The sequence below is a fragment of the Neopsephotus bourkii genome, unplaced genomic scaffold, assembly GCF_033783945.1.
Source record: "Neopsephotus bourkii isolate Nb327-2 ecotype Australia unplaced genomic scaffold, CSIRO-AGI_Nbou_v1 NB_1248, whole genome shotgun sequence".
In the NCBI taxonomy this organism is placed as follows: Eukaryota; Metazoa; Chordata; class Aves; order Psittaciformes; family Psittacidae; genus Neopsephotus; species Neopsephotus bourkii.
Window position 1 is genome coordinate 4,057,807 of NW_026901733.1, and position 143,264 is coordinate 4,201,070.

Genomic DNA, 143,264 nt, shown 5'->3' on the forward strand with positions numbered 1-143,264 from the left:
TCAAAACTATACAGTAGTCTTCCTTTTATCATTGCACAATCTTAAAATGTTGTCAGAACCAACTTTTGACACTCCAAACACTATTTTACATTGTTTTATAACACCTAATCCAGAAGAAGAAAAAAAAAACAAAAATCAAAACAAAAACCTCGATGGGTTTTCCATAAGAAATGTTTTAGAAACCAGTATTTCCTGCACAGTTCACCTGCACGTTTACAAGTCTCAACTCTCAAGAAAAAATAATCCTCTACCAACATTGTTTCTGCAGCTATTATTTTACTTTATTTTTAGCTGCTTTAGCAACTTCAGACTCCAGGTCTGCCTCATCCATACAAATGCACTCAACTTGAAAGAATACTTCATACAGTTATACAGCAACTTGGGGAAAGAGATCCAAAACAAAAGTGCCAGTAAACTTAAGACATGGCCCAGCAAAATAAAAGAGGCAAGAAAGGCCTACACATTAAATGAGATGCCTTTTTTTCTAAAGACAGATTTCTTTCCCGCATTTACTTCCTATTGTAATAGCCACTTTTCTGTTCATTAAAATGACTGGTAGTGCTCTTTGATACAATCATTAACAGCAAAGCTGTAAGGCTTTTATACCCGTTACATTCACTTCTCACCCTCTGAATACTGATGGTTAACATTACAGATGTTAGGGGGCATGACCAGCACAAATGGGAACACCACCACAAATGATCACCTCGTGCTTTCAGATATATTTGTTTCAGTGTACAGTCCCTTCACATTTTTGCAAGATGCTGATGCAGTGCAGAAGGTGCAGAGCATCCTCTCTTTCACAAGGTCCATGCAGAAAACATCTAAAAAAAATTGTAAAGTTCTGAGATACAAATGATAAAAATAATCCAGGATGATCAAGGTTCACAATGTATAGTGTTCTGAACATGAGTCCATTTTCTTCTAAATTCTGAAAGAATAAAGTGGTGAGGAAAGTGAAAATCCACTGCTGCATTCTGTGATCTTCCCCATTTTGCTGGCCAGAACCTTACTCTGGCATGTAAGGACGGAGGTGATCCTCTATGGTACCAACTGTCCAGTGAGTGAGCTGCTCCTGTGGCAGGTACAGGCAGATGCTGCATAACTTGAAGATTGTAGCTTTGTTTTTTGGAGTCTAAAGGCAAAGACAAAAAATTATTAAACATTAAAGTTAACTCAAGACTAATAAGCAGATGCCCAGCAAACCCAATCCTTCACATGCCATTGGTTGCGGAAGAATACGGGCATTTAAAAGCCACTGCTTCACTTTTATCAACAGCCTGAACTCACTATTAGGCTTACATCTAATACCTAAAGTATTTTCACTATTCTGTTCATTCTTCACCTGAATTATTTCTATAGTATCACCCAGGTTAAGCCAATTTTTAATTTTTTCAAACCACTGTTAAACCTATTTTAAAACTTTTAAAAAAAGCTCATTTTTGTATGTATTAATCCTATTTATAGCACAAGTTTTCTCTGAGACTGTTGAAATCCAAGCATGAATGCGTGAGCAACTTTTCTACCTCAGCATTTTGCAGCAAGATCATTGATGTTCCCCAGAAGAAAAAGCATTTTGTGATTACCTGCAAGTGCTGTCTGTCAATGAAGAGAAACACTGACTGGTTAGGGTTGTTGACAACAATTCCAGTCTTGTCCTTTCGGCTCAGAACATGCAGAAACTGTTTTTCATAGTCACCGTGATGAAATTCAAACTTGGCCTGCATTGTGTGAATGAGGGAATAAAATATTTAAGCTCACACTTAACCAACTGATTTCCTCCCATCTGGTGCTTTACAACCAGTTCTGTTTCTTTCCTTCTCCCGTCTATGAAAAGCAGAAATTGGAGACCACAGAGATGACAGCACACTTGACTCCTAGCACAATTTAAAGAACTCCCAAGTTTCATTCTGCCAATACTGACATCACTTATTGCAATGACGTACTAACAATTCAAAGGTACAACATCAACTGAATTTACAAAACTGGATTTAGCTTGTTGTGGCAGAAACTCCTGGCGCATCAATAATATAGCACATTGCTTCAAACTACTACTGCAGAACTGGCATGGAAAATACATACAAATGTTCAAAAAACTGAATGCAAACAGCTAAATTTAGCTACTGAAAAAAAAAAGTTTGAAATGTTTGAAATTTATTTCAAGGTAAAAATCATACTGCAAGAATTCCATCCATCTCAGATTCTCTTTAATAAAATACAGCAACTTGGGATACTCCGAAAACCTTAATGACACCATCATGCTTAGAGAAAGATTCAACTGTACTAAAAGCCACATACTAACATCATTCATGCACCTGCAAAGATGCCATTTGCAAAGATCCTTCAGTCACAAGCTTCAGTGCTAAAAAAACAATGCATAAAGATGGAAACAGAATTTGGCATTCAAAACACTGACTGCTTCATGAACAGAGTGCACTTTAGCATCTACAGAAGATGCGTAACTTGCCAACGAACTGGTTAAGAGAGTACTTATTCTCCCCTCCAAGTGCAAGTCACTGAATGAAGTTAAACAAAAATAATTACCTGAACAGGCCTAAAGGGTTCATCAGATCCCTTCCACCGAGAAAACAGGAGACAGACTATCTTCTCAATATCATTACGAGGCCAAAGAATGAAGTCCATCTCCTGGGTACAGCCAATCACATCCTGTAAGTAGCAAAGTTCTGTAGTCAGATTCCCTCCATTAGTAAAAAAATACAGATCAGAAACAAGCACAGAACTGAAAGGTGGTATTTATTACCGTATTTGTGCAATGCTCCAACTGTATTACTCATAGACCAACTAAAAGTCTTCCTTACCTTCCACTGAAATTTAGTATCAGTATCCAGTTAACATAAATTCCCTTTTAAGGAACTTCTAAGAAAACCTTAGCAAAAACTATCTTCCAGTATTTGTAATGAAAAACCATTGAGCTCTGCAGCAAGAGCTGTTGCAATAATTAACACTACACCTAAAGAACAAGGATGGCAAGAAGAAACCCTCATGCAGCATAAGAGATTAAAAAAAAAACCAACCCAAAAGCAGGATTAGCCTTAAGAGCCACAAAGAGCAGCACAATATTGGAAAGTATAACTCAGCAAGTGTAAAGAGTAACTTTACCCTGCGCATAGACTGGTAGCGGGGTGCATGAAGCTGTACTACATCCTTCTGCAGAAGCTCTAAGGAACTTTCCAAAGAATAGCTGGAATCCCGCACACCTTTCAGGATATTTTCTTCATAATTATTGGTCATGACTGGTATTACTTCAGACACTTCAAAAAGCGCTGACTTTTTCTTCTGAAAGAAGCACAGGTTACATGAAGATGATAATCCTTTCTATGCAACTATAGGTAACAGTTTGTCAGGATTTTCTGTTAGCATTCACATCTGAAGTGCACATCACATCAATTAGGACTTTAACACAACACTAAAACGTACATGCAAAACTTAGAAATTAAATGGAATCAGTGCAACAACTTTTATAAAAAAATTAACATGGTTTTTGTAGTGTCCAAAGACAACAATCTTGCATACACTAAAGCTGTATCTAAACATGAACAGAACTGCCCTTTTATCATGTAAATACATTACTTCAGGCTGACCAAGAGTCCTCTGCAAATCAAGCAACACTTTTCTCCCCCTTTGCAATACTTTAAAGCTGGACTTTTATGAAAAGGACAGTCTTTCAAAGCCACATCTGGTAACTGCGTGACCAAGGTCCAATCTGAAGTTAGCTGTAAGTCATAACCTTAGGAGGACTATTCTGATTTGCTAATTAACTTTTATTGTCACTACAAATATCTCAGCCTCTCTCAAGCAAGGCCAGAACATTATCAGGGAATTTGGAAGAACAGTTTCTGCTGCATGCAAAATTGCTTAGTCGTATATCTGCTTTTAACAGACAATACCTGTTATAGCTTACAGCTCATGAGAAATCTTGACCTATTTAAGAACTACATAACAGGCAAAGCATATTTTATCAAGTAACCCCCCAAGCCCCTGGCCAGAATATACATAATGGGCAACTATGTGACAACCAAGCTAGGCTGAGGTAAACGCCTACTTTAAGCAAACTGGCACTGATGGACATCTTCAGTTCACTATAAGCAAATTCTGTAGGATTTAAAACAGGCATCTGCAACTAATTTCTACAAAGCAATCAGAAAGTACTATTAATGCTCCAGCTGAAACCACTACAGTCATATAATCTAAGAAAACCTAACTGTTACTACTGCTTAAACATTCATATTTCTATTTCTGTGACAGTAGGAGGAAATTACATGCCACTATATTCGTTTGCAGTGGAACTGAAGAACAAAAAGCAAATTGATCTTAAGAATTCAGTAATTTTTTCAATTAAAGTTCAGAGCACAATCGTCACTAAAAAGCACACAGCTATTAAAGCAAATGCAAAACCTATACATTTGAAGGGATTAAACAGTTTCAGTGCTCATCTACATGCACTTTGCTCATTATGAACTCTGCTACCATTTGCTTCAATCTTCCTCATCGTTTGTTCAGCACATTCTCTTACTGCAAGCACCTACTTTTTTCTTCACCATCTGTGGACGGAAACTCTCCTAAAACTGTGGGTCTGTAGTTGGCTTTAGAAATATCACCAGGCTCCCCACCCTGGCCCACACACACAGCATTCAGCAGCAGCAAAAGCAGCCAAGCAAGGACTTCCTCTTTTGCTTCCCCGCTCCGTTTCAAAACGGTAGCAGCAGGTTCACATATGCCTGCACATTTGGGCCATTTCAATACTGCATTTCGCAACCCTTCTCTTCAACTGCCAGGTCCGCCCTTCTGTTTTAACCAGATAAATAGCTACTTTAGCAATTGAACCAAGCAGATCTCCCTTTTCAACTCAACTGTTCACAGCCAGCAATTACACAATTCACACTCCAATTAGGCTCAATACATTACAATATTAACTTTGAAAAACCTTTACCCAATTCAGAAATTATCAAGTAATCATTTAACGTGGCACTGGCACCTCCACATTACAAGCCTACAAATATGTTAAAAGCCAAAATGACACACACAAGCTAAATAAATTTGGTGATTAAAAGAGAAATGATAAAAATAAAATAGAATCTATTAAGGATAAACCATAAAATACAATCGGGTAGCAAGACTTCACACAGCACAGTTAATATCCATCACAATAGACAAAACAGGATGAAAGAAAAGATTAAAGCTAAGTTACCTTGTCTTTGAACACAAAGGCAATGTACATCTTGAAGTCAAACTGGTCAGCTAAAGATTCTTTTTTCTTTCTAAGCTGAGCACGAAGTCTGTTCAGAGCTTGTTTCTTCCGGGAGTTTGGGTCCCCCATTTTGTAACAGGTGGTACTAAAGCCTTTGGAAACTGTCGCTAAACTATGGGCACCTTTTCGTAAGACTCAAGTACAACAGAAACAAGTTGTTTGATTCCTGCTAATAGGACTAAACAGATAAAAAGCTAATGTAACCCAAAACCGCACCTCAGGCAATATTTTACGAAAATAGCCTTTCGGTGGGGTCAAGGAACAAAGTAAGTAGTTGTCCAGCCATGGCTGGAGAAGGGATTTTGCAATAAACCAAGAAGAAAAACCCCTAAGAATTTTGAAGAAAAAAAAAAAAATTAACAGTTTAGCTGCAGGAATAAGTGGGAAAAAAAAAACCAACCAAAAACCAACAAACGTTATCACAATTTATGTGTACAACAAAAAGCAACTGGCACAAGCCCAATCCATGGGGAGGGGGGTACTTTTGCTCTGCTTACAAAAGAAAAAAAAAAGTGAAGCTGAAATTACAAATTGCGTTTTACCCCAGCCAGATCCATGATTCTGATTATTATTCTTCTCAGCCTTCCACTACTGCTATGTTGCCCGCCTTATTATTTTTTTCCCCCCTTCGGAATTATTACACTTGGTGGAGAGCAGAGAAAAGGGTGCAAAGGACAAGTGCACATCCTAGGAGGTACATTTCTCTGCCAACAACAAAATCAGCTACAGACAACACAGTGATGGCTTGCAGGGGAGCAAAGAGAAAAAACAGCGGACTCATTTCTAACTTCATCCTGCTCATCATCAAGCACATCACTGACCTGCGGCTACTGCTGCCAAAGAGAAGAGGGATCATGATGGCCATAAATGAGGGGCGGGCAGGGGTTTAAGGGACAGTATTATCTCACCTAGAGACTAAACTCAAATTAGTGCCCCAAACCCAGGCTCCTTACCAGTGGGAGAACTCTATATCCCCCAGCACCTCACACGCTTCCTGGGCTGCTGACCCCCCGCGGATCCTTCTCTCTCAGCTGCTGCTGCGCTCAACAGCGAGCACGGTTAGCCGAGGCTGTGCATGGCCAACGCTTCTCGCTTCTCCTTAGGCCTCTCTCTACACAGAGTGGCAGAGGCTGCAGCAAGCAGGCCGGCGGCCTGTGCCCAGTGCGGCGGGACACCCCGCAGGAGGACTGGGTCTCCCCTCTCACTTCATGGTCACGACTTGGGAAACATGGGAGAGTTTTACTCCTGCTTTTCTTGCAACACAGGTTTTTGGTGTCAAATTTTTGAGAGGTTTAAAAAAATAAAAACCTGCAACTCTAGGCTGCGATTTTAAACCTCTAAAATACCCTCCCCCCAAAAAGTAAAACCCCAATTATCAAGTTATTTTCTTCCTCTCTCCAGACATTTTCTCCCCACCCCTGGTGTTTGATTAGTCGGGGTTAATAAGTTTTTAGGTTAGGAAATTCGTCAGACCAAGTTAAGAGAAGGGAGGAAAAAGTATTCCCCCCTCCTCGTCTCGTGAGGAAAGGAAAAAAGGAAAATAAAACCAAAAAAGCAACCCCTCACAAAACTTCCCCCCCCACTTAGGCAAGAGACTGAGAGACTCAGACAAGAGACCGAGCCCGTGGCCCGCTCGCTACCCGCAGCCGGCGGGCGCAGGAGGAGCAGTGGAGGCGGCGGCGCTGCTAGCAGCACGGAGAGGAGCCATGTCAAGATAAAGCCACGAAGCCGCGGAGCCCCCCCATGCCTGCTGCGGTAGACACGGTGATCGGGCCGCCCGCTCTGCCGCTGCGCAGCCCAAGTCTGGTCCCCATAGTCTAGCTCAGCGCCCCGGTGCCGGGGAGTGGGGAAATGGTGGCGGAGAGAGGAAAAGGAGAAGGAAGAGGAGGCGGCGGCGACAGCAGCAGCGGAAGGAGGAGGAGACGGCGACGGGTCTCTGCGCTAGTAGCTCCTACGGAGGGCGGTGGGCACAGAGATCCCGGAGCGGCGGATGGGACGGACAGAAGACGGATAAAAGAGCTAATGTGAGCTTCTCTTCGCCCAGGCGGTCCCGGGTCGTCCTCGAAGGCGGCCGGCAGCAGTGAGTGGCAGCGCCGCGGTGTGCGCCGGTAGCTCGGCACGGGAGCGAGCGCGGACCGAAGCTACGCGGCCAGCACCGACCACTCAAAATGGCAGCGCCTGAGTCACACAGGCACCGCCCTGCCCGCACAGCGCAGCCGCGTTCTGCCGGTGCGTACCAAGGGCTCCAGTCGCCGGGGTGGTGGGCCACACGATGGAATCTTGTGCTTCGGAGAATAAGGCTCAGCGGTAGCCTCGCTAGCCACGGGCACGGCTTTTCAGGGTAAGCGGAGAGCACATCCAGCGGCAGAGGATCCCCGAGCCGTCTCACGATAAGAGTTTTGGTCGCACCTCCCTGCTCATTCCCCCCGCCGCTGTCACGCCCGTGTCATAGCCCTCGTGCGCATTTTACCCCGGGTGGAGAGGGACCCGGATCGAGTTGCACAACAGTAGTTCTGTGAGGCAGGGAATGAGCGGGAGTAACGTAATTATCGCGGCAAACGCCTGCGGCAGGAATGTAGTCGCTTCATCCTCTCCCGGTACTCGTCGGGAGGGAATGCTTAATCGTGTTTCCACCTTAAACATTGTGATTTATATTGCTAAACGCAGCTTTTCAGTCTTGGTAGCAGCACGGTTCAGTTCTTTTCAGCCCATCATACGTGTGTGAAGTAAACTAAATTAAAGAATGTAAATCCAGCGTTTACTGAAAGTTTACATGGCGATGGCTTGGCTCCAATAGTGATCTCGCATGTTCTTAAGGTCCTTTCCAAGCCTAGCTATTCTATGATTCTGTATATAATACGCCTAAAACAGGCTGTGTTCCTCTGTGGTGGTGGTTGCAATGCTTCCAAGGAGGCGGGCTAATTGTTGTAAAGCAGTGCTATTCCAGAGACCCAAACCTAATCCTCGGAGAAAAGTAAAAAGAGAAAAGTGAGAAAAGTAAGCAGGTTTATCTTTCTACTATGAGAAAAGGCTTGTTCCACCCTCCCTGCAATAGAAGTGCAGTGAGGGCAAACTTCACTTTTACCTGGGGTTCTCCCCAGGGTGCGAAGGAAGAATTACTATCTTCAGCACTGGGCACAGGCATTTGGTGCCCATCCCTCATGTGTCCCCACTGGGAAAGCCTCACCACACAAAATAACCCAGACTACATAGGTTTCAGTCTTTTTTTCCCCCTTTTACTTGTCCCTGCTGGTCTCCCATGTTCTCTGCTGAGAACTATTTCCCTCTACTACTCCTTTCCTTTACACACTTTCCCTTGGACACTTTTCTGTTGGATTTTCCTCCTGCCTGCCTTGCAAGCAGCCACCATGTTGTAGCCTTAGACCTTGTTGTCCTCACACAGCATGAGTCAGGCCCTCTGATGCAAACGATCCATTTTGCCTCCCCCTTCATAGGCGTTACCCAGGACGCTCCTCTCTTGTTTGAACAGGAACAGAGCAGAAAGGGAGTAATTTTTATCCATGTACTGTTGTTCACTCCTAATGGCAGTGCCTGCTGGAAATCACCCTTTGTTTGAAGGAAAAAGCAAAACCTCTACACAGGAATACTCTACTGCTGGGGTTATTTAAAAATTGCCAGCATTTTTAAACTATATTATCAGGCTGGCCTTAATGAGAGCTGTGCTTAGATACCCTTTTTTTCCAGTTATAGCGCTTTTGTTTGCCCTACTGCTCCACATGGCATTTTGTGCTGCAGTCTTGTGCCTGCTGCTATTTTAAGCTGTGAGTCACACTTGGCCTGTGACCCTCTTTGTGCTGGCACTGCCGATGCAAGGATGGGCGGGTGCAGCAGCACTGGGGGACACAGGGATTACCCAGCACAGAAGACCCTCTGAGAGAACTGGCGCCTTTCCTGCCTGCAGAGGAGAAGGGAAGGAGTTTTGCTCCAGCCCAGTAACTCCAGCTGCCCTCTCAAGTGAAGGGATGTGGCTGCAGCTACTGCTGTTTGTCACAAGGGATTGGGCATCTGCCCAGCCCCGGGTTGAGGAATGCAGCCAAAAAAATCTGTCAAATGTAGTGCTGGCACTACAGTTTTTCTTCTGGAGGACTTTCTAGACGAGCTATGAGGACTATACGTGCTTACAGGAAATATATATATATATATATATACACACATATATGCAGAGGAAACAGGAGATCGAGTACACAGTATTACAGGTTAAGCAGCTGCCAGCTGTCTCTTGCACTCTGGCTGCTCAAATCTTTCCACAACGTTTCAGGAGGAGATGGGGAGCTGAAATCACCCCAGGTTCTTTGTGTATAGATTGCTGCTTCTCCTTATATAGGAGAACCAAACACAGAGAAGACTTTTTTCTTTTCACTCATGGGCTAGTAATGATATCCTGACAGTGGTTACACAAATGAGTACATCAACCAACCAAAGTATGTTTATTATACGTATATGTGCAGAAATATCTGCACTATTAAAGCCATGAGTAGTAGCTGAGTCTTGTCCTGCATTTATAGTTTGCTGCTTTTCCTCCATCATGCACAATGATGAAGCTCATATAGTAGCAAAATACCAGCATCTTGGTTAAAATATGTATTTTTAAGTGACATCACTGAATAGAGAGTTAAGAATTATCAAAATAAGTATTTATATACAACTGACTCATAATTCTCTTGAGCCAATAATTGTATATTATTGTTTTGCTTCTTACTGGTTATGCAATGTTGTACCATTTGAAAGAGAGGCTTTGTGTCTGAAAGCTGATGTGTGTTTTGCAATTACAATACTTGGTCTAATGACAGACTGCCTTTCTTCAAATCTAGTTCAAAATTATGTAATCTTTACCACGAAGAAGAGAGAAATGTGCATGGTATATAACACAAACCCGACAAGTAGGTTGTGGCAGTATATGCAAAATACATAATAGGGTTTTTTTTTTAGGCTTCAGTCCCATTAGCACAGCGAAAACAGTGTTCCTCGTGCATGTTAAATCCAGACTGAGCACAACAGTCAGTAGAGTGGGTCAGGTTCTGTTTGGTTAACGCAGCACAAACAAATAAGCTGGTGTCCTTTAGTCTTTCTCCCACTCAAGTGAGGAGGAGTTGGTAGGTTACCATGTAGCTGCAGTCCTGTGGTCTCTGAGGAATGAAATGCCTGTGTATCCCTAGGGACTTTGGTCTCTGCAGCAGAGGGGTTTGACACTGTTCAGCTGTCATCTTGGAAAAACAGAGGATCAGGCAGCATGGGCAATAAATCATGTGGAGGTAGGAGAGACCTGGCCACAAAACCGCATTCCTTGGGAGAGAAGGTGTCTGAGTAATGTAGTTTTGAGAAGTACTGTGAGTTTGGAATATCTGGTTGCTTGTCTATTTTTACCTTTTCTGCTCTGAAAAACTTTAATTTTCTATTCACCATTTTATTGTTCACCATTTTATTGTTTCCATGCTGTTTTCAGTGAAACCAAACACTTACTTTCTTCACATTTCAGTTGCATAATAACTTGTGGAGTTTTCTCCTATAAGTTAAAAAAGGATTGGTAACTTTATAGAAAGACCTTGTTGTCTTTTTTCCCCCAAATTATGTGATTTCACAGTCTAATTCCTGTATTCATAATTAAATGTTTACTTATAAGCACGTGGGCAGGATTGTATGCTAATGCCTCTGTTCTTAATTTCCAGCTCAATAATTAGTTAATTAAAATGTAGCAATTTCTAGTTAATAATTAGCTTGTAACAGATTGTATCAAATTGATGTATATGGTATAGATACAGTTAGGAAGAGATGAGCTGGATTCTGTTATCTTTCTGGTTATGCTTTCCATGCATACTGTACTGGCTGTGTATGTTAGAAGTAGTATCCGCCCTGAAGCTACTTGCTTCAATAACAGAACTATGATTAATTCAGTGCCAAATGTTTATGCATGAGACAAAAAGTAAATTAGTATTCTTTATAAATTCAAACAACACGAATTAGATGGCAATTAAAACTCTTTCATATACTTTGGAATATAGTGTGATTCACTGTTTTCTGCCTTTAGAGAAAACATTTGTTTCTAAGACGTAACGGGAACGCTTTTGTGCACAGAAATGGCAATGTTTAGTGCATAAAACATTCCTTATATCATGCTGTAGATGACTGTATATCTGCTGCACAGCTACTGCTACATAATTAAAGCTTCATTCATCACTTCCCTATGGCCTGCCTTCTAGTCATAGGGCTGTGGTCACAAAAGCAGCCGTATGTTGGGCACGTGAGGTATTGATCCTAAACTTCTATCTACTGTTGTTGGGGTTGTTTCATCTAAATTAGTATAATCCTTCCTTTGGACAGAGTTTAATGCAGCCTTCCGTCCTGTTAACCTAGGGAAAACAGAACACACGAAACACTCCTGTAGACATGTAATACCCCAGAAACAAGACGCTGAGGGACAAGAAGCGTTAGGCACTGTGATGCCACGCTGCCACCTAGTGTCACACGGCAAATTGCGGGGAACCCTTTTATCCCTTAGCTAAATGGCCTTTTAATTGGGCAGAAAGGCCAAAAAGCAACAGCAAGAGACCCGGGAGCCACTATTCCTGTTTATTGATTCAGCGATCTCGGGGCTTCCTTTCCTGCAGCCCTCTGCAGGGCTTGCACCCAGAGGAGGACTGAGACACTCATAAATGTCTTATGTTTATGTGCTTCAGAGACACAACACTGCACTGACTCCCTTGGCACCCTCCACAGTAGTTTTCTGCATCTAAAATAGTTACAGTAGTAGTTTACATTAAATACTAAAAAAAAAAAAAAGGAAAAAAAAGAAAAAGGGAAGTGTTTATGATATTTACTGAATAGTGTCATTTATAAAATACAAAATTACAATGTAGTTTACGTGCACTTAACATAGCAGGTAGAAATAGAGTCCTTAATCCCCCTACAGCTAGGTAATTATCTGTGAGTTACAGAGCCTTGACAAAAGGTACAATGTGACTGTCAAGTAGAAACACCATTTTGCCAGTACTTGATTCAGATAGCCAGGTCCAGACTCTCTCTGTATAATCCTGAGGACATTTCCACACACTGGAATCTAAGCAAGACCGGACCCCAGAAGTAGTAAAGACTATGTAGTGCCTTCCCATCTATTCTCATGTTCCCAGATTCCTGGAATCATAGAATCAGCTAGGTTAGAAAAGAACTTTAAGATCATCAAGTCCAACCTTTACTGCAGGACTGCCATGTCCACTACTAAACCATGTCACTAAGTACATGAAGAACTCCCAAGAAGCTTTTTTTCAGCTGTCAATTGCTATAAAAACTGATTACGTTTATTAGTAGCAATGGAGTACAAAAGCTCTGAAAATTACACATACTGCCATGAATAATCTAACAAATTGGCTAGGCTATATGGGAAACCGCACTGTGTTTACTTAGGCTCGTCTGAAGTGCAAATAGTTCTAAGTATTCATGACAGAGAGGGATTTTTTTAATGAAACAAACAAGCTAAAATGCACTATACTGCACTCAATCTGAATATATATGTATTTTCCTAGCATTGGGTTGTCAAAATTTTGCATTTAAAATGCCATAACCCCTATTTAAAGTTAACCTTCAGTCATAAAACCAGGAATTATTGTTTGTAGTTATCAAGGAAATTGTATTTGCTGATGTGATTTTCAAAGTGGAAATTAAGTTTGTGCAGTTCTGGTGTCCTCAACATAAAAAGGACATGGAACTGTTGGAACAAGTCCAGAGGAGGGCCACGAGGATGATCAGGGGACTGGAGCACCTCCCATATGAAGATCGGCTGAGGAAGTTGGGGCTGTTCAGCCTGGAGAAGAGAAGGCTGCATGGAGACCTCATAGCAGCCTTCCACTGTCTGAAGGGGGCTTATAAGGATGCTGGGTAGGGACTCTTCATTAGGGACTGTAGTGATAGGGCAAGGAGTAATGGGTTAAAATTTAAACAGGGGAAGTTCAGGTTGGATATAAGGAAGTTCTTTCCTGTTAGGGTGGTGAGGCACTGGAATAGGTTGTGAATGATTTCAATTCACAATCACAACCCAGGGAGGTTGTGAATGCTCCATCCCAGGCAGTGTTTGAAGCCAGGTTGCACAGAGCCTTGGGTGACATTTTTGAGAGTGAGGCATCCCTGCCCATGGTGGGGGGGGGGGGGGTTGGAACTTGATGATCTTAAGGTCCTTTCCAACCCTATTCTGTGATTACTTTTTGTGAGATTTTTGTGTAATAACACTAGTCCGTGCGTCCCCCCCACCCAAAAAAAAAGAGGAGGTTCTTTAGACAACTCTAGAAGTATTTTCCGAAGGATATTGTGGGCAATGAAAGTTTAAATGGGTCAGTGGGAAACTGAACAAGCTTATGTAAGAGAGATTAGCTTTATTTCCTTATCCTTGTTTACAGATTTCCTAATTCATCCTTATTTATATTCTGCCCTTCTTTCTTTCATCAGACCATCACATTTCCCTTAAGACATGCTCCTAAGTACTATACAGTTTCTTCACAAACAGAGGACTGAGTGAAATGCTAAATGAATGCTTCTCTCTGTAATGATCCCAATTTCTAATAGCTCCATCAAGTTGCCTGGAAAAAGTGTTGATAGCTGCTCTAAACTACCTATGAGGCCTTCACTGCAAGGAATGTGTCCTTAACTGTACAACCATTTACTCACAAGTCAGCAGAAGATTCTATTATCATAAATAAAATATAAAAATGCAAATATTTGCAAGAACATAATCATAAAGTGTCTCCTAACAACCTTAACAACCTTATCAGCATTAATGGAGACTTGTAGTCTGTATCATATGCAAAATTATTGTTTATCAGTTGCTGTGGCTTAATCATGTTAATTTTCCCCCTTTTTTTTGCAAATTGTACTATATTTAGATAGGAGTGATGACAATGAAGTGGATACATGGTTCAATTCAGTTTGGTACAATATCTTTATAAAATACGGTGAGTTTGGGGAGTGACAAAGCAGTCAGACAGACTTTGCATCTGCTTTCAAGCTACTGGGAGATTTTGAATATGTAACCAATAGACCTTCTATGCAACCTTTCAATAGCTAAGATGAGCACCAGGCAGTGCTTGTGTGTTTCATTTCCTACAGCTTTACTTAATCCAGGTGACTCAAGCCTTGTTACCTAAAATTTGGTGCAAAAGAAATACTCTCTAAGACTTGTTCTGGAGTTTTAGAAAGCAGGTATTTATTCAGTATTGGGAACACACAGGATTGCTCCACCTAGCGTGTCCACTGAGTTATACAAAATTCATTCCTTTTATTGTCCAAAACATGCATATGCAACACATTTCTTGGAAAGAGGCAGTCTCTCCCAAGAACTAATTAAAATATTTACATTCACATTCCGCATGTACCATTAATTGAGGCTGGGGTCATTTGGGGGGTTCTGGTGGTCTTTTAGGGTCTGTACACAGTGTCCTTCAGTTAAACTCTTGATGATGAACATGTGCTGTTCAGACATGTTAAATAACTTGTGAAGGTAGTTGCTTGCAGACTACCGGTCTGAATTGGTTACAGTTCCTTCTGTGGAAACCAGGTTCTTCTTTCCTGTTTTGTTCTTCAGAATGTTGACTTGTCATTGTTTATTGCAGATGTTTTGAAACAAGACCTTGCCGCCAGGTTAATTATTTATAAAAGCTACATGCTCAGAATCAGGTATTTTACAAATAATTCAAGGGATCAAATCTGCCCTTTTCTCACGAGAGTTTTTGATGGATCATTGTCAGAGACCCTCATACTAAACCTTTGTACCTAATTTTAAACCATATTTGATTGTAACAACCACAACATTGTATCACCATACAGGCAAGGATACAAATTAGGATAATCAAGATTATTCCAACAAAAAAAACTTTTTAACCAGGACAAGTTTGGCAGCCAAGAGGTAAGTTTATCCTGTATTTCTTGGAATCCCCAAGAAGTGTAATTTGTGGTAATGTCATGGAAAATTTTAGTGCGATCCCGGATTTCTTCCAAATCCATAGTAGTTCTGCCACTTCGATCAATATACATGCAACAGCTGTATTTATGATTGTGCAAACACCGCCTTGTGAAGCCAATAACAAATCAAGGGCCATCCTGTTTTGGATCACTATTTTTGACAGGCTAGATACTTCAATCTGCAAAGCCTATATGGCACAAATGGTTTTATTTTCAATGTTTTCTATTGCTGTTGAAATGTTTATTATGGTTTTCTCTAATTCAGTTACCCCAAGCCATGGGAAAAACAATCTCATAAAACCGTTGAACCCATGGGGTCTGTCAGCTATAGCACTATGAACCCTGTTTACTGTACTCCTTGGGGGCATGGTCTGTCAATAATTGTGATGTTAGGAACTAAAGCTCCAAAGGGACATGCTCCTCTCCATCCTAGGGTAGTATTTTCTGAGCAGTTTTGCCACACAGCCAATAACATTCTGTTCCTGCCGGAACTAGAAGACCAGTGTAATTCAGTCATTGAAATTCAGGGTCTATGTTTGTCATGTTAAGAAAGCGTCTCATTACAACATGAGTTTTCCCACAGAGATACCATTTCCTGAACTAACTAAATAGGCCCATGTACTATTTTCTTCTAATATAATTATTTTTTTTTTTCCATTATGTTTCCCACTTTTTGACACTGGATCTTTTCAAAAGTGGTATTGCTCCAAAATGTGCTATTTGTCCAAGAGCCATTAAGTGGAAGTGGGATTCCTATTAAGGATAACTTTTGACTAGAATCCTTAGGCACTGGGTGCAAATCCAACAATCTCATTTTTGTACAGGAATTGGGTAATATCTTGGATTAGAGATAAGTGTATATTAAGCCTTATTCTCACCAAAGCAAGAGACAGAGCCTGTACACAAGTCATAAATGTTTCCTGACCTATTTTTGCCAGCTGAGTTTTGTGTTATTCTTTCTACCATTCCACTTGACTGAGGTCTATATGGTGTATGCAAATCCCAAGAAATTCCCAGTATTTTACTCATTTGTTGAACTTCTGCTATAAAATGTGAGCTCCTACCTGATGACATTCCCAAAGTAATTTCAAATAATCGGATAATTTCTTTTAATAGCATTTTACCACTTCTCTCACTCTTTCAGTGTGCATGAGAAGGCTTCTGGCCAGCCAGTAAATGTGTCTATTAGAACAAGCAAATATTTCCACCCCCCTTTTCTTGGCAGTTCGGTAAAATCTATTTTCCAAAACTCTCTGGGTAAATTATCTTGTTTATTGGTCTCTAATAACATTTTATTCTGAGTGTTAGGATTAGTTTTACTACAAATTTCATCTCTCTCTGTAACAGATCTCACAACTTCTATTGTATTTTGGCTAATAACAGTTTTCCGTAGGTGTTTCAATCAATTTTTAAATCCCCAATGTACTCTAACATGTTCCTCTTTCATGATTTTTCTCATCAGAAAGTAGGGTATTGCTATTTGTCCATTAGGGGTCACCGCCCATCCCTTTTCCTGGTTTTGTGCTAGTAAAGTGTCAATTAGTTTTTAGTCTTGAAGGTCATGTTTGGGGTTTTCAGTTAAAATAAGCCTCTTTTCCAGCATTAGAGCTAACACTTCACCTTCCATTTCAATGCCTTTTTCTACAGCCACTTTTGTGGCTAAATCTGCTTATCTGTTTCCCTGTTCTTGAATGTTTTTTTTTACAATTGATGGGCTTTCCAGTGCGTAATAGCTTTTCTTCTAGGAAGTCTGATACTGTCTAAATAATGTGGTCAGCATCTTTGACCTCAGTCGCTTGTGCTGAAACTAATCCTCTTTCTTTCCATATGGCTCCATGGGCATGAACTACTCCAAAGGTCGATCCAAATACAGACATCTTTTCCTTTGCTCACTTCCAAGGTATGGGTGACAGCTACCAGTTCTGCCTTTTGTGCTGATGTTTTCAAGAGAAGGGCCTTCACCTCTGTTACATCCTTACCAGCGGTCACTGCACAGCCCAACATGTGCTTTGTTCTCACATAAAAATACTACAGTCTGTATATAGAATCATAGAATGGTTTGGGTTGGAAAGGACCTTAAGATCATCAAGTTCCAACCCCCCTGCCATGGACAGGGACTCCTCACACCAGACCATTGTTGCCCAAGGCTCTGTCCAACCTGGCCTTGAACACTGTCAGTATTTACCACTTCTTTGGGCAACCCATTCCAGTGCCTCACCACCCTCACAGTAAAGAACTTCCTCCTTACATCTAATCTAAACTTCCTGTTTAAGTTTTAACCCATTACCCCTTGTCCTATTGCTACAATCCCTGATAAAGAGTCCCTCTCCAGCACCCTTATAGGCCCCCTTCAGATACTTGAAGGCTGCTCCACACAGCCTTCTCCAGGCTGAACAACCGCAATTTTCTCAGCCTGTCTTCTTGTGGAAGGTGCTGCAGCCCTCCTGTCATCCTTGCGGCCCTCCTCTGGACTTGATCCATGTCCTTCTTATGTTATATAGTTTGTAGTCCAGTTTTCCTAATGGAACATCCTTCAAGTCCGGACAACTGGAGCAGGCTTCTTCAATCGTCTGTAGACAGTCATGCTCAGATACCCCTTCTGTCAGCTGGGCTGAAAGAAACATGGCAGGATTGACAACGGCAGTTGTTCTGAGCACGACATCGTCCTGTTCCAACAATACCATTTGGTATTTCAAGATGCTGCTAGAGGACAACCAATGCGCTCTTTTTTACTCCAATACTTAGAGAACTGTATGTGGAACATATACTGTCATTTTCTGTCCCAAAGTGATCTTATGAGCCTCGTGTATTAACAGTACTGTTGCTACAACAGACTTTAAACATCCTGGCCATCCTTGGCTTACAGTGTCCAATTGTTTGGAAAAATACGTCACAGCTCATCTTGAATTTCCCAGAAGCTGTGATAAAGCTCCCAGTGCTACTCCCTGCCTTTCATAACTGAACAATTCAACAGCTTTAGTGGGATCAGGGAGCCCCAGAGGAGGAGCTTTCGTCTGTACTTGTTTTAATCTTTTAAAGACAGCCCTGCCTTTTTCTGTCCCTTCCAGATGGGCGTCTTACAGTCGTTCTTTAGCATCTCACGTAAGGGTATAACTAAAAGCCCCTAATTTGCAATCCACAGGCGACACCATCCGACCATTCCTAGAAATGCTTGCAATTCACCGGCGTTCTGTGACGCCGGCAGGCGACAGATGGCCTTCTTTCGTTCTGTGCTCAGCTGTCTTTCGCCTTTTATAATCTCGAGGCCCAAGCAGGTTACAGTTTCTTGCACAATTTGTGCTTTCTCCTTCGATATCTGCTGAGTCCCAGAAAATTTAACAGGCTGATAGTCAATATGGTACACTGTTCTTGAGGTTCTGCCGCTATTAGAATATCATCTACATACTGCAGCACCATCCTGTCTGTATTTTCTTGTCTCAATAATTCCAACTCCTTAGCTAGTTGGTTTCCAAACATTATATGGCTATTCTCAAACCCTTGTGGAAGGACTATCCATGTGTATTGCGTTTTCCTCCCAGCCTCAGGGTTTTCCTGTACAAAAGCAAATAGCTCCTGACTCTCTAAATCAAGAGGTGCGCAGAATAAGGCAGCTTTCAAATCTAAAGCTGTAAACCAACCTTGCTCCCCCCATAAAGGCAGTTAATAAAGTGTACGGGTTGGCTATTACAGGATGAATATTTTGGACGATCTTATTTATTGCCCTTAAGCCTTGAACCAACCTAAGGTTCTTTCCATCTGCCTTTTCCACTGTTACTATATTTAGATTTACAGTCTTTTAACAAATTGTATCTAAGAAATCTGAATGACTGGCACTAACGCCATTCTAGATTCTAATTTTAAACCATACTGTTTCAACCTTAACTGTATGGATCCTGGTTTAAGCTTAACTCTTACTAGTTTGGCACGTCTCAATCTCACAGGCATTTCTCCAGCCCACACAACTGGGAGTACTGCTTCTTCTGTTTCCTCAGAGATCACTGGGAGATTTCACAAAGTGAAAAACATATCACAGTTCATCATCCCACTTTCCCTCTCTTTTCAAAACCAACACTGACTGTAACAACATATCATAATCCAATGTTCCATTCTTTGGCCATTTCTCTCCACTAATTCGTACAGCAGCCACCATTGATAGCCATATTTAATTTGACCTTGGCTCCTTGCAGTCCCTCCTTGGGGTCCTCCAATCTTTTCCAAACGGTTCAGAAGACATCACAAAGGAGATTTCTTTAAAATCCCCCCATCCTCGAAGGCTTATTACCCATTATGTCACACTTACAATGCACAAGTACGAGCAACAAATTTAACACATAAGTCAAAAGAGCTCTTTGGTGGGACTGTAGCCCACGATTACCAAACCTAGTGCACAAGAAACCCAAAATATCCAACGGCTTAGGTGGATGGGAATTTCCATAAACAATACCTTTTGTACTCAGCAGGGGTCTTACTTCAAGCTCTCGGGAAGCAGGATTCTTCCCAAGGAAGTCCTCGGTGCCAGCTGGACGTTCTGCAGTCCCAGGGTCCATAGAGGTCTGGAAGCACTTGTCCCAGCCGGGTCGCCAAAATATTACCTAAAATTAGGCGCAAAAGAAATACTTTCTAAGATTCGTGTTGGAGTTTGACACGGTACGCGGAGTGATCCCCCGTGTCCCCAGCGCTAAATAAAGAATGCTGGTTTTCTAAAGCCTCAAAACGAGTTTTAGAGAGTATTTCTTTCTCGTCGAGTATGAGGTAACACATAGGCGCAGACTGCACCAGACAGCTCTGTGCCGCTCCCCAAGGGACTTGGCAGAGCCAGGATGTGTGGTTCACAGCTGAAGTGTCTCATACCCCAGTGCTCTATTCCGTGTCCCTCTCACCTTTCTAAAGGTGAGGATCTCTCCTCGGACCGCCTCCAGCAGCAGTTGCTCCACCCGATCTATGCTCCCACTTATCCCACCCGCCTCAGGGCCCCTCAAACCGCCCGCTCGCCCTCAGTCCTCCCGCCAGTGGTCTGCGGGGTGTGGCTCCGCCGGCTGGGTGAAAGAGCGAGGCCCACGATTGGCTCGGAGAGCGGCATCTGATCACGTGGCTGTGCCTCCTCTCTCCGCGCTCCTTAAAGCCGCACGCCGAACAGGAGCGGGCTGCTGGTTGTGTGCGTTCTGAGGTGCAACTGTGCGTGAACGGCTGGTGGTGGTGAGCCGGGCCGAGGCTGGGGGGTTCGTTGGGTGTATGCGGTGAGTTGAGGAGATGGAGGCCGCTCTCCGTCTCGCTGGAGCTTTTGGGAGCGAGGTGGGCGCAGGTTTTCATGGCGGCGTTTGGGTCTTGGCGGGCTCCTGTCTCGCTTCCCCATTGGCCGCGGCGGCCGGCTGGGAGGGGCGCTGCGGGCTTGGTTGGCGGGACTGAGGGTGAGGGGCGTCCCTCCGCCATCTTGGACGTGGGGCTGTGGAGCTCTGCCACTCCTCATCCCGGTAGGAAGGGACAGCGTGACTGTGGTTCGTGGTGATGTCTGTGGTGGGCTGCTGTGGTAAAGACGGTGTCAGCGGCGCGGGGCGTGTCCTCCGGCTTTGCGTTTCCAGTGCCTGTTTCGGGAGGGGACCCCGAGAGCCGCGTGGCTCATGACTGAATGTTTAATGCTGCCATAAAAGTTGATGAGCGGATGCTGTAGTGTCCTGTAGCTAGTGTCCCCCAGCTTCCGTTGCAGCTGAGCGTTAATAATTTTTTTGTTTTCCAGTGATCCTATGGATTCCAAAATGAAACAGAAACAGAACGCAGACAAAACAGGACCTTTGCAGGTATAGGCTTTAAAGTCTTGAAGCTAGAATATGGGGCAGATAGGGGATGGAAAATTACAAGGTTATCAAGAGTATCTCAAACATGGGATTTTCTTTGTTCTGCGGTTTGTGCTCAGTTCTGAAGGAAATGTTCCTTCTGACAGGAGTTTCATGTCCACTGAAGGAATAGGAAGGGGTCTTGCAATGTGCTTCCACCTGACTTATGACCTGTTGGCTTGGGTATCCTCATGGCAGGCAATGTGGCTTGGGAACACTGTCTTGCTTGGGCATACGAGGTTAAGGCTGCTTTTTTTCTTACTGCTCAACAAGTCCTTTTTGCTTCAGCACTGAGTGTGCTGTCTTTCCACGTGACTTTGGTTTTTAGGTACTGGCTACCTGCCCTAATTTGGTTACTGTATGAGTTTGGCTGCTAAGGAGGTGTAGAGTGGGTTCTGCAGTCTGCCCTTAAATAGGGTTGAAGAGTTAAATCGGTCTTGGCTTGAGCATGCTGTAACTGAAGTATTCATGCAGGCAGTTATGTTTTTGAAGTCACCTTCAGGATTCATAGTTGCTGTGGAATTGGTGGAAATGCTTAAATAATACAGTTTGTTTTTTTTTTAAGAGGTGGCTTATAAGAAGTTACTAAAATTTATACCTATTCTACTCTTCTTACAGTGTTCCTTTGTTAAACCTTTTAATGTAGGCCCTAATTGGAATAGTGCAAATACAAATAGAGGCTAGTAGTCTTCTGTAATGAGGAGTAGAGTTATTGTAATGAAAACCTCTGGTATTCATGAAAATTGCCGATTGTAAAGTCTGACTTATACACATGGTAATCTTGTTTTGTAGTGACTCTAGGGTATAAGTTTCTCAGTGTGGCTCTTTGTGCTTTCAGCGTGTTAACTTAGGTATTGGTTAATAATTTCTTGGCAGAGTATGCTTAACTTTAACCTTCAATAGCCGCAAGCAGTGTCTGATACGGTGTGCCTCCTATTCCCACAGCAGTTACTGTTTGGCCTTTAGTTTAACAGTAGGGTGATTGGTGGCAGAAACTACCGTGGGAAATGCAAGCTCTTGTCATCTCAAGTACAGCGTGAATCGGGAACTTTCTCACGCTGGTATGGCATTGTACTCTGGCTATTCTTGCTTGGTTGTCTGCCATTGTTTGCTATCTCATGGTGGCTGTGTAACCAACCCAATCAGAAAGCTTTAATGCAGGAAAGAGGTATTTATGCATGACAGAAAAGATGATAAACATACTGTTTATACAAAACAATAGTGTATCTGGATCGAAGCAAGGAAGCTTTAGATCCCCTTTAATGGGTAATCAAAGCAACCCATATATAAATGAGCACCACTTGAGGGTGTGTTCACAGGTAATCAAAGCAGGTACTGCCTGGGACTTAGCCACATAAACTTGCAGTTGCAGTCACTTTTGTCTGTGTCCCCTGAAGTCGTAAGATTGCTGTCGTCAAATACAACTTTGAGAGCTTCAGCTAAAGCTTGTGTGTCCCTGCATTGTAACTTGCCATGAAATCTGGGTGGAATATTTCTGCTGGAAGACCTTTTCAGGTTCCTTCATGAAGGGTTTCCCAGAGACAAGGACTGAGCATAGCTTCATGTGATTAAGATCCATCTCTGCTACAGATAACTAGCTTTCCTTTACACAAGCCTTAACATAGGCTAGGGTGTCATCTTTTTGTTTTGATCAGACAAACCATATGTAACCTTAATAGAAACATGACAAATTCAGAAGCTTCGTTCCATGGAGAGGTAAGTGGCAAATGTCTGAAGCTTTATTCTTCTTTCTAGAAGTACCTCACAGACACCTCAAGCAGTGCTGCCCCAAGACGGACTCTTAAAATGATCCAGCCTTCAGCAACAGGTTGCCTGGTTGGCAGACGTAATGAGGTATGAATTAAAAGATAGATGTGTAATTATTTCTACTTTTAGTGAAATGCTTTTGAGCTCTTAACTGTATATTGAAAAACCTAATCTGCTAATAAGTACGACACAACTTAAGCTTACTATTGTTTTAATAATTAACAATATTAACAACTAGCAATTTCTAAGTGTGTCAGAAAAATGTTTGCTATTTTTCTTTTGTTAAACCTATGGGTATCAAGGAAGATGTCTGTAAATTAGAACTATAATATGAAAAAAGCAGGGCTTACGAGGACTTTTCAGTCATAGTGAGCAGATTTATGAGTCTTTAAAAAAAAAAAAAAAAGAAAAGCTGAAACATTGCTCTGAAGTTAAACATGCCTGTGTTCTATGTAGAAGAAGTCTTCAGTCAAAAGGAAATGCAAGTTAACCTCAAAGGCTTGTAAAGCTGGGGTGTCTGTGGTAAAGGAGCAAGAAAGTGAAAATATTAATGATGCTGTTGAAGCCATAGATCTCATGATAAAAGGTATGTGGTAATTCCTGAAATCTTCTCTTGCACATTTTACACTTCTATTGGAATAGAACTTGAAATGCTGTTCCTTTTGTCAGTTGGATGTGGGCTTTGTGGTGTTTTTTTTAGTGATGCCTAGCAGGAATTAATGATACTTATTCTCTATACAGTGGTAAATACAGTGTAGATAGCCAATGCTTAAGAACAAGTTTGGCTGCCAGTAGCTGAGAAGTGATGTGTGCAACAGTGTTAAGAAGTCCCGTAGCTCGTTATTTGGCTTGGCTATGAGCTTTCAAGTGACGAAGTTGAGGTGAAAGCCTGTTCTGGCAGTGTGTGCAGTTTCTCAGAACCATAAAGCCCAATATGGACAGTAACTTGATAATAAGACTTGTGTCTTCTAGAAAGATATGAAGTACATGTTAAAAGACTGACATTTGCAAATACGGACATCTGTATAGCCATTAATGTATTGTAAGCTCTTTTCTGTAAGCTTATGTTTCTAGTTGTAAACTTGCAACTAATTTCTGGGAAAGCAATACATGGAATGAGCTCTTACTATCACAGTTTATGGAGTACTTGTGTACAAATTAGATATCTTAAAGTGATCCCAAGAATTCAGTCTTAGCACAGGCTCACTGTAGTTTTCTTCCTTCAGAAAGTCCTTCACCTCAGTATTGGAAGGAACTGGCTGAAGAAAGGAGAAAGGCTCTGTATGAAGTACTTCAAGAAAATGAAAAGGTAGCTAATGAAAGATAACCAACTCCCTTACTAGTGGCTAGTGTCTTTCTGTTTTAATATTTTGTTATTTCAACTCAGCTGCACAAAGAAATTGAGCAGAAAGATGGTGAAATTGCTCGCCTGAAAGAAGAAAATGAAGAGCTGATGGCCCTTGCTGAACACGTGCATTTTATGACCAGCATGATTGAGGTACTTACAGGACTTTTCAGTTGTAGAATGAAAATGAAAAACCAGCAAAGATACTTTTAGTGAATCATGGCTTCTTTTTTTGTGTGCTTCCAGAACACTCCTTTTAAGTTACCCGTTTCCTGCAGGATTGCTCTAATCCAGAGGCATAGAGTCTCTTTTAGGAGATGATTTATTTTTTTTCCACTTTGGAACCCACAGGGGTAACAAGAAACTACCAAGAGGGACGTTTCCTGAAGGGAAGATTGAACCTATTGTCATAGCACAGGCTTTGCATGTTACAGCTGGTGATGAGGGAAAGAAGGGTTCTTTTTCACTTTGAGATGACTTAAATTCAAATGCTTGATAGACTCTGTGAGGCTGCTGGCTAAACCAAGTGTTTGTACTGGTTGTGCCCTTTGGGGAATTAAACTTGGAACCAGGACACATGAAGAGGACCAGCAAAAGGGAGAAGGAAGCACCTCTGCTTTTTTAAAGTCAAGGTTTCACCGAGGAATTGCCAGTTTTTGTGGAAAGGTCTAATGCATGAAGTCTGTAGTGTTCATGAACTTGTAAATTTCAGAATAGCTTCCTCTAAGAAGTCCTTGGGGGTATGTGATTGTGTCACTGATTCCATGACTCTAACAGGAGTAGATTGTAATAGCCTCTGAAGCTGTCATAAATATATAGCTATGGAACCTTGATACTACAATTACCAGCTAGGTGTTTTTTGTAGGGATTGAGCTCTCAATTGGAGTATGTAGCTGGATGCCTGGCAAATACTTTGGTTCTGATTAGACTGAAGAGGTGGAAATAAAATGAAAAATTATTGCAAGCAACTTGAAGTAAACAAGTTAGTTTTTAGTTCAGTTATTTAGCTCAGTCTTGAGAGACTCCACTAATTTGCTACACTTGAATTACTTTTCTTGGTATTCAGGGAGTGCTGCTTGTTATGATTAACCCACATGCAGAAGTTAAATGACTTAAGGAATTAAAGAACTAATATACTTGGAAACTTCTCTACAGGTCCTCAGTGGTTCACACTAACTTCTGAGGCTTTAATGAGCCTTAAGTGATACATCAAACAACCAGAAGTCTTAAGAGCAGCCTCTTCAAGTCCTATTTTTCTTCCATAGATCACCTTAAATAAGGAACTCTTAATTTGATTAGTGAGTGCTAGAAACTGCTGGGTCTTGTAATTCATCTAGACTTAATGTAGCTTCATTATCTCTGCTTAAAAATTGAGCCTCATCTGCTATATAGTAACTTTTCTAAAATTAAACCTATATAGTACTATAATATTATTTAACTTGGAAAGCTGTTTCCTGTATTTTAGGTTGCCTAACGTAAAACCTAAGGAAGACCTAACAGTCAGCAAAGCAGCAGATGCGGTCTGTGAGTTAGAGGTAGCAATTCGAGTTAAACTAGAGTGTCCTAAGTTTTTTGTGACTGAGGAATGTTTTAATTACACAACAATCTCCAAATGATAATTAACTTGCTTAATTTAATATGCACATTCTTATTTCACTCACTGTTAAGTAGAAAGCATCTGTTTTTTTTTCCTAGGGGCTATCTGGGCAAGCACCTGACAGTCTTGAGGCACTGGAGAGTCTGGCTCTACAGCAGTCCAAACAAGAAAATGAAGAGCTTAACTGTGCAGATGATACAGACAGTGCTTCTGAGGAAGGACCATCACAAGTATCATGTGGTGTGCGGGGCAGTATATCAGATCTTGCTTCAAAGGAAACAAATAATTTGCAACAGGAATGACAACCTTTAAATAGGCTTATATATGTGGCTTTTAATTGCAGACTTCCTCTTGAAAGGATATACTAAAACTTCTCAGGTATAGGTAACTCTTGTGGAAGCATTACAGATGTTGGTTTTAACTGGTATTATGTGCAGTGAGGGTGCCTGGATACTGCATCCAAAACTTCCCACAGGCTGTGCTTAGTTGCTTGTATAAAATGCAAATACTGTGTATTTGAAATTGTTGTGTAAATATCAGTTGGTCTGACATGATACATGAAAGTTGATAAATAAATCCTTGCATTATTAAAACTGCCTCTTATTTGAATGGAAAATTGCTTCTTCTAGACTTAAGTTAGCTGTGACTGCTGTAAATGGAATCTTTCAAATTTTTTAGTGAATACCTGGGCAGCTTTTAACTCTTGACTTCCAGAATTCTGGAGAACAGAATGGTTTTGGTAGATAAAGCAAAATAAAACCTGTGTGCTGTTGGTGAGGCTTCAGAAAGTCAAGAATGGGTAAAAGAATCTAGATTTATGCTTTTGGGGTTTTTAAATGATTGCCTCTTATCTTTTAAGAGAGGCTTTTCCAAGATCTGTAGATGAGAGCTTAAGTAGAAAGTGTGTTTTAGAAATGCATTTATTGGCTTGTGAAGAAAAGGTGGTGTGTTCTTGCTCCTAGTAGCAGCTGTACTGAAAAATTGCATGCAGACAAAGCAACTGCCTGCACTTGAGAACTATTCTGAATGGAGACTCAGTATCTGTTTTCAAAGTACTGTTCTCTTATTTACCAAGAGATAAAGCACCTTTTTACCAAGATAGTAATGTTCTGAAGGGTTTACAGGAACTTAAAGCATATTTTGGAACTTTGAACATCTTATCTGGCATTCATATGAAGTGAAAAATGCTTGCAGTTGAAAGCAAGTTAAGTACAGTTTTCCAGAGTGACCTCAGCAGTTCTGTAACAAGGTCTTAAAGGGCTTTAAAAGGTGGCTGCCATTGCACTATCTAGTGAAGATCTTAAAGTTGAGTGGCTTTTGGGAGGCAGAGGTACTTGGAGAGATTCTTGCTTATGAGTCCATCAGGCTTTGTGAAAATGGGTGATTCAGGGTATGCGTGAAAAAAAATCTGTGGCATTACTAGATTCCTTCCATGTCTTAAACTCCCTGCCTCTGTCAGTAAGTTAATAGATTTTTCACTAATTATTTCAGCTGTGATGTTTTGGGAATTGTAGGAAGTGATACTCCTGTCTTCCATTTCATCTTGCATCTGGTAGCCATAACATGAGGCATTGTGCTCCTGGGAACTTTGTTAACAAAGGATTACATCATACAGTTTTGTGCTCTAGAGCATACTTAGATGTAATCCTTTCCATTACAGTGCAGAAATAGTGACAAAGGAGTGTCCTGTAATTTGTACTGATGCTGTGTTTAAGAGAAAACAGCTGTATGCTGGATGACTGCTTTGTAGAGTAACCTTTGTTTTCTGTTCAAAAGAAATAGATAATGCTGTCAAGTGACAAACATCTCCTATCTCTGTTTCTTAAGCAGTCTTAATGTCAGCAGTTCTTCAACAACAGTAAATAAGGAAATGCATGAAACCTTAGTTATAACTATGCAGTGCAATTCAGTTTGAGGTATTCACAGTTAACAGACATTTTTCAGAGGTGGCTTTATTTTTAAACATTGGGAATATTTTACATTTGCAGAGACTGCAGGAGGGAGGAAAGCAGTATTGTATAATAGCTGACCAGTGCAGCTGAGACAGCAAGAGCAACAGAGCAACTTGTCTTCCACCATTTCACCACCTGCTCTGTGAGCTGCTGTAATGTGGGTGCTGCTGTTAGAACCAGGATTTGCATGCATTATCTGCATCTGGCTTTTTCTTATTTCCATCAAGAAGGGCAAGAAAAATGCTTATTAGACTTAAATCTTGTGCTTCTTCTTTTTTTATTTAAATAATAGACTTCCCTAAGTAGCTGCATGCCTACTTTTCTTGAAATGGATTGTGTGCAAAATGAATCATGCAAGTTTTCCTTGTAGCCTGATGGGTATATTGCAGCATTTGGACCACCTGAATTGAAGAATTTTTTACATCAGAAAAACGTGCCATGTAGTAATGCATAAACCTGCACCTAAAGTCTTCAAACCAAGGTTATTATGGTTTTATTAATTTGAACTCATTAGACAGAATAGTTTGCTGTATCAACTCCTGAAAAAAAGATGGTGCAGGACAGGACTTGGTGTAAAAGCTCAAGTGGGGCATAGAAATAAAACCGATGTACATGCTCAGTCTCCATCAGTCATGTTTTGGACCTTTGATTGAACAATACCCCTAGGCCTATTATGTCAGAAGTATAGTGTTGTCAGAAGGTTTAAAATGATGCATTAATCACTGCTTAAGCATGTTCAAAAAGGAACAAGTTTCATTTATTCTGAAATTGCCAAGCGTTTTTGGAACATGCATGCAGTAGAATGATGTTACATAGCCTAGGAACTTTGTATGCAGATGTGAAAGGCTTGTCAAATGTGTAGTAATTGTACAGAAATCTATGTAATTAGTTCTTTTACAACCATCTGACCTTTTATCTTTGTTTAATTATGTAGGGAAATTCATTTACCACTGAAACATAGCTATATAACATCTGAAAATCAGCATCACTGAAGACAAAGACATTTCATATCTAGCTAAATTACAGAGACCATTCTGTTGAGCAGAATAAAATTAACCATTTCTATAACCTAACTGCATAATGTGGTTCTTTCTGAGAAGTCATAAATGCTTTTGTGCACCAGCTTGACCAGCATGCTGACTCCTTTTTAGTGGAGGGACTATGGCCACAATCTTGGTTTTTCCCTGAAGTATTCTATGGCAGCTGAGAAGTAGGATGCTCCTGCTGCATTCCAGCACTTCTCCCATAAAGTGTGTCCCAACAGGGCAATTTTAGACATGTAAGACTGAAGTGTGAAGAGATGGGCCATTTGCAGGTATCAGCTGTTTGAAGAGGGAGCTGCTGTTCAGGGACAAGCAAACTGAGGTGGATGTTTGCGAGAGGAAAAGCTTTTAATTGGTTTAGCAAAAAAAATAACAATTTTGGTGTAAACATCCATTGTACTTAAGACAACGCATGGAGAAGTGAATTGGACTGTAATAACTACTCGACTGAACAACTGAAACTGGTGGTTGGCATTGTGTTGCTTACGTGAGGGCCCACAGTATTGCCATGTGTTGCATAAGTAGTGACTTTGGTCATCAATTTTTTGCAAGGAAGCAGGATGCATATTCATATATTCTTCCTTGAGGGGTGTCTGAGACGGTTTTATTTTCAGAACTGGTTTTGAGATTCTGAGCAGGTGGCTTGCAAATCTGCCAAGGCTGTGTGTTTCCCATGCTCTGTTGTTCCCAAGACTGAATTGCATTGTTACGATTTTCTGCAGCAGAAAATGTTCACTGTGTATTGTTAACTCCTCTTTCCAGTCTTGTGACAACACATCAGCAAGTGCTAATGGTGTTCTGAGAAACTTTAGTTTGGTGCTGCTCTGGAAATCTGACACCTGAAATGGAATGTGATTGGCTGTGTTCAAGGTTAAACCCTGGGGTATATGACCATACCTCTGTCATACCCTCAGGGATACTGCAGCCATTTGGAGAGGGTGCTATGCATCCTATTATTGGGATAATTCTATTGCAATAGCAGGAGTCTGTACTTAAGATATGTAGTCTGGCAATTGTATTGACTCCTGATTTTGAATGTTTAACTTGGATATAACAGACTGCAGTATAGGGTAAAGCTATAGTGGATGCTTTATCTGAAGGTATACTGGGGACGGGAGTCTTAATAGTAGCATGAAGCTCTGGGCAGCCCAACTTACATTGTGGCTGTAGCTAGAGTAATATAGAGGTACTATGGGTTTATATCTACCAGGCAGAATACAGAGACAATAACAGCATGGCAGGGGTGGTGAAAACCACCATAGCTATGAAAAGCATGAAGTGAAAATATGCCACCCACAACAGCACCAGTCAAACCCCTTTTCCCAGTGTGCTTTTCCTGATTAGCTCCCTGTCTCCTTAGTCTGCACTACCGAGTTACTTCAGTACAGCAACTTCTTCCTAAAGTATTTTTCTGGGGCAGCCCAGACCTTTACATTTGTTCTAGTCAACCTGCTGCAGCCCTGAGAAAGAGGATTTGTCATAGAGTCATAGAATGGTTTGGGTTGGAAGGGACCTTAAAGATCATCCAGTTCCAACTCCCCTCCACTAGACCAGGTTGCCCCAAGTCCCCTCCAGCCTGGCCTTGAACGGTGCCAGGGAAGGAGTTTTAAGCAACCTGATCTAATGGAAGGTGTAACTTACAATTACTGCCTGTTGGTTCATTCTTTGCTCATTAGTAAGCGTCCTTCTTGCTATGTTCACCTCTACAGATCTGTGTTTTCCTGTCCTACAAAGGAGAGGTTTTGCATTAGTGTGGTAGTAAGGGGCAGCACTGTCAGCTCTGCAAGCATAAAAGCATGTAATTTATGAGACAAATATAGTGCTTGTTCCTTTTTATTTGCCTTCTGGTTTTGGAGCTTCCAGAGTTTGTTCACTTTTTCAAGGGTTTGTTACCCTGGGGTCATGGGGATGTTGTTTGGTTTTGGTCTTAAATTGAGAATGTGATTTTATATGTTGTCACGAATCATGTTAAAGCATGAGTCTTTGTTAGCTTTCTAACACAGGGTTAACACTCAAAGTGAAATTTAGCCTCTCTATGTCTGTGTCCCAGGTTCAAGCTTGTCAGTCTCAGCACAACAGGAACTGAATTTGGTCTAACCACTCCCACTTAAATTCCTGTGAATTTCCTCACTGACTTTATTGACAGGAGGATTTGGACCTTCCTGGTTCATAGGAGCTGTGTACGTGGTTTTTAATGGTTATGGTGTAGCAGATCAGCTTTAGGTTAATGGACTTCTCTAAAGGTGGATTTAAACTACAGTGAGATAAAAGTAGCTATACGTTCCACTTGGCATGGTACCTGTACGTATGATCAGCCTTGTGTTCTCTGCACCTTTGGCTCTGCTCTATAGGCAGCTCTGCATTCCCTAGGTCTGTGCCATGGGGCTGAATGTCTGCAAAGAGGAAAAGGGGTGTCATCTGTCTGAGAAGAGTCTGTCTTCACAGAAGGAAGAAGTAGCCAGTGAAAGTCTGGTAACAGCCCTGGAGCCTCTTCAGCATATTTTCCACTAGTCCTTGTGACGCCTTTCTTGATTATGTTGAAGGATACACAAAGCTGGTTTGCTCCAAACTTAAACTAGGACTAGCTAGAAGTGTAGGGTGCTAGTGCTTGCTTGAAAGTGAACTCTGCTCCTTCTGAAGTGACAGTTCAGGAGGTAGCACCTATAACCAGCGGCATTGTGGCTTTTGTGTTAACAAAATCATGTTCTGTGCTGTGATAGCAGACTACAAGCAAACCTTTGACTGACAGTATATATTACAAGTAGGAGATTTTGGCAGAAATAGGAATATAAGAACATTCTCATCTTCTTTTTAAATACTGTATACCTCCTGCTGATGTTCTGGGGTGAAAGCAAGGGCCTGCACACATGCATGAAGCAACCAGAGAAGGAACGAACACTGAGAGGGCACAGTCCTCCCCTTGTCTTCCAAAATAGCATTTGGGTTTAAAACTGGCTTTTTGAAGGAAGTGCTTTGGTTCACCTCACAGAGGTACAGATAACAGCAGCTGTTTTCACTATACTTTCATCTCTTCTCTACTTTTTCTACTTTTGTGGCTTGTGTGTTTGTTTCAATTACTAAAACAATTTGCCACATGCTCCCTTCTTGTCCAGCAAAAAGAAGGAAATGCAGGTGGTGTGCATATTAGAACACAAGGTAGTGCTGTGCCTTTTCACCCCTGCAGAAGTTGCAGTCCTCTGCCCTCAGGCAGCAGTCCTTGTTACATGTAGTTCACTTGTTATGATGTTTCTGTAAGACTTGAATGTTCTTCTAAGCCTTAAAGTTGATCTGGTGTGGAACACAAATCTTTTCTATGCTGTAAGAAATCATCAGGTGACTTCATATAATTTAGCTAAACTGAGATTGTCATAAAGTTTTGACCTAATGGTTGTCCCCAAATCCAGCTGCAAGTAGTGAACGTAAGAGCTACCTGGGACCTGACTCGCAGGATGAGCCTCACAGGAGAGGGGCTGCTGATAGAAAGAGGGACTATACATATGGACTGATGTGCTTAGTAATTAAAAAATAATCTTTATTATAACTTAAATGTGATAGGAAATATGGTGAGTACAAATGCCACAAAACTAAAAGAAAAAAATAGTAAAAAAAAAAAAAGGAAGCAGAAGTCAGTACAAAAGGACACCTTGGAAGAATTCAGCTGATGGGAGAGGTGTGGTATAAAAACCATAACATGGCTATTTCACCTGCTGCAAAAAGAGTCGATCTTCCTCAGTAAACAAGCATTTTGAACTGTACAAAATGTACTTTTTTAATTAAAGGAAGAATATGTATTTATAAATATACAGATATGTACACTGTTGTAACATTCACAGTAAAAAAAAAACCCAAACAAAAGGGCCCTGGCCTGCCAAGTGTTTGGCGCACAAGGCTTCCTTTTGATGTGAACTGTTTGCAATCTTTTCTATGTAGCCTATGCAAATTTGGATACTTCAACTGACATCTAAATAGCATTTCATGCATAATGAACACAGTACAGGAACACTCTTCTGTTAAATTCTATTCACCTCCTCTGTTAACTTAAGGCTCACAATCAACAGTTCAAAGTACTCGCTGTTTTTCATCCTTGCAGTGGGGAGGGGGGAAACGCATTCACTTCACCCTCTGTTTATTACTGCCTTCTAGGTCCACTTGTTCTAGTTCTTTGTATTGAAATGACTATAAAAAGCTATGATCCACTAATTAGAGTGTATGAAATCCAAGCCTGCTTGCAACTTACAGGAGCAAACGGCTTTGGGGACTCGTTCAATTAGCTGTATTCACTCCTTCCTGGAATAAATAAATGCACTTTACCTTTTCATTTAGTTTTCAGAAACCTACGTGATTGATCCCCCTCACAAATCTCTGCATTAATAACAGCTTGTTGCTGGAGGGCAAGAGAAAGGAAATAAAAGACCAGTGAAGGCATTTAGAATGAGTCACCAAAGTGACACCTCCCAGGGTGTTTCATGCTGTTTCTGGAGGCAAAACTTGAAGAAACTTGCTCTGTCTTTCATTAATGAAAAGGCCAAGTGGTATTCCTTGCTGCTGGAGTGTTGGTGGGAACGCCAAGAGAAGGCTTCTTTGCTGTCCTGTTTAGGTGGCCTCCGACTTGTCCTTCTTAGATACAGTATCGCACATCTCAAGCTTTCACAACAACTTCAAGGAAGTAAATGCAATACTCAGTAAAACAGATGAAGATGCCAAATTCTAAAAACTCACAGAAGTGTGTTGAGGCTGAATAGCTGCGATTACATCATACGTTATTGATCGGTCAGGGTAGCTCCTCAGCATCCAGCTGTTCCATCATGAGCTGCAAAGAGGAGCCAGTAGGAACACTTAAGCTGGATTTTAAATGTTGCCTTTCCTTAAGAAGTCTGTAAATTGCTACATTTGAGGGCTTTCTCCTAGAATTCTTCAAAGTCTTCCTTCTGCTCCCCACACTGAAGCGCAGCCTCATCCTACTTCAATGCATGTCACGTGCAGGCAGGTGCTTTTCCACCTAAAAAGCTGTGGCAGTTTCAGTTCCACGGCGGCTTCCAACTCTAACAAATTCCCGGGGAAATTTGTCCAGCTGTTCATATGCCAGTCTTCCATCTTCACCTGGATGCAAAATGTTAACGCATAACAATGTATTATGTCATTGCCCTACAACATTTAAAATACTGGATTCTCTGCTGTTAGGAAGTACTGTTCAGCCACTAACTTCTTCCCCTTAAAATTCCTCTTGCTGAAGGCAACTTCAGAAATTAAATGGAAAAGTTAAGCGTGCTCTGAATATTAGATTATTTTACTTTCTCATGTAATTTCCTGGGTTTATCTACAGCAAAGCAGACGCAGATGTGACTTGTATGATTAGATGACACTATCTGTACCCTTGGCTTACCAAATGACCTGTGGTACTTGTCAAGTTCTCAGTTGCAGCTGTGATATACTTGAGGGAGATGATATTTATCTATTTCTACTTTGAACAGTATAAAGCTTACCCAATTCTCACTTCCTAACACTTTAAATAAGTGAGTCTAGCCACTTCTTCACTTACACCACTGAAACCCAAGAAGCAGTCTATTTGCTAGATTTAACTATTTGTGTCTCTCAAACCCTTTTCTCTTAGGCACTGTCATCTCTGTGTACCTCAAGATAGAATTGAGCCTAGTGTGCTGAACTGGCCATTAGGAACCAAAAAGCTCTCTGTTTTGTCTAGAGATCTCCCAGAGATTTCAGAAGTGTCACTGCACTATTTGTTTTATAAAGTGAGCACTGAGACGTCCAACAGCAGAGTGAATTCCTGTTGAACTGGTGAATGAAAGAGAGTATATTTGAAGGGTTTGCAGAACTAAAATCACAGATGGGCACACACATGGAGTAGAAATTCATGCGTGATATAAAGGCCATTAAAATACAACTTTACTGCCCTGAAACTGTAGTGGTTTGAATACAGATGCCCTGAAACTGTGCGGCCACGCTTGCAGTCACACGCTGCTATGCAGCTAGATTACAGTTTAATGAACAGGGTATCTCTTGTCTCAAGGACAAATGAGGGTCGATGCAAGGTGCCTGAGTTATGGTGTGAAGGACTTGCAGGCTAGGGTCTGCCCAAATAAGCATATAAATGAACACTTGGCAGTGCTGATGGCATTTGAGAGTGTGACTGTGGCACTACAAGGGTGACTGATAGGAGGGGATCTCCAAGAGGGGTTTTATGAGATGCAGCAGGCAGTCTGCTCATCCTGCATCCTCAGTGCTGCTTGGTTTTCAAATTCATTATGAATTATTTCTGTTTGTCAATTTCTCCTTTGCTGTTTTTAATTTTCTGTTTCATCCTCCAGGCTCACACAATTTGATCTCTCTTTCTGGCTCATTTTCATGGTTTTCGAAATGAATGATATTTAAGAATATATATTTTCTAGTCTGTTCAAGTCTCTAGGTAAAGCTTTGTTTCAATTTAGAGTCTTATGCTTGCATAACTTAGGTATCTTACATACTGCTTTGTCAAAAAGGAAAATTAATCCTGCTCTAAACCAGGCAACTCACCAAGGGCGAGCAGGGTTTCGGACGCCACTTTTCTGATCTCTTCATTGTCAGACTGGCAGAGTGTGACCAGCATTTTAATACTCTCAGTAGCCTGGGAAGTGCAAAAGGTAAGATAAACTTTGTCATCATCACAGAGCCCGGCTGTTTTTGCCATGAAGCTTCTAAACCATTCCTAAACAGTACAGTATCTGTAAAAGGAAGCAGTGCAGGAATGCAAAACAAAACCACTATTGCTGCTGCTGTTGCAATTCCTATTTTGCTGTTTGTACCTCTCAGATATCCTTTCTTTAAAGTAAAGCCAAGAACCACAATGAATTCATTGTCTTTTACCTTGAGGAACCTTAGAGCCAAGCAAGCTGCTTTCTGCAGCTGGAGGTTGGGCTGGGTTAGTGCTTCACAGTAATAAATCAAGGCCTGAAAAAAGATAAAGAAGAGTAGTGATGAAAATGTCTGTGTCTGTATGGAGCAGAAGGAACGTGGAGGCATTGCTGCCCTGCTAAAGGGATAGGGATTGCTGAAGTGAGCACATGGGATGGAGAAGCACAGCACCTGCTACAGGTAATATGGTGGGGTAATTCCCTACAGCAGATAGGGAACTGTCTGCAGGCCAGGCCACTAGTTATTCCTTAGTAATCTCAGGCCAGCTTTTGGTGAGGAACAGTTCATGTGAAAGCAAGAAGCACAGTCTGGCATCCTTGAGAGCCTTTCCATATAAATTGCCAAAGAGCTTTAAATGGGCCTTGGAGTCTAAATAGCTCAAGAGCTGACCCTTGAGATGGTCTCTCTAATGCAGAGGTAGTAATGAACAGTCTGGGATGGAGCCTAGGGGGACTGCAGGTATCTATTATAAGGTTAGCATGAGCTGCTAGACCACTTCACTGTGTGGCCCTAGAAATTAGTAGGTACTGCTGAGCAAACAAACCAGTGTGAGCAGCAAATCTCAGCAACAGTTGGCTGCACATTGAATTCAACTGCAGCACAGGGCTGCATAATGCCCTCACACAAGGCACCCTGTGGTTCTTCCTGCAAACAGTGAGCTAGGTACCACCTACACATGCCTGTTCCAGGAGGAAGTTCTATTTCACCTGAGATGCTGCCTCCATGGTGCTGGGGTTGGATGGAATGAGATACCAAGAGGCTGTAAAACTGGAAGATGAAGTGGGAGGGCAAGCATAGAGGGGATTGGATCTACACAGAAGAGCAGCGAAGAGTGAGCTCCTTTATCTCCTCTCTCTGCCTTCTTTCCAGTACTTATCCTCTTCCAATTGCCTCTTATTTTGCTCTATCCTGACAGGGAACAAGAAGGATAGCTGGGAAAGGTCTGCCATGAAGGAGTAGAAACCAACCCCTGATTTCTTCTTATTCTTCTTCTCCCTTCTCTTTCATTTTTGGGTTTAATCTGGCCCTGTTTGCTGCTGTATACCTGTGACAGATCTGCTCAAGGTAGTCCATCCCTCCCAGAAATGGTGGGAGGTCCCATAGATGCCTCTTTTGCAAAAAAATACAGAAATCCCAGACCTAATTCTTTGCATGTTGGTGATGCTGAGGACTATTGCCTTGAAGCCTTGGGCTGAAGCCAAGTCTGAGACAGGCCAGCAGAAATGCTGAAGTGTGTAAGACACCTGGAGAGCACAGCAGTCGGTAAGTACCTCAGTTTTGGTTAGTACCTGCTTAGTGTAATGACAGGTAGAAGCAGACTGGTGTAATGACAGAAACAGACCTGCATATATGCAGAAAAATTAGATGGGAAATCCCCCTAGGGTAAGTTAAATCAAGCTTGGAGAAATTATTTTATATGTGTAGACGTTTGAGACACTTAGGCAGAAAAAACATCATGACGATACAGGTATCTCATGTGACAGATGATTTTCTGCCACTTACCTTCTCCCTGAAGTGCCTGTTTTCTGCAGTAGCTGTCAGAAGTGATGCCACAGTCTCACTGACTTCATTTTTATTTTCATTGAGAAGTAAAGCCAAAGCTCTCAAAACTTCTTGCTGTGGTGGAAGGTTATTGGAGTTTATTTTGGCCACATTTTGCTGCAGTTTTCCATCTTTCACTGACTGCAGCACCTGAACCACAGAGGCTAGAATTGCAGGAGAAGGGTCCTTGTTATTTATTTTATGCTTTGAATATCCCAGATTTCCCTGCCAGCAATCCTCAATTTATACTATGCAGACAAAGTACATGAAAAAATCCCCCTCTGAGTAATTGCAGTATTGCAGTGTCTGCATGGGGAGTGAACTGTTTGGGCTGTAAATTGTGCTGGTTTCCCACGTGTTTTTCCAAAGGAGATGAATAGATGGGCTAGGTGGGACACTGCAGCATTTAACGCCTACTCTGAGCTAAGGGCCTACCTATCAAATCTTCACTTTCTTCTGGAAGATGCAGATCCTCTCCATAACAAGTGAAACCCATATCCTTGTCAGGGTAGTGACTTCCAGAGCATCTTTATGAGAGCTTTTCCTAGGCAGATTGATGTCCGCCACCCAGAGCCATGTGTTATTGTTCCAGAGGGCTGAAATACCTTTTTACTTCCAGGTTTTTTAGTAAAACTCCCCAGTAAGCCCAAATAATAATGAAAAACTGGGCAAGGTTCCTCCAATTCCCTCTCAGAGAAGCAAATTTGGCAGGCCAGGGATTGCAGTGTAGAACACTGTAGAGCTCTGTGAAGCGCCTGCTTTTCTTTGGCTCTCAATGGCAGAGCCTGTCAAACACAGAAGTGCTGTGATGCCTTGGCTCTTGAGAATCACTTAGGTCTCTTCATTAAGGACAGTGAAAAACTGGAATGTCATCCAGTCATCCAGGCAGGCACAGAAAACCTCCCAACCATTTCCTAAAAACTAACTTTCAACATAGTTTTTCCCATTTGACTAGAAATAGAAATGACTGTGGATGTATCTGCATCAGCTCCTTTCTTTCAGTGGGTTCAGGTGCATTTGGACTTACTATCCAAGGCACTTCTTCAACTCCTTTGCCCCCTTCGTTTGTAAAATTAGCCTCTGGGCTGAATTGTTTTGAGCTGAACTCAGAAAGACACCAATGGACCCCCCTGTTAGCCACCAGAATTTATATATCCTACCTTCTTTTGCAAGCTGCAGCAAATAGCTTCCAAGGTCATTAACACTGTGGCTGGCAAAATAGTTGTAATACTGAAAGACGGTAATGATCTCAGAGGACATGCTGGAGTAGAGGACAGGCTCCGTCCGATCCAGGATCTGAGACACCAGGATCCTGAAGACTGCAGGCAGTCATGGACAAAGGGAGGTATTAGTGAGGGAAAACAGCTGCTGGCAAAATGCTGCAGTCTACTTTACAGCCAGAAAGAAGGAACCGTATTTGCAAAGCCAGATGCTTCCCAATGTTTCTAACCTCAGCTGTGGCTAGGTTACAAGCTAGGCAGACCTTCTCCCTGCCTAGCTCTTATCACCAGAGGATATCTTTGTAAGGATGAACCTCTGCCAGTTTACTGATGGCTAATGCAGATTCCTATCCAATCAGTACAGTGTTCTTTCTACCCAAACAATATCCTGAATCACTAAACACGTATCCACATGCACTGTCAATCACCTCTCTGCGATGCTCACAGAGACAGGATTTGGCTGTTGGCTTGGCTTGTTTTTATGTTCCTGCGTGAGCATGTGGCATGAAGAAAACTAGTCTGAGGCACTGTCTGTGAGAACTGTAGCATGGAGCAGGAAGGAAAACAATGCTCTGGGTAGGCTTCTGCAGTGCAGGTGCTCACTCCTGAGCAAGTCACCCCACTTCCCTGTTCTGTCCCACAGACAGCTAGTCTGTATAGCTGGAGTTTGAGACGTGGAGCCTGTTTTCATATAAACTCACTTGAATGGGTATGAATTTCATCCCCAGTGCACTGTAATGGGGCATGGACATTATGCAGACACATAAAATTACGTGTGAGGATTCGTACTTCAGCTTGTACTTTGGAATAGACTTACTTTACAATTAGCTCATAAACATCATTAGATCACAAACATCACCATATTTTCTTTTTTGCTGACCTCACCTTTTTCTCCTATTCTGATCTCATTATTTGGGGCCAAAACTGTTTCAAGAGTTGTAGCATTAGACTTAAAATAAGATCTTGAAGCTATGATGAAACAGACCTCCAAGGGCTCAGAAAACAAAGCAATGAAGGTCAAATGAATGAAGGTCAAAGTACACAACTGCTCTCCATTTTGATAACTGACACTTTTTTCTGCAGTAGTTGGTACCTGTTTCTGCAAGTCCTGGACACTCCTCATTCACAGTGGTGGAAAAATTGATATCCAGCTGCTTCATCATCTTGTCTGCAGATGTGTGATACACTCCCGAAGGGCCAGTACACTTCATCCAGAAAGCCAGCAATGATAGCTTCTTGTGGAACTCTGGAATTGCTGGAGGAAAAGACAATATGAACAATGAAACAAAACAGTGCTAGAAGCATCAACTTCCAGAAGAGAAAAGATGGTAAGAGCAAAGGAAACCTCACCTACTGATAGACAGTTACTGTTTGGTGCGTCGCCTTGTGCCATTACCTTTACAGAGTGTGCTTATGTGCTCACCCCAACTTTGTGACACATTTTTTCTGTTTCCCGTAGCAGGATGTGAGAAAATCTGCTCCTGATCCAGTTCTGGGCATTCACGTCTCTTCCTTTTAAATACCACAAAATACTAGGGAAATTCCACAAGCATTCTACACAAGACTTGTCCCTTCCTAGCACTGCTTTGTGGCCTTGGGTAAGTCACTCAATCTTGCTTTCATTTTCTGATAAACAAAGTAAATAGACCATGTTGTATTTATGTATCATGTCAGAGTGTTCACAAGGGTAACTATGTGCTTGTCAAATTCTTCCAGTGCATTAAAATAGATGAATCAACAGGAAAAATAACTAAATAATTCTTCATAAAGATGACAAAATAAAATTGATAAAATGTTCAAAAAAGTTGTATTATGCCTCTCATAGTTATAAGGCAGATCCTGCCTTTCCTTGGGAAAGAGGAAAGCAAGGTGGAGGAAGAATTTGGCTATTCAGAGGCGGCAGCATCCCCACTCCATTATAGTGGTGGTGGACCTCTGTGCATCTTCTGCACAACAGGCAGGATAAGAAGTTCTTTCTCTTCTCAGTTGTTTGGTTAGATACCAGAGCTGAAGACAGAATAATGTCCCTGACCTGCTGTGGTCAGCAACTGCTACATCTGCTGGTGAGTCATGAGTTGGCCCTTACTATGGTGGCATCTCTTCCAGTGATGGTGAGCTCTGCACAGCGCTCATTTCAGCAGGCATGCATGCCCAAACAAACCATTTTCAGAAGGACACCCCCTAAACTGTCTCTTACCATCAGTAAGGGAGGTGATGTTTCCCAAGTTCTCACTGCTGATCTCCGCGATATTCTCCATCACAAGGATCTGCCTGGACAGCTTATCCAGGAGGTCTCTTGCCACAAAAGGTGTTTTACTGGAGAACACAATTTGCTGGTGGAGACAAATGGGGAGAGAGGAGAAGGAGTCAACCTCAGAAGAAAAAACACCTGGCAACTGAAGTGCAATAGCAAGTTCACTGCCCTGGAACCATGGTGTCTCCTTAACTTTGAAAGTTATTTTTCTCTGGGATATTGTATGGTCGTGGCTGATAGGCATTGTTGTTTATATCTCATATAACACCTACATCCAGATCCAGACACTTGATTATCCAGGCAGCCATTTGCATATGTAATTTCTGATTTATGCACTCTGCAAAGCTAAAGGAATCTATCATCATAAGCCTTAAAGCCAGAACAGAATATTAGTCTGACTTTCACATAATATAGGCTGCAGACTTCCAGGACATCCCTGCCTGGGGGCACACCAATGGTCTCTCTTTCTCCATTTCAGCTCTGATGAACTACTCAGGTGCCTTTATTAATTTGGTGCTTTCTCCCTGCTGCTGGCATCTGCACGTCATTCTTCAGCAGTCCACATAAATATTGTTCATATCCAATCTGCTCCATGTGTGGACAATAGCTCGAGCTCACCTCCCCTAGCTGAATATGTACTGTGTACTCTTGCATTTAAACCAAAACCCTCCCTTTTTCTCATACTTGTGAGTCAGCAGTGTCCAGCTCAGCACTAAAGGTAATGGAATTTGGCTTGCTCTCTATTGCTTCAGTGGGCCTTTGGGAAAATAAAGCTAATTATATCTACGATGGAAGAGCCAAATAATCTCGAAGAGGAAGTTGCAGTATGTTTTGATTCCCAGGAAAACCCTGAAGCTCTTGCTTGCTGAAGTGACTTTTGCTGGAGGTTTAAAATCACTTTTCCTGTGCTCAGGTTCCAAAAAAAGAACAGCTCTAAAACGCTGTGCTAGTTAGCTGTGAGCATGAACAGACAGTTTTGATGTCTGCCATGTGTCAGGGGGCTGTCATGTGCTGCCTTCACTGCGTCTGTTGCAGACAGTCCACCTCACTTGCACAAATTCACTTCTGCTCTTGAACATGGAGGCCTTGTCTCAGTGGGGCCACGGGCTTCTGGTTTACCACTGAAGACGTGGGCTGCCTTAATCAGGGGCCTGTTTCATTAGGACCTCATGGTGAAGCCAGTGGACATTTGTAACCCAGAGCAGGGGCTGCCCTGCCAGGATGGAAATCATAGAAGCACAGAATGATTTGGGTTGGAAGGGACCTTAGAGATCATCTAGTTCTGACTCCCCTGCCATGAGCAGGGACACCTTCCACTAGACCAGGTTGCTCCAAGCCCTGTCCTTGAACACTGCCAAGGATGGGGCAGCCATGGCCTCTCTGGGCACCCTTTGCCAGTGCCTCACCACCCTCATAGTGGAGAATTTCTTCCCAATATCTAATCTCAGTTTCCCCTCTTTCCGTTTAAATCCATTCCCCTTGTCCTATCACTATATGTCCCTGTAAAAAGACCTGCTCCAGCGGGCTGGGGGTGAAGCGTGTCACTGTCCTACCCCACACAGGTGCTGTCCCAGCGCTGTGCTCACACGGCCTCCCAGGAGCAGCCCAGACCCTGCTCGTACCCCACGTTACAGGCACACACATACAGGTGCCTGCAGGAAAACCCCACATTTCCCCAGAGGAGCTGTGCTGGTACCTGGATGAGCTGCGTGCAGTACTGCAGGTGCTTAACTATGGTGACATCCAGGCTGTCGTTCCCCGTGGTCAGCGGCAGGGGGCTGCCGGCCACGCTGGTGCCCACGCCAGTGTCCTCGGTGAGAGCTTCGCTCAGGTGCCCTCTGGCTTCCGAGTGCTCCGTCCTGTAACTGGGGAGGACGAAGGGAGGAGCGGTCAGTGCAGGGCCCGCCACGGCCGTGGCACACACACACAGACAGGCTCACTCAGGGTGAGAAGCAAGCAGCAATGCTGGAAGCAGCCACATCATACCGCGAAGGGGCAGCGCTGCCTGGCCGGGCGCCGGAGGGACGTACCCACCGAGGGGACGGCTCTCTGGGCCCTGACTGGTTTGCCCTGAGCGATGCAATGCCCTCAACAGCAACCCTTTCTAACCTGCAGGCACTGTCGCTTGGAGGTGACAGCTTCCTCTCATCTGTTGGTGAATCGCCTCCTCAGTCGAGATGGGTTAAGCACCATTCGTGCCATCCCAAGCACCAAGCTGCTAAGAACAGCTCTGTGCTTTCCTTGTCCTCCTGCTACCAAACCTAATGCTCGTTGCAGAAGGAGAGGAAATCCACTGCTGGAGTCAGGGACATCATGTTTTCATATGCTGTTTCAGGCACAATTTGTACAGCTTGCTTTGCTAATTGTTTCTGTAAGAGCGTAAAGCTGGCCTCACTGTGTTTTAAATCCTTATATCCCACATTGTCTTGTACGAATGTGTTTAAACACAAAGCCTGAGGTCAATCCCCAGATGGCAAGTGTATTTGGCTGCAAGTTCAGAAGTTTCAGCACTTGCAATCTTTACACTGAGTCACACACTTACACATCTAAAAATGGAAGCAGGAATCTACACTGTCTGGGGATGAGCCAGAGGGGAAAAAAAGAAAACGTAACTTCTACTTTCGCTTAGGAGATTTGAGTTGCTTTCCAAGTCAGCTTGTAACTGACTTACATTTTTGCTGCCTAAGTTCAATTTATGCTAAAGCGCCTGGTTAAAGCCAGATCCTTAAATCAACACAGGCTGAATGAGCTCAGTGCCATTTTAGTAAGCAACACCATTTTCCAAGTTTGTTTTCCCACCAAGTCATATTCTGGAGAAAAGATACTCGGTGTGGTGGTGGGAACTGCACGGTGGTTGCTTGTTTGCACTCAAAATCCTTTCAAACAGGCCACAATAAGCTGCAAGAAGCATAGCTCCCTGGTTGGGAAGCAACGGGTGCCAGGGAGCCACGTTCTTTTCTTTTTTTCCAGCTCTAGCACTGCTTATATGCCTGCTGGGCATTGTGTCAGCTGCAAGGATGCAAACATGCTTTCAGGGTCTAATGACTGAAACACAGCATCTTAAGGTCACACGACAATGACAGACCACAGCACAAACACCACAGCTATTTCTTTTTTGTTTTTTTTTTCTTCTCAGAAAGACCAAAAGTGATGAAAGAAGGGCAGGTAACACGCAGGGCCATGAACAGAGTACCAGTCATCACTCTTACATTCCAAAGGAAACCTACACCATGCTGCTTAAATCTGGCCCTGTGTTATTGTTACTGACAAGCTTAATCCACTGCAAAGACTCATTCGGCTAGAGAGAAAAGACAAAGGGAGGGGGGAAAAAACCACAGAGGAATTAGTAATTGCATCCAAGGAAAGCCAGGTCCAAACCTATGTCAAGGAAGAGGCTCTGCCAGTATTGATGTCAGCTTAATTTAATTTAACCTTCTCCTTTGGAGGACAGATTGCATATATTTCAACAGGGAAAAAAAATGATCCTGGAAGCTAAAGATTTTGTATGCAGCAGCCACGGGGAACCCTCTGACCCTATGAACTCATCAAGGATTACTCAAGTCTTCCTTGAATAACGTGTGCACCGGGATCCCCTGTTAGCGACAAAGAGCTAGGGTATCAGTTTGGCGTAAGCACAGCTGGCAGTTACTACAAACTTACCTATTCTTCTCAATCTCAGTATCTGAAAATACCGAGTCTGCACCTCCTCCACCATTACAAACCTCCACACCACCACCATCCTCATCATCAAAGTCAGAGGTGTTCAGGAAATCAAAGCTCTCTAAAGCACTTTCAACTGTTAGACTTAAACTGGAGGACCTGCTTCGGCTTACTGCTGGCTTGCACTGCAAAGGCAGAACGAACCAATGAAAACCCCAGATATTAGCTACTACTGAAAGAAAAGAAAAAAAAAGAATAAAGCTTAAAACTTTCAAATTCTTCATTTTATTTTTTTAAACTTCATTTTATTGGGTGTTTCATTTCAAACCTTCATATTCATAGCACATACAATCAAAGCCTGAGAACTGGAAAACCCCTTCCATTCCTCCTCCCCTCCCCATCCTACCCACTTTCTTCCCCAAAGGAAAACCCTCAAAGGCAAAATTTGATGTGTTTTATAGGAATATGGAGTACAGCTTGAATCCAAGTGACTCAGCTTTCAGTGTTCTCCGAGAGGAGAGACAGCAATTAACACAGTGGAAGTTGAAAGGGGAGGGCATATTCTGTAATTACTGTTCTCCAGCTACAGAAGCCAATTTCTAGATATCCGATGGCACTGTGGGATTTATTCCAGATGTAACTCCAACAGACCTTAATCAGGAGTAAACGTAGTCCCATATCTGCAGATTTATTCATGGGATGAGAGGACTATTGTGGCCTTTGAAGCCACATGGCTTATCAAGGAAAAGCCAAATCAGGCATCAGAGTTGACAGAGAAAGCCAGTATTGTAACTCGGAAGTTAACAGTGGTAGAGAGCGGGGAGCCATCCCACCTCACTACTGGGAAGAAACGTGACAGAAACTGTGCTATTGCTGTAGGAAGTATCAGACACTCTGGTCCCACATGATGACACATCCAGACATGCCTACAGAGTTGATTCCAGGGTCACCTTGCAGGAGCAGATGTAGCTTGAAGGATCACCTCCATTGGTTTGTGCAGTGACTTCAACACCTTTAGCACCATGTGGTTATTTGATCAGGAACAGCCAGGAGCACATCTTCTAGGCAGGAGCCAGGACTCTGTCTCAGCTTGTAGAAAGAAATGCATTGGCCTCTGAGCTGCTGCTGACTCAGCACTAGCTGCTCTAGAGCTGTGGGGGTTTGGAGTTCTGTTTCCAGTTCATTTGCACACAGTATTAATTTTATAGCAGTTGTATGTTAGCACTTGACTCTACAGTCAGGAGCTGGTCAAACACACTTCCCAGCACCTCTGTGACACACGTGGGTGCTGTATCCTGATTCCTCTGCCAGCACTGATGGTTTTAGCTGCCATTTCTTTCAGGGCTTCTTCAGGCAAAAGCAAACAGCAACATGTGGGCTTCTTTTCTTTGCCCATCTAATATGGCCAAGAGAGATTTCTTCAGCCACAGCTGGATTCCAGCTCAGCCTTTTCGCACGGGGAGCCCAGCACGGCTGCTGGCGATGCTGAGTGTCAGTCTGCAAGCTGATCAATAGGTGACACCCAGACATAAGCAGATCTGGAAGAGGCATTCGTCGCAAGAGTGCAGGAATCTTGTCTGTGTACATGTGTCCTCTCCCCCCAATCCCACCCTTTGTAACTTGGGATAAAAGGAGTGTAAACCAGCAGTCTCCATTGTCCCTCTGCTGTTCGAATAGCTGAACTCTGTACAAGCTGCAGAGCAGCCAGAAAGTTAAAAAGTAACAGTAATGGTAGCTTTGCCTGCTTGAACCTCCTTGGGAAACAGTGCAAAATCCAGGGGCTACAGGCTGTTAAAAAAACACTTAACTTGGGGAAGTACCATGCAGCTGCAAACACCAATGGAAACAAGGATATTAACAAAGCTTTTGTGTAAAGATGATTCTGAAGGATAAACGCATCCCTCCTTCCCCCTCTGCCATGTTTTTGAATGATGAGGCTTAAGTGATTAGCAGACCGACTTGCATATGAATATGAAGCATTTGAAATGATTATTTCCCATATAATACTCTTTGCACAGTAATGCCTCAAGAGTTGTTATTCGTGGGAGAGATACCAGTCACAGTGATTAGCAGTAAAGGTATTAACAACACACATGCAAAACGCTTCTCTTTTTGTCAACACTTTCTGTCCATCCTGATGTAATGACAGGATGTCTCTCATTTTAAAAATGGAGGGGGGGAAAGAGGAAAAGGCTTGAAAGAAGCCTAGGTGATGTGGGGATGGCAACCTTTAGCAGGACTCGTGCATCTGAATCCCCTAGGTAATTTAGAAGGTTCAGATTCTGTGGCTGCAAGGCCCAATCCTCAGCTGATGTAGTTTTACACAGCTTCACAGAGTACACCCACTGAGGATGCGACCCATAGATTTAAAAGGCAGAAGGTTGGCTATAATCTCATTCTCAGTATGGCACAAGCAACGGATTCAAAAGTGGTTTCTCCAGAGAAGGGTTTGATTTAATTACCCCTCTGCCACTGCACGTTTTTCTTTTTCTCCCAGGCTTTGACCATGTTAAAAGGTCCATTGCTGGAGAATACAAGGCTACAATAAGCACATCATTGACCACAGAAGTTTAAAAACTGAACACTGTGAAAGGATGCTCCAAGCAGGAGCAAATCTACTGCTACTGAGGAGTTTTACTGGTCTCCAAAAGCCCTACTTTGATGTTTGCGAGGCAGGGGAGGAGATTCTACCCACTCAGATTTTCTTTAGGGTAGTATTTTCTGAAAACGTACTCACTTTTAGGATGTCATCTAGATGCATCACCTCCTGGTCCAGCTCCTGAAACTCTTTATACTGCTCTTTATGTGGCTCAAGAGCTAAGAGAAGCCCTTGCAAGGCTTCTTCAATGCTTCCATCCAGGTAAGACTTGTATCCTTCCGATTCCCCACTAATCGACCCCTCACACAGCAGCCTCTCTGGGGTCATGGGTGCCTCAGCTGACGTAAGCCTTTTTACCAGCTGCTTCGTGATGTTACCCTCATAGGTATCCAGCTCCACAGGCTTGAGCTCCGAACCTTCATCCGTGTCCTGCAGGAGAGACACTGGGACACTTGTTTCTAGGAAAACATGATCGCTCCCAGCATCAGAGGTCTTTCGGCAAACTTCAGGAGCTGCCTTTGCAGTGCTCTCGTTCTCAATCACTGCGCCCTCTCCCTGGGACGGCAGGTCCTTTGGCTCAGTGACAGAGTCTCTGCAGGAGTCACTGCTGCTACAGTCCAGGCTTGAGCTCTTGGAGGAGTCGAGACCTTGGTGCTGGGTGGGGGTCGCAGTGATGTCGGGGCTGGAGCTGACGTGAGCAGAAGAGGGCTCTGCTGAGTTGGCAGGGGGCACGCGGTCTTCGTAAGGCAGGTCACCAAAAGTGAAAGAAAGAGGCCGTTTCTCAGTGGTCGCTGTTCCATTCTCAAAGACATCATCTGGCAAATTTGACTGAAAAGGTAATGGAGAAGGAGATAAAATGTTTTTCATTAAGCACTGGAAAGAGGGGAAAAAAACCTGTGTGTGCCTGGGAAATAAAAACGTAAAGAATAGGAATAAAGAAGCATTCGAGACCTGAAAGATGGGAAAGATATTTCAAATCCAACTTCTGCTTTCATCTGGCACTGCTCCTGATTTCAGCAGGAAAACTGCTGGGACACTTGGGCTCAGCATCTCTCTGGTAAGCAGAGAGCTCTAGCAAGCAAGTCCCAGAACAGAGACCCAAACTGTGCTTGCCCTACCAGATTCCCTCAGACAGCATTTCCAGTGAGCTGCTCCAGTTCCTGCAACATGTCTCTTTTTGATGGAGTTGTACTTAAGCCACCCTGTCTGCATTTTTCTATCCATTATAGATTTCTGTTGTATTTATTTTCTGACTTCTAAAGTAGCAATCCCCAAAATTTAGTGCTGTTTGCTCCAAAAGTTTCTCTAGAACCATGGCATTTAAATGGTGACATTACTGTACTATTGCTTTTCTGTTGAAATTTTGTTCTGCATGTGGATATCCCTCCTAATTGTTGAGCATGAGTTATATAGAAGTCCCATTCGATAGGAGTTTCTGCCAAAATGAAACAGAGTTGTGTGGTGATGTACTGACCAGGCCACTGATCATTCAGGAAACAAAACCAGCATACATAGACCCAAAAGTTATCACAGCATGTCATGTCTCTGACAGACCTATGGAGAAAAATCACTATAAGAGTCACAACCTGCCTATCTGACCTACAGATCTTGCTCTGTTTTGTGACCAGCTCACAGAAATGCACAGCACAGATGAAAGGCAACTACTATTTTGCTGACAATTTGCTGGAAAGAACCATAGACATGCACATGTCGGTAAGGTGCATAAGGCTAAAAGTGCCAAAAACTTGCTTCTTTTTTTTTCCCAGCACTATCAGCAGTCTTTTTTTTTCCCCCTAAATATAATTATACTTGAAGGTTTATTTCTTCTTTTCCTCAATATGGGTATGCTTTTAGAATCTGAAAGTCATGTTACTAAGCAAATGCTTAACATCAATCAGTGCAGCAGGAGATTTTTAGAGAATACCATTAGCTTGTATTCCTGCCCTGCTCTCTGCCCACAAATAGTTGGCTTCTGATCATTATCCCTGTAGAAACCAAGAGGAATTTTGATTCAGTGGGAGCAGCATGGGCTCACAGTCATGTTCTCCCCTGTAATCAGTCAGCAAAATGAGTGAGTTGCAACAGAGATCAACGCATGAAGCATGCGGGGGAACGGAGATGCCACATGGGGACTGACAAAATCCTTCACCAAACATAAACGAGGACTCACATATAGCTCTAGCTTTGGGCTTAGCCTGAGCGATGGCAGGTCACTAAAAGAACGACTGCGACGAAGCTTGTCAAAGAAAGTGTCTTGCAGAGCATCTAAGATTGTCAACTTTGGCCTGTCTTGCAGGGGATGCAGCCATTTCTTCAACAGTTAAAGCAAAGAGGGTGTGAGGAAGGGCAAGTTAAATGAATGCTTTACAGCAGTGTACTAGATTACAGGCATGGGATCAGCACTTGTAAAATTCATATCTGTACAGATGGTCTATTCAGTTTATACGCAGTCCTGATTAAACATTCAGGATTTGATTCACACAAAAATGTGGGAGCACCCTAGGAATATCTTAGGTACGGGAACAGATTTTATCATGGGATACATTAGAAATACTAGTGCTGTAATGGCTGTTTAACTACTGTTACAAAATGAAGACACGTTTTAAAAAGCTGATGCAGGTTTTCTAGCAGTCAGGCAAGAATAGGTATGCAATAATTTCCCACGTAGTTTGAAAGATGCCAAGATCACAGCCACCTTTTAGGATTAGCAGCTAGGAATGCGCTTTCATTATAAGTATTTGTAAGGGTAACCTGCTGCAACCAGGGGAAAAAAGCTTCGATGTGTAAAGCAATGAAGTATTTTCAGTACTTGAACTGCTCTAGGGCTTCTCATTACATAAACATGAAGCTAAACAGAGCTTACAAAGAATGAGTGGTCCTTGAAGGTTGGTGTTTCAGGAGTGCCTTGGCTGTACATGGACATTCTCCTCTGGAGAGCAGATGCCTTGCTCACATTTCCTGCAGATGGGGTCAAGTCTTCAACATCAAAGGGGCTATGGACACACAAGCAGAGAAAAACAAAAGGTTGTTAGGTTGAGAGAGAAGGAAGTTCAGGTCCACAGAAAAGGATGTTTGAAAAGGTGGTTTATTAGCACATCAAAACGCAGAGGCAGCAAGTTCTTTTAACAGAAATGGTTAAAAGAAAATGTTGCTAATTAGACAGCAGGTTCCCAAGTGTGGTTTTCTGTTCTGGTAAGTGTTCTACTCTCAGAAATCACTTATGTAGCATAGTTATTCTTCTCACATGAAAAGTATTCTTGGATTTGAGTTGCCAAGTGTCACACATACTAATGAGAAAGGTGCTCTACTATTAATAGAGCTGTTGCATTATAAAGAAAACCAGCAGCTGTTATTGCTGACTTCATGTTTATTGTATTAGAAGAAACAGCATACATGACTGTAAAAGTTAAATACATCAATGCTTCTTCATTTACCTATTTCATTAAAATGCAGTGAGAATTAGGTTTGAATCCTAACACTGTGCTGACCGATGCAGACACATATGGCAATGCTAGGAGATTTCCTACCATCCTCGTGGTGAATGAAGCCCTTAAAAGCCAGCTTTTAAAGATGGGCAACTTCTGATCTTGGCTAAGCTAGCATAAATCCAGGACAACTCTACTGAACTTTACACTAATGTTAAAAAAACGAATGCACATATGAGCACTCAGTTCTGTCCCTCTTTTGAGCTTAGGGAAGAATTTTACACTTAGGCAATTCTGTGATCTCTCATCACTGTATGTTTCACATGTCTTTCAATGTCAGTACTTACCAAACCTAATTTAACAGCTAAAACCAGACACAAAACCCTTTTGCCACAGGTAACACAATGAATCTAGGGGTGGCCATGAACTATTTCTCATCTCCCAAACTTGGGCCACAATTCCTTCCCCATCTGTTTCAGCAGTAAGCAAAATAAAGAGAAGAGACCACATGGTTGGACCTTTTCTCTTTTGCAGTGAATTTTTACAGTTGCTTAACCAACCAACCAACCAACCAGTTGTACTTACTACCAGGTGATTTCAAGGTTCAGCTTTATTGTGCCAAGGTCATTAATGTCTACTGCAACCACCTGAGGCCGAGCTGCAAACAGGTCTTTTGTCTCACAGGTAACACTTCCCACAAGGATATGAGTAGCAAGTCCTTTAACTTCTGTGACCTGTAAGAGACCAGAAAAAGACACAGAATCACAGAATTGTTTGGGTTGGAAGAGATCTTTAAAGCTCATCCAGTTCCAACCCCCCTGCCATGGGCAGGGACACCTTCCATTAGACCAGGTCGCTCCAAGCCCCATCCAACCTGGCCTTCAACACTGCCAGGGATGGGGCAGCCACAGCTTCTCTGGGCAACCCGTGCCAGTGCCTCAGCACCCTCACAGTGGATGGAGCAGTGGTGGAAAGACCTATGTATTTCTCCAGATCAACAGATGCTGCTTTCTTGTCTGAGCAGTATTAACAAACTCATCAGGACTGGGATTGTTTGGTTTTATATTTTTTTGTTGGTTTTCTTGAGTGCTGTTAATAAACAGGTTTCTAATGCTCCCTTGCTTTGATGTAACTGATCTGAGTTGCTGGAGAGTGATGTGAGGCAAGGGTCACGTTAGTGTGGCTATGGTGAGAGTTAGGATAACCTCTCCACAAGACTCCCAAACTGGTAAGTCTCATAGAATCTAGGATGCACAATACTATAGTACGTCACTCTAGTAGGTATGTTGGAAATACTAATGATAGCTCATTTCTGAAGAGTTTAATGATCTGTTTCTGTGGGTTTGCTGATAGTGCGTGAGAAGGCAGCTTCATGACTCCTGCCTTGCTTGAAGGCAAAGGTGTCAGCATGTGTACCTTAATGGAAATCAGTCCAACAATGAGAGGGAGGAAAACCATTTCTTCTCCATCCCAACTCTGCTTGCCATTCACTTCTATTTTGCCCTTCAGTTTCCATCGCTGGCGACCGTAACGCATGAAAATCTGAAAAAGAGACATCCTCTTATTTTCTTGAGAAATCTGCTCTCGTGATGCACAAAAATCAGAAGCAGAATTGGGGAAAAGGGTCAGTAAAACATTGGAAGAGGTAGTGGCTTGGTGCTGTTCTTCTGCGTCCCATCAAGCCAAAAGGAAAAGGTCTATCCTGTAGGATCTGTGCTTCACAGCTCTCCTAAACACTTTTGGTAATGTACCTTTTGCCCCAGCTTTTACCTTTGTGTACCTAGATGACAACCAGCTGCAGGAGTTTTAACTCTATTTGCAGGAAAGCAGCAACGAGGAAGGCAGGATGAAAGCCCCCATGATATTTCCTAACATCTACAGCTTTCTGGATCTGCTGCCTTCCCAGGCAGAAGAGAGGGTAGATGAGCTCATGGGTATCCCCCATCAGAGGCCTCGCCAGCTGTGAGACTTTGGCTGCCTGGTGATGCATATAACAATGCAGTAAGGCAATTTGAAGTGATAAGAGCAGCAAGTCCATTTTGGGCTGTGGGGTTGGCTGGGAGAGAGCTGTACCAAGTAATTGGCCCCACAGGGGAAACACATGCTTGCAGGCATGAAAGCATCAGGAGAGAATTCTCACAGGGAATGACAGTGGGAACAAATGAATCAATGATCAAGACATCTGGGAAGTACAGGTTGGAGAGATCCATTACCAAGCCACTGTGATTTATTGCAGGGTTAGCTCTGTTCTGGATAGAGCTGGAGGCTTTTACTTAATTAATCTGCTGGTAATATTCTCCACTGAAATGTTGCACTGACCAGAGATCCTGACACAGGCTCATAGCAGGTAATATCTAGGTCTTAAAAAATGGTTATTCTGTGTCTTTCTGCTGCTCTGCTTTATGACGAAGTAAAGTCTTAGCATCCAGTAAGGATGTGTTCAGTTTGCTCTACATGCATGGGATGTGACATATGCATTTTCCAGGGGAATTAGAAAAGTTTGCCACAAATAATATTTTTAAAAGTTAAAAAGCATAAAGAAAACTTGTAGTCCTTCTAATAGACATTATCCAGTGCTCTCACTATAATTTTCAGGTCTTCTGGCAGATGCCTTGGCAAAGGTAGACATAAGGAGAACTATACGGTTTTTCAGAGTGTATATTGGGAAAATAATTGCTGTTTCTTGGGGTGCTGATGTGAAAAGGTCTTATTCATCTTGATGTGAAAAGCAGCAGAAATCTGCCTTCTGATTATTTTACTATTAAATAAACCATAAACCAATGCAAACATACCTCGTATTGATCTCCTGGGCAGAGCCGAGCGAAGCCAGCCAGACCTGAGAAGGAAAGACATGAGGGGCTATGGGAGGGCCTGGGCCCAGTGGTGTCCAGCAATGGGTTGAAGTGGGGTGCCCAAGGCCACTGCTGCTGTGCTTGGACAGGAAAGGGTGGTAGCACCCTACACCCACTCAGCCACTCGCTGGGGGATGTCTATAACCCCCCTCTTATTTCTGCCTCCTTTCCCTCCCCATCTTAATTTTCTTTCTATTTATTTTTCAGTACATAATTAAGTGGGTTGGGGCTTCTTGCATAAGAAAGACTTGCACTTCCCATCGGGTTTTCCTGAAGAGCTCCAAGTTTCCTTTTATATAATAATTATAGAAAAAGAAGAAACAGCTCCCTGGCATCATCTGGCTTCAGAAGCTCCACTTAACACCCTTACTGTCACATGGTGCAGGTGAGCTGTGGGATACCATGCACTGCTTGCTTCCTAACACTAATCAGATGGAGCTATACATTTTAACACAGATTCCCTTTTAGTACATCTTAATAGAGAGACAGTAAATGAGACAGGCTCCTTCTGCTTGGCATTTCCTTAACATTACCATTCCCATACTAGCTGAGTATCTTTCAATAGTAAATACATCACAAAAAGTGACAGACATCTGTAAAATGAGATTTATCCCATCTTTCCCCAGAGGCAGAGTAGTGCAGCAAAGCACTAGTGTTTACTTGATCTTTTTAGTATCTTTTCTTTAAGGTAGGGCATGGTGATGCTATTTCTATACTGGCACTGTGCATATGAAGTGAAAGTTTCCTGAGGAACCATGCTGAAATCCCAGGGAAGCTACTGTCCCTCTACTCGCCTTGCGACCTTCTCTTCTACAGGATTGAACTGGTGGTTTTTCATTCAGAGGGATCCTTCCCTTTCTCACAGATCTCCTCAGTAGGTAGCTGCTGCACTTGTTTTGCTATAGAAATTTACCATAAAACTATGCCTCTAGTAGTGTTGCAATGCCCAAAGAAACCATCTTGAGGAGACATACAAAGCCTGGGGCAGAGAAAGGAATGACACCAAAATTGCTGGGGTCTTCGGGCTGCATTTGTTTTAAAATGCCATGACTGAACATATACGGGTGTGTAAAAATCAAAGCAAGTATGGTGAGCCCTAGTATTGGCTTTATCTGCTGGGCTGAATTAGCCCCGATCCCTGAATGCAGTCGTGGCCTGTCCCTGTGACCTGCTTGGTCCTCCTCTTCCATTTCTTTGACCAGAAAAGAGTTTTCTTCAGTCATCCTACTGCACAGCCCTACAGAGGGGCCCTTGCACAGCACTCATATTACCAATTCCTTCCTAGGTTATTTACTGTTTATAAATAATTCAAGCTTACTAGCACTTCACTGCTGCCTCTTTCTCCCCAGGCACACTTTTATAAGTGAATTTGATCTCTGCTGGGATACATCACTGAAAGCATCTGAGGAAAATAAATGGTCTTTTCTTTCCTCAGTGGATGGGGTTGGAGGGTGGGGAAGCGCAGCCTAAAATTCCACATGGATGTTGTCTGGAGTCAAGGTCTGTGAGTGGTGACTGGCCTAACCAGGCTTGTCAAGTCTCTTCAGCCTGATGAACGGGGGCTAAGAGCTTACTTGATTACAGGGGATATAGTACTTTCCTAGAAAAAACTTTCTGGTAACTGACTGGCTTTTGGGGACTAAACACATAGCAGGAGCCAATGGCTACTATACAAGCACCATGCCCGTAGTGTAAACGGAATGGGTGATTGCTCCTGAGGTGTCAGGATAAGTTATTAGGGAATAGGGTCCTTACATGGCTGTGGTAAGGTGGCAGGGCCACCTGAAGCTCACGCAGCCTGTGCAGCCCTGCCCATGTGCAGGATGCTGGACATGTGGACACATGGACTGTGGTTGTGGCCCTGGGCTCCATGCTGCAGAGCCCCTGGTGCATCAGGCCAGTGTATTGCCTTCCCTGGGTGACAGAGATGGTTATTTCACCTCCTGCTATCTTGGTATTTCCAAGAGGTAGAGGGGCACTTCCCTACGCATCATAACAGGACACACTGATTCCATACAGGCACTTCTGAATTTCCACTGTTTAATTTCAGCACCTGATTAACCCCTGAGCAGTAATCTAAGCCTGCTGAGAAGTTTATTACCTTTATTTTGAAAAATAATTAGGCTTTTGGGGGGCTTTTTTTTTGAATACCAGTTGTAAAAATGCATTGTGGGTTCCCTGCTTCCTGACAGCGCTGTGTAGTTTGGCTTGCTTTCAGTGTAAGTGACAGAGGGCACAACGTAAAAATAACTTTCACTGGAATGGCTAGGAACAGATAAGCTTTGGGGAGAGGAATGCTTTGATTTTAAATTAGATCCTAAAGTTAGCTGGATATACTGCAGTATAACTTAAGGAAGGAGCTTGCTCTGTGATCTGTAGGCTTTTGTGCTAGAGCTGTTGTCAGCTTTAGCAGTGGCTGGATTGTCCTATTGTATTGCTGTTCCTAGGGAAGACTATCTAAATAGAAATCTTAGATGTCCTAATTAGAGAATACTTAACGATACAGCATTTCTCTTTGCTATTTTCTAATTTGGGCTTCCTTATGTTACAAGAACTGTGTTCAGAGGTAGCTGTTGCTCAAGGTTTGTGCTCATCTCTCGCATGAGTGCAGCACCTGACTTCTCGAGACCTCATGAGCTTTGCTGGAGGATTTGGATATGGATAGCAGAAGGGGCCAGACCTTTTTCAGCACAGACGTTTGTGACACCATGACATCTTCTGCAACATGTCCTGCTGTCAGAAACTGTGCATCGCACTGCATTTACAGCAAGTAGAGGAACACTTTGCAGGACCTGGTGCAGTGCCCTTTCTATACTACGCGATCTCATGTTTCCTTCAGCATGCTCGTGCTATGATTCTGCTGTGAGTTTCTGTATAGCAGTATCTGACTTGGTTTCTGTGTGTTCATCTTGTCACTTTACATCTATGCATCTTTGACTGCCTTTCCAGTACTGAAGAGTGGGGCTTTAAAACCTGAGGTTTGATGCTGTGGGATGGAGCTAGGAGAACTCTAACAGCTTGTTTCTCTCATATGAGAGCACAGAGTAACTATTTTAACTTAATCTAAGCTAGATCATGTCAGTGCAACCACAAGAAACAACTAGCTCAACTGTGACAAGGCAGGCAGAATCAAAGCCCTGTATGAGATTGGTAAGCTTTAAAAAATGCATCAGCGGATTTTTTTAAATGGCAAGATTTCAAGTGAAGAATTAAGAGTGCATGAGTATTTCAATGCTGATTTTGTTTCACAGAACTATTTTCCGGCCAGTGATTGAAGATCCAAAAAAAGATATCCCTCTACAATCTCTTCTTTAAGAGTCTTAAAGGGATAACAGGATTAGCAATACCCGGTGATTCACTGATGCTTCAAGTAAAACTGATTCCATTGTATGCAAACCTGTCAAGTCCCCTGTCATAAAGACAAGGAGGAAAATGAAAAGGTGGGTGCCACCACAGAGTTATCTAGGTGATTAAATGGTAAACTACCTCAGCTCTTTGCCTTTTTTTTTTTACGTTTGTTTGAAAATAGCAGTAATCAGGATCAGCAAAAGTAAAGGACTTAGAAACATCTGATGTCAAACTAAGGAAGTTTTGAACTTCAGCTCCGTGGGCATTCACAACATTTCCCAGTCATCTTCTTAAAGGATTATGAAAAGGCAAAAGGGACAGCAGCCTTCGAAAACGAATTGCTTTGGCTATCACGGGAGTGTCTGAGGGAAGTAATTAGCCTTGAAAACAAGCAGCAGCATCTCAGAATGCCTCTCTGTTAGCTTTGATGGTCCTGGTTCTGTGATCCTTTCCAGTGTGCAGGGGTGTAAGCTGGGGATTTGAGGGCTGAGCAATGCCTGTGGTGGGGGGCAAACCACACCTATCATAAATACACATCAGAGCAGCATGTCTCAATGCCCTTACTAGCATGCACAGTGGCTGCTACTATTTTGGAGAACAGGGAAAGGTGAAAAGGCAGTTACCTTTCATCTTGATGCAAAACTCCCCCAATAGGTTCTCCAGCTCTGCTTCTATGGTACACATGTTCTGTGTCAGAAAAGAGAACGGTGAGGTCAGACAAACCCTCTTTCTGCCTTTTTTTTCTGTTTCCCCCTTTTTTTTTTAAGGTCTATTTGGAAGGGAAGATTCTGTTATGCAAATGAAAGCTGTGTTGCAATAAAATCAGTCCACTGAGCCACCCTCGCTCTTTAGCTACGTCTGACCCTAAAAATGGCAGCTGAGTTGTGCCTGCTTCTGCCAAAGCTGAATGTAACCCGAGCTCTTCTGTTGCACTGTAATTCTCCCATTGGCACAGGGCAGTTGTGGCCCTTGAAGCATGACCTGGTCACTCCCCCATTCCCCTCCAGCCAGGATATGTGCCAGCAGCAACTCCATGCCAAAGTGGCTCCCAGCATGATTTAACATGAACTACATTAAGGAAAAAAGACTCTGTGAGGTGTTATTGGGCCCAATCCGGTTCTTCCATCAGATTTAGGAAGGTTGTTACAGCTTGTATGCTGGGATGCTTGCAATGCTATTACACCCTTGTTCATCTACTGCCTGTTTAATAAAATCGCAGTAAGTAAAACAGGATGGGTTGCAGCAGATATCTGTATACATGTGGGTTCCAGCCAACCTGCTATCCTCAAATTTGCAGCGGTTGGAGTATAAGTAGGTTCAGGGCAGATTTATGCTTTTTTCTTGTGCAGCAGTTCCTGGGTATAACCCTGCTCTCATAGAGCATGAACGTTATTATTTCAAGGAACTTGCTGGCCCTATGTACCCTCTCTAAGTCACCAGGTATCAAGTTGAAGACAAATAAGTAATAATTCTTTGCTGAGTTTGCTTTTAATCCTTTTATCTGGATGAAATTCTCCCTGAAACCAGTGGCAAAGTTCCTATCACCTTCAAACAGCGTGAGAGCAAAAAGAGCAAACTGATGAGGCTGTACCTCTGTGTACTCCTTGTAACTCCTGTTGATTTCAGTTAAACTCTCCCGAGCTGCTTTGCTGGCAGGAGACATTGCAAAGGCTTGCTTCATTTTGCTGGCACCATCGCAGAGACGTCTTTGGATACAATAGGCTTCATAAAGCTCATCCACCTAGTGGGAACAAGGAAAGTGTATTGGAAAAAAAACCCAAGAACCCCATCAAAATAAAACCAGCAATGAAGTCATTTGCATTGTAAGGAAACTCAGCCAAGCTGTTAGATCCAATGGAGGGGCTGAGCAACTGAAGCTGTGATACTGTTAGAGTCTGTGAAAAAGAAACTCAAGATAAAAATCACCTCCAATGTAAAAATCTCATTACAGTAAATGCTGCCAGCAATTCACCTGTTTGCCCTGCTTGCCTTTAACCATAGCTACTCCCCTTCCCCCATACATGGGGCTATGTGCAGTCGTAACTGTAGAGCAGGCATGCAGCAAGCCTCTGAAGTATATTGGTGTGGAAAAACTCTTTCAAAGGTAATTGCAATGCTCCCACTGCCAAATGGGATTGGATACACTAAATGGCACATTTAACAGGGCCAGCAATGTCTTATGTATTGCTAAGGCCAGCTGTGGATCAAGGCTGTTGCAGTATTTGACCAGTAGGTACTGTTGGAAAGCGGGAGTGATTTTTGGAATTCTCACTGCCCATCCTCCAGAAACTGGAAGTCATAGTCAGAATCAGCACAAGTAAGGGGCTTAGAAATAGCTGATGTCAAATTGAGCTTCAGCCCCTCAGGCTGATAATTTCCTTGTCATCTTCTTAAACTCCTTTGCCATGACTTGGGCACCAAACATTTTGTAAGCACTCTGGAAGTTTTGCAAACCCTAGTCACACGCTGCTTGCCTGGATCTAGCTTCAGAATGCAATGGATTTACACATCTCAAGCTTTGGTTTCCCTTTTCCCTCTAATCCCTGCTCTAAATGTGTATATTTATTCCATCTGAGAGGTTCAGGAGGAGTCCACAGTGGTATAGCTCGTGAACGTATATGTTTCCCAGCAGAATTTCTCTCTATGAAAGCATCCAGTACCTTGACTTGTTAGTGTATGACTTTTTGTTGCTGCATTAGAGATAAGGCTGATGCAACAATCCAGGGATGTTCCAAATCCCATATTCCAAGCCTTGTTTAACCTCTAACAAAATGTGCAGTTGCTTATTTATTTGGAACGGGACCGGTCTTCCTGACAGCTTCAAAGCCTTAGGTTGTCTTTTCCAAGGCTAGCCGGGATACCTGGTGTCTGAAGCCTCTGAGTTGAGGGATCGCTAACCAAAACAGGGACTGCTTTGCAAATTGAAAGAGCTCAGCAAAGGGTAATAGGGGCACAGGTAGCATTTTGCCATTTCAAAGTTACAAAATAAGCCTCTTGGAGTCACTGCTATGTCTTTTGCAAGTCAGCAAGCTAAAGACAGCCACTATAAATAGCTGTCACTTGGTATTTACTTCTGCCATCAGGGTGAAGTGTTTGCCTAGGGTTTATGTTGTGCCCTGCCCATGTATACATGGCTAGGGCATGCTCATCTGCCCCTTAAATACACAGGGTCTGCTGCTGCACACTTTCCCCATTTTGTTTTCTCTATGGAATGGGGCAGAATGCATTGCTCTGGCTCTTATTTGGTGCTGCTGAAAAAGACCTTCTCTATTGAAGAGAGTCTTGGGCAACACGGTTAAGTGTGAGGTGTCCCTGCCCATGGCAGGGTGGTTGGAACTGGATGATTTTAAGGTCCTTTCCAACCCAAACCATTCTATGATTACAAAGAAAGATGTTTCTTTACCTGCCCAAGCCCATAAGCTTTAACACAGCGCAGCTCAGTTCCTTTTGTCTCTGTTGCTGTGGATTACAGAAAGTTAACTAATGTACTCAGCAAGCTTGAGTAATACTGACCAGCATTACCTCTTGTGTTCAGTGCTTTTCAGTCCTATAATAAGCCCAGAAGCCATTAAATCCAAGCAGGCTGGAGTGGGAAGGACTTGGAAGGAAATGTTCTTTAAGCACTAATTTTGCCATTCATGTTGCCAGCAAGAGAGAAGGTGGTTTGGGGAACAAAATTTCAGTCTATTGCCTTATGATTTGTATTTTTTTTCTCATCTCCAAGAGCAAGAGAAAACTCAAATTGAAAGGTATGGATGGGTTGTTATAATTGGAGCACTTCAAGCTGCGTGAATGCTTTTCAAATGACTCTCTAAAGACATTTCATCCATCAAAAATAATTCATTCTTTTGTCAGGCTCAGAAAAGCAACTAATCACTAGCAGATATGTTTATAAGTAGAAGAATACACGCCATGGATTTTGCCCGGCTGTAAAATGTATTAGTCACAAGTACCTCTACTGAATACTCTCACCGATGTGATCAAGTGGACGTGGGCCCCAAGCCATGCAGCAAAAGTGTTAGCAGTGAAATCCAGGAATAAATCCAATCTAGCTGCTGCGTACGGTAGAGACAATTGCTGAATTAAATTACTTTCAGATGCAACTCTCCTTCTACCTAGAGTTTAACAATAAGCTTGCACTGAGATAGATTTTCCCAGCCAGTGTCAAACCCTACGTTCTCTCCATACTAACAGTGGGTGGGAGTGTTTCAGGGCACAGCTGGACCTCAGGGACTACAAACCATGTGAAAGCCTTTCTTTGGCTCTGACCACCAGCCCATCACAGTAAAAATACTGAATCTGGGAGAGGCTTCATCAAGTCAGCCTCCCTGGAGAAGAGGGGTAGCAGGAGGCCACAGGTTTGTTTTCATAATAACATTGGAGCAGATGCAGAAGAAAGAGGATAGGAGTGCTCATTACCTTGCTAATGTGGAACTCCAGCCTTCTCATATATCTTTCGACTGCTTTGATTTGCTGGAGGAGAGGAAGAGGTAGAGGGTGAGGCACATAAAATAAATCAGTAAGACACCACCACACTTTCTCTGCTAGTCCCCATGGATCTAAGAGACAACTCCTCAAAACACTGAGGGTTTCAGTGCCCATGAATCTGGAATCAGCTGGCCCACCTTACTACCATTAATCTGCTGCTGACAGCAGAATTCACTGACCTGCACACTTAATATACTTTCAAACAAAAATGAGGTTGTGTTTGATGGGATCCCTCTAGTTTTTTAAATTTTTATACAAGAGAAAACAAACAAACAAATGCAGAGAGCCTTTTTAACCCAAAATACTGTACTTTCAAGTACTTTGAAAACCAGTACTAAAATGGATCAGAGTTTGCATTTCAAAATCCATTCTCTTCCTTAGCAAACACTTTCTGACAGCAAAACCAGGCCTGGCATTTTGACTGAAACAAAAGCCAGACTTGTTCAGGAAACATTTTTGAAAGTTTCCCTTTTGTTTCACCCAGATTTTCCTGCAGGGATAAATATGTTCAGCTTTTCCTAACCCGGAACTGGCAGGAGCAGGGATGAGCCAGGGCTTGACACGGCTCCCACAAGACCCCCCCCGAGGTGCCCCTGCCAGCCTCCCAGCCACCTGGATCTGACAGGGCCACGCTGCAGAAGGTGACAGCTTTAATGGCTGGCAGCTGACAGCAATAGGAGGTCTCATTCCTCTGTCTCCCTCCTCCCCTGGGCAGGGGTCCCCTTCCTTCCCTGTGCTTGTCCCAGAGCCCATTTAACTTGATGGACCCTGTGACAGGGCTGAAAAGGTAAGTTTGATGCTGGGTTAGCAAGCACAGCTGGTTGCCAGAGGTTCTGGATAATATCCTTGGGAAGAGGAGGGGAGTGAGACTTCTTCCTTTCCAAGAGCAAATTGTCAGATAACTTCTCCCTCAGCAGTGCTGGCCTGACCAGTAGATCTGGCTGAGAGGTTTCCCATGCCAGCTATCTCTATACTGTAAGGGTACTAACTTCCTTGCAAAACCAGTGTCAAAGGGAGTAACATACCTTATCTAAATCATACAGGACTCCCTGCAACAGAAAGCACAAAATTATAATTAATTTTGCAGCATAACAGCACTATGAGAAATTTGATGGACCATAAGAAAGTAATGTTTGTCAGTCAATAGAAATCAGAAATTGATCACAAATAAGACCAGGGCTGGAAGGGAAGAAGAGCATCAGCGCAATGTCTCTGTATCCCACTCCCACCCCCTGGCTGCCCCAGCACCTCGAGGAGGTTCACTGTGCATTCACACAGTGAGAAAGCATTACACGTACCAGGCGTGAGTTTCTTTTCATGTCTTTTAACTGAGTAGTCAACTTATCCAGCTCTGTCTGGTGAACTTCCAGATACTCACTGTAAACACAAGCCAGAGAAGGGACGCATGAACTCTGCAGCACACAGTGAGCTGGCTGCTGATCACCCTAAAAGAAAATCCCTCCAACAAATGTCTTTCTTTGCTGGATATGTTTTCAGACAAGAGCTCATCCGCGTCAATCTGTCCTAAATGCAGCTCCCTGCTGCTTTTGGGGGAATAAATAGGAGCCAAGTATTTAGCTGCGTTTTAGCTGTATATTAGCTGTATATAACACTTATTTAGCTTGGTGTTCTCCTCTCACTGAACAGCCAATTTCAAGTTTGTTAATCTGCTGCTTACTTTATGGGCTGGTGCCTTCCAGTTACTGCCCTTGTATCTGGCTGGTAAAAGCCCTGTTACCATCTGGGATGTTATCTCAAAGGAGATAGGATTCTAAGAAATTCAGAGTAAAGAAAAATTAATCTGATTTTGAAACCCCAGCCTTTGGGAGCTTTCCTAGCAATTTCAGTGGAAATGGGATTCTGCCCCCTGTATTCCTGTTTCCCATGCAAGTATTTCAGATCCTAAGCATTAACAATCCAGGCTCCAATAGGTATATGCTCCTCTCCTACAGTTAAGGATCCCTGTTCCTGCGATACATTTCTCTAGGCTATAAAATGCCATAGGAAGTGTCAATCAGAAGCAGGATAAAGACTCTTACTCCAGGCCACTCTTCAGGGCTCGATAGACCTCTTCCATCCTTTTAGGCTGGGGCTCTTTGGGCGTGGTGCTGTTCTTATGGCCCAAATTATGCATTTTCTTCACCTTTGCTTGGGGCTTCTTGAGTGCAGAGGAATTTTCAATAAAGGAGTTACACCTGCAAAATGAACATCAAAGAGGAGGAAATCCCTATAAATCACAGCCGTCTCAAGGGAGGCGTAGCTTGGAGAAATCTTCTGATATTATCTCTGCTAGCAGAAAGGAATCTGTTGAAGGAATCAGTTGAAGGACTGTGTTTGTTTACAGGTTAAGAGGTCTGAGCAGCCTGGGACATGCGCTGTAGGCTTTTGATGTGCCAGTTGCCTTGCCGAGATACGAATGCAGGTCTGGAAATGCCGCACCGAGTGTGAGGCTCATCAGATGTTTCTCTGTCTTATACCATGTCTGTCCTGCCTCACACTGCTCAGCCACAGCCATAAAAGAGCTGAGCTACATCCAGGTACTAAAAACAAAGGGGAGCCCAGATAATCTGTGCCATAAAATGTGGGGGCTCCTAAGGAAGATTTGGCTCAGAGTGCCTCTGGAGGACAGCATCACGCATCTGGTCTTGAGCACGGACCATATTTAGCTCTGTATGAAGAGGGAGGATAGTTGTGCTATGTATAAGTGAATCTCCTGAGGACAGGTCAGCATCTAACAACCATTGCTGGCTTGACTGACAACAGGAGGCGGCCCTTTGCCTGCTGTTCCTCAGCTGCTAACTGGTGGTCCGGCACTAGGAAATAGTGATTTCCATAAGATAAAATTAATTGTAAAATAGCCTCTGGGAGCACTGGGGACTGGACAATTTGCTAAGTGCCTGATTCAAAGCCCTAAATCCTGTCTAGCTAAAGGGTAGTAGTGCAAGGAAAGGCTCTAAAGCTAACCTCTGCCCTGTTTCTAGCAGGATATGAAGGCAGGGAGCCCTGCAAGGGAAACAGAGCTGTTTTGAATTCATAGCAGCACTGCAATGGAAAAACTGTCTTTTAGGTAGGAACAGCCTTAAACTGGGGGCGGTGGGAAGTGTATTGTGTTCCTGCACATGTCTCATGTTGAAAAGATCACTGCATAAGTTAGTAAATTAAAATGACTTTCTGAAATGCTCTCACAGCTCTGAGGCATGCAAGGAAGCCCTGCATTAATAGGGGAGAGGCAAACAGGCACTTGGGTAGTTAAGGTAGATGGTAACAGCTTGATTATACAAACAATACAGAGAAAGATTTTTGCCTAGAAGATTTCCTCTCACAAGTGAGGGAGAAGGCAGTCCTCTCTCACCTCTTTTCCACCTTCACCCCTAAACCCCAGCGCTCCCTTAGGACCCAACTTGGAAATTCCTCTTAGAAAGCACAGCACTTGCCTGGAGCGTCTCTCCTGAAGCCCGCTGAAGCCAGCGAAAGACTGGCTTCTAATAATCCCATTAGGACCTCCTGGAGAGAATGAATGTGATCCTATTGACATGATTTCAGGGAGCCTGGATGATATTCCTGAAAAACAACAGAAAGCAGGTCAGTGATGGTGGAGGATAAGAGGCAGGCAGTGAGGCTGGCGCTGCCTCTGTCCATTAGTTATGGTAAGGGGTAACCAAATCCCAGGAGGAGCCATGAGCCAGGGCACTAATCTGTTTGTGTTGCCAAATTGTCCTGACCTAAAAATAAAAAGGTCCTGTTTTAACTTCAGACTTACAGCCCAGGATCTACTGAAAATGTGCCAGAGACACCAAGAGGGTCTGAATGTGGGACTAGGAACCAGGTGCTTCAGCCTCATAGTCCCAGTGCTATCCCTGATATCTGCCATGCTTCTCCTCCAGTCCTGGTGTCCCCATCTGCTACATCAGGGTGTCCTGGAGATTACCCTGGGAGGGTGCAGAGCTCTTAGGGTGCACTCACCATCACTGCAAAGTGATATTGCATATAATGAAATTTTTAAAAGAGGGCTCATTCAGCATGAACCAAGTCCTGCAGCTCCCCTTTGATCCTTGCTCCTTTTCGCCATGGCTGCTCCCACCTGGCTGCTGAGAAGGAAGATGCAGTGAGTATATGCACAGTTGCTGCATTGCATGATGAGAGAGGGATGCCCTCCATCATGAGAGCAAACATCGTCAATGAGAGTAAACAAGCTCCAGGTACCATATTCTCTGCATATCACACATTTGGGAGGGGGCTTCAGAATGTTAGGAGGAAGCCCCTGCTCTGTGCGTTTGCTCATTTCCAATGCCCAGCTCAGAACCTGCACCAAACTAAGGTGATTTCAACCAGCACAGAAATAGCAAGCAAGTGGCATGGTTCGTAACAGCTCCATCAACTTGCTGCTGCCATGAGGGTAAAGGGGGGATGCTTCCCTCTTCCTCTACTATGAGGGTGGTGATACACTGGAACAAATTTGCTAGTAAAGTTGTGGCTGCCCCATCCCTGGCAGTGTTCTAGGCCAGGTTGGACAGGGCTTTGAGCAATCTGGTCTAGTGGAAGGTGTCCCAGCCCACGGCAGGCAGGGCTGGAACTAGATGAGCTTTAAGGTGCCTTCCAAACCAAACCGTTCTATGGTTTGATGACTCCAATGCTGGACCCAGATGGTCCCAGTTCATTTCTCTCCAACAGCTGGGTCAAGGGGTGAGTTTGGTGCCAAGGCAGGATGGTGTGGCAGGGTCTGGAGCTGCCTGCAGGCAATGGAGATGATGCCTGGTGAAACCATGACCTGCAGGCTGAGGAGGTGAGAGTCTAAATCATCCTCTCATCCTGACAGATGAGGAATGATCACAAATGCCCAAAAAAGCACCCACCTGTGAAGGTGACAGATTTGTGATGTAAACCTTCACAATCAAGCCTATTTATTAAAGATAAGCACCAAAGCTGCATGGCTCCTGCACAGCAAACACTCACCAGAGAAAGCAAACATGTGGGGAAACACTGTGCACCATCCAGGTATGTTTAATTAGTAGCACTAAGCTGGGCAAATACTCTTTGAGGTGGCAGTAGGTGCAATGGCTAGCTACTGCTTCTCTGTGGAGAGGACTGCATTGCCTTAAGTGCTGCTTTATCAGGAGTATTTCTGCAAGAGCTCTGCTAGGAATACTTCTTTCAGTCCCAGCACTGCCAGTGCTAATGTGAAGCTTTCTCTATCGCGCAATCAAAACAGTGCACATCTTTCTGTTTTGGAGGCAAGGGCTGCAGTGGGCATGTGAGTGGGCATACCACCTGGGCTGCAATTGCAATTAAGGCCAGTTCTGTCTGCAGGCTCAGGAGAAACTGCAGTGAGGATGCACTTGCAAGCTAACTTGCACAGGGGTAACCATGCTCCAGCCACAGCTGGAGATACTAGATTCTTCAGTCAGTGAGAGCTCAGATTTGCCCCTATACTCACCCCTAGCTCCTTTAGGCTCTCGGCACACCTCTGCAGAGCTGAGCTCTGCTTAGGCTTGCAGCTACCCAGCACCTGGCTGAAGCTACTCTGCAGCTCTCAGGCTCACACCTCACATCCCAGTAGATGGCACAGCATCCACCCATGCCAGTCTAACAGTTCAAACCCAACTGAGAACCAGCTCCTGGGAGACAAAGCGGAAACCACCCCATCACAGTACTCTGGGAGTCTGTCTAACAAGTTCCCTTTGGTTTTGCAAATAACCCGAAGATGGTTAAGCTGCGTGCCGAATGCTTCCATTTGCATACAAGGATTTGCATTAAAAGTGGGTCCAGAGAGCCAAGGAGCAGAAAATCCCTTGCAAGCGTTCAGTGCTTGCATCGTTTGATAGGATGATTAACACACATCCTGACAGCAGCTGGAGACCTATGAGGGCAGAAGCTAAACAACACTGACAGTCAGAGGAGATTTAAATGCATAAACATCAGCCATTCCTCAAAAAAATAAGAGGAATAAAACCAGCTTGAGGTTGGGTGCTAATCACGATCACATTTGCTATAAAAATACGATTACTTTAGATACAAAACTCAAAATGCTAACATCTTCCACACAATTAATATGTTCTGTATTAATGTGAATGAAAGATGAATGGGTTTCCCGCTGAACAAAATCTTTGTGTCCAAACGTGACCATGTGCAGACAGACTGGAAGTGTTCTGGTTTTCTTTCGGGTAAACTTAAAAAATCGACAATTCTATAAAGGAATTTACTTATTTTCTTTATTTTGCTCAAGCACTCGGATGGCTTTGCAATGCTTTAGTAGCTTAGACTTTCCCAGAGATACCAGAAGGAAGTGTGGAGTAAGTGCAATTGAAATGCAAATTGTAGACCTGCCTGGAGCTGCTTTTGCTTTGCTTTTGCATAAAATGGTCAGAACTCAGAGTGCAGATAGGCTTGTAGTCTCTATATGTTATATATAATCTTAGTGAGTAATGTATGTTTGGTTTCTGTACAGAAGAAAACTGTGATAAAAGGAGGTAACAGAGTTGGAACTGACGAAATCTCCCAGTTACTTTTCAGTTTGTCAGATTAGAGGTTGACCCTACTGCACAAACACAATCTGTTCTTGAGATTTAAACTTACATTGTTGACATCTCAAATACTTCCAACTGACCTTACAAAATCACACTGACTCCACCAGCAGCAGCCTCTTAGCCCAGACTCACATGGATACCAGCTGCATATGGGCACCACGTCACTGGATTATTTATGATACCTACATGTAGCAAAGACACTCTGAGTAATGAGTATTTGTCACATTGTTGTAATATACTTTGCCTCTTAAACCATTTCCAGGCCTGTGTGCTATCAACTAAATAGACCTACCTCTGCATTTAATAATACGGTTGTATTCTGATTCTGCACATAGATATAGTCACTAGTATAATTTCAGTAAGGCTCAGCCCACAAGGACTTAGCCAGATCTTTTACTGACCTGACTGGTATCCCTACAGACGAACACTACTAAGGGGATTTTGGCGCTACTCCAACATAGCGATCAAGTTTCTAAGTCTACATTTAGTAGTTACATGACATAATGCTCCTCTCTTCTAGCTACAGCATAAGCTTTGCTCTCAATATGAAGCATATTGCACATCTAAAATGATATTAAATGCTTTTGAGATTTGAGAGATCCACCTCAGCAGTGGACACACTGACCCTATCTAGCTAATGAACCACCGATGTTTCATTTTAAAAGTCACCAGTCTGCTTACTGCTAATGCAGAAACATAATTAATATAATTAGTACTGCCCGTGCTAAGTGCATGGCAGTTGAATGATGAGCCCATCAGCGAGTCAAGGGATAAGGTGAAATCCTATCAGTACTCTTTCCCTGCCCTATTCTCTGACAGCTTGCAGCGGGGAATGGCAGATAATTGATGATGTCTCTGTCCCCAGGGAAATAAAAGTCCCCTTTCCCAGCTCTCCTTTCAGTCTGGAAATGGGAAAACAGCTGAGCCCGAGTTAATGAGAGGGGAAGGGACCATCAAGGCCATCACATCTATAGGGTTGCCCTCTCTTCATCACCTTCAGCATGAATCCCCACCTCCCATAATGCAGAAGTATTTGACAAAAAGCATAGACATCAATCCAAGCCAAAAGAGGGGAAATTCCATCAGAAACATATGTGCTAAATCTAGACTAACTTAAGCATGGCCCCTTTTGGTTTACTTTTTCCCCATGGTATTTTTTATTCACCACATTTTGAGACGTTGGTTTTGGTACACATGTGCTAGCAACCACGTAAAGTTGCAATGAATATCCCAGTGGTAATGGTGTCCTTGATTCCCCCTGTTCTCTCCTTGTAAAAGCTATGGTTACAGCTCTGGGTCTAGGGTTTGCTGTAGGCTGTTAGGGAGCTGTCTGCAGCTGAGGGTCCATGGAATAGAAGCTTCAAGGACACTTCAGGATTATGCATAATCCTTGACTAAATAGGAATGAGGGGTAGGACTCAATGAATGAAAGGATCCTTGATAACCCTTTGTTCCTGTATTATTTTTTTGTATGACATGTTTCAAGGTCCACTTGGGATCTAAGCAGCTGCAATCCCTACAGTGAGATGGTTTGTATGCTGTTCATTCTGCTGATCTGTGTTCTGCAGGGTGCCCATTAAAAATTGGTGGTAATTATTTAGGTTAAGGTAAGTTAACGGGATTCTCTAAACTGATGTAAGTGGTCGGCTACAGAAGTCAACTGATTCTATTTTGCATGCTAGGAACATTTCTTATCTGCAAACCTGGGGCATGTCTAACAAATTAACTGGTATCTTCTTGAGTAATGGAAGAAAAGATATTCCTCTTTCATCTATGTCAAGGTCTATGTTCTGCTTATCAGACTAGCTGACCAAAGATAAAAACTTTTAATTGCAGTAAGATCGCATTCAGGAGTGTGCACCTCCAAAAGAATAAACCCAGTAAGGGAAGAAACTGGTTATTCCCTAGAAGTCATGTACGGCCAGGAAGTTCTTTCTGCTCTGCACTCATAAACCCAAAAAAAGCAAGTTCAATTCTGAATTTACTCAGGCTCGGTTCAATGCTGAGCTTATTCAGTACAACTTTAGCTGGTGTCACTTGCTTTTGTAGCTTGAGGCCTAGTCATTTTTCATATTTAGTTTCCAACTTCTTCCTTCTTAGTTAATTGAATCACCCTGGCAATATGAGGCCAGCAGGGCCAGTAGCCCAAGCAACCACCTGGAATTTATGGTTTCCATGTTTCTTAGTCTTCTAGAAGGCACAGAGGTATGCACCTTGGATGAGAATGTAGACATTCTTGTGGATGGGTTTTTAATATAAAAAATTGACAATAATATATGGGTAAGAGCACTCAGGAGCATTATAAAAACTTTCACAAGAAACTTAATTCTCACACCAGAGTTTTTACACTTATAGGCATTAGTGCAGAGGCTCGTAATTCCTGAATATGTCAGGAACATTTCTGTGGGATGTGATCTCCTGGAAGCACCTGCAGAAGGGTGTCTTCTGCTGGTCACTGGATTATATGAGTTACGACTTTCATTGCACATTTTATGCTCCCAGTGATCAGGCTGCTCCTTCCTTGTGCAGAGTAGCGTTCGCCAGAGTTGTACAGACATGTGAGCTCCATCTGAAGACCTATTCTTGGTTGCCAGAACAAAATCACTTGCATTTTTTCCATCAAAGTCCAAGGCTATGAGTTTCCTAAATAGCAGCATATGGCTATACTGACAAGCACACTTCCCAAGCCTACATCAGCCGGTGAAAGGCCAGAAGATCTGTGAGCTTCAAAATGTTAATTTTAGCATACAGAACAAGAGCCACGTGGACTTACCAGCATGGCTGCAGAGAGCAGCACTGCACAGAGAAGGAGCTATAACTGATACAGGTCCCTCTCCTTCAAATGGGAGTTGTGGGAGCACCTGGGTCATGCTTGGGTAGGCATCAAAGGTGTTGGTAGCCACATATCCCTCCCCCAGCACAAGGAAGAAAACTTCTGCCCCACCTCTTAGAGCAACAAGAATCTTAGTTTAGCCCACCACAGCTTGTCCTGCTCCTGGTGGCAGCCTGAGGTGGGTCTTTTCCCCAGCCACAGGCATCCAAGCCTCGCCACCACCTATCCACCAGGATCTCTCCAAAGGCTTTGTGCTCACTTTTCACTGTTGCTTTATATGCATCAGTGACACCTACGGTGATTCTTTCATTAGTCTCATTTCAACATCTTCAGTTTGGGTGGAATCTGTTTTTACAATGCACAAAGAAATGTTTATGCAACTCATGCATTTTTTATAGCTCTACTTAAGTCCATAGCTGGGAGCTTTAGTTTGCCATGCAGAAATCACTGCGAATGAGCACAAGGCACCGTTACCTATTTCTAAGAAACAAAAATGTTAGATTTGGGTATTTTGTTGCCAAATTTTACCTTTTGTTTCAAATAATGTTTTCCCCAAGACTTGATACTGATATCAAGACTTGTACTTCAGGGTCTCATTTCCATAAGAACATTTTTTATGTTGAATGCAAGGACATTTTCAACTCAAAAGCTACAGTATTTGCTAGCTCATCACTAGACACCCCGAGCAGAAACACAAATTGTCTACCAACTGGAACAGCTCATGCTGCTTGTTCTGCTCCTTCTACCCAAATTGGATGTACAGAAACCAAAAAGCAATAATAATAGCAAGAAAAAAGCTAACAGTGAAGGCCAGTAGCAAAACAGTAAAGAGTATGTGGCTGTAAATGTATAGGACCTGATACCTGATACTCCCGCTGCAATATAGCTCCATAAATTCAGCATCAGTCACCTTTCACACCAGTCTAGCTGCTAAAGTCAGTGTGGGGACTTTTAATTTTATCTTGTATTTTTTCTGTAAAACATGTCTTTGGCATCACTTCACGAGCACAGAAATAATGTCTGGGGGTGGCTAAAGTAAAAGCAGCACCCCTTCTGTCTTATACCACAATTAGCTTTCTTCCTGCCGCTATTCTTTCACCAGAGGTCCTGGTACATGACCCACTTTCCCTACTGGGGAGCCACAAACTGCCCTTTCCTTTGCTTAACCTCCCCTCAGAGAAACCCTCACAGTGTTGCTCCTTACCCTTGGTATGGCACATGCCAAAAACATAAGGAGAGGGAAATGCAAATGAGTTATTCCACTGTAATAAACCCAGGAAAAATAAGTATGATCCTGAATAGTTCCCGTGCAGGACAGATGGGTTCATGGTTACTGACCTCCTTTTTCTCAGTTCCAGCATTTGTTTCTCTCTGGCAGCTGGAGTGAGTGTGTGCATGAGCCCACGTGCTGCCCTCCCTAATGCCATTCCCTTACAGCACTAGGAACACAGAGCAATCATATTCAGCTGGCATTAGTGTAGATAAGCAAAATTCGGTCTCTAACAGCGTGTATGAATGTGGCTGGGGGATCAGAATCCAGCTGTCTAATCAGATTTGACGTTCGTTCATTTCAAACCCACCACGCTATGCAGAATTATCTTTGATTAGAAGTCAGCTCCAATTCTACTCATCATTGATTATTCGTTATGGCAATCAAGGATTTAATTAAAAACAAAGCCCCCCTGCCATTCAAGTGCCAGCAAGTAACCTAAAGAAAATGTATTTCTGAAAATCAACTGAAAATTATCTTCTTGTGCTCTGAACACACCTTTCCCTAACACCAGTTCAGGGCGCACATGATGAATCATGCTGTCATTTCACCAGTGATACCCAGTAGTAAAGGTGGAAGGCTTTATGCTGTTCTGTTCTCTATCCCTATATTAGGAGATCAACTACAAGGAGTGCTCTTATGTTAAGCACTAAGACTAGCATGATGCCAAGCAGGCTGTGGGAGCTACTCTGTCCAGCAACAGCTTGGGTACTTCTCTACCTTTTTCAGCGCAAGCCACTGAACATTGCCTGTTGGGTGGAATTTCAGTTTCTCAGTTCAGATCACATAAAGCAATCAACCTATACTGTACTTCTGAAAGCATTAGCAGTAGGGAAGTCCTAGGAAGCCATGGGTGGTGCTCGTGGTCTCCCTTGGCCTTTACTGACCAACAGTAACTGTTGGGTGAGCCCATGAGTAAGATCTGAGTACAAGGAGGGTAAGTCATCCCTGATATCAATAGATGCAACTCCAGTGGGAGTCTTTTGTCAAAATCCATGATGACTCTGAGCAGTGACCTAAATTTTTGTGTCAAGTACCAGCAGCAGAGTGGCTTCACTTTCTCAGATTGTGTAAGCAATGAACATAAAAACCTTCTCACTGGCAGGAGAGAAAAGCAATGACCCAGCAGTGTTTAATATAAAATCATCCTTAAGAGTACTGCTTTCCTTTATTACTTGGCACCAGTATTTCTGCTGTTTACAACTCTCATTTAATGCAGATGGCAGCAGCATGGGCAAGGACAGCAAGCAGAGCATACAACCTCTTTGCATCTGCAGGGAAGTAAATGCATCAAATAGACACATAGGATGATTTTGGTAACCAGTGGACTGCTCTAGAGATTATTTGTTTTGCTTCAGCCAAGACAGACAAATTGTAGCTGTACTTGGTATCCATTCCAGGTACGCTCTAATATAAGCATGAGCCAGCTAAATTAAACAAATAAAACAGGCTTTTCATCCTTGAAAGGAAAGTAAAACACCATTGTTGTTAAACCCTTTCAGTTGCTAATGAGATACACTTTGCTGCTCCTCTTTAAATACATGGGATTAGGGTGACTTAAACCGGCCTGGCTGTTTATGGATCATTCTATTTCAAGGGTCCTCTTAATGCCATGTTGCTCACTAAAATATTAAGATACAAAACTACATGTTTAAGGGCAGAGGATCTTTAAAGCTGAGCATTCTCGTCCCAGATAGGAACATTGCAGCAATGGATTTGTTTAATCTTTCCAACACCTCACAAGAGCACTGCCGTAAAAGTCCTGTGTTACTTCATTTGTATTTGGCTATAGCATGTGTCTGAAGCTCTCCTCTAGTACATCATGTAGCTGAACACTGTCCATGCACAACTAAGAGAGGCTGTGTGCACAGATGTTACTCCCTTGTCTTTTGTCTTCAGTTCATTTAAATTCAATACTTGAATCTTGTGCTAGAGAAGACCTTATATATATGATTTCTATGAGCCTTATTTAAAGTTATGGCAGAAGTTATTATTCTTCTGGCTAGAATATTTTAATCCTTAAAAACTCTCGAAGGTATAATAGACAACAGTGCATATCTAGTATCACTAAACAGCCTGAACTTCCCCCAAAACCACTACCTTCTTTAGCTAGGATCATTAAAGGAGCTGTAAAAAGCAGCTGAAATACATTTGATGCAGGATAAAGGGATAAGGGAAATCTGTGCTACGAAGAGTCCCTCTTGGAAAAACTTGTGTTAAAGATACTTGTACTGGAGAAGAGATCTGACAACCAGCAGGGCAGGTGAGCAAAACCAGGAAGGTGCTTGCTATGTGCAAGAGACCTGATTGCAGGCTTATAAGAAAGTTGGGGTCAAACTTTTTAGCAGGGCCTGTTGTGATAGGAGAAAGAGTAATGGTTTTAAACTAAGAGAGCAGATTGAGAGTAGACATAACGAAGAATTTTTTGTATTATAAGGGTCGTGAAACATTGGCACAGATTGCCCAGAGAGGTTGTAGATGCCCCATCCCTCAAACCATTCAAGATCAAGTTGGATCAGGCTCTGAGCAACCTGATCTAATTGAAGATGTCCCTGCTTATTGCAAGGGGATTGGACAAGATGACCTTTAAAGGTCCCTTCCAACTCAAACTCTGCTATGATTCTAAGTCTCTCATCATAGGAAAGCTGTTCCCTCTTGAATCTGCAGGGGTTTTCTTCTCCCTAGGGCAAAGGAGATCACGCTGCTTGAGCAACTGCTGGCACAGATGTGGTTTGGGCCAGTTCGTGCTCCCCCACACAACTACTGGGCATGGTCTGGGAACTGCCATGGGCGAAGGACCATTCCCAAAGCAGTCTTCATGTGTTTTCCTCTTTTGAAGAGCAGGGGAGTTTAATGCCATGGATACAGTCTGGTCTGTGCCTGTTGCCATTAGTGCCTGAAACCAATCCTAAATGCCTGTATTTTACTGTCACAGGCACAGTCAAAGCAAACCTGATGAAACACTTAAATACAGGGCAAGTAGATCTAGCCAGGTTAAATTGGTAAATTTAATCTGTAGTGAACATTAAATACAAAAATCTTGAGTTTAAAAGTCATACTGTCCAGCCATGCTATAGGTTTAGTTACCATTTGAGTCTTTTAGACACGGAGACATTACAGATTAATCGAGCATGGAATGAATAGATCTGACAGTGTTTATTGTTGCTGAACTACAAGGCAATTATCACGTATAACTTTGCATTGCTCAAATTAAAGCAGCAGTCATCTCAGCACAGCCCTGCTTTTCCACAGTCTGCCATTTAAAGGAAAAACCCACTGGGGCTAATGCAGGCTAATGGCAAGCTTAGAAGAATGACCCTGTATCTTGTTCTCCCTCTCACTCCTTCCTCATTTCCCTCTCTGTTGAGATTTCTGCATTTTCCAGTTCACATCAAAGTGATGGCCTGTCATTGAGGGTATAGGAAAAGGAGGATATAATGGGTTTATAGGATGATGGAAAACTAGTTCGTCCTTTTGCCAATGGAAGCAATTGTCTTCCTCACTTCACAGCAGCATGACATTCCCACAAGAAAAAAAAAGTGGCTGCAGAAATTATGCATACAGCATTTGGTTTATGTTCACATAGGAGCTGTTACACTGGATCCACTGCTCCCTTCTTCTGTACCAGGAAGGATGATTATTTTAAGGGCAGGGCCAGGAAAGAATGGGGAAAAATACAGTCCCTTACTGGATAACTTCCAGATGAAAATCTATCTAATCATCAGGGATCTTTGGCTTTCATTGTAGGGCATGGAAACCAAATATACTGCAAGTGCTTCCAGTCCAGCATCTGCATGCATGAAGGCAAGGCTTTGTGGTCCAGCTGCCATCTGGGGAGATGATGGCAACATCTCCCTTCAATTTCAAAGAAAGCAAAACCTTAGTATATGCAGGCAGGATTTTAAGGTGATTATTTTCCAGCCTCAGCTGAAGCCTTAACCTTTTTTAAACGGCTTTGGTTTGGTTTTGTGTAGCACAGATGACTTACAGAGCATTTCCAGCTCTCAGCTTTATTAATCTAAGTATCTAATAAACTGAGCACTTGCCCCTGTTTACTTTAGTGGATATCTGTTCTCATGCATAAGGTCTTGTGTATATCTAAGTAGATGTGGCCAGCCTCATGGTTCAAAGAGCACCTCACAGCCAATTGCTTCCTGTCCCACAATCATCTCTGTGCAAACCTCCAAGTCCTTCTTTGAACTAACAAAATGGTATATTGCGGATGTACCAAACAAGACAAGCAAAGGGCAGCCAGTCATGCAGGACTTGACACAGTATACACTTAATTGAGCACTGGCATTTTTTCAACAGCATCTTCATCCACAGACATGCCTGTGTGGTTGGAAAAGGCACAGAACAGCTGTTACTACCATAATCCAGCAACACTTGCAGGGATGGGCAGAGAAAAGCGTGTCTTCACACCCGGGAAGACTCCCTGGCCAAAGACTGCTCGGAGGGATGTTATTGCACAAAGCTGAAACATACGTCCCTACCACAATTGAAGTTTTAAAGCCAAACATTTTTAAATGAAATACTAACAGAGAATGTCAGGTTGCTTAATTATGGAAAAGGCCCTTTCCCTCATGTTATACAATTAGAAAACACCCATCAGACTTTGACTACAGAGCTACATTGAATGCCCTACCTACTGCTTGCCTGAGACAGTACCACAGATGAGTGACACTGTGTCAGCCCCAAACACAAGTCCCACTCCCCAAGACATCTTCAAAGGGTATGCTCAGTACAAACACTATTTTTTCCTCTGATTTGCCTCAGTCTGCAGCAGATGCAAGATAAAATCAAGAAGAAAGATGCCTCACTGAGGGACAAGTCAAGCTGTTCTGGCTGCTCAGATAGTGAGATGGTAATTTGGGGAATGAGAAAGGAAGCTGTGGTGCTCAACCTTGCCCTGTCTGTTGAAACATGAACTCCTGCAGCTATCTGCAGGTGCTTATTTGCCTATCTCCAACAGATTGCACTGTAAATTAGATCCTTCCTTTGGTCAGCTCAGATAGAAATGTTTAAATAGTCAGCCTAGCCTGGTCTTTTGTAGAGGTGAAGGTGCAAGCTAAAACCAGAACCTTGATGATTACTAGATAGATCTCTGCTGCGACTGCTTTCTGGAGTTGATGGACAGCCTCAAACTTTTCTGTTGGCCATGTTTTCAGGACAAAGTAAAGCCTGACAAATATCTGGGTGGTTTTGAATAATAATAAATAAAAGGTTTCATGCAGAAGGGATTATTTGAAACAGATTTGGTGTCACTGAAGGGTTACCAGCAGGCTGCCTGACCTGGGAAGCTCTAGCTGCTGCAGTTAATAGGGCTGTTTGAGGGCCAGGGGAGAGGGCAGGCTGTGAGCAGTGGGACAGCAGTAATGAGGTGGCTGGCCCTACCAGCCAAGGTCAGTTTACTGCAGGCATCAGAGACCAGAGAGCTTCTGATGCTCTAAAAGGGCTGGACGATAAAATGTATTATTGTGACTACTTCATGTGTTGCACTGGGTCCAGGGAACTGTCAGCTTCGATTTGTTCCTCCCATTGAAGAGAAGGAAGATGCTCACATACTTCTATGCTAAAGTGCCCTTTCTTTTATGCTGGCTGGGGAGTAGAAAATACAGGATACACTTCTAACATAAAAACATGTCAGAAAAAGGTAACTTCTGGAAAGAAAATCCAGTTAGTTCTTGCATCACACTTAGAGGACTTGCTTCTTGAGGCCACTGGGTGCAGAGCCTAGATGCAAAGACCAAAGCAAGGTCTGTGTTTGTGCCTGCCAAAAAGCAATTCAGGAGCACCAAGGTGATTCAAGGTGTACACCAGCATGTACTGGCACTCGTTTTTTGATCACGGCTGGATATAGCCAATTCCTGGAGCCTTGCTGCTGCTCCCTAATTAACCTGGACGTGATCAGGGAGGGCAAGATCCTCTTTCTTCCCAGCAGCACCAGACCCAGCAGTGGAGATACTTCAAAGCTGGAGTTATAAAGCCGAAACTTGGTGGGCTGAATCCAAACCCCCTGGGTGCAGATCTGTAGTCACAGGAGAATGGGGTAATGGTTTTAAAATAAAACCTGGGTAGATTTAGACTAGATATAAGGAAGAAATTTGTTACGATGAGGGTGGTGAAACACTGGAACAGGTGGCCCAAAGAGGTGGTAGATGCCCCATCCCTGGAAGTGTTCAAGGTCAAGTTGAACAGGGCTCTGAGCAACCTGATCTAGTTGAAAACGTTCCTGCTGACTGCAGGGTGTTTGGACTGTGTGACCTTTAAAGGCCACAAAATCATAGAATGGTTTGGGTTGGAAGGAACCTGAAAGATCATCTGGTTCCAACTCCCCTGCCATGAGCAGGGATGCCTTCCACTAGACGAGGTTGCCCAAGGCTCTGTCGAGTTTGCCCTTGAACACTGCATCCATTTCTTCTCTTTAAAATACCTGCCTGGAGCAGGAGCCAGATCACCAATTCTCGTTTACACTGTTGTGCATCCAAACTGGAGCCACCACAGTTTGTGAAGTCCCTCAGAGCAAAATTGCTTTCCTCACAAGACTCTGATTTTCTAAGTTCACAGTGGGTCCAGTGCTTCCTCTCTGCCTTCTCAAAGGGCAAGCACATGGATGGGGCATCCGTAACTTCTCTGGGCAACCTGTGCCAGTTCCTCACCACCCTCATAGTGAAAAGTGCTTCCTAATGTGTAATCCAGATCTCTCCTCTTTCAGTTTAAAGCCATTTCCCCTTGTCTTATCACTACACACTGAAAAGTCCCTCTCCAGCTTTCCTGTAGGCCTCATTTAGGTATTAGAAGACAGGTCTCCCTGGAGCCTTCTCCAGGCTGAACAAGCCCAGCTCTCTCTGCCTGTCTCCGTAGGAGAGGTGTTCCAGCCTTCTGATCATCTTTGTGGCCCTCCTCTGGACTTGCTCCAACAGGTCCATATCACTCTTGTTTTGGGAGCCCCTGAGCTGAACGCAGAACTACAGGTGGTGTCTCATGAGACTAGAGGGGCAGAATCATCTGCCTCAACCTGTTGCTCATGCTTCTTTTTGACGCAGTCCAGCATACAGGTTGGCTTTCTGAGCTGCAAGAGCACACAGCTGGCAGGTCCCTTACATCCCAAACCATGCTATGATTCTATGAAATGTGAGATACAGCTGCTGCCCACATGCAGCAAAACAATGTCTCAAGCCATGCTCGCCTGCAGGAAGATGCTCAACCAGGGGTTAGCATAGCAGCTGTCTCTAGGTTGCCAAATGGGGGAAAACTATCTTCTGGAGAGGATTACCTAGTACCTGCTGCTTTCCTTCTCCTTAAAATACCTGCCTGGAGCAGGAGCCAGATCACCAGCTTTGCGGGTCAGAATGGGACAGGACAGGAGTGAGCCAGCCCTAGCCCAGCCACTCAGCTCACACGGGTGCAGATAAGCAAGAGCAACAGCAGCATTTGCATGGAGGAAGAAAAATAGAGCTGCTGAGCAGCAGTGGCCAGGAAAATACGGTTTCTGCTTTGATTTGGGGTATGCAGGGAAGGACAGTCATGAGGTTCAAAGTGAGCTGGCTGCCTACCCTGAACTGAGCCATTCCTGACATTAGGCAGAGATACATAATATGATCTGGTTTATTGCATGCAGGGTTGGCTCCTGCTGCTGCTCTCCTTCCAGCCCTCTCACAGGGAGCTGGCTAAGCCTATCTCGCCGTTCCTCCTCCAGCCACCAGGCTCCTCTCCGCACAGAGTGCCCTCCTGTCTTGCTCTGGAAAAACTGAGTGTCTGAAGGGCAGCAAGGGAAACAAAGATATTGGCAACTTCACTACAGGAAACTGAATTCTCATTTACACTGTTGTGCATCCAAACTGGAGCCACCACAGTTTGTGAAGTCCCTCAGAGCAAAATTGCTTTCCTCACAAGACTTTGAGTGATTTCCTAACTTCACAGTGGGTCCAGTGCTTCCTCTCTGCCTTCTCAAAGGGCAAGCACACCTTGGAGCCAGTGGGGAAAAAGTAGTGCATGCCCTTCCTGATTAGGTTTGGAAATCTCTTACTGAGAAACGTGTTTAAGAACCTCCCTGCCAGAAGAGCAGCAAGCGCTGGAAGGTGAGTGAACAGAACACAGACCTCCAAGCTCCAGCTAAGTGTGAAAATAACCAGATTTCGTCCCATTTTGTTAAGAAAGTCATCCAGGAACCACATAGCTTGAAAGTGATGTGGCAGACCCCTATCTCATGATAATTCATGTCCTGGTCCTCTCTAAGAAGCCTGTGCCATAGCATGCATTCAGGCATCATTCTCCTCACTTCCCTCCCTGGCTGCTTTCAGCTGATGCTCTGTGCTAGCTCAATGGCCACAGACACAACCTGCCCATCTTCCTGCTGCTTGCAGCTTAGCTTGAGTGGTGAAAACTACCCCAGTAAGTGGGTTGCCCGTGAGCAGCTTGTCACTGCCACATGTATAGCATGAGGAGAAAAAAAAACCCAAGTCAAACCAGCCATCCCTTTTTTGGAAAAAGCCAATGCTGCCTTTAGTTCTCACTCCCACTTCTTCCCAGTGGGGAAGCAAGGCAGCCCTCCCCAGAACCAGACCTTTCCCAGCAGAGTGCTTCGTGTGGAATTTACCTTTCTGCTTGCTCGGGTTTAAAAATATCAAAGAGCAAAATGTAACCCTGCATGGCGTGTGAATGCGCTGCTGAGAGCTGTGAAGTCGTGCTTCGTACCGCTTGTACCCTGAGTGTTTGCTCTGTGATACTGTGAATGAAGTGGTCATGTGCCTTGAGACCACAAGGAAGTACAGCCACCTTCTCACTTAGGGATGCTCCTTCACCCTGAACCACTCACTTCTCCCTTTATATATTCTCAAGTGTTTGAGGAATATTCATTCTGCTATAGAAAAACCTCTAAGATATAACTGGATTGTCATTCTAGAGAGAAGTAGAGATACAGAAAAGCTAATTGCTCTGATCCCAGGGCAGGATCCTGAAAAGAAATGAAATCTGTTCCTTCTTACAAATTAAAACAAACAAACAAACAACCCCCCCCCCCCCTAATGCGCACCTTGTCAGGGAAGTGCTGCTTGAATGGCAGGCATTAAACCAGCACCAGGATATGGATGCCAGGATTTTAAAAAGCCACATTGCACAAGTGCTCCCCTGCACTTGCAGCCAGTGCAGACACCATCTTAACTGACTTTCTAGTGATTTAGTTACTGGCTGAGAAAGGGCTGAATTTACAGAAGAAAAGATAGATTCTGCTGTCTTTACACTCCCACTGTTTAATATATAGCCACCCACACTTACTTAGGCGTGGAGCACTCTGTCACATTTGCCCATTATGGTTATAAAGCCATGCTCCTAACCCAGCTCAGCGGATGCCTTCCTCGAGTCTGGCCACTGTAAATCACATTCTATCTCTTCCCAGTGTGTGAAAATCTCAGAGACAGCTGGGCAGCAAGTGCAGACACCTTCTAGGAAAGACACCGTCCTCTCGCCTCCTTCCTTAAGCCCCCTGTTTGGGTATGCTTTTGCTTTTGTTTATTCAGAAGGAGAGGGATGCTTGTGAAACCTAATTAACCACTGGAGAACATGAAGGTAATGTTTCTGTTCGGGAGTGTGTTCCCTGCCCCGGGCTCCAGCTGCGTGACAGCAGCTCAAACATGGTAATTAAGATGAGCGTGGCTGAATGCGCGGCCAGATTAATGAATGCAGAAATTACACATGAAAATACATTCAGCTCTTCTCAGGGAGCTGTATGAAAGGGTGCGAAGGCAGAATGGCCACACGCACACAAACGCACACACAGAGCTTCCAGAAGCTTTTTGAAACTTTGAATGAGAGACGGCAAAATGCTCAGTTAACACAGCCATAGAAAGACCAGCCCAGATTAGGCTGACCTTTTGTAACCAGAGCATTCAAAGGTAAACTGAAGTGCAGTGCCAGTGTGTAGTACGTTTGCATCAGTTCTTGGGAACGAGCTAGAGACCGAAAGGAGAACTTAAGAGGGTCTAAGCTTTCCTCCAACCAGTAATACCACAAAAGCTCACTGGAAATAGAAGACCTAATAGACTGAGAGTTTTTTATGGAAACCAGGCTAAGCACTTCCACGCGCGCTGGGAAAACATTAAACCCGTTCCCCCGCACAGCTTTTCACATTCCCCAGCGAACACCCACCCACAGCCGAGATTTTCCTCACATTCCCACCCCAGACGCGCACACAGGACGCCGCGCAGAACCCCCTTGTCCAGCCACAAATACCTGTCGCCGCCTGACCCCCCGCGACCGGCGGGGCGGTGGCACCGGAGCGGGGTGAGGAGCCGCTCGGGGACAGACGCTCGCCATCCCCGCAGCCCTCAGTTCGGCCACGTCCCGCTTGGGCAGCAGAAGCCCCTCTTCCTCAGATCAAGGGTTTCTTTCCCGCTCCGACCCCCCGAGCCCATGCTGGTACCTGTCGGTGCCGGCGAGGCTGCCCGCGCCGGCCGCCGCTCACAGCCCGTCCTGGAGCGCCGCTCTCCCGCAGCAGCCCAGCGCTCCGCGGGCAGCGCGCCGCCCCATCCCCGGCGGCAGCGCCCGCAGCCGCAGAGCTAATTATAGCCCCGAAGGGTTAAAAAAGAACCATTTAGAATTTTAAAATTGAAGAAAAAAAGGAAAAAGGAGGAGGAGGAGGGCGGGAAGCCCGTCTGCGAGCCCAGCGCACCGCCGCTCTGCCAGCGAGCGCAGCCGCTGCCGCTTTTCCTTGCGGAGCTGCGGGAGGGAGGAGAGGGAGGAGGAGGAGGAGGATGGGGACAAGGCGGAGGAGGAGGCGGGGGCGCTGCTGCGCGGCGCTTCGAGGCCTCGGCCCGCCCCCCCGCGGGCGGTACGGAGGAGAACGGAGCTGATCCCCAGCGGGTGTTGTGGGTCCCCGCGGTTCCCCCCCATCTAGTCCCGGGTAGCAAGAGGCGGAGCTGGCCGCTCTGTACCTTTGTTGGGGGCGCCCGCGCGGCTCTTCCATCTTGTCATTCGACGCTCGCTGCCTCTCAGGCGGTTTGCCCCAAAGGTGGGACATCCGCAAAAGCCCTCTGATGCCGGCGCATATACCACTGTGATCCTTCCATAAAAAATGGTGGGGGAGCAGGCTCCAGCAGCTCCGCTTTCCCGAGGCCATTGAGCTGCTGGCTGTAGCCTCAGTTGCCTTCAGCAGTATGTACGAAAGCAGACTCTGAATGTGGATATTGGGAGAGCTAACGATGGCAATTAAAAGTGACTGTAAATGATAGAACATTGCAGTTAATAGACCTTACATTTCTTCCTTTGAGCATCTGTCTTTGAGTATCTTCCCTCTGTTACCCCAGAAAGGAAAAAAATGGTAGGAATGCAGCATTTTCCCAGAGATCCTGGGGTGTTTTCTTCAGTCTTCCTTCCAAAATGTATAGTCCTGTTTACTATAAAGGGGAGGAATCCCTGGCAGGTCTGTGCAGTTGGTAAATAGACACAATTTAGATGGTGGCTCAAGGGGGCAATATTGATACCATCCCTATATTCCTGTATCTTTATCTTTGCCCATTTGGGTCAGGATAGGTAGACTCACCCTTTCTAAAGGGGTATGTTTTTCATGGAGCTTGCAGACCTGTCGCACAGAGGATGACACAGTATGAGGAAGTTTAGGAAATCACAACAACGAAAAAGAGTTGGGCTTTCACAGAGCATTATACATGGAAAAAAACCAAACCCTCAATGAATAAAAATCCAAGCTCCTAATTGCACCTGACCTGTCATCTGGAGTAATTTTCAGCAGCAGTAACGAACCTGTGTTATTTATATTGTATGCTGAAAATAAACAGCATCCAGTACCCTTAAGCAGTAGAAATGAGAGAAAACAATGCCAGATTAAATAAAAGCAGAAAAGGATGCTGCTCTTCACACTGGTGTGCAGAGCTCTGGGGCTATTCCCAAAGGATTCTGAGTTCAGATGGGCTTTACAGCAATCCCAGCGGTGCATTTCCAGAGGCACACACTTCTCCACCGCTGCCACCGCAATGCTACTGCTGTAGCTCCAAGGTGAGATGCTTAGGGTAACCTTTCTATGTCTCTGATGGGATTGACTACCCCCCATTTCACGGGTTTCACACAGGATGTGAACTGTGAGGCCAAGGCAGAGAAGTTGCTTTCTGGACAAAGCAGCTGTGAGCCCCAGGCTGTGGAATGCCAAGGGAAGAGGAGAGGGAATATTTGTGGCAATGCTGAAAGCTATAAATGTCTCATCATGCATACTTAATATGCTTTTGAGTCCATTTCAGCCTTTTAGGGGGTGGCAGATCTCACTGTGGAAGCCTGGTTAATTTATTAAATGTTTTCAGTGTCATATACTAATTGCAGCATCCTGCTCCAACCTTGAGCCTCCTACAGTAGTTCTTGGCAATTACTTTATGGTATAATCCATGTCACAAATTCCCTCTGGCCCTTTTGGTGTCTTGAGGAAGAGTTTTTGAACTTAAGGTTGCAGATGCAAATACCTCATTCATTTACAGCCTCCTCTTTCAAGGAAATATTCTCTTATGCAAATACATGTGCTAGGGATGTACGAGCTTATTTCTCTCGGTTTCTCATTGTAGTTTTGCATAGCAAACACAAAAAACTAGTTTCCTCCTCTTTGTCACCCCAAACCCTGCACACATTCCCTCTTCCCTGCTTCCAGTGCTGCAGCTACTGGGAGACTGAGTAGGTTTTGCAGATGCTCTAGATAAAATCTCTGTCCCACTTAGTCCTTCCGGAGACACGTATTCATCCTGACGCACATGCTTTTGAAAGGCTCGGGGTCAGTCATTCCACGTGTGTCTTGTTTTGCTAATTCGGTGGAAAATGCCAGAGAGCTCTGCCTCCCTCAGTAATTAAGCAGGAACCGGAGCTGCCGTTGTATTGTGGCTGTGATCATGCTACTACTCCTATGAATTATTCACTGTAGTACAGTGTAATCTGCTGTTATGTTAAAAATAGGTCAGCATGAATGTCCCCAGTGAAATTTCTAAGTGACAGGAGCTGATTTGAGCTTTGTCTCCAGAAAACAGTGACCTTTCCAAACCAGTAATTGCCAATTACGATGCACTTCCACCTCCCTGCCACTCCTGTGCACCTTCGCAAACACTAATTCTCAGCAATGGTAACCCCGCATTATACTTGAGACAACTAAGCCGGAGTTCCTAAATTACCTGCTGAGCTTTGCCAGGGCACTTTGTTTGTTATTAGCCTTTGCTCCCAGGCCAAATAGTAAATCAGGATTATCAAAGAAGAGATTATAGTCTGAGAATACCTAAACGGTCTGCTCCTCCCAGGCACCCGGAAGGCTCCTGAGCAGGATTTTCTGGCTGATATGCATCAGTTACACATTGCTCCGGGGGGTAGATATAATGAGAAGTACTTCACTTTTCCCATCACCCTACAGGCTCCATCCCACTAAATCCATCAACTCAGCAGAGACAGGAGAGCTCCTGGCTCACATGTCCATTGCAGACATATCTAGAGAAACCTGGAAAGAGGGAGCAGGACCCAGTAGTCTGGACACAGGTCTGGGAGAAACCCACATAAAATACTCTGTGGGAGGATTCTGTGAACACCTCTGTGAAAATGTGGGATGTTGGTGCCATTTCCCTGCTGATAGTGGGGGTGTATGCCTGTTATGCACATACAAAGACTTAGTCTAGGCCTGGATTCTTTCACCTGCAAGCAAGGATTGGTGTCAATACTCAGCAGACCATGCAGATATCAATTCACACAGAGGTCTCCCGTTAGCATGTTTGGATCAGCCAAAGGAGGTGGGGGGATAGGTGGGCAGAAAATGGCTTTGAGCTTTGGGTGTATGAGATAGGTCAGGCTTGCCTTCGCTTTTAACGAAGGCAATTTGTATAGGAGCTTTTTCTGTTGTAATGTTTCTTTGCTATGTTTCTGTGTAACTCTGTTGCTCATAAGGGGGTGCCTGGAAATGCATGGCATCTTTCTATCTCTGATGAATGCCCCACAAGATGTCTCCATCAGGTATCACATTGTGTGAACACAGGTAGCAAACCTGAGTGCTCTTAACTGGGGACTGTGACCCAAAAAAGGAGGTGAGTGATCACATTTGAGTGTGGGAAGCACAGCAGGTGCCAGAACCATCATTTGGAAAGGCTCTTAGGGGAGAGGTAAAAGACAAGAGCCTGACCTCTGCCATGAGCAACCTGGGCAAGACATGAGCTTTAACTTTCTAAGCATACACAAGTTCACCGTTACTCTTTCCAGCTAAACACATTAAAGTGTTGCCCCAACTTTCCTGCTACACCTTGCCCGTGCTGCCCTTTGGGTTGACTCCCTTCTCTGTCAGCTGAGCCTGCCCAGCACATCTGGCTTGCACTCATCATCATCCTGTAACACTTGTTACTCTCCTTCTAAAAAGAGTTTGATCTCCACTTGTTTTTCACTGCTGACATCCTCTAACCACTATGCAACCATTTCCCCCTTTTTACTTCCCATCACTGTGTTGCTGCTCCACCCTCAAGTTCCTCATTTCTCTTGATGTTGCTTTTGCAAAGCTTTCCACCTGCCGCTCTTGGGGCATTCTGTGGGAAAAGTTACTTGAGCTGATCTTCTGCAGTGATTCAGGAGCAGATTCAGCCTTTTGGGACTTCTGACCAGGTGCTCAGCACTGCCGGAACTTTGAGAAAAACTGAAGTATAATGCAGTGGTTTTGCTTTGTGGCATGGTGGTCAGGACACACTTGATATACCAAGGAACAGTTATGCGTGCAGAGAGAGGGATAGAGACATAAAGGGGAATTGCCTTTAGCTTTTCATGTACTGCAAAAGATAATGCTTTCCATAGGTAATCCTTCTTTGGTCTACCTTGCTGCATTTGTGCTGAACTGAGATAGCTGCCTTCAGAGCAAGAACGCTTCCCACTGATGGCCTGTGCCTCTGGCAGCATTTGAAGATAACAACTTAACTTTGGAAGGCATTTGCACAAGCATGCAGCCTACCTGCCCGCATGTGTATAACTTGGGGGAGCAGGAGGAAGGAGCCACTGATTGCATTTCCCTCCCCAGAACTGTTCGCATTTCAAAATCAGCCTCAATGCCTTTTTCAGGCAGGTTTTGGGTGGCAGTGTTCGTGGAGGGCTGGAGAGAGCAGCACATTCCAGTTTCTCAGACTGCTTAGCAACCAAGGCCGCTGAGCCGCTCTTAAGTGCACAGCAAGTGTGTGGATGGCATGTCTAGTGCTGCAGCTCTAGCCTTGTTTTCCCCCCTCTCTTGGTTTTGAAAAGCATTCCTTGTTTTCTAATTAAGGCACACAAAAAAATGCTGGAAACTTATTTTTGCTTTCCAGGACAGCTGGAAGTCAGCTACGCAATGCAATGATCAAAGCTATGGTAGTGATCAGAGATCTGAAGCGACAGGTACGGTGCTGTTGGCCTGCTTTCTGGGAGCGCGGCTGTCAGACCACCTCTTCCATGCTGTTGGCAATGGGCAGGCTTCAAGTTCTGCTGCTGGACAGACTTGAAACCCTCTTTACCACCTTGTCCAGAGGAGTGTGGAGAGTGGAATGCAGTGCTTCCCAAAGGTCTGCAGCATGGGAGATACCTGCTTGGGGCTGCCTTTCCCAGCACCCCCAGCACGTATAGGATCAAGAAGGCTCTGTTAGACTGTTTCCAGGAAAGGATCCGGCTTTGTAGACAGAAAGTTGATCTGATCCCAGCTTCCTTGTTGGGATTGTCTTCAATCTTTACGTAATCTCTTGGCTCTTTCCTGTTTCTTGGCTCTCAAGTGCCCAAACCTGGCTCCCTGCCACAGATTTCTTTTTCCATCACAGCAGCAGGCTGAACTCCCCACTGTGTTTGGGAGTCTCCTAGGGTTTGATGCCATCTCTACCCAAGTTACCAGACCCGTTGCTGAAACTTGCTAGTGACATCAGGGCTCTAGTTAAAATGTAGACTCAGCCCGTGTTTGCTTCCTTTGCAGCCTCACCTGCACTTGTAAATCTGGGACAAGGTCTGAAGCACAGAGGAGAAGAAAGCCTTTCTTGCACATGCTCAAGCACTCTCTGGTTAGCAGTCCCAGGCATGGCTGGGCCAGCCCCATACTCGTCTGCCCCAGGCTATGAAGTAGGCAATTGACCTGGAAGGACCAGGGATCACGAAGGACAGGTATTATACGGGGCCAAACACTGTAGGACGTTAGCAACCACCAAAGTCATGCTAGGTCCATGACCAAAAGAGCAGGCTGGGGGCACCCAGGACTTGGGCCTGCCTTGCTGTGCCCTCCAGCAGCAGTGTAAAGACAGCCTTTGTCTTCCTCCTGCTCAGTGTGTCCCACAGGTCATGGCAAAAATGCAAGGAGCTGCAGGGATGAAAAATATGGTCTGGGGAAAATGATGGTCAGGTAGGAGAAGGATGCAAAGGCTGGGGTGGAGAGAACAGAGCAAATCATGCTAGACAAGCTTCAAAATCAAGTGCCATGTATGAGCCCTGCAGTGCTGCACACCTCTACTCCTGCATGTTCCCAGTGTAGTGGCTTCATAACAGAAACCCAGGAAGAGTCCTCTGGGGAAAACGCTCCAAGCAATTTCCACCCTCAGTTACACTAGTATAAAACCAGACCTGCCATTTCCGGATGGATGGCAGTATGGGAGACCCAGCCGGTTCCTCAGTGTGGCCAGCGACCTGGGCTGACCGAGCCCCTCTTTCCTTCTCCTGGGCCACAGTCCTGCAGAGCACACTGCAGCTTTAAGAAATGATTTTCATCCCCTTCCAGCCTCCAAGATACCACCACAGCCCTCTTTTCCTCATCACCGCATATTTCTGTGGCTTAAATATAGCAAATATAAAACAAGTGCAGCGCACACGAAATGCCATTCGGGGGAGCGCAGTGAACACGCTGCCTCTGTAACGTAATGAGCCCCAAGTGCATCTGCCAAATATTTGGACTGAGATTCCAAAGGAGAGGGAGTGGATCTACAGCATGGAGAGGCTCGTGATCAAACCCGCAGGCCAGTATCCCTATGCATCTCTTGGGGGAATATAGGTTGCTCGTTGGTCCAGCTTGCCTTAACATGGAAGTATTTAACTACTTGCAGCAGTTGTTTCCTCTAGGAAAGACGAAAACCAGCTTTTTGTACCATGTCACTAGGGATGTGAGTGGAATTGAATTAAAAAATGACAAATAATATGTAATTTAAAGCGAAGAAATAGTGTTTCCTTAGGGGTGTGGTCTGGCTTTGTGGCTAAGGTTAAATGACGCTGGTTAAACTATGCCAGCTTTTCAACATCTGACCCTGGGTACTATTTTCAGAGCAGTAATGTTTGAAGTGATTAATGACAACAGCTTGGCACTAGTCAGTGGCTGGTGTTGCTGATTAAGCTAACCCTTCCTTGGCTCACAACAGGCATCAGGAATAGAATGGGCAGGAAGCTCCCCAGGGCGACTGAAGAGGCAGAGCAGATCAGGACCTCCCGAGCTGCCTGCTCTTCCATGGGAAAATCAAAACAAAGCTATAGCCATCCAACTCCAGAGCTGAGCTCAGCAGTGCTGGAGGGTTCTGCTGCTCCTCCTCGGGCTTCGTTTTGCTTTGACAATATTTTTCTATGGACCCTTTTCAACATTCCTACCCCTCTCAATAACAAAAGTGACTCACTTGTTAAATTATAGTAGTGGCATCCCTTGCATGTGTTTGTAGGAGGATCTCAGAAATGCTATCTAGCCTCAAATCTATCTGCATCTGTAAAATTTCTCTTTTCCCTGAGGCACTCAAGAGAAGGAAATCTGTTAGTTCAGTGTGAAGGATGAGTACTATGGCCCAGTCCTTCAGTCCTGATGTTACCTGAACTCCCCAGTCATTCAGTTCATAAATCAGACTGATTATCCAGATGGCACCCTAGAATTCAGGGGTTCCCTAGAGGAAGCAGGCTGTTCTCAGTCTGCTCTTTACATCACCACCATTAGGAAGCTCCAGTGACCCCTGGTCTGCTGGTGACATTTGAGACAGAAAAATGACTTACCTACTCAGTGCTACCTCTGTTACTTTCATGGCATTAGCTGGTCCTTGTCTTATCTTTTTCTTCTTCCTTCTTGAGTGAGAAAATGCAGTGAGTGGGAGTCCAAAACTTACAGGGAGCTCCCAGTTGGCAAACTGCACTTCTACACAGGCATAACCACCTTGCTAAAATGAACATAGTGCCCGTGGGTTACATCCATGTTCACAGCAGAGCTTTTTCACTGCCCTGAGCTATCACAAAGCGAGAAAGATGTGAATGAAGCTCCCTTTATGCCATAGAGCCTGAATGCTGGCCAGCATCGTTAGCCTCTGGCATCTTAATCACAAACTTCAGAGAGCTGTAGGGCAAAGATGGAAGATTTCATCTCCAAGACCATTCTGCAGGAGTCCTTAAAAACTTAATGCCTATGGTAATGGCAATATATTCATAAAGCCATCCCCTCTGAGAGGCTGTCCCTCTCTTTTCTGCTGCAGGTGGTTCTGACACACCTCCAGGGAAGCTCCTGGATGGCTGCTGAGCCACTGCCATTCCCAGACCATAGGCACACTCCTCAGGGGAGCCCAGAGGGTTTTTCACTCCAATATTGCATGGCATGAAGAGAGGATCACTTGCACAAGAGCTTATTGCTGTGGGTGACTTCCCCTCAGGCTGGGTACACGGTGGGCAGGAAGGCAGGGCTGGCCTGGGGAGCAGCCTGGCATGACGAAAGGGGAGGTGTTGCAAGCCCTTGTCTGAGTTTTTGAGCAGTTTTGGGGTTTTCTTCCCAGGGTGGTGATTTTACCTGGGATTATGGACTGGAGTATTTGCCATTTGTTCAGTCAGGGGCTGGGTCGCAGTGGGACTTCCTCCAAAATCTCTCTTTATTTTCTCACTCTGGCTATGTGCCTCTCACTGCACCTTCCTTTCTTTACACCTCGCTTTTTGTCTTTCCATCTTTTTACCAACTGTTTGAACCCTAGGCATCACTTTCAAGCTCTAGGTGCCTGAAATTTCCCATTCCCAGAGTCTGCCATTAAACCAGAGGAAGCCAGTGTCAGCCCCCATGAGTTATGCAGCACTAAGCCTATTGTGCTCAGCATTTCCACAGTGGTTTTGCTTCACCTGTTGTCCAGTTGCCAAAGGCACAGGAATATCAGTGGCTCCTCACAGCATAAATGCTTTCCTGCACCCTCCCCACCCAATCTTTTTTTGGGGTGTGCAAATGCACACACATATACCTACCCCCCCTTAGCTCAATGTCTCTGGGTTGAGCTAGGAATTTCAGCAGCGTGGAAGGATTGCTTAAGCGGCTGCCACAGTGGGACCCCTCTTCAAACCATCTCCCTGCTCTTAGATGTCAGATCAAGCCAAAAATTCCATGGGGCCTGACAGCACCCCTCATCCCCCCCAAGCAATACTGAGATGTAGGAGAAATCCTACCATGTGGAAATCGTCCCACCATCAATCTCTGTGACAAGTCAAGTGCTCGACTACTCTCCCCTCTCTCTCTAACACATGTTCTATGACCATTTTCACTCTTTGCCTTTTAACTCTGCACTTCCTGCCCCGGTTGTTTTGTGACTGTCACACCCTTGGTACACCAACCACAAGGCTTTGGTTTTAGCATCCAGGCAGGCGGAAGCTCATTTCAGAGGCAGCTGAGCTGTGCCTCGAATTGTTAAAGGGGTGAAGCTGTTTACGCCATCAGTTCATGTTAGCCAAGACACATTTATTTTGTGACTTTCACGATGGGGCTGGGCGACAAAATGCTTGTTTCACAGAGCTTTGTAAAGACACCATCTAAACACAGGAGGGGGGAAATGGGTGAAAAGGAAGGTAATTTTGCTGTAGCTTTTGGTGGGACACTTGTTTTGCAAGCTTAGAAGGTGGCATGAGCACACCTAATCAGTGGTTTCTCTCTGGCTTGTACCTACCTTCCTCTTTTCTCTGAGGGCTGGTTAAATGCCACTTGTTTATTTGACCTGTTTTTCTCCTTCACTGTTGTTATTATGAGTGATTTAGAAATATTCTGACAAATACAAACCAAACAAGTTACCTTCAAGACATGGAGAAGGAAACAACTGAAAGATCAAAGATCTTTAATTAAAAATTAAGGAGACAACAAAGCAGAAAGCGTCTCTCCTTTCAGTCCTTTTCAGTTCTGGGCCTCACGGACTTAAGCATTTCTTCTTCAGCTACAGAGCACGATGTCCTGTTAAAAATAGCCCTCCAGCTGCCCAGGACAGCTGGAAGTGCCAGAAGGCCAGAGCACTGCGGGTGGGTTGATGCACCCAGGGTGGGGATGGGCATCTCACACTGACTCCTCTGATCACAGAAAGCCCTCTCAACCATCTGCATGACTCTGTATCTGTCCATGGGCCACAACCAAAAGAAGCAGCTGTGAAAAGTAGGTGAGCAAAGCATTTAGTGTAAACAGGAATAAATGCTCCCTAAGAGAGCTCCGTTTTCTCCATGCCATCTTCTTCCTACACATTAAGTAGGTCTGCCCATATTTTTGGAGAAAGGTGTTTCAGTTTGTAGGTCAAATATCTCTTACTATGATTTATCTATCTGGTTAAAGCAGACACTGTTGCCTTGGTGATGCAGTGATGGGACTTCTCTTTCCCTGGGTTACAGTGACTATGGCACATGTGTTCTCCGTTTCCAGGAGCATGAGATAAGCTGAAAGGACAAGTGGGGCTGGTGGGACCTGTAAGCATTTTCAGGACAATGATCTGTAGTCAAGGAGGAGACGCTCCCATGATTAATACATTGCAAATCTGCTCACATTTACTACAGCCTTCTCAGATATTAGGCACTCTCATGCTGGAAAAAATGGACACGTCAAACTCTGAGCTGGAAACACAGGAAAAATGGTATCTCTGTATATCTCTGAGATAGACATTCAGTGGAATAGCATACTGATACATATTCATGGGTATCCATAGAAGGCATGATTTGCTTAAAGTTGTATCAGTTTGATGTGCTCTGTGGGGAGAAGGCATACCCGGGCTGCCCCTCACCAGAGCAGGACTCACCATGGTGGGTGAATGGCTTGCTAGCTACAGCATGGAAAGAAGTTTGGCCCAGTGGGTCATGGACAAGCTATGACATTGATCTCCCTTCATGACTTTCAGACAAGGCACTGCGTCTATATGTATGGGGAAAGCATAGTCTTGTATTGCTTTAGGGGAAGAGAAAGGTTGCTTAACCTGAATTGTTGCTGAATAAAAAAGCATGTCTCAACTTTAAGTTAACATCCAAGACTTTATCCTCATTTTTCTCGAACATCAGCAGTGATGTTACAATACACCAGGCAGTACACATAACCATGAACGGCAGCTACCTTTCATTTCAGCTAAGCCTCAAAGCTGATCCCAAACCCCAGAGCTAAAACTCTTTCTCTCATAAAAAGGGCAGGTAGGCTTTACAAGGATGTAAAGGCATCTAGTACATTTCTGAAGCACACTTTTAAAGTTTGATGCAGCTACTGTTCTGCTGTGAGCCTAGATGGGGGGCAGGCTAGAGTGTGGCTGTGCGCTATAGCAGCACATCAGTCCTGGGCAAGAAGACCCTGGGACTCCGTGCATTGCACCATCTCAACTGGAGCACACACTTGTTATTGGACATTATGAAAAAAAGACAGCTTTGCTTTTTTCCCCCATGTTTTGGAAACATGGATGGGATTTTGTGTTGTCTCTGGCCTGAGAGGCAGGTGATGGTTATCGTGGGTCCAGCCAGTGGGCACACAGAGGAAGTGGGAAGGGGAGACGTGAGGAGAGGTCAGTGTGGAACAGCTCTATGAAACTATCTGCAATAAATCACAGTCTATTTCTCCTGTGCATTCAGTTTGGATATGCTGATCACTGCTAAAGAAATGCCTCGACCCATATGCTACCTGTGTTCGCTGAGTGCTTGCAAACTGTGCACACGTACGTCTGAGTTGATCTGGCAGCTCCTGCTGTGCCAAAGTCAGAGGCTGTGCTGGGGTGGTGGCATCATGCCATCCCCTCTCTGGGCATGGGAGCTGCAGGAGCCTTGCTGACTTCTCAGCTTAGACAGACCCAAAGAAAACCCATGCCTGTTTGGCTACGGTGATGAAGGGAAGCCTTGTGCTAGTGGAGGCAATTTCTGTAACTTCCGAATCTCAGGCACTTAGAGTCACTGAAAACTAAGCATTTTCCCCAAAGCAGGTGTTTTGGCTGAACAAAGGTGTAAAACTAATTGATGTCACTTGCTTTGAATTAACGTATTGAGTAAGGCCATAAAAGAAACAAAACACGTCACTCCCTGTACTTTCCAGAGGCTGAAATGGTTCCTTCTCAAAACATTTGCCTACTACAGCTGTGCTCTGTGAAATGATGATGTAGAGAAGAGGGAGCTGCACTTCGCTGAACCTAAGCACAGTCATTTTGCAAATTCTCTGCAGATCCTTTGAAGGAGGGTAGCATAATGTAAGTGCAAGGTTGATATTAGAAAACAAGAACATTGGCTAAAGTATTTTCTTTGAGGATGAACATTTTCAAGCTTTGAATACCTGCTGCAAGAGTCAGCCTGATTTTTCGTGAAGATATGTGTAGGATATGTTGCCACACCAAGCTCCGTGACTTGGGATTTCAGTAAGGTAAATAGGTACAATAAGGAAAACCGATGCCATTGGAGCATAAGCAGATAAAAATGGTGGAATTATCAATGATGATGCAATGGTCCTGGCCTTGTTACAGAGTAGGTGATGTAGGAGTCATATAAGAAAATGATAGTGTACTTTGACTTCTATAAGAAGTAAGACTTGATAGTGCATGAGATCTTATTCAAGAAGCTTAAAATGGATTAGATCAATTTGGGACATGCTGAAGGGCTTCAAAACAAGTCTTAATGACAGATTTAACCCAGCTGAGGAATCATCACAGATGCCAGTTTCTAGTGAGGACATGCACAGATTGATTCTGTCCCTATGGGATCTAACTCTTTTCATGTCAGTGACCTGAAAGGCAACTTTAAGCTGAATATTAAGATGGCACAATGGCAAAGGGTAAGAGCGATATGAATACAGTCTGTGGATAGTTATATGAGACATTTATATGTACAAGCAAGTGAGTTCCTTGCTCTTCTGGACAAGAGGGCAACAAACTCCAAAAAACCTAGAACAAATAAGCACTTGAAGAAAAAAGAAGATAATGGCTATCTTTAACTGTGAGAGTAGCTAAGCATTGAGACAAGTTAAAAAGGTGGATGGGAGATCTGTCATCACCGCTTTCCAAACCAAGCCAGATGTGGAGAATGAAAACCCCCAGCCCATGCCCTGTGAGCTGTGGTCTGTGCTGCGCTGGAGTTCAGCACCTGACAAATGCCTCCATCTGGCCTGGAAATCTCACACTCAGTTTTGGCTGGCCCCTAGGTCTCTGCAGCTGAAACAGGCTCTGCTCCTCCCTGCTTGGATCCCCCAGCTTGGGGAAGAGCACTGGGTTGTCCAGGGTCAACAGCTCTCCAGAAATAGCAGCCAAGAGTGAATGTTTTCCTGCTAACCCGCTCAAGAGAGAGAAGAGGGGCTGAAGGGGAAGGCTAGCACTGTGCTTGTGTTGTCTGGGCTTTCCAGCTGGCAGGTTTGGGAGCCAACAGACCCTCTGGCCAAGAGAACAGCTGAGGTAGATGTGTTCCCAGTTACACACAGATGACTTGAAGAGTCTGTCACTAACTCCTAGGCTTGTAGGATAACCCAGGTGGGAAGGGAGCTCAGGAGGTGATGTAGTCCAACCTCCTGGTCCAAGCAGGGTCATGGAGAGGTTTCTAAAATGTTCCTGCTTTGATAAGTCAGCCTCCTCTAGCTGTTGCTGGATCAGCCCTGCCAGAAACAACTTAGTTGAGAGGCTGGAAAGGATTTCATAAGTACTGTATCTTTCCCTTCAGATAACACAATATAAATGTCGAATAACCTGCACACATTCCTCTTCTTCCCTCCTACACTTCTGATTAAGAACATAGGCTAGAGGTTTCAGAAACAGCAATGAAGCCTAAATCCCACTGGCTCTTCAGAGCACTTGAAAATGTCCATATTGAGTCAGAGCACACAGCTGGTGATCCTGGGAAGCAGCATCCACCTGCATAAGAGCAGGATGCAGGGAATGCAACAGGGTACTTTCACTGCCAGTTGATTTGCCCACTGGCACTTCCCCAAGTCTTCTCTGAACTATTAGGAGGTTTTCCTGAATGCAAATGATCTGATGTCTCCTTTCTTCAGATCCATTGCCTTTCTGAGCCCAGTCTGAGACACAGTGTGAGGAGTGGGGGCATATAGACGTGAGAAATGTATTTGAGTACAGACAGTACATCATTGAAATTGCTTGCTTTTCTGTGCTGATGCCTTTCACTGGGACACAGATAACTTGATTTGGCACTATTCATTGCTAAGTTTTCCATACCAACCGCAGCTGAGCTTTGTTTAAATGAGGTTTGCTGAAGCTGTGCTGAAAGTGAGTTTAAAGGTTCACAGTCTTTGGAGCAAATCCAGGCAGCTCTTTGTGCCTTCAACTCCCTTGGAAACTACAGAGGGCTGGGGGCCGGGAGAAGATTTGCATGAGCAAGTTTTTCCCCAGTCCCTGCTCAAGTGCAAAGGGCAGCAGCTAGCAGCAGCAGAAATTAGATACCGTGGGCCAGATTCTTCCTCCCCCTCAGGGTCCTCTTACCTGCGTCTCTGCTGTTTTGACCTGAGATCACTCGGTACACATGTAACCGGTGACTTGGGATGCAAGCAGTGAGGAATCAAGCTACAGCGAAGCAGTTTTAGGGGTAACAAACTACAGCCCCTGCTTTGTGCCCTGCATTGTGGCAGTCAGAGAAGAGGAGGCTAATTTTGCTCTGGTAATTTAAGCAGAAAGTCACCTTTAGCCCCTGTAAAGAGCTCCTACTACTTTAGTGACAGCTGCACCTGTGGTGAATGCCCAACACTACTTTGCACAGTGCAGCCACTGTAGAAAACACATTTGGTGTTCCCCTAGCTTTCTTCATCGGCAGTAACCCCCTTACTAAGGAAGCAAGCTGCTGAACCAGTGTGAAAGTTATTTTTATTGTATCTAGGGTGCTTTTGTTCTCCATTCTCTTAGGAGAAAAAGAAAGTCTGGTCACCCTGTGACCTTGGAGCCCATAGACAACTTCAGATTTACCCAATAAATACCACCCAGCCTAGAAACCGGTCTTTAGTCTGAGCAGGAGAAGGATTAGTTTAATAAAAGATGACTTTACCTTCCCCAAAGGCATCATCTTCTTCTCCAGGTGCAGCCAGATCTTCTTGGGTGTGCTGCATCATGGCAAGGACGCAGCTCAGGGAGCAGCCAGAGCCAAGTGCTTGAACCGGCTCCTATGCTACAGCTTGACTGTTTCCTTTCACCGGTTCCCTAAGCATTTTGGTGGTAACAGCTTCCGCATCCGCACTTACGAAAATAGCCTCATTCATACAAGTAACGCTTCTTGTTTTTACGATGGGTTTTGAGGTGGGGTGTCCTTACTGCTGAGAAGCCGATACTGATACTGAGAGCAGAGACAGGCAGGATGGGCAGAAAACACACCCTGCCCTGTCACACAAATGTCACAGCGGGAGCTCTGTCAGCCTGGGGTGTAGGGGTTTTGCATATGAATGCGAATCCTTTTTGGTGGCAGAGGTAGAGGCTGGGAACAACTTGGTCCTGCAGAGCAGCTCACTTTCACCCCAGACACAGTTTGACCCAAGTAACCCCCTGGGGCTCTCTCAGTCCCATGTGTCCATGGTCTTTTTCTCATTTAGCATGGCAGCAGTGACAGTGCATTCTCATCCACACTGAGGTGACCTGTGGCAATGGATACAAGCTGGAAAGCCCTAGGTGATACCAATTGTCCCATGGGCAGATGCACTATCAGGGATGTGATTCTTGCAGTTAGGCTTTCCGAAGTCACCATCCTCAGTGTGTTACCAAACTAAAGGACCTTCCTGATGATCAGGTGAACAACAGAAGAACACCGAATTAGAACTTGCTGTCTGTCAGTAATAGGTATATTATTTGAGTATTGTTGTCACTACAAATTCTGTATTATACTGGTCCATTCAGTCTCTGTGTTTCCTGAACTTATAAAGCAAGTTGGATCCTTCCTGCCAGGTCTCCCAGTTTATGAGAGGACCTTGTCTACAGACTAATGTACTCTAAACTTGCACAAAAATATATTTGGGCTTCAGGGAGTGTATGAGCCTTGCATAGACCTGCTGACTTCATCGAAGCACTCAGGGGTATTCGTGTACATGTGTGTGCACATACAGGTGTGGGGCCTAACACCGCCAGTCCCTCACATCTCTGTTATCAGAAGTTAGGGTGTAATGACAGTAAACCTGTACCAAGATTTGATTAATCAGTCTGGTAATTGCATGTGTCGCCACACCCTTGAAAACGAGATTCCCAGCACAGCAGAGGTGTTCGCTACAGCTTCCCGTACATGACTCAGAAGCAGATATAATGAGCTCATCCCCAATCATTATGGTTTGTTTTTTAAAGCTCAAGCGGTGGGTTTCTGCAGGGCTGGAAGTGGAGACAGCTGGTTTCCTAGGCAGTGCACAACCTGAACTACTCCAGATGGAGAAGACAAGCCAGAAGACGGGACCTGTCCATTTGGAGCACCTGACATAACCCCAGCCCAGGCTTTAGAGCCAAAACTTCCCTGCAAGAGCTGCTCCGGGCAATGGGCAGCTGTGACCTATATCATTTCCTTAAAACAGCAGGAGATGGGTGAAAGAAATCTTGAGGCCATGTAAAGTCAATGGCTGAACTGCCCCAGGGTGCTGTGGAGCATGTCAGCCCCTGAGGATTGGTGTGAACCAGAAGAGGCTTCACAGCTCCTGCTGGGGAAGTTTTTTGGGCTTGAGTAAATTGTAAGATGAGCAATGCTACACATACAGACTTGAATGACTCAAAACAGACAAACAGCCTAGCAGGAAGAAACCTGGAAAGAATATGCTGCAACATCGGTGCTAACTTCACTATGTTGTCCTGCAATTCGAGCTCATTTGTAAATTGGTCATGGGAAGTTTTAGCCATTTACTGCTCCTTCAGAAACACGACGGAGCAGGCTATGTTGTCCTGGTTATTGTGGCAGCCCCCTTTTGTGCCACATTTCCCTGGGACTTAAAGTTATTTCCCTACCCGCTGTTTTCAGTCAGCCTCTCCGGATGCCTGTTACCTTGACAGCCCTTTTTTCTTTTATTTTCAGGAATTAAAAGGCATCAAAAGCTGTCCTCTCTCCCGAAAACAACTGTCACCAGAATGAACACACCAGTCAGGCTGGTGATGAATGGTAATGACTCAGCCTCCACTGCAGATGCACAAAGAGGAGTCTATCCGTTCCCATTTGCCACATCGTCCCTTGACGGCAGCCTCACCTACATTGCTCTCAGCATGAGATGTTCCAAACCTGTTCCCCAAGGGAACAGGCTGCAGTTTTCCTTGAGAAAGAATAAGTTAACATAGACAAAAGCAGCCCACCTCAGGTGGATGCCCTGACCCTCCTTCTTCCTGCTCCATCTTTGCATTTGTGGAAGCATGTTTGCTGTGTCAGTTTGCATGCCCCTGTTTTTGCCATTTCCTGCCCTCAGCCATCCAGCCTAACAATGCGGCTTCCTCCCTGCATTATTTTGTAGCATCTCAGCTTTTTTATTCCCCTCTGTACCCACAGGAAGTACTCTGTCTTGTTCTTGTTGAGCTGTTCCAAAACACGGTAACTTTTCACCTGTTGGCTAGTGAAGCCCTACTTCACACCAGAAAAGTCCCGAATCAAATTTTGCAGTCAAGGCAAAGCTCTCACGTGTGTGTTTTTCATGTAACCACATCGGATGTTGCTCTCAGAAAAAGCCACCACCCATCCTCTAAAAACCTGTCAACAAAAAGCGGGTAGACCAGGGAAGTGTCAAAAACAAGGGCGGATCAAGCAAGAGACAGCTCCTTTAAATCACCCCAACTTTACTCTTCTTACCCTGCAACTTAGTCTATTAGAATTTCTGACCCAGGAGAAAAAAATCAAGTGTTCTGATGTTTTATCTTCAGATACAGGACTAAAAGCAAAGACATCCTTAATGAAAAAGAAGTGTGAAAACTGGTGTCATTTAGCAGTCTGGATGGGGTTGTTTTAATTCATCCCTACCTTAAATTACCAACACCTCCACATGCAGCAGGAAAGATGAGTTGGCCCTTGTCTGCCCTGCTATGCTGGTGCAGAAGGGAGGTGTCTTAAACAGCTTCTGCCCTATTTATGTCTCCTGCTCCAGCGCAAGGAGGATTCTCAGGACACAGAAAGTTGTTTGTCAGAGGGTTAGTCAATGCTCTGCTTTGTCCTGGGGTTACTTTGAGGGTGAAGATTTCCTACGTGGAAAACAAGGAGAGAAAAAAGAGCTAAAGGAAGAGCAGATGACCCCAAGGTGGAGACAGTATGAAGAGGGATATAGGAAAAGGTGGTTGACATCAGTTAGTGGGAAAAGGGAATGTTCACATGGATTTTAAGCCCTTCTGAAAGTTTTACTCTGGGTATTGCTGCAGTTTCAGTTCTCCCAGTAAACATTCTCCTCAGAAACCTGATGGATGGTGCTGCAATAACTTGTTTAGTTGTTAACTCATTTGCAAGTTACAGGGACTCCAGGGACTTAGACTATATTTAGACAGTCTGTGTCAGTCACTGACTGAGCTTAGTACAAGTTTTTCATTTCCAACTCCTGAAACTAAAAACTAAACTAAACTAAACTAAAATAATAATATATTCAATTCCAGAGAAAACTTGGGAGAAATTCTCCCTCTTACTGTCTGGGGGAAGAGTCACCAGACCAGGCCAGTAGAAGACCTGACTCACTCAACACAACTTCACAGACCTTAGGAGCCCTGTGCACAAATCTTCATGAGCCTATAAAATAGACACCGCGTATGTGTGCTGATAAAAGGGCTGGATCCAGGAGCCACTCACCCAGCAGAGAGGACAGTGATTCCTGAGGACCCCCATATTGAATTAGATGGTGGATGTGTGAACTGGCCTCAGGGAAAAATGCACTCTTGTGCCAGGTGGCTGAAGAACCACAGGCTGGTTTACCTAGCCCAGCTGGTGTCAATGTCCAACTTGGACACCTTAGTTTGGGAGCCTGGAGGGAGGTCCAAGCACAGCCTTGTACTCAGTACCCCATCAGACACGCACATCACAGTGAGCAGGAATCACAGCCTGTGTTGTTGCTGCCTACTGTCTCACTTCATGTTCCCTGCCCTTTTGTGATCAGTTGAACCCTTCATATAACCTGAAAGTGAGTTGTATGTGTGTCCATTCAGGTGCGCCACTGCATCTAGCACATCCCACTAGGCCCATCAAAGGTGACTTTGGTTTTCTTCTTCTTCTTCTGAGAGCCATTTTGCATTCCAGTATCATTTCACCTACAAAAATAAATAATCACTTTCTCATAGCAAAATGGTAGTTTAGTAAAAGGGAGGAATAAAACCACCCTGATGAAACCCCTACCGAATGAATATAATCTTGAAAATTGTACTTAGTAAGTGGTTCCCAGTGGTTTGTTATCAAAAGAGAAAAAAATGGTCAAGTGCAATTTTGCAGGGATGGATATGGTATTATTCAACATATCCTTTAATATACTAGATAACAGAATGGATAGGATCACACTCATTACAGTTACAGATACTGGGCTGACAAGGAGCGTACATACACTGGAGGACAGAATGAAAAGTCAAACTGGAGAAGTGGTCTGAAAAAAACTAAATCCAAGAAAACAAGCTATGAAATACTATGCTCAAGCAAGAATAATCAACCTCATAAATGAAGGCTGAGGAATGGCTGCTTAACTGTGACATTTTAGAAAGGAGGCTGGAGGCAGCCAAAGGGGGCTCAACAATAACACCTGAAAATAGCAGGCACCTTGCCATCGGGTGTGATCAAAAGCAGAGGCACAAAGTAATTCAGTCACTGCGGTTGGGCTTAGCAAGGCTTCTGCAGAGGCAGGACATGGCTTTCAGGCATTTCAGTTCAAGGAGGATAGAGGCTGTTTGGTGACAGTGCTGAGGGGATGGACCAGACTGCTCAGAAGGCTAGAAAACGGGCAATGGAGGAAAATATAGGGGGAACCAGAACAGCTTCATTTGAGGGAGACAAAATGAATAAGGGAGATAAGAACAGCCCTCAAGGTCTCTTCTCCATCTCTGTGGTGCACAAGGAGTCATAGACTTAGACTGCAGAATGGAAGAATCAAATTAGGAAGAAAATAGTTAGCAAACTCACAGAAACCAGGAATAAGCAAGTTAGGAATAAACCTTTCCAACAGTCAAGGCAGTGAAGCAGCAGAAGTGAGTGCTTGGGTGAGTAAGTGCTGAGTGAATCAGAGTGCTGCTTTAACTTATAAAGCATCCATAAAGCTTTTGAAGAGCAGAGTAGTCAAGTAGCTATTGGGAATAATATAAGAATAGTTGATCCTGCCTTAGGGAGAGGCGGTGGGAGTAAGGGATCTGTTGAGGTTAGGCTCAATGTTATTTTGCTAGAGCAGCTATTGAGTAATGCTGGATTTCTACTTGTTAGGTTTATTTCTTGGTGACACTTAGCTGAGTGCTAAGTTGTCACACTGCTTGAGGGGTCCAGCGCATTCCAGTGGCTCTTGGCTGGGATGGGAATATCTTTGCTGTTTCAGCCGATTTATGTATCCCTACTATCTTTCTCCTCCTGTATAAATCTTTGTGCCTGGTTGGTTTTGCCTTCATTCTTTCTTCCTAATTATTTTCACACCTATTCTTCTATGATCCAGAGAGGTCATTGTCATCAACAAGGAATAGATGATGGATTTTTCACCCTTTGATGACTAAACCCTATGGGTTTCTCTCAGAAGTATTTCAGATTGTTTTGATAAATTGTTAAAAAGAAGTAGTCTGCAGACCATAACCTGCAAACTAGCTGATGCTATCCCCAGCACAACCATCAAATATGCTCAATCCTGCTAAACATCAAAACCTTATGTTACACATCAATTATATAAGCTTTTAACCAACTTGATCGAATTCTAAAATCGACCAAAGAGGTCTATACAATATTCTAATGCCAATGCCAAAGCCACAAGACCTTCCACATTTTCTCCATCATAGCATCTGTTCATCAAACACATTTTTTTCCCCAAGAGTAGTTTTCTTGGGTGTTGGAGGAAGTACAGGGAAGAAACTCATCTCATTGTTCAGCTCTGTTTTCAATCCCAGGCAAAATATACCACAGGTTGATTCATAGCAATATTTCAGTAATATTTCCGTGAATATATGGAGGTCCTTTTCTTTCCTTTTAGGAAGACTAAAAGAAATGGAGTGAAATTCCCAGGTTATTTACTGTAGACTCCCAGATCACACTGTCAAACAAATGATACCTGTAGATGAATGTCCTTGCTTCATGTTAAATTAGTTCTGCTTGTAGACTATTCAATTTTAGAACCTTTGCTGCTCTTCATTGTGTACGCCTTGTTTCCAGTTTCACCAGCTATTGGAAGGAGTGAGGAGTTGGCCTGCTCCCCTAGTCTTTTCTGTTTCTTCCAGTTCCAACCAGCACAGTGTTTATCCTGCTGCTGTGAGATGGCTTTTGACAGTATCGACCCCAGGCATTTTGCAAGACAATGTGGGGGGTTTTCTCTGACAAAGGAATTTCTGAAGACGTTCTCCTATATTCCCAGAAACTGGGTAAGATGGGCAGCCGCAGTTGTGAGACGTCTCAGACCCTGCCTGGGGCAGCTGCAAAAGGAGCATGCAAGCATTTCTCTGAGGCTGTCTGACTTAGCCACTTCCAGCACCAGGACACTGTCAAGTCTCAGTATTTTCCCTTGCCCACAAAGCATTCCTTTCATCAGTCCATAAAATGCTATGAATCACTATTTAGCATGATTCTGTGGCTCTCTTACAGAGCAGTACTTAACAGGGGCTGCCACAGATAATGTTCCAGGCAGAAGTATGAAATTCAGGCCATGCCTTTGCTTCCAAACTCTGTTAGAGAAGAGTGCAAACACCACAGGTTGTCTCTGGCAGGGATTTCTCTGCTAGACTCTGTATTTGCAGGAGCTGGAACAGCTCTAAACCTTTGTTTAGCAGGAAAGTGTTACTTCAGTCTTGCTCACATAGGTAACTGCAGAGCTGGTATGGCACCAGCTCCACCACAGGCTGGAGACACTGGTGAGGTACTTTGATATCTAGCCCAGCCTGGTTTCCATCAAACCTTTGCTGATACTGGCTCCTAACTTAGGTGCTTTCTCAGGCCATGTGTCACTCACACCTGGTACCAAGGTGCCAGGGAATCAGAGCATTTAAACCCAGACTTAGTGGCAATGCCAGCACTCAAGCTTTTGATCCTTCCCCAGTAGTGTGTTCCAATCCATTCACTGCAGGTGACAGTGGCACAGTTGTTTTAAAACTGGAGCATCTTTGTGTTAGAAAAACAAACAGATGCCTCCAAAAGATGGAAAAGCTCTCTTATATTGCCTGTTTGGTGTGTGACAGCAAAGAACTTATTTGTTAAGGACAAGAAGGCTGTGAAGTTGAGGCAGACCTATTCTGTTCTTGCTTTTGGGCAGCTTCTTGAGAATGTCTTCTGAAAAATGACCCACTTTGTATGTGCAACCTCCTGGTACATCAGTGCCACCCTGGGATTGAGTTCTCTGAATAATTGCAACAGCAGGATTTGCTTCTCCTTTTTCTGAAGCTGTAGAATAGAAGTATAGCTGAGAACGGAACCTGTGGTAAAGGAAACCTCATTGCAAGGGATCCCCACCCTGTTTGCCTTCCTTCTTGAGCAAGCAGTACACGGCATGCACAGGGGCTGGACCTGCACAGGGCTGGTAATAGCTCTCCTGGAGGGATTGCTCCATTTTTACTCCTACGAAATAGGGTGGAAAGGAGGATTTTTATAATTTATATTTTTTTTAGCACAATGTCTCACTTTCTGCAGCTTGCTGAAGTGAGTAACAGCTTAGAAACAGTGCAATGGCCACAGCAGACCAATTTGACATTTGTGGGTTTGGTTGCTTTTAACTGCAGAGTAACACTTCTCCCTCCCCTGAAAAGCGTATAGGGTCAAACGAAGGGGTGTGGATTTGAGGCCCATTAAAAGAAGGAAGTGAAGAGCCACTTCCATATTTTCCAGGAAGAAATTCTGCCAGCTGGGTGGACAAACAATAGTATTATCTGTAGAGTATATGAAAATGAAGAAATCCTTGCAAACATTTACATGCCCCTGCAATTCCCTACCCCACCAAGGTATAGTGGTTTAAGACGGGAAGTGAAGCACAGCTTTTCCACCTTTACATGATGGATGTACATAAACTGGCTGCTGTTGACCATGGTATCCTGAATAAATTTCACTCAGAAAATGTACCTGAAGCCTTCCACTGGCAAGGAGTTTGGTTCCCTCCTTCTGCATTGCTGCACTAACACTTAGCTGGCCCAGGGGAAGATCACCACCCACTGCATCAGTGCTTCAGAAGCCTTGATTTTGTTAATCAGCCCGTCTTTCATCCTGGCCTTGTTTGCTGAGAGAGCTACTTCAGAGAGAGCGGTACAACACAGGAAAGTAAAAATAGCAGCAAGAGTTTCAGCAAAATGTGGCACTTCATGAAATTTTTTTTTTTTTTTTTGCTGTTTGCATCTCCTGAATTTTCTTTTCCTAACAAGTTTAACTCTTGTGTAGAGACCACCACACACACAGGTTGAGGTTAGTGAGTGGCTCTCCTAAACAGTGATAGATCAAGGAATTAGCTTTTCAAAGTAAGCAAAAAATGGCTCAGTTTGAAGTACAAGTGTTCATGACATTAAGTGTTCTACACTAAAGGCAGTTCAGAAATAATAGTCATGGCTGATAGAAAATAACATAGGCTGGCCAAAAGGATAACCAGAAACAAACTAGCATACCCATATGGGCAGACTCTTTGTTCTAGTTCAGAAAGATGCTGTGCTTTATCTAACAGCCTCAGTACAGACTTCACTATTGCAGAATTGATGAGAAATTGGTGATGCAAAGTAGTGACCTGCAGTGTGTGACTAAGCAGCTATTGTGGAAGACACACTCGCATGTCCTACTTCATGCTCTCTGCATGGAGAGTGCACAGCCTGTGAAAAAGCTTGGGGGCTGTGTATATTCTATCTCAGTTTGACTTCATGCTGCCCCCCTTGTTGTGAAGATAGGCAGAGAAATGCTACTGTTTGGATACGGTGGCAGGGACAGAGGAGCCTGTCTATGAGCTGGCTTGGTGGACAGCAGCAGGCACTGCAAAGCGCGCAGCAGCTCACCTTTTCCATCAGAAGGCAAAGCCCCAGAGAAAGCCTCTCCCCACCTCTAACCAGGTGGCTGCCCCCTATCACAACACCCTGCCCTCCATGGGCTTGTTGGGGGACAGGAATGCTACCCCTCCTCCCTGCTCCTCTGCAGAGGCTGGCCAGGATGGGGATAACATTCAAAGTCAAAAGAAAAAAGGTTAATTATATTTTTCATCATGCATCTTAGCAACCACACCTACATGAAAATCTAAGTATAAGATCTTTTACCCCCCACCTTTCCAAGCAATTAGCATGCTGAAATACAGGCAAGAAACAGGATGGCGGTGTCAAAACTGACACGTAGGAAGACCATTTCCTTTTCGCAAGGGTACACCAAGCTGGCTGAGAACAATTTCTGAACTTTTCTCCTCCCTGTGGAGAATTGCCTCCGCAGCAGCTTTGGTAACTGTCCAAAACCTCCTACTTTTGGTGACTGGCACTCTGCTGGCAGTCGATGCCCAGAAGGTCTCCCATTTCCTAAGTAAGAAAGCCCCAACCCCCATGGACTGTTCTCCAGTGAAACTAGGCTGCTCACAAACATCTGAGAAAGATGGAAAATGAAGGCTGCCCGTTTGAAGTAGAGAGACTGTCTTTTGGAGCCGAGTAGAGAAGAAAGGCAGCTGATGACATATTCAGTGCAGCGCTGGCTCTGTCTGAGCCTTCTTTTGTCGGCCAAATTTTAAATTAATCTCAGTCTGGTCTCTGAATCTTGCTGGCAAGTTCTCTGGTAAACTTCAGACTTAGAAGAGGCTAAAGAAGGATGCTAGCCAGACAAATTTATGTTAGGGTTTCCAGGTGTGGCCAGCAGTGCCTGGAAAGCTGTTTGTGAAACCGGAGGCTGCTGTGGGAAATGTGGGGTGATCTCCTCCAGCACTGCACATCTCCTCTGTGCAGGGTGAGGAGGCAAAGCCCCCCGGCTGAAACATGGCCAGGCCTATGTAGCTGGCCATGAACCAAACCTGGATATGCTCATAAGCTGATATATCTTGAATAAAGAGTGAATCCAAGGCCTTTGCTTGTGCTGTGTTTTCCTTCATAAGAGCAAATGATGACTTTTTTTTTTCTCTTAGCAACCAAGAAATGTTATTTCCACCCGACAAGTTCGCTGCTCCAACCTGCAGATGATGAATAGAGCAGACTAGGTGAGGCATCACCATATAGGGAGGACGTCACTGGGGAAGCCAGGGAAGATTGAGTTGGGATGGAAACACCTGTGAGCCTCCTCACATGAGGGAAACCAAAATCTCTAGAGATAATCTCTATAAAGATATCTTAATTTGTTCATGTTTATTGACGTTTGCCCTCTGAGTGCCTTGTCAGACTGACAGCCTTGTTCTTTTTCTTCTCTCTGTGCTCTGCAAGGCTGGGACACTGCTTAATGCAAACTCATCCAAACAGTCCTTCCCAGAGTGCCTACTTGTCCCTGCGCTGCATCTGGAGACTCATGATCAATTAAAACAAGGCAAAAGGTCTTGTCTTGAAGGTTCTAATGAAATTCCCTCTGGTCTCCACTTGCATTAGCAGTCAGGTTAACAGTCCATCTCCAGTGGGCTTGCAGGCCTAGGTCTGTAAGTGTGCCTGAATAAGGCTGTTTCCATTTTCAAGGCCAAAACTAAACTTTTGAGGCAGGCAATAAGCCTGTGATTAGGCCTTTAGAGTAGTTTGCATTTGAGAAGATGCAATAACTTGTGGAATGAATCACCAAATCTGAAGTTGACTTTTCTGGTCAAGATTAAGAAGAAAGTAGCAGAGTGTAGGAGGATCACAAAATACGTTGAGCATAACAGCAACAAAAGGTCTGACCCAGCCCTATGACTTTGTGGGTTTTACTTTCTTAATTGCTATTCTTCCTCTCAGGAGCTACCAGAACAGCAATACACTGAGCTTTTAGCACATGCTCTCCAGTTCCTTCATCTCATTCTCACCCTCAGCCACAGCCAGATGACTGTGCCTGACCCTAGTGAGCTTGAGCAAGAAGGGGTGAGGAACCCTTGCTTGCTCAAGTCCTCTTTTCTCAGAATAGGGAAGGCTGAGCAACACTGGGCTGTACAGTATGGCCTCCACTTTTCAGTCCTGGCTGTGAATGAGCCCCCACCCCTCTATTGCTTGCTCCACAGCCCAATGAGCAGAGCAAACCCATTTGAGACAGAGACACATGCTCTTCAGTGGCTGATTCATGCTGGTGGAGAGGACTACTGCAAGAGCTGGTGTGCTTCCTTGACCCAGTGGCCAACCCAAACTGCTCTTTGTTAGCTCACCTTTCCTAACACACATGCAGCAGTATAATTAGGTTCATAAAAAAATCCCCATACAAGCCAGAAGCAAACAGGTCACCGAAACACTCCACTGCACACGCTTGTCCCTTTAGGGATGGGAAAATAGAAGAAGGGAGCTATGGCAGATGCCAGTCACACTTCCTGGCATGCCCCTGGAAGGGTGCCCTTGCCTTGGGCATGAGCCCAGCCATGGACCTCAACAGAAAATGGAACAAAGTTCCCTGTTGGCTTGCACAGTGCTCACTTAACTTGAATTTGAGGAAAGCCCTTTGAGCAAAGTGCTTTGCGTAAGAGCAGCAGTCCATCCTGAACATCAGGATTATCTTCTGTTTCATAGCCAATGCTCAGAAGGCCTCATAACCAGCTTCTAAGCACTGTGTGTGGATAGCATTGCCTCCTGGACTACTTGCAGGAAAGGCATCACAAAGCAGACCTGGGCATTTCTCTTGCCTTGTAGCTGTGTTTAAAATTGTGTTTTCTGTGCTCTTAAAAAGAGAGGTTCCCAAGAGCACATAAATACATTATAAAGCGGCAGAACATTCAATAATTAATTTTCAGCAGGGAGAAGATTTTATTCCAACCAGAATGGCATAAAAATCCTTTTGGATTCTCACAGTCTGTAAGTGAAAACCTGAGACAATAAAATCTAAAGTCTCTTGTGAAAGAGGATCAGAAAACATGATCTGATCCTCACACAGTGATATCCTTACTCCATTCAGGAGGAAATGCAATTTTCTGTGCTGTTTCTCAGTAACAGAAGTAGAGAGTCCACAAAGCAGCATATCCCTTTCAGTCCTTTCTTCTTATTTTGTAATCAGAAATTATCTTCCAAAGTGCAATCCAGAGCATCATCCCACTTGTTTCCACCAGCAGTGTGCTGTTTGCTCATTTGTGGTGTTGCTCGGTTCTCATATACAGCCAACTGGTAGCTGGAAAATGGTCTATTTATACTGTATTAAGGCAGAAAAAGCCGATGCATTATGTTGTTGGCACTTTGCATGTATTGTGAACAGCAATTTGATGAATTAGCAAAATACAAATAGAGATCATGAAGGACTCAGTCTTGGGGTAAATAACACAGATAGCTTTACCTGGGGCTGAATAATGTTTTCCACAAGCACCTTGAGTGACAGATGGCAGTGAAGGAGCTGTTCTCATGTCAGGAAAATGCCTATATGGTACAGCTGGTTTAAGAGATGAAGCAGCAAAAGAGGAGAAATTTGCTAAAGACGCAGAAAACCTTCGTGAACAAGAAAATGGATATAAAGCTAGTTACTATGAGTAGTTTGCTGCATACAAAGGTGTATAGGATTCTGACTGCATGACTTGCAAACCACCTATACTAAATTTTATTCTTCATTTATCATCTTTATTAATCTTATTGCTCAAAACCCAACAGCAGATAAATTGCTAACCCTATGTAGTGCATTAATGTAGTTTTCTTTTGTGGCTGGGTTTTATAATGCTTCCACTCTGTTACCATCCCTAGCAAAACCCACCAAATGCAGTAGACTGCCCACGGGGCAGCATCTCCTTACATCACCCTTCCTCAGCTCAACCCCACCAGACTCCAGCCATCAGCAGTATGTTCAAGGTGCAAACCCACTTGATACCTAAGGGTCTGAGAGAAGCAAAAGAAAGCTGAAGAGCTGTGTAGCCCCCAGGCCACAACTTAATTGGTAAAAATACCACCAAAAGCCAGGCACACCAGCTCCGGGTGCCAGTGCTGAGGTGAAAGCCAGGAAGATTTCCCGTGAGGTTGGCATCACTTTCCCGGTTTATCCAGAGGATGTGGAAATCACAGATGAGGAGGTTTTCCTTTGCTGAGAATACTGTAATTAAAATGCAGTAATAAAGGTCTAACCGCTGCGTGACTGATGGCCAGCAGCTGGGTTACTGTCATGTAGCAAGGACTGAAGCGGCTGCAGGCACAGGGTGAATTTGTACCCATGGCCCAGCTAACCCACCAGCAGCACCAGGAGTGAGGTGGCACACAAGGTGCTCTCATAGCTCTGGCTGGCTCTTACTTGTGCTGTTTCTGTGATAGTTATAATAGTTTTTTTCCACATTGGTCATAGCCCAGTGGTGTTTCTGGTGAGAAAAAGCCATCTGTATTTCATGCCACCCTTCCATGAATTTTCATGGCTGCTATTCCAGAACTCATTTCAGTGAGTTTCCTCAGAGTTCCCCAGTCTGAAATGCTATGTGTTCCTGTAATAAGGATGCCACTTATAGCTAGAGGCATTTTTCATACATTACTTATTCATTATTCTATGTGATGAATGTAGGAGGTGTTATGAATCCTTGGTAGGAGATCTGGAGGTAAACTCATTTGTTTCTAGTACTATGTGATTAAAAAGAAGCTCTCTACTTGCTTAGGCAATGAAGGTAGTGAGTTTCTCTTATCACTGAATGGTGAAAAACTTGATTTCTTTCATTTCCTCCATCAAGGAAGCAGTGACTGCCAGCGCAAGCACAGTGTGATCTGTGCAGAAGATACACAGTTGCTAGACTAGATCTGTTCTCATCACTTGCAAAAAGGCAGAGCCAGGAAGTAGGCAGTTAAGGGATAACATCAAGTATTCAGGAGATAAAATCTGCACAGAGTATAAAATGAAAGATTTAATCTAAGCCTTACCTTAAAGACCTGGGCTTGTTTTCCTGTCTACTATCTGCTGCCCATATCCAAATGAAATGTTGGAAGACACCCATGACATCCTCATAGGCAAGCTCAGGAAGTGTGGGCTGGATGGGTGCGGTGCATTGAGAACTGGGTGAATGTCAGGTCTTGGAGCGATGTGGTCAGTGGCACAGAATCTGTTTGGAGACCTGTAACTAGCAGTGTCCCCAGAAGTCAGTACTGGGTCCAGTATTGTTTAGCTTATTCATCAGTGAATTGAAAAGATAGAGTGCCTCCTCAGCAAGTTTGCTGATGATGCAAAAGCGGCAGGAGTGTCTGATAGCCCAGAGTGCTGTTCTGTCACTCGGATATAGACAGGCTGGAGAGATGAGCAGAGAAGAACCTTCTGAAGTTCAACAAAGGCAAGTGCAGGTTATTCCTGTGGAAAAATAACACCATGCACCAGTACAGGCTGGGGGCTCACCTGCTGCAAGGTAGCTCTACGGAGAGTTACCAAGGAGTTCTGGTGGACATGAAGTTGTCCATGAGCCAGCAGCAATGTGCCAAGAAGGCCAATGGTATCTTGGGCTGCACTAGGAAAAGCATTGCCAGGAGGTTGAAGGAAGTGTTCCTCCCTTTCTGTTCTATTCTGCTGAGGCCCCACCTGGAGTATTTGTGAGATTGGACTAGATGACACCCTGTGGTGCCTTCCAGTCTCCACCATTCTGGGATGCTATGGGACATTACATTTGAGTACAAGCAATGTAGAGCTCAAAATCGCCTGTTTCAGGAGTGCTGTCATTCAGGGGTTTGTTTCTGTCTGTGACAGAAGTACAGACCTTAACAACCAGGTGAGATAGTCAAAGGTTTCATGCAGATTTAAAGGGGGTAAGTGAAGACACATCTTTCTGGTTTCTTTACAGTTCTACAGTTTCACATTTCCCTTAGCACAAAAGACCCCCAAACAAAACCCCACAAACCCCAGCCACTTGAAAAACACCCAGCCCTTACTGAAGGTGAGCATGCAGGTGGCATTCAGGGGTACAGACACATAAGAATAGGGTTGGTATTTCTCAGCAAGGAGGATCTAGGTACCTGCGCAGCCAGTACTGACAGCTCTGTCTGGATGTGGAATAGAGAATGAAAAAGAGGGTGATGCTCAGAGCACCACCAGGACCTTTGCAGTAGCTCAAAGCCGTCTCCCAGAGATGGGAGGAACATAAGCATGACCCAAAGAGATAAGAGATGGTAAAAGGCAGAAGACAGTCCTCCAGAAGGCTGATGCATTCATGGTGATTCAGTAGCTAATCGCAGTGGCCATCAGAGACAGTGGAGGTGTTACGCACCAGTGTCCCAGGGCACATTCCAGCAGTGGATATACTGCTGGAATCACGGCTGAAAAATACCCAGAGTGCCTCAACTGCTTGCTCACCCCTGCTGTGCTTAGCCCTGGGCTATCTCTCTGCTCCACATGCCTCTGCCCAGCTCCCACTGCTCCGCTATCCTCTGCCCTGGGCAGGAAAGTACTCCTAGCACCAAGGACTTAGCAGTAGTTCGTTTTGCCTAGATCTTTCCTCAGCTTTGTTTGCATGGTTTCACTTCTGTTTGTATTCATCATGCTCCCTTTAATGAATTGTTCTACTTTGTTTCTTAGAATATTAGTTGCACAGCTACTTTGCTGAGCATCTTAGTGCTGTGGAAAGTGCTGGTATGGGAAGATTTGGGAGTATAGTGTCCTTTATTCAGTTGTCTCCTGGAGGCTGGGGAGCCTGCAAGCTGGGCTTCCAAAGCTGCACAGAAAGACCTGCTTTTAACAGTCTGATTCACCAAAAATCAATGCTGCTGCTGGGGGTAGGAGCTCTCCTCTGCTCCCAAGGCATGGGCAGGCTAAGGAGCCATCAGGGATGAAGCACTGCAGACTGAAACTGGGGCTCGAGTAAACGCTATAGTCCCACCAGTAATGCACCATGCACGCGCTTGTCAGCATTTTGGTTTTGGGCTAGCCTCGTGGGCTTTTCTGAGGGTGACAAAGCAGCTGGGGTCCCCCACCCTCAGCTTTCATTCTGAGCCCATCATGGTGCTTGCAGATGCTGTGCAGAATGCAGCCCTCAAACAAATCCCTTGGCAGGAGGCTTTCAAAGTCCCAGTGACATTCCTCAGGACAATCCACCAGTGATAACAGTTGAGATGGCCACTGTGTGAAGCCTCACAACCCACGATGGTGAGGAGCAGGCAAGGCCGATGAGGTCTGGGAAAGCATGAAGGCATTTCAAATGCTTCCTGAGTAGTTTGTGGAAAGCCACAGCATCATATCCTAAACTACAGCACCCGCAACTGCTAGGTACAAAACAGCCTCGTGGTTGACAACAGGCTGAAGGTAGGTGGACAGCTTTTCCTATGGCTTTTGATATAGTGGGAAGGGAGAAGGAAGGGTCCAAGGACTTGGGATATGTGTATCTTGAATCACCCCAGAGTAACTGGGAAATGAAGCCTGGGGATCAGCCCTATTAAAAGAAGTGAGATTTCAAACTACATGAGAAATAAAAATTCACTGTTATGGTCTTCTGAGCACGTCTTTACTGGTACAAATTTCCTCCTCTGCTATCAAACAGTGGGGGTTGTTTTTCTACTTCTGTGGCAGGAATTGAGCTGTAAAGACAAATTTTCTATTGCTACACTTTAAAAGGATGCCAACAAAAAAGCCCAACAAACAAGAGCAAGAAAAGAGCCCTGAAAATGCCCAAGGTCAGAGAATACAGAGATACACATATTTTTGATCTACAGTTAGTATTTTTATCTAGGCATGGAAGACATAACTTTTCTTTTTAGAAGTCAAGTAACTAATACAAATCCACTACGCTGGAGAGCAAATGCAAATCCCATGAAGTCACTGTGTCCAGCTCTTACGGTTGGGATTTCAGCAGAGCCCTGGCTATAATGCCCTATGAGTGATGGCACCTCGGATGAAGGCTGTGGGCACTTCAGACAGCTCTGTCAGGCTCGTGGGCAAGGGAAGTGCCCTGCAGAGGAAAATCATGAGTGCAGTTTCTTACATTACATTAGTGCATTCTCTTACGTTACTGCATTCTCTTTAGCCAAGCACCAGCTCGTACTGGTGTACAGCTCATACAACCTCTGAATCTGGCTGTGGGCTGGAAGCATGGCTGTTGAGAAGTGATGGGTTTACAGAACTACAGAAGTTGAGTAGGAAAGACCCATGGGTACCCCAGCTAAACTGGGAGTACATCTGTGCCAGCTTTTTCCCATGAAGGAAAGGAGGAACTAAAAAGGGACAGGGAAGGAAGGATTTTGGAGAGTTACATAGCATCAGCTAATATAAAGCCCTGGCCCAGCTGAGACTCAGGCTCTGAGGTCTCCTAGCTAGGTATGAGACATCAGAGAGCCACTTCCTGACAGAAAGATACTGAAACCGTAAATGAAAGCTAAAGTTAGCCTGAAGTTGAAAACCTCTTTCTTGGAGAAGATCTCTCATAACTTCCTGACAGGACATTTTATATCTTGAATAACCATCTCAGTGAAGTTAAGTAACTTCTAGTAGAGGCAGAAATGGCCATCAGTTACAATTTCCACTTGATCTGAAAACTGTGGTCATGTGCGGAGTTGGTAGGGCCCATTTCACCAGTAAACACTCTCTCATGAACACTGGAGAGTTGAGAAAATGCAGGCACAGTCCAAAAAAATGTTAACCCACAGTCATCAGGCAAATCCATGGCAGCGAATGGAAGAAAATGATTTATTGCTGGTGTTACTCTGAAATTGTCCTTTCAGGACAGAACCTGACCATGGTAGCACAATTGCCAGGAGGTCACTGCCTGACAAGTCCTCTGCCTCATTGAAAACACTATCACTCCTCCTGATAGTCAGTCTTAAAACGCAAGAAAAATGCAACAAAAGGTGACACAATAAAATAATTGCAGATTATTGCACCATGTGCTCAGTTGCCTTGTCCAAATCCCAGTGTGTGTTCTACATTTTGTGCCCTCTCATCACAAAATAAACCCTCAGCTCTTTTCCTCATCAGCAGATTTTTGGCAGCCACAGAAAATAAAGTGCCACCAACTATCTTATTCATGGAATAACTTAAAAGGAGAAAGTTTTGGTGTTTGTGCTCATTTTTGGCACAACAAATGCCTGATTGTTAAAGCAGCCCAGCCAGGTGGTGAGGACACTGCTTGGTGCTGGCTGGGGTGTGGACCCAGCCTGTGATGTGTGGTGTGGAGCAGGCCATGTCTCCCCAGTAGAAGATGGTGTTCCTGACCCTATCACAACCACCATTTGAGGAGGCAAGTGCTTGGGAGCTGCCCTCAAGTGTTCCCCCATACTCCTCAGGGCATCCACTTCCCCTCCCTGTTCCAGGCCAGGAGATGCTTGTGACTGCAACACTGACCGGGGACATCAGTTAAGGATAGAGGTACAGAGTTGAAATGAAGAAGTGTAGAAAATAAAAATAGTCCTGGAAGAGACCTGAAGAAGGTAATTCTCTGCCCAAGGCAAGACCACTCTAGGCAGAGTTGCTAAATTGTTCCCTAAGACCTCAGATAACAGGGATCTGAGCCTTTCCCAGCAGCATGTCCAACTGCTCCATGGTCTCCACCCTTAGAAAAGGCTGCCAGCTGCCTAAAGTTTAACCCAGCTCTGCCCTGCTGCAGTTTAAGACCAAACATCAAGGCAACATTTACCTTTGAGCAAATAGATTGAATTTATGTATATTTTAAAGAAAATCTATTGTAAGGGGGTTTCTGCTTACTTTTCTTGAGCAAGATACTTAGTAAGCCTTTATTTACAATAATCTCAGGCCTTTTCCCTGAATTCCTTCTTGTCAGTCATTTGTCAAAGGGATGACACAAGAGCAAAGGTTGATCCAGGAATCAGAAATATTCATGTGTGAAAAAGGAGTTATGGTTTTGAGTCTAACATCCCCTTTCTGAAGTGAAAGGAGTGCTATGGTTTTGTATCGTACCCTCAACTTTACAATAGTAATGAGCTGTGGAGCAGAGACACGCATGTGTCAAGAGGTAGATGTGATGAGCTGGTTGGCCAGGCTCGCTGCAGGCTGCATAGCTCTGCAACCCCCAACTGGGTGGACAGCAGCATACCTGCCATGCACAAGCAGAGCCCTTGCTGAAATCAAGCCATGGATGGTCCTGGTCCCCCAAGACTGGTGCTGCCTGGCACCCCACAAACACCTCTCCCTGTCCCAAGCACATTTCCATGCTCTGCCAAGGGCTCTTTCTGTGTTGTCCTGCCCTGACCTCACAGCTGGGTTTGCATGAGGAAACCGAACCACACCTGATACTTCTTGCTTCCAGGAGGGGAGGTTTCAGATGCTTGAAGTGTTGCTGCAGCCCTTGTGCTTGGCACCAGTTCAGTTCTGCTTGTTGCTGGTCGCTTGTGCTAGAGAGCATTTGGTATCACACTGTACATGGGGTGCAACAGGGATACAAGCTGCTGGGAGACACAGATCTTGGTGGGAAAAGTCTTTCTGCACATGGCAAAATGTGTTACTGGTGATGGGGAATTGCATCACACATGATCTGTCACTGGTAGTTTTCATAAGTAAAGGAAATACTTTACGTAAGTAGAGGCTTATTAAAACCAGTAATAAAGAAAATGGAAGGCAGAGAGATTCATATCTAAATCAGCCCATATTCAGGAATGTGCAGTGCCCAGCTGCAAGTGCTATAGCACAGCAACTAACAGTGCAAACAGATGATGCTATGTGGTATTGCTTTCAGTAACTGCAGCTTAGAAATGCCTCACTGAGAAAAATCAAGGGAAGTCATAAAATAGCAGTGAGTTGTTTATTTGCATGACTGTCCCAGCAGGAGAACGCTCTTTTGCACAAGGTTTGAAATCCCAGGGAGGACAGGGTGTAAACAAGGGAATGCTCACCAGAGATTGAGGAGTATGGTCCAGCAACCCCAGCAGCACCCAGGGGAGAAAAACTCTCCTAAAGGAATGTTTTGCTTGCCTTTTCAGCATCACGGGGAGGTTTTGACACAGTCTTTCTGTGCATTATCAAGATTGTGGCTGATGTAAAACATTTGTAAAAACTTTTTAAAAGCCATTTCTAGATGGCAATAAGAGGCAGAACTCAATGACTGTGTGGATGTTTCTGCTGCTGCTTACTTTACAAGGGTGTGATGCCCTGTTTCTGTGGGGGTTGTGAATACTTATTCCTTGCTGGCATGTGGTATAGTGGAGCTACTGATGTCCTACTAGGTATGAGTTTTTCCTTTAGCCTCTTGTCCAGTGATCTCCTGAGCATTCAGTGCTCACCTTGCCATGTCCATGTGTCATCAGGGCTCTGGAGCAGCAAGATCAAATGCTCCAAGGTGGATAAATTAAGCCCTCTGCTTTTAGTGTGTGCTTTTGTCTGGGACCTTAGCACCTCACATTCCTGCTGGCTCAATGGGATGGTGAGAGGTCCAAAACTCTTCCCCTAAAGCCAGTTTTCCATAGATTTCTTCATTATAATCTCTGCCTCCACCTACCTCAACACATCTACACAAATGCACTTTGTGCATTCTACATCATTTTCGTGTGTGAAGTGTTTCATTGACCCTAGATATGCTATAGATGTTTCTAAACATCTTTACTAGAAGATATGCTTCCTGTCAAGTAACTCATTCCCTGAATTTAACACGGATTGTGAAAATAGGTCTCTGCATGTGTGAGTGCAAATGAATCCCTGGGTTACACTGCCTGAGTGTCAGCAGGATGAATGTGCCTCCTACCTCTGTGCTGCTGCAGGAGCACCAGGCTGTAAAAGCCTGGATGTTGAAGAAAGAGGTCAGAACAGCAGGTGGGTCAGGAAATGTTTAAGAAAAAAAAAAAAACACTCATCAAATATGAAATCCTCTGAAAGTACATGAAGTTCTCTGCTGTTAAGGAGGAACAGCCCCAGGATCAGCATCAAGATTAGGGGAGTTATAATGCTGTTCTCTGACTCTGAATTAATCTGTGTGTGAGGAGAAAAGGCAGCGCAGCTGTGCCAGAGCTGCTGACGGTGTTTCCAAGCCATGTGGTTGGGAGGCACCAAGGGGAGCAGCTGAGGTCTGATGGGTGAGTTCCTGTGAAGGGAGCTCAAACCATCAACACCCTTGCTATGCATGGCAGGCATTTCAACAACTGCCAGAAAGCAGCTGCTGGTGGAATTCCCTCAGGACACTCTACCTCTAGAGGAGGATGTAGGAATTGGGAGGGGACAAGAAATTCTTCACTGTGAGGGTGGTGAGGCACCGGCACAGGTTGCCCAGAGAAGCTGTGGATGCCCTGGCAATGTTCAAGATGAGGTTGCATGGGGCTTTGAGCAACCTGGCCTAGTGGAAAGTGTCCCTGCCCATGGCAGGGGATTGGGACTGGATGATCTTTAAGGTTCCTTCCAACCAAACCATTCTATGATTCTATGATTTATTACCTACTTGTGTATTGTATCATTTAGGGACATAATCACAACTCAAATCTTCATTTTTATATCCATGTCAGCACGGTTCTATTGGCAGCACCTTGCAGCTTTCAGACTAGAAAATTCTGGTAAACTTTAATAAGATTTATAATCCAAACTAGCTGAAGTTAGAGGGGTCACTGAGATGTGTAGTATGTAGTCTGTTGAAGTTGGGTGAGCCAAATTCCTGCAGTTCAAACTGAAGCTAGAAAGTCTGTGCCTCTCCTCAAACTGCAGCACAAGTAACTTTTTGCTTCATCTTCATTAAACATGGGAGCTCTGTGTTTGCAGAGCCTGAGTATAATTGCATGTAATTTTTGACTGTGATAAAGAATCTTTAACGATAAAATACACTAAGGAAACACAACAGAGATAAGATCAAAACAACTAGAAATTGGAACACTTGAAGTCTTGGCAGAGAATCTGCTTAGGAAGTTTACATGGCAGGGAGGAGTGTGATTCCTCAAATGCTGGGGATTACATTTCCAAAGTTACAGCAGGGGTATGCAATAACAGCTCCATAATATTTTGATTAGGAAGGAATCAAGTAACATACTGCTGGATGCCGCTGCCATAGCACACCCATTGGCAACACCCTCTTTAAAGAAAAAGGAAAAAAAAAAGAGGGAAAAAAGGGCAGGGGGAGGAATATTCCAATTGCTTAAAAATACATAGGCATAGAAGTGCTTAGAGAAGACATTTGCTTAGAGAAGTCATTTGCTTCTTCCCTTAACACTGTTTTCCACCTTGAACCCATCAAACAACAATCTGTGTTTATAGAAGCCCTGTTGTAGCCAAGAAGGAAAACTTCTCAAGACTGTTGCAGCCAGTGATGGTTTCTTTGGGATCTAACTAGTCTAAACAGGCTTTCCTCCCTTGCTTTATAAGTTCCTGATACTTTTCATTGTTGCTCAGTCCCATGAACCTAGCACACACTTTTCACTGGCTCTAGGTTCTCAGACAGTGACATGCAGTGACCTCTTCAAGTTTGGAGAGGACAACTTGGTTTTAATGATTCACTTCTGACAGTGTTGGGATTGAGGACATTTGAGGCTGAGCTTTAAGATGGAACTGTAGCAGGAACTGTTCTTGGCTTGCTCTTGAATCAAGGTTGCTGGGCGTTAAGCAGCACTATCAGTTTCTCTTTCATGAGTGCCCACCCCATCACCTAAACCAGAGAAGTGTCCCACATGCCATGTGCCAGCCCACATGGAAGGTGGTGTGTTATTCTTTCCAAGACTGCAATATCAGCACTCTGCATCTGAGAATTTCTTTCATCCTGCAGAGACTTTCTTGCTACATGTCATGACATACCATAGGTGTAGGTTGAGCAAGAGAAGGTCCACTTCAGTCTTGTCACATTGCAACTATTAATTTCTTACTTTCACAAATATCAGAGGGGTTTGAACATGTTTTTTAGCATCATTGCTACCTCTTAACAGGTTTAATGTGGAAAACAGTGAGTGAGCGTTTGTCCTTATCTTCTGTAAGTAGTCTTCTTTCAGACAGAGCAACTACCTCACAGTGAGAGAACAGACTTAGAAGATGCTGAAATTTAGAAGAACAGGGTTAAATTCCTGACCCCTCCGTTACACAGTTTATATAATTAGACGTAATGACAAAGTTAGTACTCTGTATCTGGCATCCGGTCCTCCCACAGACCCCAGTAAAGTACTGCAGCTACATAGCTTTTCCAGGTTCTCCTCTTTAAGTATTCCTGTTGCTAAATACTAAACGTCAGCAGTTAACAGTAAAACGCTCACATATAAATGATATTCCAGCAGGATGCCTTCCAATCCAAACTAAATCTTGACATCTTAAAACTGTCTTTTAGCAATAACTAATCTACTTGTAGTAGGTCACTAGAAAATATGCTGCTTACCAGTTACACTATCTTTATATTATCTGCTAAGAGGCTCCAAAGTTAATTTTACCAATCCTGAATCCCTCCTGAGTACTGTTGCAATGCTAATGATGTTGCAGAGGGAACAAAGAGAAAGGGCGGTATTTTCTAGAATTGCAAGAGTTGTTACAAACTGAAGTTTAGACATATAAAAAGGCAGTGAGTGAAGCACAGTGGAAACCTATCACAAAGATCTCAGGAAGCGTTGTGAAATTGGTATTTCACCTGCTTTCTTGTGTGGTCCTGTATGCTTGTACATAATGGACAGGCTAAAGAAACCCAACTCAAACACAAACCAAAAAGAACAAAGCATGTTTCCACCCGCAGTGCAACTTGGGTGGCATTGAGACTCAGACTTGATGAAGCTCCTGAAAGGTCATAGGCATCAACATTTTCACCAGTAAGCACCCCCCTCCTGGAGTTTCACTGCTGACTTCCAGGGAGGCTCCAAATATCTTGGCACCTTTCAGACCTGAGACCATTTTCAGTGCAACAGCCTGGTGTCCCCTGGCAGCAGGAGGACATTCTTCACAGCAAAAAAACATTTATGTGGGCCTTGTGGTGGTCCCATACACCCTGCTATTGACACTAGCACTCACCTGCTCCCACCATGAGATCTTACATAGATCAGTCAGGAAAATCTAACCAACAAAAAGATTGCCTGAGCAGATGGGCCTCTCAGGTGGGCTTATGGTACTCCCAACATATGCACCAGTGTGTGGTTTGGCACAGCCAGAAACTATATTGTTCAGCATTTACATATATCAGGGATACTGGTCACATGTAAATACTCTTGGAACTCTGGACTTTAATTAGTAATGTGTTCAAAATACTTGCAGTCCTTCTAGGAGATAGCTATAAGTGCCTGCAGACAGTGCCTGATGGAGCTGCCAGCCCCATCTGTAAAGGGAAATGTAGCTGGGTGTTAATGAGTGTCATCAGTACACTCAAACAAGCTAAAGAATTAATTATTCTATCAATATCTATTTATAGCACCTCTGGATATCTAACAAAAGAACAACAGTGACAAGTTAGTAACAAAAAGAAAAAGACAGGAAAAGGAGGTGTTTAGAATCATAGAATCATAGAATAGTTAGGGTTGGAAAGGACCTTAAGATCATCAAGTTCCAACCCCCTGCCATGGGCAGGGACACCTCACACTAAACCATGGCACCCAAGGCTCTGTCCAACCTGGCCTTGAACACCACCAGGGATGGAGCATTCACAGCTTCTCTGGGCAACCCATTCCAGTGCCTCACCACCCTAATAGGAAAGAATTTCCTCCTTATATCCAATCTAAACTTCCCCTGTTTAAGTTTTAACCCATTACCCCTTGTCTTATCACTACAGTCCCTAATGAAGAGTCCCTACCCAGCATACTTACAAGCCACCTTCAGATACTGGAAGGCTGCTATGAGGTCTCCATGAAGCCTTCTCTTCTCCAGGCTGAACAGCCCCAACTTTCTCAGCCTGTCTTCATACGGGAGGTGCTCCAGTCCCTTGATCATCCTCGTGGCCCTCCTCTGGACTTGTTCCAACAGTTCCATGTCCTTTTTATGTTGAGGACACCGGAACTGCACACAGTACTCCAAGTGAGGTCTCACGAGAGCAGAGTAGAGGGGCAGGATCACCTCCTTTGACCTGCTGGTCATGCTCCTTTTGATGCAGCCCAGGATACGGTTGGCTTTCTGGGCTGCAAGTGCACACTGCTGGCTCATGTTCATTTTCTCACCAACCAGCACCCCCAAGTCCTTCTCCGCAGGGCTGCTCTGAATCTCTTCTCCGCCCAGCCTGTAGCTGTGCCTGGGATTGCTCCGACCCAGGTGTAGGACCTTGCACTTGGCATGGTTAAACTTCATGAGGTTGGCATCAGCCCACCTCACAAGCGTGTCAAGGTCCCTCTGGATGGCATTCCTTCCCTCCAGCGTATCAACTGAACCACACAGCTTGGTGTCATCAGCAAACTTGCTGAGGGCGCACTCAATCCCACTGTCCATGTCAGCGACGAAGATGTTAAACAAGACCGGTCCCAACACCGATCCCTGAGGGACACCCCTCATTACTGGTCTCCAGCTGGACATTGAGCCATTGACCACAACTCTTTGTGTGCGGCCATCCAGCCAGTTCTTTATCCACCGAGTGGTCCATCCATCAAATTGATGTCTCTCCAATTTAGAGACAAGGATGTCGTGTGGGACAGTGTCGAATGCTTTGCACAAGTCCAGGTAGATGACATCAACTGCTCTACCGCTGTCCATCAGTTCTGTAGCCCCTCATAGAAGGCCACCAAATTGGTCAGGCAGGATTTCCCCTTAGTGAAGCCATGCTGGCTGTCACCAAGCACCTTGTTGTTTTTCATGTGCCTTAGCATGCCTTCCAGGAGAATCTGCTCCAAGATTTTGCCAGGCACAGAGGTGAGACTGACTGGTCTGTAATTCCCTGGGTCATCCATTTTCCCCTTCTTGAAAATGGGGTTTATATTTCTCCCCCCTATATTTCCCAGGGAACTTCACCTGACTGCCATGATTTTTCAAATATGATGGCCAGCGGCTTAGCAACTTCATTCGCCAGCTTCTTCAGGACCCACAGATGGATTTCATCAGGACCCATAGACTTGTGTATGCTCAGGTTCTTAAGATGGTCTCAAACCAGATCCTCTCCTACAGTGGGAGGGCCCAGGGTCTTCATTCTCACAGTCCCTGCATCTGCCTTCCAAGACTTGGGTGGTGTGGTCAGAACATTTGTCAGTGAAGACTGAGGCAAAGAAGTCATTCAGAACCTCAGCCTTCTCCAAATCCAGGGTAGTTTCTTTAGGCCATTTAAAACTTGTGTGGTTAATTAACTACTGTAGTTAATTTGCATGAAATCATGCTAATGATTTCTAAACTGAAGGTAATGAGAACAAAGTCAGATTCCACAAGGTCATGCCAGAGCTTGACCACACTAACAAGGAGCCACAAAATGAACAAAAGTGCAGGAGCAGTGGTTCCAATAACTCAAGTATCCCAGCTTGGCTTTTTAAGCTTCAGTTGATGATTGAAATAATTTTTCCAGCTAAATGAAGCCACACAATGCTTAGGAGCAGAAAGCAGTCACATTATGATGTGTATTAAAGAAATGTTGAATAAATGCTATGAGGAAATCCTTTAGTGATGATAGTGAGCTGCCTTTCCTGTAGCAAGGAAATGTGAAGCAAATATGTCAGGACTTGTTTCTCTGCAGAACCAGTGATGCCCTTGGGTGAAGGGAGCTTGAGTAGTACTATGCCTGGGTGGAGTATCTCAGGGGCCCATTTTTGGTAAAGCTGCAGATGGTTTGTCCAATTGATTTCTCCAAATCTATTTTTCCAGACTTGAAGTAATGGCTTGGGAAGAGCATCACGGAGACAAACTTACCCCTTTGAATTAGTGGGCAGAAGGACATACCATCTGTGAAGAAGCAGGCATGAGTTTGGAGCCTGTAATGAAAGTGCAGTCTTTAGGAACCACACTTTGGTTATCTCTCTTAGAGACCTTCAGCTGAAAGAAGAGTCTATGTAAGTTTTGAGAGGGGATTTTTTCCTTTTAGTTTCTTATTTCATGTAGCCTCACAGGAGATAGATACACCAAACAGACAGCAGACCTTTGCAATAACAGATTGCAAACAGGATTAGCAGGGCTTGACTTCACCTGACAGATCTGGCTCTCCTGTTGGTGGGCTGGATGCACAGGCTTCCTCAAAGAGGACTACTGCGATCATTTCTAAAGGAGGTCACAGAAAGCTTAACCTTTGTCAGACAGAGCAGGATGTTTTAGTCTTCAGTCCCTTTATGGTCTCATCTAAACCAAGGATGGAAGAATTGTACCTCTTCCTCAGCTTTACAGGGTGGTTTGTTTGGTTTGGGTTGTTTCACATTCAAGGACATAAATGCCTGACAAATTATACCTAGTTCAGTGTGATTTGGGAGCAGCTGAGCGTCAGGTACATCATGCTGAAGCTCACAGAGCACTTTCTTCTGTTCAGGAGATCTAGAGGGAAACTTTCCCTTGGAATATTTTAGGACTCTCTGATGCATTTTTGATGAACTGACTGCAAGTCCATCAGTGGTACTCACTCCCAGCACCTGGGAGAGGAGACTTGGGCCCTATATAGGGAGTCGCATGGCTGCAGGGTGGGCAGGACAGGCTGCAGGCATTTGCTCTGCACCCTTTCCTGGTGAAAATGAGCACTTACACAACTGCGAGGTCTGGAAGGAAAAGAAGGCAGGTTTATCTCACAGGACAGGGGGCATTAACCATTCAATCCTCTCATAAAGTACAGTATCAGAAATGTGCCACCAAAGAGCTGTGACCACTGGACTTGCTTTATATTGTGTTAGTAATGCAAGTGCATATAGCTGCACATATAGATTTACAAGGCAATTTATTTGCATTTATTCAGCCTTATCCTGCCTCCAATTGGATATTTGCCTTTTCAGACAAAATTTGTTTTAATGTGAACAATCTTCATGAAATAACTGAGACAAAAAATGTCCCTTATTTCTGGCACTTTCTATGGATAGCTTGATTAGAGAGATCTGACATAAATAACTCAACATCTCTGCCCCAGCCACATCATAAGGTTACCACACAAATGAAATCATAACTTGGACGCACACTTTTGCCTTCAAGGAACAAATGTCCCCCAGATCCCATCTGTCACCACAGCAAGAGGGGTTTAAGCTTCTGCTTCTGACAACAAATCAGAGGTAAAACCTTCCACAGGTGCATATGCTGCAGGATGGGCTATTTTAAACAGCAGAGAGCAATTTCAGAAGAGGGGGTCTTTGGGGCTGTGCAGAGGGCAGCTCTCCTGTTCCATTCCTGTGGGGTTTCAGCACCCCCCCAAAAGCACCTCCTCTTGCAGGTGCACCCACCACAGCACCCTGCCAGTCCCCCAGCATACACAGTGCCTGCTGTCAGCATGTCCACCTACCTCACGTTACTGTCAGATGTACACACCAAGCCCATGCTGGAAGAATACTTAAGCTTAGAAGATACATGAAATCTGTTGTTGCCACCATTTCTGTTTGTTTGGGTTTTATTTTTAAGTAAATTACATTTAATGACAATGCCTGAGACACAAAGTACCTTGTTTTCATTTTAATTAGCAATTATGGTTGCTAATTAAAGCAATACCAGAATAATTGCATCATAGTATAAAAGTAATGCACATATTTCTTTGTGCCAGAAAAATAAGATTATGTCCTCCAGTCATAGCTCCAGAAAAGATAATGTTTTACTAATACTTTTACAGGGCTTAATTCAATGTGTGTAGGAGAGAGAAGAATTGTGTAGCTTTTGATTTATGGCACACAAGTGATTTATGGACACAATGTCACATAAAGGTGCAGAGAAAGATCGCCACAGTACCTGTTCTTAGAATCATAGAAACAGCTAAGTTGGAAGAGACCTTTAAGATCATCAAGTCCAATCATTAGCCCAGGACCGCCAAGACTATCACTAACAGATAAGGGTTTCATCTACATGGTTTTTGAACACTTCCAGGGATGGCGATTCGACCAACACAATTAGCCAAAGAATCATCTTTAAGTGATCTCACATTCCCCACTTTCTTTTGTTTTTTCAAATCTTCTTTGCATGCTGAAATATAATCCGTAATTCTGTTGGTATGGACTTTCTTTGCCTAGAGCCCTCATATAGACACATCTTAGACCGTTTACTCAGGGAAGCGCTCATAAGAAAAGACTGATTACCTGCAACTGGCTAAATAGGGTTTTTCTTAAGAATAAAGGCACGTCCTCCACAGAAGCTAATTCATGCAGCACGGCTCTTTGAATATATAGTCTATCAATACACAAGAGTTGGAAGTGGCACAAAAGATCCTTGAAAACACTTCTAATTGATTAATTTAGCAGGGTAGCACTGTGGAAATGATTGATCTTAGTCTACTAGACCTCCCTCTGACCTTTTCAGGGACTCTGTTGATCAGTAGTTGAATGGACTAATTTCAATACAAATGGTAATATGACAATAGCACCCAAATTCTTTAAAGCAAAGTTTTCCCATCATTTTCATGTAGCAAATAGACTGCAACAAAGATGCCTACCCTGGTTTCTCGCTGGGCTGGCTGATTAGCATTGCATCCCACCTGTGTATTGTACAAAAGTATGTGCCTGAGTACAGCTCCCAGACTAGTCCCAGTTAGCAGTGAGACACGCTCATGCAGTTGTACATAAGACAATCAGAAATAGAATCATAGAATGGTGTGGGTTGGAAATGACCTTAAGATCATCTAGTTCCAACCTATCTGCCATGAAATGGCTTAACCGCGCTTACTACTACAAGCAGAGAAGTTAATTATCAATAATTAGCTCACTCAAGGGCTGTGGACTTACCTCATGTGGTTAAAAAGGAGTGGGTTTCTAATATGATGCCAATTTTCATTACAGAGATAGCAGAGATAATATAATACCAATTTTCATTACAGAGATTTCATTACAAAGATAGAGTGGGTTTCTAATATAATGCCAATATTCATTACAGAGATAGCAACAGCTATTACTCATCTCAGCATCTAAAAGATGTGGCAGTTTCTCCATTCTTGCTGAAAAACTTGCTGAAATACTTTGGTGTTTTTAATGAGCATCTGGGTGTATTAAAAAGACCCCATATGCATGTGTAGGTAAAATATTGATTACTTAAGTTTTAAGCCATAGTGGATTTATCCAGCACTCTTGCACTAGGAAAGCAAAGGAAACAGAAGCAATTACAGGCAAACTGAATTGCTCTGTTTACGTTCTTTGTAGAAGGCTTTTCGCCGGATTCAAAGGGATTTGACATTTTCGGGTTAGACTTTAGAAACTCAGTGCAGGATCCTAGCTTTGTACTGCTGCTCCAAACAAGAAATGATTCAATTATGCAGCAGCCCACCCCTCCCCAAAACTAAACCCTCTTAGATCCTGAACTCCCTTCATCACAGGTTTTAAATAGAAAGGATAAGTAGGGTAAAGCTGGTTGTGGGAGCTGTTTTATCTTCCATATTTTCCATCAGAGAATTCCTCTGACCTCACTGGGTTCTCAGGATGCTGGCTGTGTTTTCTCCTGCTGGGAGATGCTGATTCCCTTGCACCATGTGGATGACCAGGAGTGGGAAACAGAGACACTTCTGCATTGCAGACCTCCCCTCCGTAACTCAGGGTCTAGCCACTACTGTGCCAGGATTTAGTGAATCAACAGACGTTTTTAGTATAAGGTTCAAGTTTTATTTCAGATTTTATATTAAGTAAAAGGGCCTAGTTTCACTGAAGTGTGGTTGTCTGAAAGGACTATAAGGCCGTTCATCTTATGCAAAAGTACATAATGGTTACCCCTGCTAAGCAGTTTTACAAACCTGGTGACAAGCTTATTGCTATTATTTTACTGCACACAGTTTCCTTAATACTTCAAACATGTTCACCTTTTTTCAGTTTTGTCTTAGGAGTCTAAAGTCTGGGTGTTAAAAACAAGATTGAAAATTTGACCTTAGTTTCTTAGCTGTTTTTAAATATGCTTGTTTTCATCCAGAGAATTTACCCCAGCAACCTGACTTCTGCAACAAAGCAAGCAGTGTAACATTTTTGAAAGTGGAGAGTTTTGTTTGTCATAAACATTAAAGCATCTTTTGCTGAGTATGTTGGAGGATAACTGATATAAAAATTAGAAGTGAAGAGCTCACTCAAAAAAATGGCAATTCTAAGTAAAAGTTTTTTTTCAATTTTAATAGCACAATGGTAATATTTCACTGGAGGTCTGTATTCCTCCCAGCATTTGTGTGATGCATACTGATATTCCCTAGAGCTGTCCATCACTTAGAAAGTGTCTGCATTCCATTATTTAATACAGACTTCCGTAATCCAGTTTCTTCTCAGGAGAAACACCCAGCACTTGCAGAGCTACTAGAGCTGAGCCGTGGGCGACTACAGCCCACACTGGCTTTGAAGGTGACTTGCAAAGAGGACTTCGGGATGTGGTGACTGATGGAAAGCTGCCACCAGCACTTGGAAGTTTTGACAAAAGCAACTGCTGCCTACGGCACAGGATCGTAGTCTGCAAGGGATTAAAAACCACGTCATCATAAACATCACACTATAGTGTCACCCCAATGACATATTCATCCTGCTTGCGTTTAAGTCTTAATCTGACAACACCTAAGTTTGGTTCTTTCTCAACTTTTAAAATAAAAGTTACATGCTTTTATCTGGGCTTCTCAAACCAGATGCTCAGGGTGGTGACCGCTCCATGCCCAGTGACTGCAGTAATGCTTTTAAGGCTATTACATGTCCGTTGCATTTTTTTAGCCCTGATGTCCTCCACCTAGGCGTAATCTGTTGTTTCTTTTCATCACTTTCTCTTTGCCTTCCAGCTCAGTTTTCCAACATGTCACTCCTTACTCAGATCGACAGGATTAACAGAGCTAAAAAGCTTAAGTAAAGCAGCCATTGTATTTGGCACAGGTTCACTAGTGCCTATGCTGCAGATACTGTAACCACTGTTTAAATGATCAGCTTTGGACCAGCTAATAATATTTTACAGCTGACTGCTAAATCCTTACCTATTTTGAAAGAAAAAAATAGAGTTGAAACCCTCTTTAGAAGATCACTACAAGTGGGATTTATGTTGACTAATTTTATCCATCCAGAAGTTTTGGAACTACCTTAAGCCTGTACTGTTCTCAGGGAGGAGAAGGGAGGAACTGAGGATAGCCAGCAGAGTAATTCAGCAACAGTCAGTGATACAGCAATACCACACATCTATATTACTGTGTTTCTTTGTCTTCAGAGCAGGAGCTGAGCATGTTCTGCTCCAACCCAAAGGCTGTGCTGCACTGTCTGCTTGTGAGATGCTGAAGGGCAGAGCCCATCTCCTCTGCATAGTGCAAGGCTCATGCACCCCCTCAAGGTGAGTTTTATGCAACATTGTCCCTAGGCCCAGGGATTTAATTCCGTTGGATTTTATGTAAGCAGCTACCAAAGCTATTTAGCACAAGGCATTAGGTAATGTAGCTTGCTCTGAAGGTGCAGGGCTTGTGGGTTTTCCAAATGTTCAGCAGAACAGTGAAGTCCTCACTGTATGAACGTAACAGCTTTAATGCAAAAAGCAAAGGGAAACATTTGGCTGCCGGACAGAGTTATTTTGTTGCACTGCCCATGTATTTGGCAAGTGTTTCATGCCCAGCTGAAACTTCCAAGTCCTACAAGTGTTGGGAGAAGTTCAGTGGCCCAACTCCTTCCTTTTCATGCAGCAGTTGTCTCCTAAGGCCAAGGCATCTTTGCCAAGACTTCACAGGACATCTGTCAGCTCGTGTTGTATGAGAATGAGGAACAGTAGTGCCATCCCTGCCATTCCAACAAAAGCTATTGCATCAGCACAATACTTTGTAACTGATGTTGAGCATGCGACCACTATCACTCTGCATGAGAGTTAGTCAGATTTGCTGATAATTCAGCTGAGAACTGCTAAAGTTTTGCTGTATCCAGAAGGATGAAATGGAGGAGGGTTTATATGCTAAGTCTATAATTATAAAGCAGAGCATAGAGGGGAAAAAAACAGAAGCAAAATAACTATCGCTACTGGTTTAATTTATGAAAGTTTTTGTTTGTCTTGCTTAGGCAATTGCAATTATCACCTGTTTACTATAAATTCTTAATATTGGTGAATTATTATATGTTATGTAAACGTACCTACCACCTTTTCACTGCCAACTGCCCCAACAGGGCTGTGCTGCAGCCTCACCATTAAGCTGTCAGGTTCCCTGGTTGTAACGAGCAATACAAAGCAGTTCCAACTTCTCTGAAATGCACCTTAAAATGACTGGTTGGGGTATGATACTAAGAAAACCAAAACAAATCATGCAAATGTTCTCGAGATCATTTTCAAAGACTTACTGATATGAAATTCTCAGTATTTTAATTGGTATTCAAAATGTACCTACAAACACATTATGATTTTCCAGTCACTGAAGGATTGAGTCTAAGCATTCCCTGGGCACAGCACTAACAAAGGCTCTGTGGGAAGAAGTTTTGCACAGCAATGGGTGAACATTAGTCATACTTGTATATCCTTTCATCACGACAAAGGTCTGGGAAGACAAAGAGCCATGCCTTAAAAGGTTTCAAAATCCATCAATCTGCATCAGTCTTGAATAGACCCCTCTGAGTAGAAAGGCATTTTGCCCACGCAAGTATTCACAGTGCTGCACAAGGAGCCATGCCTTCAGGTACGTTACAATATGTTTTCCGAAGAACATTTCCCTGCAGTAAGAGGCAAAATATAGCTCTTGTGCCCAATATTGCATACAGTCTGTCTGCTCCTCTGTAGGAAAGCAATCTCCTCCTCCATTCCCGGAACAAAAACACCATTTAAAACTACGTAAGTACCGAGAATGGGCAGGACAAACATCACACTCTTTTTTTAATTGCCATTTGATGGCTAAGAGTAGTTTAAAGCCAGGCTCACCTGTTAGATTATAGAATATTTCCACTTACAAATATGAGTAATATTTCTGTACTGTTGTCTCTAATAACAGTGACTAGTATAGTTATTTTTCCTCTATGAGCCAGTTACACATACCATGAAATAAGGTAGGTTTTGCTATTGTGTGAGGCTGTGCAGTTTATGTACAAATTGTGGGTTTATCTTTTTTTTTTTTTTTTTTGGATGACATTTTTGCTCCTAGATTCTTGCCTTTCTCTGATTTTTGGTGGCAATTGATTTATTTCTTTTTCACTTGGAAACAAATTGGAATGCATAGCAGACATTCTCCTGTCTAAATTGCCCAGCCAGTTTGAAGCAGAAATAATAAAGGGCTGTTCACAGCATTACTCTAGTAGGCCTTGATGGTGAGGAGAAAAAGTTTCTAACGATGAATACTTCATGAGAGAAGTCAAAGCTTGACACTGATTACTTGCTGTAAAGGTTACAGGTTGTGAAAGCTACATTAGCACCAGAAGGATATAGCTTTCTAGGTCCATCCTTGGTGGGCAGATGCTATGGGTGGACCGCTAACACTTGGCAGTGCTTCAGGGTAGGTTGCTGGTGGTGATGGGCAGTGGTGCCAAATACTGGATCCAGACCTGGACCAGCATGGTGCTGCTGGTGGCTGGTGCTCATGGGAAGAGCGTGTGGATGGGCATGTCTGTGCCTTGCCTCCCAGCCTCAGCTGGGATTATGGCTCTAAACAAGTCACTTCATATTTCTGCTGCAGCTTCCCCACCTCTTCTCTTTGACCGATACAGGAAGGGGTATGGATGGGCCCAGCACAGATGAGTAGCTGCAGAGACCACCCAAGACCAAGAGCCTTGCAACTTCTGAGCACCGGACTGGCATAGCAAGCCATGAAAAACCATCTGAAACTCTCCTCAGCCACACAGCCAGCAGAATTTCTTAATGCCATCTTCCATGAGGGACACAGGATTCTTTTTCTTCTTGGGAAGTCTTAGGTTTTTTGTGGAAACCCCATCTGTTAAATTTCAGGCAACCGCCTCCCCACAGATCCGTAGGGCTTTAATATGTGTTGGTGGCCAGAAGCCAAGTACATTTTGGGGAGTAGCAGAGAACAGCTGTGTTTCAGATCCTTCCCAGCACAGTTTTAAGACTTGCTCCATGAAGTTATTACTAACATGACTCAAAATCTGCTTCCAACCCTGGCGTGAGCAGGACCTTTTTGCCTGCTTTCCTAAGGAAACATACACGTGATGACACTCTGACCATCCACATTTTTTAACTCACTGGCCAGAAGTCTTGCAGACCCCAAGTTCCTATAAGGTTCATGAGCCATAAGTGGCTAGGCCAAGGTATGTGAAAGAAAAAGCAGGTTAAACTGTGTGAGATCACAAAGGTCCCAGGGAGAGGGAGATGCTGTGGATGCTCACTTCAGAAAAGCTTTGAAACATTCTTCATCTGCATGGACCCTGGAGCATCCAGCAGGAAAGCAGGTTTCCTTAGTTCCAGTATCATTTTTACAGTAGTACCTTTGTCCAGTGTCTCCCACAGTATTGGAAGCAGTCATCACCGTGAGATGAAAACAAAGTCAGTTTTGTGAATGTCAAAAGCCTCTCAGAAGATTGTCTGGCGCAAGATGCAAATTGCTTTCCCTGGGCTGGAGGGACAGCCGCATCCAGTGAAGGAAGTGTTGCTCTCCATTTGAAAATGTGCCTTTGTTCAAGGCAGCGTTTCTGCCATGAGCCCACGTGCCTACGGAGAGCTTCCTTCAGAGACCCAGCTGTAAAACAGGGCCATAAGGGCAGGCACAGAAGGTCTGCAAAGTCCTCCGGCTGTTTCTTTGAATGACTGCTTTAATAAGAAGGTACAGTGACAGCCTGTGCTCACAGGGACCTCAGAAACCAGCCAGCAGTAGCTTCCTTACCAGATTATTATACTCATTTCATTCTAAACTGTAGATTTCTAGACAGAAGAGTAGCACATCTGCTGTTTTACTGCAGTTTTGCTGCAATGCCTTAGGAGAAGGCAGCCAGGCAGGACAAGCTGATTCTGGACACGAGCATCTTGCAAGGAGCAGGACTTCATGACTGGCCTCAGTACAGATCACAGAAAGCTGTGCTCCTTCACTGGTGCAGACTAAAGCAATCTAATTAAAGACACCAGAAGTTATTTCGGGTAACAAATCCAACAAATACCCTTCTAAATGATTAGCATTTTTCAGACTCATGAAGAAATAAAAAACATCTTTCTCTTTCTTTCCGTTCAGTCCTGCAATGTTTCCCTAAGCCAAATGCCAGATAAAAAGAGGGGCTCTGAGAGCTGTGCAAAGATAGCACCATTGTCAACCAAAGAAACCTCCTTCAATTATTCAGAGTATCTGCCATTCTCGAATTTCCCATTCTTAGGGCTTGAGCTAAGTGGTGCCGCATGCATTTGGCAGTAGTTCTTATTAACTCAGGGGACAGTCCAAGGAAGTAGCATATGTATTCATAGGATAATTAATGCTTAAAGTGAATGTTGTGGGAAGAATTTTCCATATACATTCACAAACAATCTGCCAAATACATATTTGTGAACAGCAGGGAACTTCAAATGGAAAAAGTAAATGTAACCCAAAGTAGACAGGAAACAAAACTGCTTCTTTTTAAATACTTCATTGACAACCAGAAAATTGATCATAAAGCTGTGCCACAACAAAATAATCACAAAGATGCAAGCACTGAAAACCAATGAGCAGCTGGGCACAGTCAACCAACAACTAGGAAAATCAGTCTTTCTGACATCTACAGTAGTATTTTGAATCTGAAAGGCAAACTGGAGTCGAATTCGTGACAAAACTATATTTAAGAAGGTAATTGTGAGAGCTTCGTGTCTATGCTGGAACACCAGACTTACAAAAATTCAAACAGACCTTGGTGTCTCCACGGATAAACAAGAATAGTGAAATGACCTGAGTTTGGGGCAGAGGTGTTGACAGACAGCATGCTCCTTTTACCATGTTTATCCTTTTGCAATGTACCCTGAATAGCATTCTCATTCCAAGATCCCTTTCACAATGTATCAGCTGCTTGACAGTAGAGACATGCTTCAGTTTGCCAGCCAGCCCAGCCCATCCTCCTGAGCCACTGCACTGAACCTCCTCAGGAGTAATTAGACACTACTGTTGCCTGCACCAGAGAAATCCCCTCTGTTTCCTCAGTTTGTCATAGATGTATTACCCTTACTGAGTCTCTGCAGAACCACTGGCAGCATTTCTCTCCAAGGTGCCAGCTGAAAGGCATATTGAAAACGCAGCTAGAAGTGGCTGTGTTTCCACACAGCATCACCCGCTGTAGTATATAAGGTCTGTCACAGAAGGCAAGCAAACTACCTCCAGTAAAACCATGATGAAATGGTGAATAACGTACTGCAGCAACTTGCAGCAAGGCTATACGTTAGGTCAGTGATGTACATGGCTTCTAACAGCCAAAGAAGCAGGAAGTCTCAGGACATGGTCTGCACTGTGACATTTCACAAGCCACTGATCTGGTTATGTTCCTTTTGATCAAGCTTCTTTTGAATAGTGCAGCTGGTCAAAGAAAGAGGGGTAAGTATCATTCTGCATTTTTCCATATTCCTCTTCCAACACACAAACCACTCTCTCTTAAAACAGAAGTGTGCAAAAGTGCTTAGACATGTTAGCAAGGGACCCTGATTTCAAACCGGCCTTTCCCATAGATGTCCCATCAGCCACAGGTCTTTGCAGCGCCCATCAGCTCCCACCTCAGGGCGGTAGAGGACAGACAGCCATGGCTGTGTCCCTGCCCTTCCGCCATGCCCTCAGCAACGAAGAGCCCTCGGTGGGCTCTGGGGGACCCGCTCCGTGCTGGCATGTTGTGGGATGGGTGCAAGCCATAGAGGGCAAGGGCACAGGAGTGGAAAAGGGGGACAGGGTCACGAGGAATCAGACGCCACACTTACTGCAGAACCGCCGCCGCCGCCGGGGCCCGCATCGCCACAGCCGCGTCCTCACCCAGTGCAGGCACGGGGACAGGTCCATGGCCCGATGGGCTGTCCGTCCCCGGGGCCACCAGGGACGGCTTGCTCCCCTCCGGACAAGCCTGCAGCAGCCCCGGGCCAAGCCACGGGCTGCCGGGAGGATGCGGCGGGCAGCTGCCGAGGCCCTGCCGTCCTGCTGTCGCCATGCCATGTTTTATGCATGAAGGAGACAGCGGGTAATTTCATCCTGATTCTCTGCGCCTGGAGTGTACGTGAGCTCCTGCGACGTGGGGGAGCCACGGCACCCACCCCAGGGGAGAGCAGCTCAGGGGGAGACGGGAGTGTGCAGTGCTCTTGGGGTGGGGGAAAGTGCCTGACAGGGAAACGGGCGTTTGTCATCCTCTGTGGTAGCGTCTGAAGTTCATCCATCTTCATGTCTACCAGTGCTGCACGTGGTGTGGGCCTCAGAGTGAGAAGGATGCAAGGATATTGGGATGCACTGCAGAAAACCATGTGCCCTCTGGTCACAGAACCATAGTCTGTGAAACCTCAGCCCCGCTGCTGCAGTGTGCACAAAACGGCGTGCTGAGAGTGTTTGAGCACAATAAAGCTTTAGCATGTCCATGTCAGTGCTGCAGTGGTAGGGATGGTCATATGTCTCTCTCACATTCTAATCTCACTTTTGATGTTACAGCAATCCCCAGAGTGCCGCTCATAACCCTGTCACTGTTGTCCAATGCACTTGTTTTGTAATGTGACAAAATGGTCTCTCCACCAATGAGTTGACAGTTTAGGCCCCTGATCCCATACCTATAAGCTTTGCCTCAGCAAACAGATTTATGGATTTTTACCTTAAATGTTCCTTAGATCACAAGAAAAAGGTTACTCTCCACACACACTCCCCCAGCACACCCTTTATCAGGAAAGAGCAAAGCTAAGAAGCGGGTCTGGAATACATGAACTGTGTTACAAATGCATAGGCAGTGTCCTCTTTGGCAGGACCCCTGAATCATAGACTCATAGAACGGTTTGGGTTGGAAGGGAACATTAGAGATCATTTATTTCCAGCTCCCCTGCCATGGGCCTTTCCCTACAGCAGGTCCTGCTGCGAGACCACTGAAGGCTGGATGGGAGGGCAGCATGCCCTGCCACATGCACCAATGTAACCAGAGAGCGGTGGCTGGCAGCGTTTCAGGTTTCCTTGCTGTCTGAATCTCCTAGTAGGGTCATCCAAAGGGCCACCATCATGGATTTTTTGTGTCTGATGTAAGCAGGTAAATCTTGTGCTCTCATTCATAGTGATGGATAAAACCCAGCAGATGCATTTGAGCTTCATTTTAAAGCTCATTGGATTCATCCTTGTCTGGAATAAAAATAGTAGTTTGAATGCCTACTGGAAATATGAAAAACTCGGTGATATTTACCCTGAAGTTTGTGTTAAAGCTTATGCGTGGATCACTGACACTGGGAATTCACACAGGATTCAGTATGACAACCCAAACAGCCTGGAAATTTATAATCAAAACCGCAAGTCACTGTCAAGGGAAGAAATTAAATCCCATAGAACCCCATTATATTTTGTCAGACAACAGTCGTGTTGGATTATTTGGAGCTGATCAGGAATGAAAGCAACGGTTGTGCAGAAACACTCTGAAAAACATGAAGGATTTGCTTTGAGCCTTGAGTCATTGTGCAATAACTTCATTTTGAGACTCATCAGGGTGAATTAGCCACATACTGTGGTGGACAACAGGGCTGGCTAACAGGGAGCAGCTGACCCAAGTTATTTTCTCCACCACCAGGTTTCTGTTTTTAAAATGAGCACCATCACCTATTTCTGTTCCTATCAAGAAGGACTTATTATGTGATGCTTTGAGTGTGCTGAAACCATTGCTGTACCAGACCGGAAGGAATTCCTGGGTCATCATGTCTGGTCTCCAGCTGCCTTGGCAATCCCAGCATATTTCCTGTATTGGATAAATTATAACTCAGAATTAATCTGCCTGGCTTATTTTACACGTGAAATAAGAAAATACAAGTTAAGGAGACTTTAAGAGGTGAAGAGTCACTTTTTGATTAGAATTCAGCAAAGCAGTGATCTCAGTGTCATCAGTTACTTGCAATGACTTCGATGCACATAAAGCAATAAATGAGATATAGCAGCAGGTATGTGTGGGCTGGAAAAAGAAATTAGATCTGAAACGAGAAAGGTATGATGGCTTTGGTGTAATTTATGCTTAAAGAGTGCTTATAATTGTCTTTTTAGAATTGTACAGACAAATAAGTAAGAGGAGTGTCAGAGACTGCCTATGTAACATACAATGTGGCTTGTTTAAGGAAAATACATTACAGTGACAAGTATATTTGTGCTGATGATAGCTTGTTTTCTTCAGTATTTGATGTTTGTTTTCCTCAGCTTATGGCCTGGGTTTTTTTTTAACACAAAGCTTAGAGTAAGCTTTTATTTAACATTTAACAATTTAATTTAACACCTAAGCTTAGAATAAGGTGTATAAAAAACTTCTTCTCAGTGAGGGTGACGGAACACTGGAGCAGGCTGCCCAGGGAGGTTGTGGAATCTCCTTCTTTGGAGACATTCAAAACCCGCCTGGACACGTTCCTGTGTAACCTTATCTAGGTGTTCCTGCTTCGGCAGGGGGATTGGACTAGATGATCTTTTGAGGTCCCTTCCAATCTCTAACATACTGTGATACTGTGATATGTAGATATATTTTTACTTCAGAGGAGGCAGAAGTCATCATTTTTACAGCTGATTCTTTCTATTTCAGAATGACATTCTTCATAACATTCCAGGTGATTTGCATGCAGTCATCTCTCACCAAAGTGCAAGGAGACAGTCAGAGGAGTTTAATTATGCACATCATTTTCAACACCAACCCCCCTCCAATTTTCCTCCAGCTAATTTTCTGTAAATGAATGATGACATGTCAGAGTGACAAGGCAGGGCACCCAGTACATGTGTCTATGCATTTTACTTTAACATCTTGGTGAAGTGGAAGAGACATGCATTTGCACAGTAGAAAAAGGAATCTCTGATGCAGTTTGTACTCAGTTACGTTGCTCCTGTAAATCCAGTCAGCAAGAGAAACCTTGGCAACAGCCAACAAAGGCAACAGCCGTCAGTCATTGTAGGGTTTCCAAGGTTAAATATAACCTCTCAATCTGATGCCTGTCACTGATGCCCCAGCACATCCAGTGGTTTTCTAATGGCTGCTACTATTCCTCAAGAAAGACAGACCTCTTGCAGATCATGATGGCTACAAATTGGTGCCTCGAGCCCTGACATGTGGCCCTACTAGTTTTTTACCTAACATGCTGCTGATTGATAAACAAACACAGTTAATGCACCTTTTCCATCACCAGAGAGATCTGTGGGGCTGTGTTCCCCCAGTTCTCTTAAACGCTTTGAGGTACTCTGATTGTAGTTGTCAGCTACAGTTTTTTGAGTTAGCAAACCACAAGCCTGCTAAATGTCAGAGCATTATATCTCAGCATGTCAGATGTCTATTTTGATGTATAGTGGAATTCAATCTTATTTAATGCTTGAAAGCAGTTGATAAAATGTGGTGTTAGTGGATGTCAGGAGTACACACTGCACTCAGCAATGGCGTAACTAAGAACTTCCATGTAAGCCATTCACTCTGTGTGCTTCGGTGCAATGATTCAGTCGGTTAAATCACTGGGTAACAGCGTTCATAAATAACCGTGTGTATGTGTAAACCAAGTCAGTATTGACGGCTCAGGATACAACCCCGGTAGCTCAGCTCTCAAGGTGCAGTGCAGTGCAGTCGTGTGCTGTTCTTGTGCCACCTACTGACCAGTTCCTCCTAACTTTGAATTCATCATTCCCTTGAACAGAAAATTGTGCAGCTTATTTTTAAATGCAAATATTTGATGTTGGATTTTGCCCAAGAAATTAATAGCTAGTCAACACAGTCAGTCTTCATGCCTTCATATGAAGCTCTAATTTAGAGCTGAATCACCCTATCCTGCACTAGTTGGCTCATTACAAGAAGGTTGGGGTGGGATGGCCTGTGTTACCCAGCATGTCAGATCAGATGGTGCTTTCTGTCTTTAAATATGTAATTTCCTGCTAAAATAATTATGGTTGCTCAGATGTTCAGAAGCATCCTGGAGTTTGTTCTCTGTCTATGGGTGCTTTCTGCATTGTGGCTGAGCTATGGTGAGGGATATTGAAACACATGTTGCAGGCCCTTACCCACCAGGTGTACTAATGAAGAAGTGCTTTACTTTTGGCTTTCCAAACCCTTGAAATCAGGAGCAATCCTGAAGAATTTAGAAAATACTTTCAACTTTTTTATCAAAAGTCAAATCAGTGACTAAATGGGTATGTGTCCCCAACCAGGGATGTTCCTGAAGTGCTTAAAAGGGGAAAACATATACCTTATTTTAGCTGTAAAGCTACCTGTTTGCATCTGTTTTGGGTAGATATATGCCAGATTGGCCTAACGCTGTGAATTCCTCTGACAGCTGGTGAAACAGTGGCTTTAAACCTACAAAGAGTGGCATATTGATGTGACAAGCCTGGGGTTGGGGATATTAAATCACTGTGGCATCAATAAATTATTTCCCCACCATACCAGCATCAAGTGTACTTGCAGGCTGCTATCAGAGCAGGTGGCACTTACTTCTTGTAGGCAAAAGGGCGATCAGAATGGCACTCTTTTCTATATATGTTCTTAGATGAATGTGTTGCTATGGGGCCAAAGCAGCCCTGGCCAGGCCAGGGTGTGACACCAGAGAAGTTGCTTCCAGCTGCAGTTCCTACCTCCCCCTCATGCTCTCCTCCAGCTGCACATATAAGTGGGGCCATGACCTCGCTATGTGTTTAAAAAAATATGTGGAAAATAAGCTTTCAACTGTTTTTGTTGTTAAATGGGTTGCCTCTTGCAACTCTTTATTCAGTGGAAAGGTAAAACCAGGAAGATGGGGTGACAAGCTTCTTCACCCTCATTTAAAGTATGGTGGAAATGTCATATACTCTTTAAAAAGGATGACAAAGGGACTATGCATAAATTTTGTGTTGGGGGACATAATATTTTAATTATTTAAACTTCATTCTGTAAATTAATTTTTTAACTTGCATTTTACTTGTTGGCCTGTGGGCAATTTATCCTAAACTGAATTAATCATTCCAGAAATCTCACCTGGATGAGCTAAATACATGATTTACTAAATAGATTGTCAGAGATTGACAAGCATTTGGATTATGCTACCAATAAACTTGTCATGCCATTGTACAGGAGGAAGGGGGTTTAAGTAACTATGATAGCCTTCTTGTTCTACTCAAGTACTCTACTACAGGACCTGCCACAAAACCTCAAGCATTTAGAAATAACACAGTGCTTCCCACTTGTATACACAGATTTGAATCAGAAACACTGCAGGAAACTCACCTCTGACAAAAAAAAGCTTTCAAAATAGAGTGTTGGCCATGAATAACAGCAGGAGAGATAGCAGACATACCTCTTCAACTATTTATCTTAGTGTTTTCCAATCAAATACTGAAAATACAGCTGCACCACTTATGGGTCAATAAATACACATTGTACTTGAGGCACAATTCTATTGTTTCCTTAATCTTTTCCTGAACTTCCTTGTTTTCACTTGCAGACAGCTATCAGGTACAGGAAAGCCAGCTAATTAAGCCAGGCTTCCAGGCTATCCAGGCTTCCACAGGTGTGACAGCTAAACCAACTGCTAAACCCTTTCAGATGGAAAAACTTGGGGTAGAGAGGATTGTGTCTCTGTAAAGGAGGATGCCTTGAATGGGAGCTGCTGTGAAAGTGGAGCTCATATGGAAGCTCTCAGCATGACTTAACTGTAGTCTTCCTCCTTGAAAAGATGCACCCATGCAAAACATGTAAAAGTACACAGAAGATCAGTGACTGTTAATAATCTTTGTTAATACTTTGTTACAATGATGCTGTATGTACACTTTCATTAGATAAGTAGGTTTCACCCTAAAGGCCTCTTAATCAAGAATGAGTATGCTTTATAAGTGGTACCCATTCCTAAACATACTGAGCTGCCTTCCGTCTTTTCCTTTGAAGCCTGTCCCTTACTAACTCATTTAAAATACCATTTCTGATAGCCCTCTTAATCATCTCTTCTATTAGCTTAATCTCATATTTCCTGGGCTTAGCTTTACTTGATATTCTTCTGAATATTTTTTCTCTTCTTGCTCTTTAAAAAAATACATATTGATTGTTAACACATATTGATATTTTCCATAGCCCTGACTATGTTTTTGTTATTCTTCATCTTTCTCTTTGAATTCTTTTTGACAAATGTGAGTCCAGTACCAAACATGGTACTCCAAGCGCTTCACAAGGTCTATATGGGCCAGAACTTTATGTCCTTCTTTTGTACAGTTATGCTTTTGCACGCACCGTGGTGTATACTCTCATATCACAAAGGAAGCTCACACCCACCCTGTTGGTATTTTTTTTTTCAGTCTTCACAACTGGCTTCCTGTAAGTAAATTTCTTTCTTAGGATGTCATATTTATATAAAAGTGATTATTACTATGCTTCAATAATTTTAAATAATATCCCAAAAATAAGGGATGGTAGGATGTCTCATGTAACATACCTGGCTGCCTTAAACCAGAAAGACGTAGCACTTAGACTACGAATAAGATTTCTAAAGATAAGTTTTCATTTACCTCCCACTACCCCTTAAGATAAATAATCTCTTTGAAGAATCCCATCAGAAGGTGCAGCTCACATCTTGGAATGAACAAAGAATCCACAGCTATTGTAGCTAACATTATATGACTCCCTGCGTAGTCACGATTTCTGACTTTGTAAAGCTAAAAAAGGTACCAATAGAATGACTCAAAACCAAAGAAATGTGTAAACCTGTATTTTAACCTATTGTGCTCTCAAACTGAGGCTGCACAAGAGATCTGGTAGGAGAGAAATAGGTTCAAATTACTCTATAGTCTGACACAAAATTTCCCTTCCACTTGCTGATGACTCAGATGCTTTTATTCACTGACTGCCTCAGAAAAGCATGCTTGACCAAACAGTTCTAGGCATTGCTTCTCCCTACCTTCAAAACAAATGACTGTATGAAAGTAATCTTTTAGGCTTATTGCAGGGACTATTCCAGAGAATCAAAGACTTTAACTCAGTGCACTGCTGTGAAGGCATGTCAGTGGTCATCCAGAAAATACAAAAAAAATCATTACATCTGCAAAGTCATGTTTCAGACCTAGTTTCCCTCAGTCCCATAGGCAATTCATCTTCTCCTGAATTAATTCTGAAATTTCCAGGCTTCAGAAGCTGAAACTTGAAAATTACACCCCAGATATTTGTTATAAAATTGCAAAAGGGGCATTAAGGGGGCCTATAGAGATGCTGGGGATGGACTCTTCATTAGGGACTGTAGTGATAGGACAAGGGGTAATGGGTTAAAACTTAAACAGGGGAAGTTTAGATTGGATATAAGGAGGAAATTCTTTACTGTTAGGGTGATGAGGCACTGGAATGGGTTCCCCAAGGAGGTTGTAAATGCTCCATCCCTGGCAGTGTTCAAGGCCAGGTTGGACGAGACCTTGGGTGATATGGTTTAGAGCAAGGTGTCCCTGCCCATGGCAGGGGGCTTGGAACTTGATGATCTTAAGGTCCTTTCCAACCCTAACTATTCTATGATTCTATGATTACATGTCTCCAGTAGAGTGGTTTATCACAACATAAATTAACTGCGAGTTATGCCTGAGCTTCTCTTCAAAGCGAAGACTCTGATCATGGTTTTATTTAAAGTTTTCTGGTCTGTGGCTTGGTTTGACATGTTACCAGGTTGCTGGAATAACCCTAGTTCAGAGAACGATAGAAAAACTGAGATTGGAAGGGGCTTCTGGAAGTCAGCTTGTCCCCATGCTCAAGTCAGGGTTAACTTCAGAATCAAATCATATTTCCCAGGGTCCTCTCCAGCTGCACTTTGAAAGGTTTCCAAGGATTAAGCTAAGAAAGCAGTGCTAACATCCTCTGCCTACATAGTATAAAGACAGGCCCACAGATTTTTAATCCTGAAAATTAACAATCCCTGGTTCTTGTCCTAGACGCATATTCTGAAATGCTAGGGCTCCTCTCCCTTCATGTTTGGCCATAACCAAAATTGTACCCAAACCCCACAACAGTATATTTTCCCAGGGCTCATCATCAAGAGGTGTCTCATCTTTTTAGAGCATAACTGCATGTGACACCTCTCCTATGGGGCACGGTAACACAGCCTTGAGTGCCTCCTGCTGTTGCCAGCTAATTTAGTGCTGAATCAATCTGACACCCTCTGGATAGATCGACAGAGATACAATTGTGCATGCAAGCCCCACAACTTTACATTGGCATGAGATTCAGTGTATGTGAAAGCATGACCCATCTTGCACAGCGCTGGAAACATCCAGTTCATTGCAGCTGAATAGTCCAGTGCTGGGATCAGCCTTTACCAGAGGCTCCAAATGTTAAACAGCTTCTGAGCAGAGGTAGCTCCAGCCAGGAGAACCAGTTCGGTTGATGTAATAGGTGTTTGGAGAAAGAGCTGTCATCACC

General features: G+C 44.0%; 3 protein-coding genes and 2 long non-coding RNA genes across 10 annotated transcripts in view; 3 read left to right on the forward strand and 2 right to left on the reverse strand.

Moving 5' to 3' along the window:
* Positions 1–7,465, reverse strand: part of CUNH6orf62 (chromosome unknown C6orf62 homolog) — a 7,630-nt gene extending 165 nt beyond the window's left edge. The window contains exons 1-5 of the mRNA XM_061364737.1: positions 5,210–7,465; positions 3,121–3,297; positions 2,545–2,667; positions 1,587–1,721; positions 1–1,135 (exon numbers count right to left, since the gene is read on the reverse strand). The exon at positions 1–1,135 is cut by the window's left edge and continues 165 nt beyond it. Coding sequence (XP_061220721.1) covers positions 1,010–1,135; positions 1,587–1,721; positions 2,545–2,667; positions 3,121–3,297; positions 5,210–5,338 — 690 coding nt within the window. The 5' untranslated portion in view covers positions 5,339–7,465 and the 3' untranslated portion in view covers positions 1–1,009. The remainder of the gene's footprint in view (positions 1,136–1,586; positions 1,722–2,544; positions 2,668–3,120; positions 3,298–5,209) is intronic.
* A 13,369-nt stretch (positions 7,466–20,834) lies between these two features.
* GMNN (geminin DNA replication inhibitor) lies at positions 20,835–26,365 on the forward strand. The gene is made up of 7 exons (XM_061364689.1): positions 20,835–20,879; positions 20,967–21,027; positions 22,819–22,917; positions 23,287–23,416; positions 24,057–24,139; positions 24,218–24,328; positions 25,871–26,365. Exons 2-7 carry the CDS (start codon positions 20,974–20,976, stop codon positions 26,072–26,074), a joined length of 681 nt encoding a protein of 226 aa, XP_061220673.1. The 5' UTR covers positions 20,835–20,879; positions 20,967–20,973; the 3' UTR covers positions 26,075–26,365.
* A 5,910-nt stretch (positions 26,366–32,275) lies between these two features.
* On the reverse strand, positions 32,276–97,137 carry RIPOR2 (RHO family interacting cell polarization regulator 2). 5 transcript variants are annotated; one of them, XM_061364695.1, is made up of 23 exons: positions 96,877–97,137; positions 64,499–64,625; positions 63,104–63,259; positions 62,363–62,441; positions 62,090–62,113; positions 60,996–61,049; positions 58,168–58,317; positions 57,200–57,263; positions 53,169–53,212; positions 51,793–51,918; positions 50,962–51,110; positions 49,815–49,944; positions 49,122–49,262; positions 47,090–47,779; positions 44,353–44,537; positions 42,389–42,557; positions 40,636–40,771; positions 39,532–39,693; positions 38,379–38,537; positions 37,180–37,382; positions 35,629–35,712; positions 35,299–35,389; positions 32,276–33,867 (listed from the first exon to the last, which is right to left on the reverse strand). In XM_061364695.1, the coding sequence occupies exons 1-23, from the start codon at positions 96,938–96,940 to the stop codon at positions 33,767–33,769; spliced, it is 3,288 nt and encodes a 1,095-aa protein (XP_061220679.1). In that variant the 5' UTR covers positions 96,941–97,137; the 3' UTR covers positions 32,276–33,766. The 5 variants fall into 5 exon arrangements, with proteins under 5 accessions (XP_061220679.1, XP_061220675.1, XP_061220677.1 ...); XM_061364691.1 differs by lacking the exon at positions 49,122–49,262 and having other exon boundaries at positions 96,877–97,134; XM_061364693.1 differs by lacking the exons at positions 49,122–49,262; positions 62,090–62,113 and having other exon boundaries at positions 96,877–97,133.
* Positions 34,448–40,627, forward strand: LOC133218341 (uncharacterized). 2 transcript variants are annotated; one of them, XR_009727104.1, is made up of 3 exons: positions 34,448–34,563; positions 39,522–39,766; positions 39,898–40,627. It is a non-coding gene; the product is annotated as an uncharacterized LOC133218341 (long non-coding RNA). The 2 variants fall into 2 exon arrangements; XR_009727105.1 differs by lacking the exon at positions 34,448–34,563 and adding an exon at positions 36,738–36,939.
* LOC133218342 (uncharacterized) lies at positions 95,054–99,284 on the forward strand. The gene is made up of 2 exons (XR_009727106.1): positions 95,054–96,495; positions 98,866–99,284. It is a non-coding gene; the product is annotated as an uncharacterized LOC133218342 (long non-coding RNA).
* The last annotated feature ends 43,980 nt before the right edge of the window (positions 99,285–143,264 follow it).

Excerpts from the sequence above, each read along its gene's own strand:
- RIPOR2 (XM_061364695.1), bottom strand. The coding sequence starts at position 96,940 with ATGATGCAGCACACCCAAGAAGATCTGGCTGCACCTGGAGAAGAAGAT. Across the intron at positions 58,318-60,995 it reads TGGAGTTCCACATTAGCAAG|GTGGATGAGCTTTATGAAGC; the intron begins GTAATGAGCACT and ends TGTTCCCACTAG. Across the intron at positions 51,111-51,792 it reads TTGGACTGATTTCCATTAAG|GTCACAGAAGTTAAAGGACT; the intron begins GTACACATGCTG and ends GGTCTCTTACAG.
- GMNN (XM_061364689.1), top strand. The coding sequence starts at position 20,974 with ATGGATTCCAAAATGAAACAGAAACAGAACGCAGACAAAACAGGACCT. Across the intron at positions 24,140-24,217 it reads TACTTCAAGAAAATGAAAAG|CTGCACAAAGAAATTGAGCA; the intron begins GTAGCTAATGAA and ends ATTTCAACTCAG. Across the intron at positions 24,329-25,870 it reads TTATGACCAGCATGATTGAG|GGGCTATCTGGGCAAGCACC; the intron begins GTACTTACAGGA and ends TTTTTTTCCTAG.